Here is a 144,179-nt window from a genome sequence, read left to right as displayed (position 1 = left end):
AGTAAGGAAATTTAAGGCAGGAATGAAACACGCTAGCAGAGATATCCCAACAGTTATTTATTTCACGATAATTAAACAAACACACTATCGAAGTCCTCCAGTTGGACTGGCCATCGGAACTTCGGATCTTAGGGGATTACCCCGACATACCTTGAGCTAGGAGGGAATACACTTGAGAGTCTTCAGAGAGAGAGAGAGAACAGCTTACAGATTTTTGCTATCTATTTTCGGGTGTGTTCCTAGTGAACATCAGCCCTCTTATTTATGGTAGGGGAGTGTCATAAACAGACAACTCCTTTGACAAGACTGATAAAATATAAAATTTCAGGGCTTATAGAATCAGTAAGGAAATTTAAGGCAGGAATGAAACACGCTAGCAGAGATATCCCAACAGTTATTTATTTCACGATAATTAAACAAACACACTATCGAAGTCCTCCAGTTGGACTGGCCATCGGAACTTCGGATCTTAGGGGATTACCCCGACATACCTTGAGCTAGGAGGGAATACACTTGAGAGTCTTCAGAGAGAGAAAGAGAACAGCTTACAAATTTTTGCTATCTATTTTCGGGTGTGTTCCTAGTGAACATTAGCCCTCTTATTTATGGTAGGGGAGTGTCATAAACAGACAACTCCTTTGACAAGACTGATAAAATATTACATTATATCTGTTGGCACACACTTTAAGGGAGTGAAATCTACAGAGACCCCATCTTTTCTGCAAAACCTATCTTCTCGGCGCGCCGGTCTATACGGGAATCTTGGCTTTCTCCTCGTGGCTCTGCAGGGGTCTTCAGATTTCACGTTTCCATCTGCTTTTATTCGTCGCTTGCTCCTCCTTGAAGATAAGCATCTTCCACGTCGTCATCATTTTTATTCCAAAGGAAGCGGTAAATTTCAGCATTATCGACCATCCCCCTTCCTTCTTCTATTATGGAAATTGCTTTATCATGCCACCTGCCGATCCTTCTGGCCATAGGATAGTTTTCTTTATGATCTTCTTTACAAAGATAGAGAACTTCTCCTGAATCATGCCAAATCATGTTTTCTTTTAAAAAAATGATGCAATTCATTAGATCTACTTGTAATGCATGGATCACTGTTAGTGCATCCCCAACTTCACAATACCTAGCCCTCTTCGTATGGGGCTCACAAGGTCTGATAATGATTCTGGATGGTTCAACCATTGCTGGTTTATCCTGGACCTCTTGGATGTTACGCCATGTACGATTTATGTAACGTTTTATTTCAAACCAATCGATGTCACAAAATTCTCGGTATTCTACGAAACTAGTTAGCTAGTCTAGGCTAACTTGGGCTTCCTTTCCTCTTAGGAAACCTATCAGCCCTTCACCAAAAGAGGTTGGACGCTACATCTCTAGAATTGCGTCATGAATTTCCAAGGTGTTAAGACCCATAGTTTCTTGACCTAATATCTATCTTTGTTGATAAGAGATCGACCTCATCCTTTTTAACAAATAGAGACAACAATTGTTTTGTGTCTCCCCAATTTATTGCCTGGAATGCTTTTATTGACCTGTCCATCTGGGCAAAATGTCCTGGATATAGTACTTTTTCAAAGACGTTGCCCCGAACATATCTTTTCTCTCGAATCGAGAAATGTCACATTCCTCCTGTGCCTTGATTCTTTCGGGAACTTCAGTGCTATAGATGCGGGGTTTTTTGTAAATCTCCATTTTTCCTTGAAGAATCTTATTCAATCGCACAAACTCTTTTTCGATCCTTCGATTAGGAATTGGACTTTTTGTTCCTGCGCACAAGTGATTCCAATTGCACTCGAGGATCTCAGTCTGCTCCTCGCTTATTCTGCAGCTCTTGTTCATTACCCTCCATTTTTGAACATTATTTGGGCTTAGAACATATCTAGTTTCTTTTAGATACCCCAGCCCAACTTTCTCGGGCTTTGGCGGCCTTTCAGGCTTGAGATTTGAGGGCTTTTCATCCTCAATCATAATTGACTTGTTAGCCAAGTCTTCGATGCTCTCGGGTCTTGCCAGTTTTGGCCATCCGTAAGGATTTTGCCTGGGAATCTTTGCCTTTTTCTTTTCACTAGGCTCATAGGGCCTTGGTTGCCTTATCTGGCCTATAGCGATAAGCCTGGATGTGGCTTCCCTTTCCACAATTTCTTTAAAATTGTGAGGTAGCAGGAATCGTCCAGTTGCTTGTTCCTTTTTATCCTCAGCTTCTTTTGCCTGGAGTTTTGCTAACTCAACTTGAAGTTCTGCCGTCTTTAGCTCGACTTCGAGCTTCCGCTTCTGGGCGGATGTTGAGGAGGATGAGGTGTCCATGCTGGCCATTTCCTGCATTAATAAGCTAAAACATCAGTATTTGGTATAATAGTATGATTTTCAGGAATTATTTCCCTAGTGAAATTATCTGCAATCACATTTCGTGTTCCAGTAATGCGTTCTATCTTCATCCATTCATGCGATTGGATAAATATTTTATCTCGCTCATTTTTAGCAAAGAATTTATTATCTTTTTGTGGGATTCTTTTTAAGAATCATATTACCGATAATGAATCTGTCCTTAAAGTAAATTATTTTACTTGACAATATAATTTAAATGGTCTTAAGGCTAAAACAATTGCCCTAAGTTATTTATCAAAAGTTGACCATCTCTCCTCGCTTTCAGACCACACTCCGTTAGCGTATCTGGCCACTTGTTCGTTATGGTCATATGTACCGTCTTTCTTTTTCCTTTGTAAGCATAGGACGACTGACCAATATTTATCACTAGCGTCTGTATAGACGAATAGTTTATCATCTTCCCTCCGAAGTGTTACTGGTGATATATTTTGGCATAGTCTCTTATGTTCTTGTACTGCCTTTGTATATTCCTCATTCCAATTCCACGTTCCCTTTTGTCGGAGTAGTGGTTGGAGTAAGGACTTATATATGAAGATTAGTGGTTGGAGTAAGGACTTATAGCTCTCTGGCGGTGATGGTTTATTCTCGAGCCGAACTATGTTCGTTTCTCCCTTATCTTCATATATGAAGATTAGTTCATTGGAAAAAACTTGGTATGGTCCTTGGGCCAACCAAAAATTGTTTCCTAAGATTATATCATTTTTCCCTTCATCATGTTGCCATAAATCAGCTCTAAATTCCATATTTCCCAGTCTAAAGGGTATATTTTGGCAATTTGTGTTGTTGTCGAACTAGTAATGTTCGCATATTCTAGCCTCTTTTTGGGACCTTGTTCCCAAAATTCTTATGGTATTACCGATCTTTTTGCTAAGATCAAAGTACACCCAGTATCATACAAACATGATACTGTATATGGTTTATACCTAGTTAAGGTTATTGTGATGTTACAATACCTTGCATCGTTAGCTGCCACGACTGTTTCAGTTCGAACAGCGTTTTCTTCAATTTCTTGTACCTCGCATTTGCTCGCGAGAATTTTATTCTCTTCCTCTTCTTCTTCTTCTTCTTCTTCTTCTGAAGTTGAGTTTTCTGATATGTAATCCATGTTGAATTCGTCAGAAGTAATTTCCTCCTCTTCAACTGGTGTTACAATTTCTTCTGAAAATTCCTCCTCATTTTCAGAATCACTATTGTGCCATTGTAACCATTTTGGTCCGGTATTCATTGTAGTGAATACTGAACTATCTTTTAGTTTTTGTCCTTTGTTTCAACTTTTTTCTTATTTAGCCTCATTTTTAATTCCTCTAGCTGTCTTGACAGAACATTTATTTGCTCTTCCACTTTAGCTAGATTCTCTTCTTCTGTTATCTCGTCTGTAACAGTATATCCATTAATTTTTCGTGCGTGATTCAATAATTCTAAATCACTTTTACCTTTCCAATGACTATGGCCGAAGACGGAATCTCGACAAACTTGGAGTCTAACGTAGAGGCCAAGCACCGTTGGGTCTTGCTCTACTTCATCGGTTTTTATTCTTAATTTAGTCTTCATCTGAGTCAATGTATTCTGACTCTATTTCCGACTCAATTTCTGATTGTTCGGATTCGAAATCTATTTCGTATTCCGAGACTTCTTCGGGTATATCTTCGAAGAATAAAGCTTCTATCAGCTCGAATTCTTGAGCCGCTGTTACCTTATTTTTCCTTGGTTTAGGGCACTCATTAGCATAATGTCCTTTCTCGTTACAATTGTAACAGGTACATTGTGCTTTGTCCTTTTTCTTCGCGGGTGCTTTCGCTTTGCGAATATAAGTGTTTTTCTTTGGAGTCCATTTTCTCCTATATTGCCTTTTCTTTCTAGGCTGATATCTTCTTCTTTGACCATTAGGACTTGGCAATGCTAGCCAATTCCTTGTCCGTGGAGGATTTCTCCTACGAATGGTGGTCGCCGTTCGTCAGGGACCTCCAATCTTTAGATTTGGGAATGAGATACGTTGACACAACTTATCTATACTTCCCTTTCCTACTTTTCTTAGCCTTCGATCTACACTCTTTTTCAAGTAGTTTTTCTAGGAACTTTATTCTCGTTCCAATAGTATCTACTTGTGTGTTTTCATTGTATTCATTTATACACTTTTGATCCCATGGTTCAGGTCATTTCGAGAAATACAGTCTCTTTAATTCGACATTTTTAAAATATCCGAATATTGCATACAACCAATAGAACATTTTGTTATATTCTGCTAACCTATCCATTGAATATAATTCTAGCTTTTGTAGCCATTTCCAAGCTTGTTGACTCCTGGCTTTTTCTTCTTCGCCTTCATCTGTTATTCCGAGTATTCGTATTTAGAATACTGCTCCTCCTATCATTTTCCTTCCCCTGCTCTAAACGCATTGAGGAAAACCTCATATTCTGGAGTTGTTTCATAACTACTCCACCATATTCTTGCGAAGTCAGTCATGGTTGCTACCATATACTTCAGTCTTTCTTCGACTGCCATTTCAGGGTGGTTTCCAAAGTATATAGCCATGCTTGTTTCCCATGCTTTAAGCTCTTAATCCCATGTATTTGGGTTTGCTAGAGACAAAAGGATTCCTTTATCAAAGACTCTTCTCTGATGTAAGGTATCGGGGCGCAATCTTGTGTTAAACGTCCAAGATTTGGGGCTAATGGTAACTCTTCTTCTTCCATCTTTACCCTTGCTCTATATTCCCATTGGCGAGCATTTCTATTCTGAGTTCCTTGGGAAATATAATTCGTTCTCCTATTTTGCCTATAGGTGGGTCTATTATTTTCTCCGATAAGCCTTCCCCTATAGCCTGTAGGTGGTCTTAGATCATATTGTTTGAGTGCATTCAATAGATCCTCACCTCCATCACTCTTTTCTTCTGTTAGGTTTTCTATCACGTTAACCTCAATAGGATTATTTGTGGAATTCATATTTTCTTTGAATTCTTTCATGTGTCGATCCTTTTGGTCGTATTCCCATTCATCTGAATATTTGATGAATGATTCTATCAACCTGAGCCTATGTATTACCTCGTTCTTATTGAAAGGTTGAATATCCCTTTCAAGAATTAGGTTTAGTACATGCTCTGCTTCGACTATATTTAAGTTAGGGTCATAACCCCGCTCTATAAGCTTTTGCTTATATTTTGGTATGCTACTCATCTACTGAAAACGAATTTCGTATCTGACTAGTTGACAAAATGTATTGAGGTTTACTCAATTTTATATACAAAGTATCTGGTCCATTTAATATGCAATCAGCTTTTGTTGATTGCTTCACTTTCGAAGCATTTGCTTTCTTATTCCTAGTTATGTCAGTAATGATGGTTAATTCATTTACCGGTATAGGTTCGGGTAGATATTTTACGTCCATACCCGTTGGTTTTATATAGATGCTTCTCCCAGAAATTATACTCTAAAGATTAAACACCTTATCACGGATCCTAAAAGCTTGGGGCCTTGGTGTCCATGAATATGTTACTTTTAGGGGGACTGATAGCCCTAAAGATTGTGGGATCTCAAACTCCACTTTAGCTTTTATATCTAGTAGAAAAGCTTGTAACTTTGTGGGATCTCTTGCACTAATTGTTAAATCGGTGTATAATTCAGTGTAAGTTGCCCTTGGATATAGATTTGATGAGAATATCCCCATAATCTTTTGTTTTTCGTCTGCTAGACGATCATCTAGTGCTACTATGGTTAGAGGTATATCTTGCATCGTATTCCCTAACCACATTACCATAACTTGGACTAATGCAACATGATAATATCCTTCGGTTTTGGCGAAATCATCTTCCTCGAAGACACTTAAGAGGATTTCCTTTCTGCAGGATAAATTTCTAGTATTAGTCTTGATCATTATTTCCCATTTTTCTTTGTTTTCCCTTTTCATATCAAACAAGGTCTTTGAGGGATGAACTGGCAATTTATAATTTATGACATCGTCGATTTCTGTAAACGTCAGTTTACCATAATTCTGGTATTCTGGTTTTTCGACATGTCTTACGAAAGGTAGCATAGCTTTTAGCTTATTCATGCTTTCGTTTGATCTTCCTCCTTGGGTTTCTTAAAGCTTTCTTTTATTGCCTCTTCAAAACCTTTTGGCAGTTGGGTTTTAACTGTACCAAATCGCCAACAATCTTTTCTAATAACTACTAAAGGGAAATTAGGATTTTAGGGTTTAGGGTTTAGGGTGACACGTGTCAGCATGAGGTTATATTTCGGCCCGACATTACACACTAAAGAGTCTCTAGGACTATTGGACGTATAGTGCCTAGGAACTAATGGACCTGTTTAAAACATCATATGTATCCCAACCGGATAAAATAATGATAGAGATGATAGAGATCACGGTAGAAAAGACGCAAAAAGCGTCCGCCAAACTAGTTAAGGGTAGACTCAGGTCCCATTATCTAGCGTATTTAACAATCCGTGAACCCAGTAACAGGGTTCCAAAGACAAAAATGGGGTTACAATACAACCCCCAAATTACTGTTCATCAAGTACTGTTTGGAGGGTTACTACACAACCCCCAAAGTACTGTAGAACCCCTAAAGTTACTGTGCAGAAGGTTTACTGTAGAAACCCCTAAAGCACTGTACAACCCCTAAATTACTGTTAGGGTTTTGAAAATCTAGGGTTTAAAGTCCCGTCTTTCGTTTTGGTATCAGAGCCTAGTTAATAAATATGATGGCGTACTGGCATGCACCAAATCTAACCGATTCGGACGCTGAAGTATTTCGCATAGTGAACAATGCACAAGTAGAGATGCGAGCAAAACTAGAAAATGGAGGAGTTCAAAGAACTTGCGTTGAATACAACCACGTCTATGTCTAGATTGGTAAGGAGTACCTTAGGACCAAGGGAATAATTGCTCCATGGATACCAACGGATAAGTCCACAAGGTTATTTGCAAAAGCAAGACTGATAAGAATTTTGCAAGCAACTTGTGAACAAATGTTGAAAGTATTTCATAGGAGAATCGAAATTCGAGAAAACGACGAAGAAGATAACATCCTATACGAATATCTCTTCGACGACATTCAATATACAGATTTCCAGCATCGCAGTCCATTTTGCATGAAGGGCTGGAATGGTTTATCTAGTTTAGATAGAAGAAAAAAGTTTGTAGAGAATCTTGAAAAGCTAAGTTTGGGGTTGGAGGGTTGAATTTCATCTATTTATATTAATGAAGGAAAACTCTACAGAAATCCTATTCTGACAGAGTCTATGAAAGTTAATGAGCTTGTTTGGTTATCAGTGGTTAGCAATTAGCGGTAGCGAGTTGTGTTAGCGGTTATCAAACAGCGGATTATATTAGCGGGTTTGACTATCGAATTGTATTAGCGTTTTATAAAAAGATGTTTGATAAAATTAGCTGTTTAGATTAGCGGTTAATATGTAAAATGACCTAAAAGGACATTATTATTATTATTATTATTATTATTATTATTATTATTATTATTATTATTATTATCATCATTATCTAATAATAAAATAAAATTTATAATAACAATTACATCAATAATTACAACAACAACAACAACAACAACAACAACAATAATAATAATAATAATAATAATACAAAACAAAACAAAAAAAATATAACAAAAACAAAAAATAAAATAAAAGACAAAGGGGAGCGTGGCTCCCCTTTGTAAATGATGTAGGATCTTTTTGATCCCACATCGAAACATTTTGAAGAGGAGCATGGTGGAGGAGCACTTGAGCTCCTCTTCCAAATGTAATTCCAAGTATTTCTTTGAGAAACCGAAAGGCTCTCATTTAAAAAGCCTTTCTGCTTCTCAGTTTTAAGTTTTTTTTTTTAATAATTACTATTAAGGGCGTTGGGGAAAATATAATTTTACCCAAAACGCCAAGCTCAAACGCTGCTACTTGCAGCGTTTGAGTTTCCAGCGGTTTGGAGCAATCCGCTGCTCCAAACCGCTGGCTAACCAAACACTTTCTTTGGAGTTTTGACCTTGGTCAAAATCCCAAAGTTGGCGGATCCGCCAATAACCAAACATGCCCACTAACTTTTTGAATACCAGTAGACTTTTAAAGACTATATAAAAGTTTGAATCGAATACCAGTATACTTTTAAAGAGTTTTAAAAAGTCTAAATTGAATACCGTCAACTTTTAAAGTTGATAAAAGTCTTTCAAAGTATATAAAAATCATGATTGAATACACCCGATTACAAATATTACCTAAGTAACCAATTTCTAAAGGGTTTTAATATCCTTAGAAATTCGTAGGTTGGCTTGGATTTAGGAGATTATCTTCTAGACTCAAAATAAAATAAGGGGAATTATAAAATTATAATTTAACTTATCAAAACTATTACACAATTATTCTTAACAATTTCTCCTTTTTTGACGATACCAAAATCTATACCCAAACATTTTGACTTAGTCTTTAAAAAAATCTTTTGTAAAATATATTTTATTTTGACTAGCCAATTGATGGGTTTAACCAGAGCTTGACCTAGGAGCTTTACTTTTAAACAAGTAACCTATATGTATTTTCGGATTATTGTATTTGATTTTTCTACCCGAAAGCGTTTTTAATAAACATTTTTCTAAAAATTAAGCTAGAACCAATAAACAAAAGATAAATTAACTAACAAACCAATCTCCGTATGATAAAAATCAAGGTTAGCCAAAAATATATAAAAAAGTGTGTACATCAAAATTTGGTACAATTGATAAATTAAAGTATTTGACCTATCTCTGGTATCCAAGATACCATACATTGATCCATGCTCTTAATTCCTTAATAATAATAATTAATTTATTATTTATTATTATAAAAATATTAATTATTATTTATAAGATTATTTGATTTTAAATTTTTATTTATTTTTATAAACTATAATTATTTATTTAAGAAGCCACTAATACTATACGGTTATTGATTATTTTGAAATTTTTCATGATTATTATTTGTATTTCAAATTATCAAAAATTTTGTAAATCTTATTTTAGTATTTGACATTGATATTTTTTTCCTTTTATGTAATTTAAATTTTAGGTATTTCATATATATGTAATTTAAATTTTAGGTATTTCATATATATGTTAGCTTAAGGTAAGGGCCTATCTGTTTTACATAGCCTGGGCCTATAAAATAATATGACTGAGCCGGAATAAAATAGATTCAAATTTTAATTTATTTAAGATTATTTTAAGTTTTCTAATATTTTCTGTGTAGATAGTAATTGATTATATTAGTTTAGGATTCAACTGCAGTCATATGATATTTGGTAAATGGCGGATCATAGAAAGGCGCAAATTATATCGTGGACCGTGATCCACAATGCATTGTGGACCGCGGTCCCAAAACGACGTCGTTTTGATTAATGAAAACAGACGGATGAATTCGCGCCACTCACTTTCTTTTCATATATACTGCAGTTACATTTCAACACAACTTCAGTTACATTTCAACACAACTGCAGTTACCTTTCAACACAACTGCAGTTACATTTTGATATAACTACAGTTTCATTCGATAATATAAAAACACAAAAGTGAAACTGTTATTCAGTATATGTTCATATACACTGCAGTTACACTTCAACACAACTACAGTTACATTTTGATATAACTACAGTTTCATTCGATAATATCAAACACAAATGTGAAACTGTTATTCAGTATCTTTTCATATACACTGCAGTTACTTTTCAACACAACTACAGTTACATTTTGATATAACTACAGTTTCATTCGATAATATCAAAACAAATGTAAGGCAGTATCTTTTGGAATGAACTGTAATGTCAATTACGGGGCTCTATCTCCCACTTAATAAAACGACGTCGTTTTGGGACCGCAGTCCACAATGCATTGTGGACCGCGGTCCACGATATAAGAACTGATAGAAAGGTGCTAGTTGCTATTGCATGGCAACATGCATAAACCCTAACTTTTATTGATTAAAGTACAGCCATGCATATTTGCAAGATTTTTTGCCTTCTAGGGTGCTACTCGTGGGGATTCTTTGGGCGTCGGCTTTACAATGAGAACTGGGCAGTGGGCGTAATGTGCACAATAATCGCTCACGCTTCCCAGAAATGCCCTGTGCCAACCATATATTGCACACCATCAAAGGCACCATCAAGTAGCAAGGCCATAGAAATGAATTAAACAACATAACTAAGATATTGTGATTGAACGATAGTTGGTGTCATTCATTCTTATAAATTAATATAATATAGATAAAAAAAAATAGAAAAAATGTTAAAAATTCAGGAACTTATTTTAAAACGCTATTTAGAATAACGTTTCAAAATAAGATTTATTTTAAACTTTCATTTTACCACACAGAGCTTAGAGAGGATTTTATGAGGTTTTTGTCATATTCATATAGGCCAGAGAGGCCAGAAGGGATGAGGAGATAAGAAAGCAAGGGTAAAAAACCGGAGAATCAAAAAGTAAAAATGTAAAATTAAAAAATTAAAAAATAGCTTATTTACGCGCCTAGCTGGCAAAAATAGCCTATTTACGCACCTAGCTGGCATAGTAGGTGCGTTGAACTCGCACCTGCAAGCTAAATTTTCCCATTCCTTCTCAAAGCCTTGAAAAAAAAATTACATTTGCAGGAATAAGAGCCCACAAAAATCACCTCTCCCCTCAATTAAAAAATCACAAGTTAAGTTTTTTTTTTCTCACAAACTGAGTAAAAACCCCTATTGTAGTTGTTCTTATAACTTATTTTAAGCTTATAATAAACTATAAACTAGCTCTGTAATAATTTAAGCTCTACCAAAGAGCCCATGATATATATCCACAATTGTACTTAGGGATTTCATAGATGAGATAGACGTGCATTATTACCTTGTAATGTTGCCAAGCCCACGACTGCCCACAACAAGAAGATCAACGCGCATTTCCTCAGCAGCTTGACAAATTTTGTCCTTGGGATCCCCTTCCACAACCAAAGTTTCTGCTTTAACCTAAAAAAAGAAAAACAAACATCTTACGAATATATACCTAATCCTTCTTTAATATAACATTTGAAACTTTGACCTCTTAGAAAATGGGAAGAAAGCAGCATAAATATATACCATCTTTTCCTTGCACATTTGCAACGCTTTAGAAAGGACTACTTTGGCCATCTGCTGCTGGGATTTTCTGTATGTATCAATCACCGTAGACGTCGCGAAAACAACTACAACACCATATATGTGATGCACACCTTTATCCGATAAATTTAGTAAATAATGTTTATGCAATAATGCATGAGATTATCATGTATTATATATGTCCCTTACCTAACCAGTTTGGTTAGCGTAAGTGATAATGAACTCTCCGTCCCAGAGATTGAGAGTTTGAACTTTTTCTTATATAAAATATCAATCAGTTCGGCTCGGTGTGAATGAAAATTAGTTTGAGTATAGTACGGGTTTAAAGATTTTTACCTGGACCGGTAGGGTAGACGAAGGGCTGGAAAGGAGGTCGGACATTAACCAGAGTGATGACGCCACTGTGTTCTTCTTCTTCTTCTTCATGGGATGGGCCATTTTTGAAGACGTTGTCTAGAGCCCAGTTGAGAGCGTAGAAGCTCTCCTCGCTATCGTCCATAGCTACCATCACCCGCCTGTTTTGCTCCGGAACTCTGCTGATCGCTTCCATCTCTGTAACACCCTCTCTATTCACGTGTTGATGCAAAGTGAAAACTTTAAGAATTAGGAAGTGATCCAGTCAGATCAATTTCTCACCGAAAATATTTTCCATTAGAAATTTGCGAAATGGGGGCATGAAACCTCATATCTCATTCTTTTCCCCAGGCGAGCTGGCAGATGATGAGCGTCAAGAAGGACAAGTGGCGGCCATGCATGTACAAGCTTCACTTAGCATCATGCACAAACTTCATCCCGTGAAGCAATTTGAAACTCACATTCTTCATTCTCCATTTTGAACGTATAATATATAAAATTCATCATTTTGAGAATTTAAATTCACTTTAACCGAACTGAATGTTGGAAAATAGCACTAAAAATGGCATTTTAAGTGGCCATTTTGTGGTATAAATATATGTCGGTCCACTTCCGATTTTGGGTCGGGTCAAAGTGGATTCGGGTTCTTCGTTCTTAGACGAAGAGATCGATATATTATACGCTCAAAATGGATAATGGGTGAATGAGAAATTGATTCTCAAAGTAGACCCATTTGAGATGGAATTCAAGTGTGGAAAAGCTTATGTAGTTTGTCCCACATTGGTTTGGAATGAACTTTTGCACCACTATATATACAAGGGACTTTTTATAACTAAGTAACTTGTATAGCATAGATGCTCTCTTTTGCGCGCAGGGGGGCTTGAACTCGTGTGCGCCGGCACCTGCGGGACGCATGTCGTCTGAAAAATTGGCAGGCCTTGCGGGCTAAGTTATGCCATATTTTCGGTTTTGCGGGCTAAGTTATGCCATATTTTCGGTTCGGCACGCGCGTTCGATGTCTCGCGGACCAATCTGATGTCTCGAAGGTATGAATGATGTCTCGAACAGCGAATTTGGTGCGTCCGTTCAGAAATGACTCTTAATATTACGGTGCGGCCGTTCAGAAATGACTCCTAATATTACGGAATTAATATGATTGGAGGTTACGAATGGGAATTAATTAAATGCCAGATTCCGGCCGATGTCTCGCGGACCAATCTGATGTCTCGAAGCCAGCACGTCTCGCGGCACGAACTATGTCTCGAAGGTATGAACGATGTCTCGAACAGCGAATTTGGTGCATCCGTTCAGAAATGACTCTTAATATTACGGAATTAATATGATTGGAGGTTACGAATGGGAATTAATTAAATGCCAGATTCCATCCTATATATTCGTTGTGAACAGCAGGTTTGAAAAAGACACACCAAGAACACACGAATACCTAGGCCGTAACGTTCCAGCACCTCGGGAAGCGGCAAATAAGGTTTTAAGGATAGTGACAACACGACTCGTGCTTCCAACCACCCCGAAGGCCATACAGTTCACCTTGCTCGTATCTTCTAATCCTTTGTGGATTATTTCCGTGTAATTTTCAATCCTACGTGGATTATTACTGTTTGTTTTTGTTTTCGTTTTTCCAATTTCTTGTATTTCCGATTGTCAGAGAGAACTTTCTCTAACACTGAATCGATAGTATATTTCATTAAAAATTATATCACAAAATAATCACTTTACACGTTAATTTAGCACATTGTTCCAACTATACATTCAATCTTTCATCTAATTATAATTTTCTCCAAATGTTATTCTAAAATTATATTTTTAGGTACGATGATATATATGCATGAACGCAATGGATATGCAGGAGCCTTGAAAATTGACCAATTAATTAAAGATTGGCCAATTCTACTATTTACACACATATTTGATGGAGTAATTGGATAAGAGTTCAAAATTAAAATTAACGTTTGATTTGAAGAAGGAAAAGCACAAAGTCGGGCAAATTATGCTGTGGACCCAGGTCCACCTTGCAAGGTGGACCTGGGTCCAAAACTACGTCGTTTTTGTCTCTTTTTTTTTTTTTTTAATTAGTAAACATATTGTTGAATATAGAGTTGTCCAAAAATGTGTGAATGTAGAGGTTTCAAAGTGTGAAGGTAGAGTATAGAAATCGTGAATGTAGATTTATGATTGTGTGAATGTAGAGTTGCCCAGAAATGTGTGAATGTGGATGTTTCAAATTGTGAATATGAAGTATAGAAATCGTAAATGTAGAGTTATGCATGTGTGAATCTGTAATAGAGTTAAAGTTCTAGCAACTTGTAGCCTTGTAATGTGTGAATGTGGAGTTCTCAAGTTGTGAATATGGAGTATAGGACCTGTGAATATAGAGTTTTGAATGTGTGAATGCATAACAGTGGTAATATAGTTACTAAACATATAATCCTATAATGTGTGAATGTAGAGTATAGTGTATGTGAATGTAGACCCAGGTTCACCTTCCACGGCATAACAACCCACAAAGTCGAAGCTCGGCTCAGATGGGCTAGCTTGGCCTAATGGCCTCATAGTCATCCTCATCTTATTGGGCCTATTTAATTAGACATACTTGGAGATAGAGTAATTGTTATAACAACATAGACCATGGCCCAAAAATGCCACCGATTTTTCAAGTAAAAGGAAATGTCGGTCGTTTCTTAAGTCCAATTGTGTGTCCTTCTTTAATATAAAAGCAAAAGGCACTAATGGAAACTATTCCCTGGGATCCGTGTACCCAACCTGCACCAACCCATTTGAAACCTTTCCCGACTATCTTAAGTGTCGAGTTTATGCGCTTAGCTTTTGCGTGGACCCCTTTATCGTACTTACCGGCCCGGCCTATTCAGATAGGGTCTGGCTTGCAGACCTTAATCCCAACGACCATATTTCGTATTTTTAGGAGCATCTAGAGTACGTATGCGGTTCTTCTTCTGCCCCGATTAACACCTGTGCATGGATTTCACGTGTCTGTCATGCTGGAAGGTTGGAACTTGTTCCCTATCCTTAGCTATAAATATCGCACTTATTACAGAGAGGAGGACTTTGGGGGCTGTTCCAACTACCATTTCTACACTCTAAGCTAGAGCGTCTAACCTCAACACACTCGCTTGACCTAACTCATTAAATCAACAAATAGACCAGTGGAGGACCCCCGACCGGTCTCTGGCCTAGTGTATATCCGTATTTGTACTCGTATCCGAGAGTATTTGCAGCATCCGGCACAGTTTCTACTCCTATCCAGGACTTTTTTTTTTTGTCTACCAGTTTCGCCGCAACAACAAGCTAAGCTTTTCATTCCGACATCATTATAACCAACCAAAAGCTTCATTAAAGGTGATAACATTGTTATCCAGCAGACATAAATGCAGTTAGAATTCATGTCTAAAAATTTAATTTATTTTACAATTTCTTTCATTATGCTTAAGCTTCCATTCGGACATAAATGCAGTCAGAAATCATTCCGAAACATATGAGATGATTGTAATATCTTAACAATACTATATATCTATATTGTCAAATGAAACTGTAGTGTGATTAAAATGATACTTTAGTGTTGGTTGAATGAAAATGAAAGGTGTATAGAATGAATTGAAACTGAGTAGATGGTATCACATATTGTTATGTATAATGTCAAATGAAAATGTAATGTAGTTAAAGTGATACTATAGTATTGATGTAATGAAATTGAGTAGGTAGTGTCACATACATATTGTTGTGTATAATGTCAAATGAAATTGTAGTGTAATTAAAATGATACTATAGTGTTGGTCAAATGAAATTGTATGTAGAGTGTATAGAATGAAACTGAGTAGGTGGTGTCATATATTGTTGTGTATAATGTCAAATGAAACTATTATGTAGTTAAAATGATATTATAATGTTGGTGAATGAAACTTTAGGGTGTATAGAATGACGCTGAGTAGGTGGTGTCACATATTGTTGTGCATAATGTCAAATAAAACTTTACTGTGTAGTTAAAACGATACTATAGAGTTGTTATAATGAAACTATAGGGTGGATAGAATGGAATTGAGTAGGTGGCCTGGTGTCACATATATCTACTAATCTACTAAATCTAATAAGAACCAATATGTTATGCCTATAACAAGAACTAAAAAAATTTGGTCTAATTGTTTATTGAAATGAATGGTTCATATTATTTTGATTTTAGTATTTTTTTTTCCCTAGTTACCCTCTATTATATGATATCATTTGCTTTTCCTAAATACCTCGCATTCCGTCCATGTAAACTTTAGTAATGGAATATTCCGTTAAATATTTATTATTCTTAACTTACTCATTGATTTTCATTAGAAAGATCTTAGGTCCGAATCCCATCCCAATCAAAGTTCACACCCATGTATAGGGTTCGTTTCAGGTGAAAACCTATGTTTGGATATGAACCTTTGAATTCCTATCTACAGTTTAGGACTGATCACATCCGCCCATTAGAGTTTATCAATGGTTGAGAATTTTAGTATAAAAATAAGGCGGAGTTAATTTTTAATTATTGCACACTTTTAAGTTTGCAATATTTATAAAGCTAACATACTCCTTTTCTCCTTATTTTTCAACAACCACCAAAATTTGATCTATCCAAATGGATGGACTTATCATTTCTCACTTTTTTACCTCGAGACCTATTTTCACTTGAACCCATATCAATTCTCGCTTTTTACCGAGCCACATGTTTTCACTTGAACCCATATCAATCCTCACTTTAAATTTTTTAAATTTTATTTTACATTATTTTCTGATTTATCAAAAGATTGTCGAAATTAAGAATATGTCTCGTCAAATAGTGAGCGTTGTTTATAACTTATAAGTAGATGGAGGTTGGCAGCAAGAAAGTACGCAGTAAGAAGAGGATTGATTAGTATTTGAAAGATACCGAATGCATGCATGTATTATCGGCTGTTAGATTGTCAATTCCAAATAATACATACATAGTTACGTTGTGGGGTTGGATTGGCATGTTAGATGTATGAATTAATATTATCCATAGAATATGCCATCTTTAAATTGCACATTTATTTCTTTGCTGTACGCCTACCAGTCTTAGAATTACGACTTGTGTCGTGGGGACTCCATTCATGATATAAGAATGGATCGAATATGTGGTATTGATTCATAGTTCCAAATTAAGGCTGTAAATACGTTAGGTGTTGCTATATTCCATCGATCTCTTTTTTTTTTTTCTTTTGGTAGAGTCACGGGGCACAGGAGCTGGCCCAAGGGGAATCATCACTTGTGGGAATCGAACTCGAGTTCTCCCGGAATTCTTCCTCACAAAGAGAGCTCAATTGCCACTTGAGTTAACCCATTGGGTTATTCCATCGATCTCTTTGAAAAATCATTTGTTATGTATCATTATTATATTTAAATTTAACCCAATGGTGTAGCACAAGTGGTAAATGAGCTCTCTTTGTGGGGAAGAATTTCGAGAGAACTCGGGTTCGATTCCCACAAGTGATGATTCCGCCTAGGCTAGCTTCTGTGCCTCTCGGAGTGAATGCGGGTGGACTCGGACCGTTTAATGGACGGACAAAGACCCGGTAGATTTACCAAGAAAAAAATATTACATTCTCTCGGAGTGAACGCGGGTGGACTCGGACCGTTTAACGGACGGACAAAGACCCGGTAGATTTACCAAGAAAAAAATATTACATTTAAATTCGCGTTTGAGTATTTTTCAAATTTATACTCAAAAAATTTTAATTAATATTTTTTTTGAAATATTTATAATTCACACTCACTCTTTTACAATGTAGTATTTGTTTATATATACTTTCTCAATCTATTAAAACTAAAAGAGTCAATATTGTTCGGACTCAAACCCATGACTTTCCAGTTTCCATTTGAGAGAGTGACTTTGTGTCACTAGAAGACCACAAGGTCATTGGCTCTTTCTTTTTAACTAGAAAGATTGATGGTAATGAAAATAAAGAGATTTTTTATTTTATATTTATAAACAATGTCACATTAATTAGTGAGTGATTTTAGTCAATAATAATAATAATAATAATAATAATAATAATAATAATAATAATAATAATAATGTGTTTTTATATGTTGGTGTCACCCATAAATGCCATGACCCAATATATATAGCAATCTAGGAACAATACTGCCAATACATATATATGATTGACCAATTAATTGCAACAATAATTACATGTGCGCACACGTGCGCTTGCATGCTCTCATCCACACATGCAAAAAAATTGATTTCATATCTAAATCTTAAATCTTAGAAAAAATACTTGTGTGAGGTAGTCTCACGGGTCTCAATTCGCAATCATTATTGCATAGATCATGGTCCACACAGCTGTGTGGAGCAAAAATAAAAAGTACATTATTTTTGTACTGAAGGTACATTATTTTTATATTGTAGGTACATTATTTTAGGGTACATTATTTTTGTACTGAAGGTACATTATTTAATATATATTGTCAAACAATATACCTACAGTACAAAAATAATGCACCTTCAGTATAAAAATAATGTACTTTTATTGTTGGTCCACACAGTTGTGTGGACCATGGTCCATGCAATAATTTGCCTACAATTCATGATGTGTGTCGGATCTTTAATTAATAGGTCAAATTTTTTATTAATGGGCCGGATCTTTAACCTCATTAATTGAATATCCAACCCGTTTCAAAGATTGAGACACGTGAGACGGTCTCACACAAGTTTTTGCCTTTAAAAGAAGGTAAATTCAAATCAATACTCCATCTGTCTCATTTTATGTCATACTTACTATCCATTGGTCAAATACTCGATCAAATCAACTCTTTCTTCTTTATTTATTTTCTTTAGTATTTTTTATTTATTTTTAAATTTATTTTTTGTGTTTAATAGTACTTTTAGTGTATTTTCTAAATATATAAATTTTGTATACTAATATTAAACTTTATATTATAAAAAATTGATTATAAATAACATCAGTCAAGTCTCGTTAATCGAATCAAACACAAAATGAGAGGAAGAGACTACATTGATTTATATTTTTATTTTTATGCTTATTAATTTATACATTGCACTACAAATATTATACTATTATTTTTATTTGACACAATTACTCTTACAGTGTTAAATTTTCTTTAGAATATATTAAATACTACCATTTTATATTTAATCATTTTTCACATCTAAGGAGTAGTGTGGAAGGAGGTATCAAATAGGCGAGTATGAATTCACCTACCATTGACTCGTTTATTTTTTAGACCAGATCGACCTATTGCATAGCCATAAAAAATAAAAATAAAAATAGAAAAATATTTAAAATAATATTGACTCATTTAAATTATGTTTTGTTTCTAAATTAGCTTTACAAGCTTACATATTTATTCTCACATATTTAATTTAAGAATTATTACAAGAAAATGAAGAAATCAATAATCAATAATGTAATAACATTAAATAAGAATAAGTTTACAAATTGCAACTAGTAACTAGTAAGAGTAATTTTTTAATTTTGAAACAAATAAAATTTTACAGTTTTAAAATATTTTAAGGTAGTAATTACTAATGACTAATGAGTATGCTAGTTAAACAATTAGCTAGCTAAATAATAATATAATAAATACGTAGAATTTAATAAGCATAAAACCAATTTCATAGTATCTATTGTGATAATCTCATGAGCTATTATTCTATTAGAGTAAATATGTATATTATATCTTTTATAAAATGTATAGGTCAACGGGTTGGCACAATCTATGGAACAAAAATTAAAGTTTAGCCCTATTCGCAATATAAAACGGGTTAGCTCTAGTTCACCCCATTGTAGCAAATAGATCAGGCCGAGATGGACCTAGAATGGACTTTAGGCTAATATGTCCATTTGATAGCTCTATGTAAATATCTTAATTTCTCAAATCATCCTATTTCAAAAAAGATTTTAAAATGCAACAAGTCTATTCACCCCACCCCTAAACTTGTTCAAAAACCCTTCATGACCCTCAATATACTAATATATTATATATTATATATGCATATTGCAATCAAAATGATATGTTTGGTAACGAAATTAAAGACGCATAAAAGAAAATTCTTCAAAAAAAAATGACACATGTACTTTTTAAGTGATCGAGTACGTTGCAATATTTTGTAGTTAGTGAGTTTAGATCTTCTCTTTAACGGTGAAGTGTTATATTTCTTTAAATAGGCAAAATAGTAGTAAGTATGACGAGAGAGACAAGTACAATATATTTATATAAAAAAAAAAGTTTTTTGTTTTTTAACCCAACACCAAATAATATATAATGGAATAAATTTTATACTTTATTATTTACCTTGGAAAAAATCTCTCCATATAGATTATATTTATTTTCCTTGAATTTAAGAAATTTGATTCTTTTTTTGAGAGTAAGAGAAATTTGATTCTTAGTTAACCAAACTTTTCCAACTCAAATACTTCACCAAACATGGAATAATAATGGTAAAGAGGTTAAGAGTGAAAATTATATTGATATAATTTCAATTAAGATCGAAGTTAACCAAACTTTTTTGTAATTAAGCTACCAAACGGTCTATAAGTTTATCATTGGATCAATATATGTCTAACATATTTGTAGGTATATAGTGTTGTATTTTTTTCAGTTAATTTAAGAAATATGAGGTATTAGATTATAATGGTAAAGAAGTTAACAGTGAAAAATTATATTGATATAATTCCAATTAAATTAATATAATAGTTGGTTACAAGTGTTTATTATTATAGTTTTTTGTTTTAAATAATTTCAATACGAGTAATGCTACTCACCCTAAAAAAAATTCCTCATAATTTTCCTTCCTGACATGACATTATATTGTTTGATTGGTAGACATGCCTAGGGCGGGGCCGTGTTGATGCGAAAGTATGGATAAGAATTAAGATAGAAATATAGCAATTGGAGGCTTTCTTTTTTCTTATATTTAAATGCATTTTAAAAATAATATAATCATTGAGAAATTAGAATTATATTTTAAAATTTTATTTTATTATAAATACAATAGGTATTCTATTTTTGAGACCGAACTCAATTAAATTAGTCATACATTGCCAAAGACCTTGTGGTCTAGTAGCATCCGGTGTCCTGGTTAACACTCTTACATGGATAATGGGAGTGGGTTCGAGTCTCTCCCAATAATATGGGAGAGAAAAATATTTTATTTTGTCGCATAATAAGGTGATTGGCCTTGGCAATCAACTAACGAAAACGTGAATAATAGAAATTTTAAGTTCAACTAGTATTTTTACATGTGCATTGAATTGATTTGTTATAATATATTAACAATATTTGGATCGATATATAATTATATAAATTATAACATCAAATATTATATAGTGCAATTAAAGATATGTTTTGGATCGATTATGTTTTTTGATGTTATCCTTGTTTGAATTCTAGCAAATAATTGCTTAATTAATAGCTAATGTGTAGATAGACGCAGTGCTAGAACTTTAGAGATTTTATATATCATTGTTTAGGATTTTTATAAATTTAGCAAATATATATACTATATTGTTATGATTAGCAATTTTAATCTAGAATTGTATTATGAATATGAACGTAGGTAGGAATATATTTTATTAGGAATTGTATTATCATATTTTACAATATTACGCAAACCTTAATAGTATAGGAGTGTTTTGGGCGGGAAAGTTAAAGTGAGGATGTTGTTTTTATTAATAGTATAGATTAATAGTATAGATATAAATTGCATTGTAGGAAAATATATGTACTGTATATTACGATTAGTAATTTTAATCTAGAATTGTATTACAAATAGGAACGTAGAAAAGAATATATTTTATTAGGAATTGTATTATCATGTTTTAATTTATAATTCTATTACGAATAAGAATTGTATTACCATATTTTACAATATTACGCAAACCTTAATAATATATGAGTGTTTTCGACGGTAAGTTAAAATTGAGGATTTTGTTTTTATTAATAGTATAGATTGCGAGGTAAAAAAAATGAGTTAAATAACCTTTGACATTTTTTTTAAATTTTTTATAGAGTCATTTCCATTTTTGGTCCTAATGTTATTGGGGTATTGCCAATTTTAGTCCACTTCATTAATTTTTGCCACATTGCGGCCAGTCTTATTTAGTCATTGCCACTTTTAGTCCACCGTTAAAATTGTTGTCAAATAACCGTCCAAAACAGGGGTATTTTGATATTTTCATGCTTTGATCATCTCCTTTACTCTTTGTAGTGGTTTTCCTTATAGATTTTCATTCAATGAAGAGGTCCGGTAAAAGCCATGGCTTTGTAATGTGGCTCATATAGCTTTTGTCGGACCTCTTCAATGGATGAAAATGTGTAAGGAAAACCACTGCAAAAGGGTCAAAGAGATGACCAAAGCAAGAAAAGACCAAAAATACCCATATTTTGGACGGCAATTTGACGAAAATTTTAAAGGTGGACTAAAAGTGGCAAGGACTAAATAAGACTGGCCACAATGTGGCAAAAATTAATAAAGTGGATTGAAATTGGCAATGCCCCAATAACAGTAGGACCAAAAATAGAAATGACTCTTTTTTATATTAATTCTTTTGTTTTTTTTTTTAAATACCATTGTAGTTGATATAGAGTTTATCCAGATTTGTGATATGTTAGGACTATTGGGCTTCCTTGCATTATGAAGCTATGGTAAAGTTAACAAAGTGATTTTGTTAAGGATTTTTGTAAAAGGTTAGTTATAGGTTTTTGGCAAGTACCGATATAAAAATGAAAAAAATAAAGTAGATCAGAGCATATCAGAGTTAGGATCAGAGCAGTTGTAAATTTTTTTAATTGTTCTAACTTGTTTTTTTTTAATATTTTTTTTCGCTTCGAGATAAATATTTTCAAATAGCATTATATCAAACAAATTTTTAAAAAATTGTGTATAAAAAATAAAAAACACTTGAATTTTTTCAATTTTTTCAACAGCGTAAGTTTAGTTGTAAGTTGTAACACAAATTTCAACAATCCTTCTTTCACTTACTAAGTTTTTTATTTTATATTATATTATATATAAAATTAGATGGACCCTGGGTGGCCGCCCAGCCCTTCCTTGCTCAGAACTAGCTCTGACAAAGGGCATGCATGTCTGTTGAAAATATACAACTTAAGTATTCCAAATCAATAGAGTACTTTTTGTCGTAGTTTCAGAGGAGTTTATTATATTTTTTATGTATGCTATTAACTTTAAAATAAATATTTATATTTAGTTTTAATTTTTTTTTCACATTTAATATTTTGCATGTCGTTTTCGACAGTATCACTCCGCAATGTTAGATTTGTTCTGATTTTAAAGTGAGGTATTAAGATGTGTTTGTGATCCAGAAGTCTGAAAATTTGTTATTGAAGGTTGGGTTTGTATTACCCAAGGAAATTAACCTAATGCAAACCTTCTATGCACGAAGGATGTTTCAAAAATATTGTTCAATTGGATTGATCTCCGTCATGCAAAACTCTCAGTGGACATAAGATTTCTTAGTAAAGTGCTGGGAGCGTTTGATCCACATGAGTAAGTATTTCAAAACATTTTAATTCTATCTTTATCTTTGTTTAGTTCTAACTTCTTCGTTCTTTTTTCAGCAAAATTAAATTTAAAATGCTTTGGATGCATCCGAGATTTTATGTAGGTGATAGCCACCCATTGCTTTTGGACTTTGTTGTTAAGTTTAATCGAGTACTGGATAGATATCCCCTAGATTTTCGGTATAACGTTATTGAAGCATTGATATATGCATTTAGAGAAATGAGTCATCTTGATATTGTTGATGCAGAGTCTAGGTGGTAGCGAGAAAGTATTGGTAGTAACTCCAGAAGTGCATAAATGATGTACCTAATAATACAATGTCCATAAAATGAGGCATATGATTAGAAGGATAAGAATGCTAAGCACGCTTCCCAGGTAAAAAAAATTAATTAAATAACCTTTTACATGTTTAAAAAAAAATTATACTAATTCTTTTGTTTGTTTGTTTTTTTTATTTCTTTTAAATAGCATGTATTTGATATAGATTTTGTTCAGATTTGTGATCACATAGAGGCACTTCTGCCCGGACTGCTGGGCTGCCTTGCATTATGGAGCTATGCTAAAGAAATCCAGTGGGTAGCTCAAGTGGAAAGTGAGCTCTCTTTGTGGAGAGGAATTTCGGGAGAACCCGTGTTCAATTCCCACAAGTGATGATTCCCCCTGGGCCAGGGGCCAGCTCCCGTGCCTCCTGGAGCGAACGTGGGATTTTGTTGAAGATTAGTTTCTTTGAAACACTGCCATGTCTATGTAAGAGGCTAGCTATATTCTTTGAAACACTGCCATGTCTATGTAAGAGGCTAGCTATAGGCTTTTAAACACTGCCATGTCTATGTAAGAGGCTAGCTATAGGCTTTTAGGGGCCAGCTCCCGTGCCTCCTGGAGCGAACGTGGGATTTTGTTGAAGATTAGTTTCTTTGAAACACTGCCATGTCTATGTAAGAGGCTAGCTATATTCTTTGAAACACTGCCATGTCTATGTAAGAGGCTAGCTATAGGCTTTTAAACACTGCCATGTCTATGTAAGAGGCTAGCTATAGGCTTTTAGGGGCCAGCTCCCGTGCCTCCTGGAGCGAACGTGGGATTTTGTTGAAGATTAGTTTCTTTGAAACACTGCCATGTCTATGTAAGAGGCTAGCTATATTCTTTGAAACACTGCCATGTCTATGTAAGAGGCTAGCTATAGGCTTTTAAACACTGCCATGTCTATGTAAGAGGCTAGCTATAGGCTTTTGGCAAGTAGCGAAGTAGCGATATAAGTAAGAGGCTAGCTATAAGCTTTTGGCAAGTAGCGATATAAAATTCAAAAAAACACCGAAATTTAAAAAAAAAAAACATAATAGATCAGAGCATATTAGAGTTAGGATCAGAGCAGTTGTGATTCTATTAATTGTTCAACTTATTTTTTAATACTTTTTTTAACTTCGAGATAAATATTTTTCAAGTAGCATTATATAAAACAAGTTTTTAAAAAAAAATTTGTGTATAGGGATGGGAATGGGTCGGGGGTGGGTCAGGGAGGGCTACATCTATCACCAATCCACCTTAGATTTTCTCCACCCACCTCCACCCCACCGGGTGCAGGTGCCCTCTACGGGTACCCACCACTTATCAACTTATTATTTTCAAAAAATAATATTTAAATTACATACATATAATAAAATAATAAAATTCATTAGTTATACTAAAACATAAAATAATAAAAATATTCCAATATAATATATTGTTAATGTTTAAAATAAACTTAGTAGTATAGATATAAAAATAGAAAAAAGTTATACAAAGTTACTGAAATTTTTATAATTAACTATATAATAGTACTACTTATTATATATATATATATATATATATATATATATATATGCCAAAGACTTTGTGGTCAAACGGCATAGATGTGGCCTCCCGAATGAGTGGTCACAGGTCCGACATGTTCGATCCCTAGTGGGGTGTTGGCTCTTTGTGCTTGAGTAGGTTGAGAAAAGTTTCTATGAACAGATAGGCGGGTTTGTACATAGAACACGAATCCAATCTAATCTACCGCAGGTTTACTTTTTTAAGACCCACCACCTACTACCACCCAAACAATCCGATCCATGTGGGATGGATTCAGCATCCCTAGCGGACCTCTATTTTCCATTGACCATACTCTTATTTTCCATTGACTTCCATTTTCTCCCTCTAGCCAAACACTGAAAACTCATAAAATGATTTCCAGAAATCATTTTCCACGGGTCCAAACACACTCTTAGTTGTTAATTGATGGACTTGCAATATTGATAAAATGAACGTCTAGTATTCTTGTAATGAACCTATTTTAGGCTTATTTGTATTATATTGTAGTTGTGTTATCATTGTAAGATGAATATTCAATATTATACAAATGGATCATTAATATTGTGAATATGAATTTGCAATGTTTCATTAATGAATCGATTTGAGATCCATCATTATAATGTAGTTGCATTAAAATTGTAAAAATGAAATTATAGTATTGTAAAAATGAACTTACAGTATTTTGAAAATAAATTTATAGTATTGTAAAAATGAACCTGTAGTATTTTGAAAATGAATCATTTAATATATTAAGAATGAATCTAACGTAATGGCTTAATATAATCGTGTGGTAATTTAAAATATTAAAATAAAAACATCAATATAGGTTTAATTTGAAAGATCTTAATTAAAGCTTTTTAATGATATATTTTTTATATATTAATTTTATTTGTATACTAAGAAACAAGAAAAATAAAATTAAGTTGAACACAAAAAAAAAAAATATATTAGCTTGGTTCACCAGTGACCTTATGATCTAGTGGCATGGAGTAACTCTCATAAATAAGTGGCATGGAGTAACTCTCATAAATAAGAGGTCATGTAATTAAAATAATAATTCAGCATTAATATAATTAAACTAATGTGTGAAAAATGAAACTGAAAAATAAAATAACATAATCAAATGAAACTGAAATATAATTAGAATAATGCTTACTTCATGGACAACGATCTACAGTAAAATGTGCCATAACAATTACTATGCTCCATCATCCACGAATCCGTAAGATAGATCCACTATGACTGTGGATAAGTCTTCAACCTGACCTACTTTTCATTACTGTAGGGTTAAGAAGGCCCACTCTCAAAGAAGTCCAAAACCCTGATATGATCTTGGGGTTTGGATTAGGTCAACTAATTTATCAAGGATCTTCTTTGGGCTCCATCATGTAGGCCACTTACTCTTTAATGACTGAGCCCACAATCCCGTGACATGTTTGGAGCCGACATGTTTAAAAAATGTAAACTTTGTTGTATTAGCTGTAGACAAACATGTATTACTTTATTAGCATTTTTTTAACGAATGAGGGTCAAATAGGCCACTGAACTACACACCAAAATGTAATTAGGCCATCGAACTAAAAAATAATGCAATTGGGTCCCTGAACTACACAAACCCATACAATTTGATCCAAAATGACTTGTTTTACCTGCTTTGCCGGTTACCAATTTTAAAAATAATATTTTAAAATAATTTTAAATAAAATAATTAATTAAATTTAAAATTAAAAATTAAGAATTAATAATTTTAAAAAAAAACTTCCGGCCGGAGACGATTCGTCTCTGACCGGAAGTTTTTTTTTTTAATTCTTAATTTTAATTTTAATTAATATTTTATTTAAAATTATTTTAAAATTGGTAACCGGCAAAGCAGGTAAAACAAGTCATTTTGGATCAAATTGCATGATTTTGTGTAATTTAGGGACCTAATTGCATTGATTTTTTAGTTCGATGGCTTAATTGCATTTTGGTGTGTAGTTCAGTGGCCTATTTGACCCTTATTCCTTTTTTTTAATAACTAGTACTCCGTATAAGTTACACACAATGCACAAAAATTTGTGCCGGATATTAAAATAATAATTGTGTTAAATAGCATTTTTGGTCCATTCATTATTGAGTATGTTAAACTTTACTATTACTATTCAAAAATTATAGTTAACAAGGGGTAATGATGAAATTTTACCTCTTATCTCTCTTCCTCCCTTAAAGTTGTATTCAAACTTTACAACTTAATGATTATAAACTCATACCATTAACCTCGATGGATAGAAAACCTACTTCTGGACAGAGTTATGCTTCGACAAACTCAGTTGTCCCCAATTAGCTTGATCATTTTGCTTCCTATTTTGAGCTCGAAGCTCGATGTTGTTGCTTTGATTTCTACTACGACCCCTACCATGACCTTTTTCACGACCCCTCCTAAAGTTGATTAACTGGGCAACATTGTCTACTTCAGGCACCGGTGCAAACCCAGTTAGTCTTGCATTGTGGTTCTTCATTAAATAACTTATTATGTTTTTCAGCAGCAAGAAGTGCAAAAATCAACTCAAAATGTTTTTCATAATTCTTTACCATGTACTGCTGCTAGAGTACAATGTTACTTAGGCCTTCTCCAATAGTGTTGAGTTTTTTAGGGGATTTTACAGGTGTGACTATGAGCAAAAAAAAATGAGGGTGAAAGAAAAAAGAAAAGGAAAAAAAACAAAACAAAACAAAAACTAAAAATAAAAAATAAAAAATAAAAAAAACCCTCCCAAACAGTGAGGCGCAGTGACTTTCTTCCCACTGGACCCCACAAATCTGCCAAAATCCTTTGGTTTGCAGGAGAAAGAAACCCACCCAAACAGTACCATCCCATTTGTAAAGAAACTACTCAGCAGGATTTTACTGTTCTAAAATCAAAACAAAATCTGCTAATGGTGAAGGCCTTACATGAAAAGTAGATAAAGTCTTTTCAATCAAATCTTTCTCTTTAACTGTTTGCTTACAAAGTTTAAGTTGAGAGACAATTTTATGTAGAGCTAAATTATAATCAATTACTGACTTAACATCCCAAAATTTGAGATTATGCCAGTTAAATTACGCTTGAGGAAGGACTATGGAAGATTGTTGGTCAAAACGATCATTCATGGGCATCCATAAGACTAGGGGTCTTTTTCAATCCGGCCAATATTCATTTTTAAGATCGTGGTTTAAATAGTGACGTAGGAAACTAAGTGTTTGCGTCTTCTGGGCGTCAGTGCTCTATGACAAGGCAATAATAGTTTCACTCAACTCTTTATATACAAGATATATCTCGACATCTAGCTTCCACGCTAAATAATTGTTCCGTCAAGAGCAAGCTCGGTAAACTGACGTTTGGTGATGGATGACATAATCTACAAAATATTTTAATATTAAATATTCTGAAAGGAAAATAAACAATTGGATAAATAAACAAACTTCTCAATTTGCAGAAATATATGTATATGTTTTTTTCGTAATGCAAGAAGGGCTAAAACAATTTTAGCACAAAGATTCACAAAAACAGTCTCTTGCAGAAATTCACGAAATTTCTGGGAACTATTGACCAATGGTTCTGATTCGAAATCTTCAAGTTTTCAAATATTATGAGTGTACTGCTTCCAAAAAAAAATTTCACAACAAAATAAGGTACGAAGGTATTTTTTTGGAATTTTTTAATCTGATTGCGTAAAACTAGAAAATTTTCGGGCAGTGAGTATTTATCAAGCAACTAGTGTGTACATAGTAAACATATATTACATATACATACGTATATATTAACAGATTTACATACAAATATATATCACATTTATATCACATCCATATGCAGTATATATTACATACAAATTTATTCCTTATATTATAATATACTGCTAAAGTGAGATTCCTATGAACGAATATAGCATGACAGGAATGAATAATTAGGGTTTAAGGAGCTTGTACAGCTCACCGAGCTAGGATTTAAAATTTCGTGCTGATAACATGTTGTAGATTAAAATGTTTCTTTTTGTTGTTGATTTTCGGTGAAAGTCTCGTTATGCTTTTCTTTCTCCTAGTTGATCCTTTGGTGAAAAATTTGTTACGTAGTATGTAAAAACAAAAGAGTGAAGAAAATTAGAACGGAGAATGAAGAAGCGTGTCTAGGGTTTTTTCTTTCTTCCCCAGTTTTCTAGGGTTTTCCTCCAGACTTTCTTGGTTTCTTCCGATTGTTTTCATCGGTAATTCTTGCGCATGTGCGTTGCTTTAGTCTGTTCGTGTTGCGCCTGGTTCTTTACGTCGTTCTGCATGGCTTCGGACGGTGATGGGGTGGCGGCATTGACGGAACGGTGGGCTGACATGGTCCTCGAGGACGAGGACATCGACTTTGAACCGGTAGGAGATGGGGTTGGTGTAGTTGCTGAGCCGGAGTCCTGGGTGGTTGTGGGACGCTTCCTGACGGAGAAGCTTGTGAAGGTTGAGTTTATGCGTCAGGTCATGGCATCGATATGGCGTCCGGTTAAGGGGGTGCAGATTTCTGAGCTTAGTCCGAACCTGTTTATGTTTGTTTTTTATCATTATTCGGATGTTCTGTATGTTCTCGAAGAGGGGCCTTGGTCTTTCGAAAACAACACTTTGGTTTGTCGACAAGTGCACGATGGTGTTCTTCCGGCCGAGGTAGTTCTGGATGCGGTCGACATGTGGGTGCAGGTTTATGACTTACCTGTGGGCTACACGTCTGACATAGTGTTGGAGCAGGTTGGTAACTTTCTTGGCGTTTTTCTTCGGTGTGATGACAGGTTTGCGGGAACGCCATGGCGCCATTATTACCGCATTCGAGTGTCGATCCCTGTGTCACGCCCTATCAAGAGAAGGATGCGGTTGGTAAAGCGAGATAAGACGGCCTGTTGGGTGTCGTTTAAGTACGAGAGGCTCCACTCCTTTTGTTTCTTCTGCGGTATGTTAGGCCACTCATACAAATTTTGCTTGAAGGCGAGAGAGTCGGTGATTCCGGTGTCTGAGTATCCGTATGGTGCTGGTCTGAGGGCTGGAGCCAGGCGTAGTGGTCCTAGGCCTGTTGGTGAGCCTTGGCTGATTCCGGTTATTGGGCCGGTGGTCGCAACGCAGGGTGAAGAGCCGAATGGTGTTCACGGTGCAAGTGCGGTTCGGTGTGACAACCGAGTGGTGCCGGCTGTTGTGAATGATGACGGCCCGTCGGTGGTAGCAAACGCCAAGCGACGCCGAGAGGGTGCAGCAGGTGGCAGCAGACGTGGTAGCAACAATGGTGATGTTACAATGCTTGACGTGTCAAAAAACTTGTCCAAGGCGGGTTCTGGTGCCCAGACCCGCCCATCATCATGAGTATCGTTAGCTGGAACTGTCGTGGCTTGGGCAATCCACGAACAGTTCGCGAGGTTGTGAGCCTGGTGACTCGTAAGAAGCCCGAGTTTCTTTTTCTGATGGAGACTAAGGTGGGCCATATTCATGCTGAGCGGGTACGGGTCAGGCTTGGTTATGAAGGGTTATTTTATGTTGACAATGTAGGATTGAGTGGGGGTTGGCTTTGTTTTGGAGGAGGAACCACTCAGCTAGTTTGTTAAGTTTTTCTAAGAATCATATCAATGTGGAAGTGAGCATGGCGGACTTGCCACGATGGCGGATGACATGTTATTATGGTTACCCTGAGCGGAGTAGGCGAAGGGAAGCGTGGGACTTTCTCCGGTCCTTGGCTGATAGGTCTGCTTTGCCATGGGTGGTCATTGGGGATTTCAATGATCTCCAATATCAACACGAAAAGAGGGGTGGTAATCCGCATCCGAACAGTCTCCTTCGCGGTTTTGGGGAGGCTATGGAAGACTGTGAGTTGATTCAACTACCTTTGCGAGGCTATCAATATACATGGGAGAGAGGGAAGGGCTCGGAGGAGTGGATGGAGGAGAAATTGGATAAGGTGTTTGCTACTTCTGGATGGTGTGGTCAGTTGGAGGATGCCTGTGTGGAGAATATCTTGACCCGTACTTCTGACCATTCGGCCCTCTTCTTAAGTCCTCTAGGTGAAGGGGGTCGGGGTGGTGGGAGGCGCAAGGGGTTCAAGTTTGAGATGGCATGGCTCCTGGATGAGGGGTGCATGGAGGTGGTGCAGTCCGCTTGGCAGGAGGGTAGGCCGAAAGGTCTGCTTGACTGTGTGCAGTTCTGCGGTGAGAAGCTTCAGAGATGGGGGGTTATCACTTCCACAAATTTGGAGAACAGATCAGGCACCTCCGGAGGACCTAGTTGAGTTTGAGAGACTCACGTGACCCAGCTGCTTTGGCTGAGTTTCGTCGGGTTGAGGATCAGTTAGGCCGTCTTGAGGCACAGGAGGATGTTTTCTGGAGACAGCGGGCCAAGCAACACTGGCTAAAAGGGGCCGACGCAAACACTAAATTCTACCACAGGTATGCTTCTGCCCGTAGGAAAAAGAATCATTTACATAGGCTCAAAAATGATGCTGGGGTGTGGGTGGAGGGTGATGCTATGAAATCTGTTGTGCTAGATTACTTTGAAAACATTTTCAAGTCTTCTGGCTCCTCTATGCTGGAATCTTTTTTCACCTCTGTAAACCCACGTGTAACACAAGCTGACAATGAACATCTGTTGTGTCCTTTTGAACATGAGGAAGTTAAAGCCGCTCTTTTTGCAATGTTTCCTGATAAGGCTCCGGGTCCGGATGGGATGAACCCGGGGTTCTACAAGCACTACTGGGATGTCGTGGGTGTTGATGTGTCTCAGTTTGTGATTGATTGTTTGAATACTTGCACTTTTCCGATTGGGCTAAATGATACGAATGTAGTGTTGATTCCTAAGAAATGTGTACCTGAGTCTGTGGCTGATTTAAGGCCGATAGCTTTGTGCAATGTGATTTATAAGATTATGGCGAAGGTACTGGCTAACAGAATGAAACACCTTTTGGGGGACCTCATATCGGAATCCCAGAGTGCTTTCATTCCAAACAGACTCATAACTGATAATATTCTGGTTGCTGCGGAGGTGGGACATTTTTTCCACAGAAAGCAGAGTGGTTTGGTAGGATGGGGTGCCCTAAAGTTGGATATGGCAAAGGCATATGACAGGATGGAGTGGCCTTTCTTGCGAGGTATGTTGTCTGCTTTGGGTTTTTCTGACCGCTGGGTTAATTTGATTATGCTATGTGTCACCACGGTGTCATATAGCTTTTTGGTTAATGGTGTTCCTAATGGCCATGTTGTCCCCACTAGAGGGCTAAGGCAAGGTGACCCGCTTTCTCCATATTTATTCATAATTTGTGCGGAGGGGCTTTCTTTGTTGCTGCAACAGGCTCAGGCTGCTGGTACTATCCATGGTTGTAGGGTGGCTAGAGGGGCTCCCCCAGTTTCCCATCTATTATTTGCTGATGACAGTCTGCTGTTCTTTAAGGCCAATGCCCAGGAGGCAAGAGCTGTTAAACAGTGTTTGAATAGATATGAGGAAATGTCTGGCCAAGTTGTTAACTACCATAAATCTAGTGTCTGTTTTAGCATAAATACTATGGTGGAGCATAGGGAGGAGGTGGTGGCAATTTTGGGAGTGGCTCAGACAGCAAACTTTGGTAAATATCTGGGTCTTCCTACTTTTGTTGGGAGAAATAGAAAGGCTGCTTTTGCTTATATCGAGGATAAAATCAGGCAACGGGTTAATTCGTGGAACAAGAAACTCTTATCACAAGCAAGGAAGGAAGTGCTGTTGAAAAGTGTGGCACAAGCTATGCCCACTTTCTCAATGAGTGTTTTCCTGCTGCCTGAGTCGGTTTGTTTATCTATCCAGAGAGCCATGAACCGATTTTGGTAGGGAATAGGGAGAGATAGGGGGATACATTGGAAAGCGTGGGACCAGTTATGTGTACCAAGGAAATTTGGTGGCTTGGGGTTCAAGGATCTCAGGGCTTTCAATCTGACTATGCTAGGCAAGCAGGAATGGCGGTTCCTCACTATGCCCCAATCCCTCGTTGCCCGGGTTTATAAGGCGCGATATTTCCCCACGACTTCTTTTTTGGATGCAACCATTGGCAACAATCCTAGTTATTGTTGGCGAAGTATCATGGCAGCCCATACTCTAATTTGTAGTGGTGTGCGGAGGAGAATTGGAAATGGACGTTCAACTCAAATTTGGGGACATCCATGGTTACCTGATGGTCCGGATCCGATGGTGGCTACTCCCATGCCTGTGTATCTTATTGGCTCCCTAGTCTCGGGCCTAATTGATGAAGCTAGCGGTATGTGGGACTTGTCTGTTCTGGACGATATTTTCGTCCCTGGTGATGTCTCACGCATTGTTAAAATTCCAATTTCGCCAACTTACGAAGATTCTTGGTATTGGTATGGGGACCCCAAAGGCATTTACACTGTTAAGATGGGTTACAGGGCCATTGTTGGTGATTTTAATGGTTCAACGGGAGCCTTTAATCAATGGGTCTCTCTTTGGAAAATTAAAGTCCCCCCCAAGTGGAAGACATTTCTTTGGAGAGCCTTGAGTGACATTCTTCCTGTTACCACCAACTTGCTTTTAAAGAGGGTGGAGGTTGATCCTACATGTCCAATGTGTGGGCAAGGTCATGAGGATGTTATGCATGCTTTAGTTATGTGTGATTATTCTCAACTTGTTTGGCATGTGGCATCTTTACCTACCTTGTCTATAGTTGGGGATTCTTTTTGTATGTGGTTCTCTGATGTGTTGAACTCATTGACCGAACAGGAGATTGGTTTTGTTATGGCAGTGCTTTACTACATTTGGTGGGCCCGGAATTCGGCAGTTTGGGATGGTGCACTGCCGCTACCTCGCAAAGTTGTATCAATGGTGTCAGCTTCTCTTCATGCATGGCGGAACACCCACGCTCAAACCATGGCAGGTTCCGACCACGCTGGAGGCGCTACGCACACTCAGCCGCAACGCCCTACTTGCTTCTTCGACGCCAGCCTGCACCCAGACACCTGCAAGGCCTCTTTCGGTGCGGTTCTTTTCTCGGCACAGGGCGAATTTACAGCTGCATGTTCAGGGCCTCTTCCGGACTGCTTTTCTCCATTAATGGCGGAGGCAGCGGCTTGTAAGGCGGCGCTAACATGGATTCGTGAGAGGGGGTTAATGGACGTCACGATCCTCACGGACTGTGCGCAGCTCAACACAATGCTACATTCTGCTACTGTTTCATTCTCTTACGTGGGGCTTATGCTAGATGCATGCAAAGCGACCATATCGACGTTTAATAGCTGCTTTATTTCTTTCATTCCACGTTCATAAAACGTTATTTCTCATACTCTTGTAACTGCGCCTAGTGCTCAGGCCAGTTCTCTGTATTGGGACTCTGTCCCTCCTGACTTGATTTCCGGTCTTTTGCATTAATCAAAGTTATTCGTTTGATTTCAAAACAAAAGAACGGAGAATGAAGAGGAAAGATACAAGATATATATTCTTGAAATTACAAGGAAAAATAACTAACCACTAAGATAATGACCATACATTTGAATTTATTATAACAATTTCTTGATTTTTGTTCATGTTCTCATTTTAAAGATGTCGCTTTTATGTAATTGATACAATGTCAAATTATCAACTTCTCAAAATAATAATATGACAAAAATTATATATTTAGTTGGTTTAAAAAGTGTATCTAACCTTTTAGGTAAAAATTTGTGCGAGACCGTCTCACGAATCCTTGTACATGAGACAGATCGCGTAAGAAGAAAATGTAATACTTATATTGAAAAACTGTAATAATAATCAACAATAAAATATTTGTTATTTATAAGATAAAGTCTAATACTTTTGAGAAAAAAAATGTAATACTTTTACTTTTTTTCCTCAAAAGTATTACAGTTTCTCTTATATTTATTCATGGGTATCGTACCTGCCATGAATTGCAATTCAATGCTTGTGGGAAAGGAAAAAAATAGAAGAAATGACAAAAGTATCATTGGTGATTGTTATTTTTATTATTACACAAGGACAATTAGTCTTTACACCACTTTTTTTCTTTCTCATTCCCAATAATTCTATTCCTCCCTACCAAACAATGGAATTTGAATTCTTACATTATTCATACCTTATTCTTTTCCCACAGAATTGCAATTCATTTCCTTCCTCCCAAGCAAACACCCAGTCAATTCAATGAATTGCAATTCATCCATACAAAGGAAAAGGAAAATGCAAAAAAATGACATATTTGCCATTGAATATTATTATTAATATTATTACACAATGACATTTTAGTTTTTATATTACTTCTTCCATTTCCATTCGCAATAAGTCTATTCATGCCTACCAAACAATGTAATTTAAATTCCTACTTTATTATTTTTCCTACCGAATTACAATTCTTTTTCCCCTTAATTTCTTCATTCCAACAAAACGCTATGTTACATGAGAGTCTTTCAACCCTTTATTATATTTTTAATTAGAGGTGGCTAAATCCCGAGCCTGGGTTAGCACTGATCAGGATCGGCCCAAAATAACATGGGCGCCAGTGCCTCTTGTGGGTCAGTCCCGAGTTAGGCCCAAAATATTTTTTATTTATTTTTATATAAAATATTTATAAATTGTTTTTTTTTTGTTTGAAATGAAATGTAAACCATTGACATCATGATTAACAACAAAAATTATTACCACTTAAACTACTTCAACCTTTTGATATAATAATGCTAATTAATACACACACTCACGCACACTTTTTTCAAAGTTAATATTTTTGTTTAAAATAGAGTTAATTCTAGCAATGGTCCTCCGACTATATTGATTTTCCAAGATTAGTCTCCGACTTTTAATTTGGACAATTTAAGTCCCTTGACTTTAAAATTTTTTCTATTGTTGGTCCTTTCGTCAAATTTTGGTTAACTTGATGTCAAATGAAGGGGTAAAATTGTTCGTTCACCTGTATAGTGTATTATTACTCGTATTTCTTCTGTCATATACGCTATATATATGAATATAATCAGGTTCATATGAGATTATATGGCTTCGAATAGGACAGCGTATAGGACAGGAAAAATACGAGTAATAATACACTAAATAGGTGAACAAACAATTTTACCCCTTCATTTGACCTCAACTTAACCAAAATTTGACGAACGAACGAACATTGGAAAGAATTTGAAAGTCAAGGGACCTAAATTGTCCAAATTAAAAGTCGGGGACTAATTTTAAAAAATCAACATAGTCGGAGGACCATTGCCAGAATTAACTCTTTAAAATAATATTTTAACCACTAATCTCAAAAAAAATTATGATTACCTACAAAATTAAAAATTTATAAGACTTTAATAACATTTTAACTTAGGCAAAAACTTGTGTGAGACCGTCTCACCATGAGACGGTCGGGTCGGGTCGGGTCAAGGTGCAAATGTAACACTTATATACACAAATGTCATACTTATATGCTCAAATGTAATACTAATCAGGAATAAAATTTTTGTTACTTATAAGGGTAAATGTAATACTTTTAAGGGAAAATACAATACTTTTACATTTCGATTTAAAAGTATTACATTTTTCCTCAAAAGTATTATATTTGCCTTTATAAGTAAGGAATACTTGTCAATATTACTTATTATGAAAAATGTATTACTTTTTTTCTTATAAGTAACAAAAATTGTATTCTTGATTAGTGTTATATTTGAGCATATAAGTATGACATTTGCATGATGCTTTGACCCGACCCGACCCGTCTCACGAATAAGGATCCGTGAGACGGTCTAACACAAGTGTGACCCTTTAACTTATAATATTAAAAAATTTTCAAGACTTGTAATATTATTTGATAACTTATAATATTATAAAATGTATTATATAATTTATAAAGTCCATGCTTTGTTTTGTCTGGACCTAGACCCAAGCTTGAGTCTGGGCCAGTTTCGAGCTGGGCTCTTATTTTTTTTTTATAAGACATGACTTGACCGTACCCTCTATAAACCGGTTCAGATTTGTGCTAATTAAATCTAACTCATGCAGGATGAAACCCATGCCCTTTTTTTGTAATCGATTTAAGGCTGGTTCAACCTTGAACCGACCCGTGGTCACCTCTATTTTTAATATTCAATACTATTTCAAGGGGGTCAGGGGACAAGAAAAAGAAATCCAAAAGAAAACAGAGAAGGGCCATTATATTGCAGGACAAAACTGAAATAATCTCAAAATCCGAGCCCCTTTTACATGCAGGCATGCATAAAAGGCCACCGCCACACTGCAGATCAGAGCTCATCAAAGCCAAAACGCACAATCCCCTTTGCTTTCACCCTTTAATTTTCTCCAAACAACACCCAAAATATGAGGAGGATTTCAAGTACTGTTCCGGCGGTTGCTTTACTGGCCGCGCTACTCTGCGCCGCCGCCTTCCAAATCTCCGTCGCCATCACTGATGGTAAGAACCAGCTCCGATCCCCGGCCTATTATCTCATTTTTCAGTTGGCTTAGCTTCTTTCTTATTACTTCTTCAATATTTAACAGCTGTAATTCATTGCATCACATATATCATGACATCATGTGATGGCAAAGTGCACATTATGTGTTTGATGAGAAGTTTAGCAAATCACCTTCTCTAATGGTTAATATTAGCTAGGGGTTTGAGTTCTATGGAAAAGTTCAAATAAGAGCACATTTTATTGTTTTTCTGGTCGTTTTCTGTAAGGTAGTATGTATTCTATATTTTTCTTATTTTTTCATTATTATTTTCTTGTCTAATTATTTGTTTAAATTTTTTTTTTAATTTATCAGAAAAGAATAGAAATTCTATTAAATGTTAAGAGAAAAGGTTTGAATGATAATAATAAAATCAATGATATTAATTAGAATATTTAAATTCATAGAGTCTCTCTTGTATGACACCATCTCACGGATTCGATCTTTTCAGTAAGATAGGTCAGGTCAATATGAAAATGTAACATTTATATTGAAAAATATAATACTAAATATATAAAGTGTTACTTATACAGGAAAGTATAATACTTTTATATTTTGTAATGCTTTTAAATCGAAATATAAAATATGACATTTTCCTTTATAAGTAAGGAATACTTTATTTTTGATTATTTTTATATTTTCAGTATAAATATTACATTTTATTTTATCCTGGCTCGTTTCACAAAAAAAAAATAAAAAATTATATACAATCTCACGCAAGTTTTTTTGTCGAACTTCAATTCATAAAGTTTAAGTGATGTATCTAAATACTCCGTATAAGGATTAAAAAGGTGGGTCAAAATTAGATGGTGTCGATCGACAAAAGTTGCATAATAATTTGGACAACGCAGAAGATTATATGCTTGTGTGCAGTAACTGCATGTAGTGCACATGCACATGTCTGGTCTTGCTGTCCAGATTTCTTTTCCTCTGAGTTGGAATTCGATCTTTTATGTCATGTGAAAGTGACAGCCACAGCGTGACATAATCAAAGTAGTATCAAAAGATCTCATAGGAGGGCTAACCGATGGAATAAAAATACAAACTAATAAGGCAACAAAACTGTTGCAAAAATCAATCTATAAGGTTATTTAGGTGTTAGGTGTTCCTAAGCGGTGGATCAAAAGCAACCAATTCAATCGAATTAGCCTTGTTAACTTGGTCGAGTCAGCCTTGTTAATTTTTTAAAATTTTATATTATATATATATAGTTGCAGTAGGCGTTAGGTGCTAGTCGGACAATAGAGTAGCGCTTAGACGGCTAATTATATATATATATAACATACACCCACACACGTGCACTGTTTTTTTTTAATATAGTTAACCGCCTAAGCGTTACTCTATTGTCCGATTAGTACCTAACGCCTACTGCAACTATGGTCACGAGTTTGAAAGATAACGCTTTTGGTTTGAGTCGATCCAGTTATGGATAATTTAGGTTGATTTACTTGGTCACAAAATAGGGTTTAGTCAATGTACACTCTCAAATATAGTTGCAAGTTTCCCTTCATGCCAAAGGTGGCTACGGCTTCACCTTATACTTTTAGTTAAAATGAAAAACAAGTTTCAATTTGAGGTTAACTAACCCCATACCAAAGAAGGTGAGTTTTAGTTTAGACCAGATGAAATACATCTTTCAATTTACATTACATGGGAAAATTTTAAAATGCTAAAGCATATATTATTATTATTATTATTATATATATATACATGAAACTCATTTTTGTACTTGGAAAAAACAGGATTAGTAGTGAATGGCAACTTCGAAGCACCGGTGAAGAAGACGGAGCTAAACGGCACGGTGGTGTTGAAGGCCGACGCCGTACCAGGGTGGATCACCACCGGGTTCGTGGAGTACATCTTGGCGGGGCAGACGCAAGGGGACATGCTCCTGGTGGTGCCGGAAGGCTACGCGGCCGTGCGGCTGGGCAACGAGGCGTCCATCAAGCAAAAACTGAACGTCACCAAAGACATGTACTACTCCATAACATTCTGCGCCGCCCGGACGTGCGCGCAGGAGGAGAAGCTCAACGTGTCGGTGGCGCCCGACTCCGGCGTCTTGCCTATCCAAACACTGTACAGTAGCAACGGTTGGGACTGTTATGCGTGGGCGTTCCAGGCGGACTATAACGAGATTGAGATCACGATCCATAACCCCGGCGTGGAGGAGGACCCCGCTTGTGGTCCCTTGATCGACTCCGTTGCCATTCGGACGCTCTACCCTCCTAGACCTACTAATGGTACGCTATATTATATTATGTTTTTCACCCACTTTTGAAGATTATGTTGATTTTTGTTAGGACCGACTTGGCCTTTAATTTGATTTATCTCCCAAAGAATTCCTCCCTCCCATCACAGCTAGTTTTGAAAATGTTATTGCTGGGAGTGATCATTTAAGCTAAAACTTATAGCTAGTGAAGTCTCAACTTATTTCTTATCTCACCTCACATATTTTTTTCAAACTACAGTTGAATTTGGTCTTTATTGATCTCCACCCAACAATTTTTAATCATATATTTACTTAATTTAGTCATTAATTCTAGTGATTTTTGTCATAAATCACTTTTTGTGTTTAATTAGGTCACTTTGATGATTTTACCTAATTGAATCCTCTGTTTTTTTAAAACGAATCCTCTGTTAAAATAGCTCAGTAATTTTACCTCTATTAATACTCAATTTAGTTTTTACCCAAGTTAATTTTTTACCATAGAAATTTTTATCCAATTAGTCATCTATTATAGTGGTCTAGTGGCACCTAATTGCACTACCATATGAAATGAGGTGGGTTCGAGTCTCACTGTAGACAATGTTGGCTCCTGTGCTTCAGAGTCAGCAGTACTAGAAAAAACACAAAAAGTCATTTTAAGAAATCAGTGACTAAATTGGATATCAACTCCCAAGTTTTGATTTCTAGACTATTATGTTGATTTTTAACCATGTATATATATATATATATATATTCAGCGAACTTGGTAAAGAACGCGGATTTTGAGGAGGGTCCATACTTGTTCGCGAACGTGACAACCGGCGTTCTGTGCCCGCCCTTCATCGAGGACGACCACTCTCCCATTCCGGCGTGGACGGTGGACTCTCTGAAAGCCGTGAAGTACATAGACGCGGAGCATTTCTCGGTGCCCCACGGCAGGAGAGCCGTGGAACTGGTGGCCGGGAAAGAAAGCGCCATCGCTCAGATCACCCGAACAATAGTGGGCAAGATTTACGACCTGACCTTCCTTGTGGGGGACGCCAGCAACTCGTGCGAGGGCTCCATGATCGTGGAGGCGTTCGCGGGGCAGTCCACGCTCAAAGTCCCCTACGAGTCCAAAGGCAAGGGCGGATTTAAACCGGCCAAACTCCGGTTCAAGGCCACCGCCAACCGGACCCGGATTATGTTCTTCAGCACGTACTACCATACGCGGAGTGATGACTTCGTGTCACTATGTGGCCCTGTTGTTGACCATGTCAGGCTTCTCAGTGTTCGTCATCCCAATCTCTCCCTTGAATTGACTCAAAACTAGATCTGATCCATATATAATTTTCGATTATACTATGAAAATATATGGATTTTACTTCCTCAAATACTGCCTACTGATCGAACCAGTGATGGTATATATGAATTTTTGTTGTAATATGAGACGAGGAGATGGATTGAGAAAGTTTGTCTTAATTCATAGTATGTATGCATGCATGTTATTAACTACTACTATATGAATACTTCTATTTATATATATATATATATATATATATATATATATATATATATATATGACTCTCTAGTGGAAGTCAATATATAGTTTTATGTATATTGTGATGGGTGTTGAATGGTAATGTAATTCACCAGAATATATTTCCATTGGTCATTGGTGTAATTTATTGAAATAATAATTATATACTTCAATGAATGTTTGTAATATATCGAGTGACGAGTGTGATATGTATGTGAAAGTCCTTTGTCCCAGTTTTTGAATACTTCATATTAGGAACGAGAAGTTTCTGTGGTTTGTAATTTTACTATTACTTTAATTTGAACATATAATTATATATTGCATGAAAAAGCTAGCGAATCTCAATTGTTATTAATATTACAAAAAATATGTGGTTCAAATAATTGAAGTGGAATTCTATGGCAATCCTAAAATGCATAGGTGCAGTAAGTTTGCTTTTGATTCAGGGGGAATTCTGCAAAGCATGTCAAGACCGAAGAGTACAGTTGATGATGGTTCTACGCTTACGAGGCATTCACAGATGAAGTATGAGCTTAGAAATGTACCTGGTCTTCTTCTTATTGGTTTCTGTGACTTATAACACTATCTTTCAATATTAGGTTCATTAGTACTAATTCCACTTGTGATTATTCCAACAAGGGGTGGCACCTATGAGGATACATCAAATGTTCCCTCCACTGTGCTTTTTGTGTTAGGGATGTCAACACTTTTACATATATTTTTTGGCTCAAGGTTGTCGCTAATACATGGTTCTTCATTTCTTTATCTTAATTGCTTCCACACTTGCAAGAGTTCTTAAGATGGAATGGAGTTTTCAAGCATATATATTATGAAGGAGTAACAGAGAGCCATAATAATTGCTTCATCTTTTCAAGCAATATTTGGATATAGTATAGTGGGCTTATGAGGATACTTTTGAAGTTGATTAGTCTAGTGGTTGTTGTCCCAACTCTTGCTGCTGTTCCCAAGCATTAAGATCTTCCCCCTGGTTTAGATTTCCTTATCCTTTGCAATGGGAAACACTGGCCTTGGCTGGTCTGTTGGGAAAAGAACTGGGGCTATATCTTTAACTGAGAATGTGCACAACATTGCTGTCACTAAGATGGGAAGCCGCAGATAGAGCAGCTGTTTTAATTGTTCTATCCTTGAAGGCAAAGTAATTAAGGGGATTTATTACTTCAATTCTAGAAGTCAAAGTTGTAGCTTTTGTTGGGATTTGCTTAAGTTTAGCTAATAAATTCCATTTGATTTATTCAAAGTAGTTGGAGTAATGGACTCCTTTTCTTTCTCTTTTCTGTTATGCTGTAAGGCTATATAAAGCCATCTTCTGCATTCAATATTATTGAGCAATTTTGTCTAGTTTCTTGTGCGTTTTTCTATCTGTCAAAGTTCATTCTCAACATTTGGTATCAGAGCCACTCACTGGGTCTGATTAAATTAGAAAGCAGCAGCTCTCTACGTGATTAAGAATGGCGACAGAAAGCTTATTTGTGCAACCAGCTGTACCGAAATTTGATGGACACTATGATCATTGGGCAATGCTCATGGAGAATTTTCTACGATCCAAAGAATATTGGATTGTCGTAGAAAACGAGATACCTGCAGCAGCAGAAGGTGGTGCCTCATTAGAGGCAGAGAGGAAACGTATTGAGGGTCTAAAGCTGACAGACTTGAAGGCTAAGAGTTATCTGTTTCAAGCTTTAGACCGCTCGATTCTAGAGACGATTCTTAAGAAAGATACCGCTAAGAACATATGGGATTCAATGAAGCAGAAATTTCAAGGTGCAACAAGGGTGAAAAACTCACATCTGCAAGCTCTAAGAAGAGAGTTTGAGATTCTTGAAATGAAGATTGGTGAATCTGTCAATGAATACTTTGCTCGCACTCTTTCAATAGTTAACAAGATGAACGCAAACGGAGAGACTAAGTCCGATGCTGATGTGGTCTCCAAAATTTTGAGATCTATGACCTCAAAATTTAATTATGTTGTATGTTCTATTGAGGAATCTAAGGACACAAGCAAGTTAACTATTGATGAATTGCAGAGTAGTTTATTGGTGCATGAGCAGTGAATGAACATGAATTCATTGGCTGAGGAAGCACAAGCCTTGAAAATTTCTTTTAGTGATCAATCTAATGCAAGAGGTCGAGGCCGTGGCAGTTATCGAGGAAGAGGAAGGGGCAGAGGACGACAGAGTTTTGACAAAGCCACTATAGAATGCTACAAATGTCACAAGCTAGGACATTTCCAATGGGAATGTTCAAGCAAGGAAGCAAACTATGTGGAAACTGAAGAGGAAATGTTGTTGATGGCATTCATGGATGCAAATGACGGCAATAAAGAGGATACATGGTTCCTTGATTCAGGTTGCAGCAACCACATGTGTGGAAAGAAGGAATACTTTACAGATTTTGATGAAAGTTTTGTTGATACGGTGAAACTTGGCAACAATACAAGCTTAGCTGTGACTGGAAAGGGTAATGTAAGAGCTGCCCTTAGTCCCCCTACTTTCCCCCGTGCGAGGCACATTGCATCACCAAATTAATCACCACCCCACCATATTTTCTTGCTCCCACCTAGCGGCAAACCTGCACCAAAACTTGGTATGAGAATATGCTAAAAATATTCTTTATGATGTGACATTTGATCGAGATTTTTGATGTTTTGGTGTTAAGAACATCTCCAAGGTAGAGGCAAAACACCATATTCCATAGCCATTCCGCCATTTTCTCTTGCTTCAACCCTGTGGAAAATGCCAAATTTTTTGGTTGAGGTGAATAGTGCCGCGTCATATATGGTGCGACACCATTTACCTCCGACAAATGTTAGAGGAGGAATTAATTTACTTTTCTGCTCTTGATGTTTTATACAATTTCAAAGGTATTGTTTATTTATTTTATATGTATTTTTTATTTTGTTAAATACTTAAATTCCAAATTATTATTTACGTAACAAATTATATTTTATATTAAACTAATTAAATTCGAACTAGTATAGTTTTAAAATTTAAGAAACAAATTACTACAGCCAACTAACACTCGATTCGCGAAAGAGCCTTTTTCTTTTTATTATTTTAATTTTAATTTTTCGTCAATTTTCTTTAATATTCTTTTCCTCTCTCTCTCTTCTCTCCTAGTTGGTTACAAAAACTCCAAAAAAAAAAAATCATTACTATTTAGCTTGCTCTAACATCATTGATAAAAGTTTATAGAGACTCTATAAGGCCATCCACACCAATAGTTATTGCTTTGGTTTATGTCAGATTGAGTCTAACATGGAGGAGAGAGGTGAGGGGGAGAGATGGAATAAGCATGACCTGCAAATGAAGAAATAATACTGACAATTGGGGACCCATTGCTTTTAATAATACATGTGACAACCACGTGTGGTTGTCACTTTATGCGCTCAACGGGCGCATCAGGCGCGCTTGACAATGTGATTTATTTATTTATTTATTAAATCAGATTTGTTTATTTTTTTTTCTCCCCTCCCATTTTTCTCTTTCCTAATCACACTTACAAAAACTCCTCAATAACCGCGAAAAAACTCCATTGATAAGAGCATCCATATCAGAGTATATTTCTCAGTTATTGGAACAGTAATGGTACATGTGGATGAGTGAGAAGAGAAGAGAGAGAATATATTGTTTCTTCTGCAAAGTATGTATATTAGAACAGTAAAGGAGCAGCACAAATACCAAAATGAAGGCTAACTTTCCCGCGTGGCAAACACCAAAGGCGCGCCTAACAAGAGACCATTTTAATTTCTTTTTTTTTTATAAATCAATTTTTTTTCTTTTATCTCCTCTCATTTTCTCTTTCCTAATCACACTTACAAAATTCCTTAAAAATTGCGAAAAAACTCCATTGATAAGGATGCTCTAATAATAATTTAAAATTCACCACTTCAAAGTGTATAAGGCCATCCCCAATGGTTAATTTTAAGGGTATTTTGAAACAGTAAATTGGCTTTTTACAAATGGGAAGGAAGGGATTTTAACTGTTTTTTTTCTCCTGCAACATATTGGATTTTGGCAATGTGGTGGGTCCCACTGGGTAGAAGCTCACTGTGCCTCACATCTTCACCCTCATTTTCAGTTTTTATAATTTTTTTTTTCAGTTTTGTTGTTTTATTTTATTTTTTCATTTTATTTTTTCCTCCACCTTCATTTTCTCTTTCCTAATTACACTTACAAAAACTCCTCAAAATGCACACCCAAGTTTAACTATTGGGGAAGGCCTAAAAGTTTCAATGAATACTATTAAGAACATATTTTTCCATATTTTTTTTGGTTAATAAACCGTCCCAAAATATATAATTTTCCATATTTTTTTTGGTTAATAAACCGTCCCAAAATATATAATTTTTTTTAATTTTTGAATACGAGTCAATATTGCATCCACTGAGGCTCAATCTCATGACCTCCCGTATGGGAGAGTCACTATATGCCATTTGAGCACAATGTTAATAGCTAATTTTTTTTTCATTCTCCTTAAGAAAAATGAAGTTTATGAATAAAAAAGGTCCAAGAATGATGAAATGTCTGAATTGAACCCCTTGTGCGTGCATAAAAACTATAATCTGTTTAATGGATTGATTACGCCACTTATAATTTATTTCTGCAGTAATTCTAGGACGAAGTCTTGTGAACTTATGATTAATTAAAAAAAATCAAAAACTAGAATCACCCATGTAAAAAACAAAACAAAAAAAGTCTATAAATGCCACAAAATAAACTAAAAATAAAATATCCACCAACGGTTTAAATTTCAAAATTTGAATCTGCGTGATTTTCACGTGACATTACATCTGCGTAGGATCTACTCGAAGCCCACTAACTTTGATCCGACGGTCTAGAATATCGCGTTAGGCTAAAGCTACTAGCATTATAGTCTAGGTTTTCTGAAAAACCCTTCACCCACTGCGTATATAAAGTCTCCTAAATCTCGAAATTTCTCAGGACAATCATTCTGCTCTCTCTATAGCCTCCGTCTCTTTCTCTCTCGACCTAACCAAGCAACGACGCAATGGTGAGATTTCTTCTCTTTTCGTTTTTCAATCTTGTTAATTGATAGTTCATCGTTATTTGGTCTTAATTTCCGATTTTTCTAGACATTTTGCTTCACTGTTTTTGATTAGTTTTGGTGTTTTTTGCTATTTTGTTAGGCACTTCCAAATCAGCAGACGGTTGATTACCCGAGCTTTAAGCTTGTAATTGTTGGCGATGGTGGAACTGGTGAGTTTTTTTTTTTTTTTTGAATTATATGTAGTAATACTTTCTTGAAAAAATTGTGTTGGGGCATATATCATAATTGAGTTGCTATTAGTATGTTTCATTTTATTAATTTTTGGGTTTATTTTATTTTGGTTATCTATAGCCTTATGTAAATTGATGAATCAGTATGTTAATCGTACAGAAATGTTTGTTTTATTGATTTTATTATAGCTTTTCATTTATATTTAAGATCGTCTTGTTTTGGGGTTGATCTGTCTTAATAAGGTTTAGGGTTTATTATACATGCTGATTTGATTCATTATTGTTTTTAGTGGATCTGTTGATTGCTTGATACAGTGGTACTTTAACTTGTGGTTTTTCAGTCACTGAATTTCAGTTTATTAAGAATTGTTGTTGGTTTGATTTCTATGTTAATTTCTTAATCTTGCAATGATGGGTTTTGGCAGGAAAAACTACATTTGTGAAGAGGCACATTACTGGTGAATTCGAGAAGAAATATGAACGTGAGTTTTCAAGATTATTTCCATTGAAATTTGTTTTGAATCATTTAATAAGTAAAGTCTTGAAGTTTCTTTTTTTTTTTTTTTTTTTTTTTTGGTGATACAGCCACCATAGGTGTGGAGGTGCATCCATTGGATTTCTTCACAAATTGTGGAAAAATCAGATTTTATTGCTGGGATACTGCTGGCCAAGAGAAATTTGGTGGTCTTAGGGACGGTTACTAGTAAGTGATTAATTTGATTTCATTTCCTTGCCTTTTTCAAATATTCTCTTATATGTTGTATTTATGTATTTGTGAATTTCAATCTGTTGGAGCGTTGTATGGCCTTTCTTTTAACATTGTTGTTGGTCTATTATTCTAGTTTATTGGAATCAATATAGTATGAAATATAGCTTTTGCCTTAACATAGTAAGGCAGTGTGTTACTGCTTTTGTTTAGTACTTGATGCCTTTGAGTAGTATTTTGGTTCTATTATCCTAAGATAAAGAGAGGAGATAAAGAGTGTGTTGAAAGTGTGTGGACTTATTTTAGTGGAACACTTTATTGTTTCCTGTGAATTGATTTACCATCTTATGTGGTTCTTTTTTGCAGTATCCATGGACAATGTGCAATTATCATGTTTGATGTGACTGCCAGATTGACATACAAGAATGTGCCCACATGGCACCGTGATCTTTGCCGGTATGCATATTATTATAAATTTATCATTTGTAGTTTTGTCCATTTTTAGTATGGTATACCTGTTGCTAATATTATTTGTTCTTTTGATTAGTGTCTGTGAGAACATTCCAATTGTTCTTTGCGGAAACAAGGTTGATGTGAAGAACAGGCAAGTGAAGGCTAAGCAGGTTACCTTTCATCGGAAGAAGAACTTGCAGTATTACGAAATATCTGCAAAGAGTAATTACAACTTTGAGAAGCCTTTCCTCTACCTCGCTAGGAAACTTGCTGGGTATGACTAGTCAAACCATATATATCCATCACAGAATTATGGTGTGCCTATATTTAATTGAATGCTTTTAACATGGTATTTGATAAGGGAAATTACCTTTTTTATCAGGGATCCAAACTTGCACTTTGTCGAGTCACCCGCTCTTGCTCCTCCAGAAGTACAGATTGATTTAGCTGCACAACAGCAGTATGTTTTCTTTTCCTTTTCTCCCGTTGCATTCCTACTCCATTTGTGAACATCTGTTGTAAAAGTATTCATTGCAGTCTAGGTTCTAAATTGGTTTGTTTTGTTCAGGCACGAGGCTGAGCTCATTGCTGCTGCAAGCCAACCTCTTCCAGATGATGATGATGACACGTTTGAGTAAATTCAACGGGCCGATTGGAATGCACTTCATATTTTAGTAGCAGAACAGCAGCTTTTATTTTGTGTTGGTGTCACCATTTTTTTCAACTGGGAAGGTACTTATGAGTACTTGAGGGAAATATGAATGAATGATGATGATCTTTATGAGATATTGAACTAATTTTGGGTATTTTTTTACCTGATTTGTTGTGGGGAAGTATTTGAAGCCATATAAATTCATGTCCTTCCTAAGAGTGTGGATCTATGTATGAATGGATCATTTGAAATGAAGGTGTTTTTAATCAGCTGAGATTTCGTTTTCTGTTCTTTTTAAATTCAAAATTTTGGATGTCTTATTTCATTCAAAATTAAGGTGCACTTCAGTTTTTAAGTAGCAGAATGGGCCTGCTTTAATGGGTTTATTTTGCAAATATCGACATGCGATAGCCTCAAATACTAGGCAAGTATGCAGTGTTAATTCATCTTGCTGAATGCATCTAAAACATCTCATTTCTGCTAAAAGATGCCTCATTGGCGAAATCAATCAAGGTGCTGTTTGGTAAATAATTAGTCAATTTTAGTTTATTTGACCATTATTAGTTGTTTGGTTAATAAGCTTTTTTAGCTCCGCGCTGTTTGGTAAATAATTAGTCAATTTTAGTTTATTTGACCATTATTAGTTGTTTGGTTAATAAGTTTTTTTAGCTTCAAAATGTTAAAATTCAAAAGATTACTTAAAACAGCATTTTCAAATAGTTTTTTGATAAAAGAAATTATACCAATCAGTTATCAGCAAATAGCTAATTTATCAAACAACCTTTTACAATCAATCAGCTAATGTCATCAACAAATCATACCTTCTAACCCAAACAGCCAATAGTCATTTACCAAAGAGGGCCTTGTTCGTCAGTTTCCTGTCAAAAAAAATAGATAAGGATTTCTGCTGGGTATTCTTTCAATTTGGAATGGACCAATGCAGATTCAAGTTATGTCATTTAAGTGATTGGTCTCCTTGTATTAATGGTCAAATGGATTCAAGTCTCCTAAGCGAGAAAGCTAGAGATTAATTTGAGTTTGAATTGTGTAGCATAAAATCTCTCTCCCTTTGTAAGAAGTTGTTCGAGTTTGAAAAAATAGTTTTGTCAAAATTTGAAATGTATATAGGAAAAGGATGTTCATAAGTTTTCTTGTTGCAACAAAAAATTAAAAAAAAAAAAAAAAAGAAAGAGTTTTCACTCTTTCTTTCTCATTTTACATGTCCGATTTATTATTTGGTCAAACCAATTCATTCTTTTTTGTTGATTTTCTTGAGTAATTTTTAATTATTTTTAAATGTAATTTTTTGGGTGTTTAACAGTAGTAATATAGTTTATAAAGATATAAATGTTATATAATATACTATATACGAGTAAAATTATGAAAAATTAAATTAAAAATAACTTTAGAGGTGTATTCAATTAAAACTTTTTATAGATTGTCAAAGAATTTTAAAGTGATTGATTTTAAAAATTTTCATAGAATCTTTCCAGACTTTCTTAAAATATTTTAAACTTTCATCAACTTTGTACGCGTCTATAAAAGTTTGTGGTTAAAGTGTCATCCCGCACTATGAACCATTCCCGACTATTCATCCTGCACCATAATAAGTGATTATTCGAGCCATAAACAAGTTTTTGTTTTCCACCTAGCCTTTCTTGTAGGTTTTCCGGTATACCTTATACATGTCATAAGTTATACCGGAAAACCTACAAAAAAGGCTAAGTGGAAAAAAATTGGTGTATGGCTCGAATAATCACTTATTGAAGACTATGGTACGGGATGAATAATTGGGAAAGGTTCATAGTGCGAGATGACACTTTAACCAAAGTTTGTAGGACAAACATTTATAAACTTTAAAAAAAAATTCATATTAAAAAGTCCACCAAAGTTAAATCGAATACACCCTTATATACATTTCATAACTTCTATTAATACATTATTTATAATTTTCTTACAAAAACTATATACATATAATATATATTTTTATGTATGTATGTATATGTATAACACTCAAAATTGTTAACAACTATATATATACATATACACGATGACACATGTAGCAAATAGAGGAAAATTCTTCAGTAACAAAACTCTAAGAGATGAAATTCTTGCAGTAGTGTCTTAATGCTTATGCTTTTGTGTGGATAATAATGTTGAGCATCGATTCTTGCTCATTCCCGGCCGGATGAGTGAGGAGTGTGAGAGAGTGGAGTTAGCGATAGTTCATGACTTCATGAAGTCTAACTCATTTACATTCCCACCCTACGATCCGAGAAGACTAGGTCCGAAATGAGTGGTAGACTAAGTGTTTGATAAAATGTCCTAGCCGAATGAGGACCTAGGAGTCCAAGTTCTACGCAACTTGGTGATGGTGCCTTTGTCTCTCTTAAATTAGTCATGATTTGCATCATATAAAGTCCACCATAGCCTAATGCATGCATAAGCTCAAGTGATTGAATCCAACTCCCCATTGTAATTGCTTTCTTGTGCTTTTACTTTAATTTAAACCTCTTTACCTCTGCATCCAATGCTTCTTGTTACATTGTTTTGCTCCTAGTAACTATTGGTGACACACACCTATGAATGTCATGCACTCTACTTAGCTCCAATTTGTCATCCTCGTGAGATCGACACTCGGAGATTCCATCTCCGTTTAAACTTTTCCATCCTGCTAAACTACAAACATCAAAGGTATTGTTAGCTTTATAGTGATCAAGGTGTTGAGTATGAGACACTTATTGATAATTACTGCGCCCAACATGGTATTGTACATGAGAGAACAACACCTTATTCACCTCAATCAAATTGTGTACTTGAATGTAAAAATTACACATTGAAAAAGATAATGAATGTGATGTTGATAAGTTCACATTTTCTTCAAAATATGTGGAGCGGACTTATCTTGTTAGTAAATGAGTCCCATATATAATCCAAAAATGCATAGAGCATGATAGTAGAGTTGAGAAATGTATCATTTTTTGAAGACGTATTTCAAAGTAGGTCTATCAAAAAACCTAGCACATCAAAATGAAAATTCTACGAGGCTATGGATAATAAGAATGAGGATTAGAAAATTAATGAGCCCGAACCTAGATGTATCAAATACGCTAGTATTGAAAAATCTTTTAGTCCATATTTTCTACTATATTTGTTAGAGTAGTACTCAAAACTTAATTATTTGAAAATGAATTCGATTTTGATATGTTTGTTAGGGCATCAAACTTGTGTAGAAGTCGTGACTTTTACTAAAGGAACAATGTAGAAAGAGAATTAAAAGTGAAGTTAATTCTATTTTACAAAATCATACTTTGAAACTAGTTGATATACATGCTGAGAAAGTCTTATTTTATTACTATTAAATTACAAAGTTTAGATATTAATATACTACTAAATAATTATTTAGAAATTAATAAATATTTACGGAGTATTTAACTTATTACTCTTAGTTTTCGAATTAGTTTAGGTAGATTAATTATTTAGAAACTACCAAATAATTAATCATTTTTAGTTTAGGAATCTTTGTAATCAACCCTATAAAAAGGAGCGTTATTTAGAATAAAGAGAATGCATAAATTCAATCCCAAAATGGGTCTAAGTGAGTTTTGGGTCTTAAGCAAACCCAATGTTTTCGGCAAATTATTGCATGGACCATGGTCCACACAGCTGTGTGGACCATAGTCCATGCAATAATGATTGAATGTTTTCCTATTTTCCTTTTCCAACTACTATTCTTTCTTCTTTTTTCCTTATGTTTTCTTGCATTCTTGCACATGACAGGATCACATATTGGTTCCGTTGTCAGCGTCATGGACGTCACTCGGTCTGAGTTTGAAGCTCCCAAAGAATTAGTGAATGAGTTGAAACTCTTAGCAAAAGAGATATGTAGATGCCTCCTTGGAGAATTGGGTGAATATCCCAATGACCTGAAGCAATGTATTACAAAATTCCTCAATGACCAAACACCAAAAATCAATACGCACACTTCCTTAGGAATTCGGCAAAGAGATGGCAATGTTACATCACTCAACGTGGATGATTCATCATTCACAATCATTGTTGATCACCCACATGTGGGAGCAACACTGATGCACGCCAACATGTCAGCTAATCAGCCTCATGTTGATTCAACATAGAAGGCTGCTACCCTTTTCAAAAACAATCCACTGCGTGGGACAATTTCACCACTCTACGGCCCCATCTCATTAATCGTTCTTAGTTTATAAATCTTTGTAATCAGCCCTATAAAAGGAAGTGTTATTTAGAATAAAGAGATGATAGAAATTCAATCCCAAAAGCAGTCTAAGGGAGTTTTGGGTCTCAAGCAAACCCAATATTTTCCTATTTTCCTTTTTCAACTATTATTCTTTCTTCCTTTTTCCTTATGTTTTCTTGCCCATGATGGGAAACATAACATCTTCATTCGGGTTGTAAACCTTTGTGATCCAAATGGATCTATAGACATAAGATGAAACTAGATGGTTCCATTAAGAAATATAAGGCTAGACTTGTAACTAAAATCTATAAGCAACATGAGAGTCATGATTAGATAAAGAAATGTATATGGAACAACCTAAGAGTTTTATAGTTCTATACCAAAAGAAGAAAGTTTGTAAATTGGTTAAGTTATTGTATGATTTGAAACAAGCGCATAAGTAGTGGCACTGAAAAATTGACCATGCAACGGTTACCAATGGTTTTAAAATCAATAAAGCGACAAGTGTGTCTATATAAAGGATATAGAAGATCGTTATGTCATTCTATGTTTATACATGGATGATACTATATAAAGGATATAGAAGATCGTTATGTCATTCTATGTTTATACATGGATGATATAGTTTTCGTTGGTAGTAATGATCAAATCATCAAAATCTACCAAAAACATGTTAAATTCGAAATTTGACATGAAAGAGTTGAGTTTGGTGGATTTAATCATTGGTATTAAAATCATTAGAAGACTGAATGACCTTATGTTAACCCAAATTCATTATATTGATAAAATCTTTGAGAAAATTTAACAAGGATGATAATCAATTGGCTAGGAATGGTCTCCCCGCAAAGCTAGAACCTTGTTTTTTCTCTTTCGGGCAATAGTCGAATTGTGATGGAATTTAGTATTTCTATCTCTCAAGACAATCGAATCCCCTTGCGATTTTTGGAACCAATGAAAATTCTTCCTAATATAGCATATCATCCAATTCTTTTCTCAGTTTTGTGTCAAGCTTGAGGAGCCATGCCCTCCTGCTGGTGGTTAGTGCTCGTTGAACCCACTTTAACCTTGCCAAACATCTTTTCTAGCATTGGTTGATGCTGCCAAAAACATCTTTATCCCATTTTCTCATAGCAGACGCCAACTTCCTAGTGTTTGTCGTGATTTCACTCTCATCGTCCCATTCCTTGCGAACCATATCCTCAAATCTAGGGTGAGTGATCCATGGGGTTTAGAATATGAATGGGTTAGGACGTCTTCCATGCACATGCCTTTCCACCAGTACCAAAATTAGGGTATGGCCCAATAATGTCATGGGGAGGTGAGTGACCAAGGAAGCACTAAATGTCTCCATCCAATCCACAACACAGGGCTTGGTCTAAACGAGCATATCTAAATGTGCTATCTTTGTTACATCTCATTCAGGTGAAGGCAGGGCCCCGATACCCCAAGTCGAAGAAACCCCATAAAAAATTCAGATACTAAATGTGTTGCATCGCTGCTATGAGAAGTTGTCGGGTTGCTCACTTCAATTGTAGAAACAGAATTAAAGTCTCCGGTCGCAAGCCAAAGCTTGATTATCCCCTTAGTTTGTTTATTAAGGTCATCCCTAGTAGTCTCCTCAGGCAAGGAGAAAGACTTCCATATATGACCAAGGGACACCAAGTGTTCCCATCCCCGTCAATAACCTCCGCAAGGATGAACTGAGGGTGAGTAAACACAACGTTCAATGTGATTGAGTTTTGCCAAAAGAGCCAAACGTCACCGCTAAACCCAACTTCTTCCACCCTAATCCAATTTTCAAAACCTAGTTTATTGCAAATGTCGTCAGCCTGGTTACCAGAGACATCAATTTGTAGAAGTCCTAGGACTTCGAGTTTATGGGAACAAACCAGAAGCTTAGCAGCTCTAAGGGAGGCCTTAGAAGCTGCACCTTGACAATTCAATATAATGCATTTTGTTAGTGTTTAGTATTGTAAATCCCAACTTGTAATTGACAGAATTATTATGGGAAAATAGATAGGTTTGGTCTAAGTGCTAGTTAGTATGCTAATTGGAGATCTGACAGAACATAAGCTACACCAAAGCCTTTGGAAACTAGCCGTTGGAACTACACCGACTTATCTTCTACAACTGGAAAAACAGTTACGCGTCTTAAGATTATTTTACAAGAATATCCACCTCTTACTAAAAGACCTCAAGGGTAAGATAGTAATTCATGTTACATGGAATATCCTAAGGATTACTTATCTTACAAGATCCAGAATATTATATATATTGGTTATAGAGAGATTTCAATAGAATTTAGAGAAGTTAGATTTACAAGAAATATTCTTCAAGATTTGAATATCAAGAAACTCTCTCTACGATTTACAAGTGATATACTCTGAGATTACATCTTCTCAAGACACCATTGATGATCTGAGTTTAAGAAGATTCTTGAGAAGAAACTCTACAAAGTTTTATCTATGGACCGTACTCCATACAACTGTGGTGCAATGGTGAGTGAGTCAACGAGACAAACAATGACAACGCGAATCTCCAAAAAGGGATTTTTTGGACTAGCACGGATCTCTAGCCTCGAAAATCCTCTATAGCTTCATCAGATAGTGTGTTTACCGTGTGAGGTATATCACAGATTGGGTTGAGAAGGTGTTCTCTTACTGTCTGTATGAATTGGATTCACTGATGGTAATCACCCAGGCATAGGTACGAATGTATCAAATTGGGTAAACAATACTCTGTGTCTTTTACTTTGTGTTTGATTTACTTTTCCGCATTAGATATATTGTTGTCAAACTATCTGGTTGAACAAACGCAATTAGAGTTAGCGATATTCAATATTCAAATAGTTGGGCTAATAAAGATAAATAAGATTCTTGATTAGGAAATACTAAACTCACACAATTCATGAGAGGCATGTACTGCAAACAAGGGAACAAGTCTACTTTGGCTTCACGTCAATGGGCACAACTAGCGCCTCCTCACCATCAGGAAGACCATCCTCTTCCATGGGATGATTTTCAAACATCTGAAAGTGTTGCTTAGTAAGGTTAGTGAAATACTCACTAGTACTAATAACGTCAATACAATGGAACATGGGCACTTCAACATTCAAGTTGACAATGGTGCACGTGATTATGGTTCCTCTGTTCTTGCCTTAGAAAACCACATGTTCACTCTCTGCTGTGACTTGGTTGGGTTTTTTCCTAGCACCGTTCCCGTTTCCCCCTCCCAAAACCCTTGTTAGCTCGCCTTCCTCCCTCTATTCTTGCCTCATACTTCAGCCACCATCAACCTATTGTTCATAAATTTGGCTTGCTAGTTTCCTTATTTTCCTACTACGGTGACCAACGGTCCAATTATAGTTGCCATTCTTGGTTACAATACCCTCATCAATGGGTTCTAGAGCATTAGTATAGCCATCTTCCAAATCAGACAAGCCATCCATCACAAACAAAATGCTTGGAATATATTATTGTGGCTGCTTTTACCATTTCCCCTGGTTTTGACTCTAGTATCTCCCTTGCCTCTTGAGTTTTCTTTCCTTGTTTGGATCCTTGGAGGTCTCCGAAGCCGTTGGCTAACACACAAGGGCCAAACTCAATGTTTACCACATTCTCTGCCTGATCTTCCTAGTTCTCTACTTTGGATTCTGAAGTACCCTTTCCACTCTTGCCTGATCTTCCTAGTTCTCTACTTTGGATTCTGAAGTACCCTTTCCACTCTCACATTATGGTAGCATCATGTCGCACCTCCTTGGGTTGTTGTCGATTGCCTTTGTTGCTTCTTTCATCTAGTGCACAATTGCAAATTAGTCCTTCTTGTGGCCATAAACCACTTTAAACAGACATGTATACCTTCATATTCAATCTTTCGTATTATCCTATTCAACAATAATCTAGCAAGTAATGGCTTGGTGAGGTGGCCTCCACATAAAGCCAAGCAAACTTCCCTCTAAATACAAGGCTAGTGACATCATCCAATTATTCATCCAATCTTTTTCTCAAGAAAATTAGATTGTACTTTGTAGTATTCAATAAGTAATCCCATGAATTTGACCCTTTAGACAATAAGTTTCTCAGTTAAAACGAGGTTTTCTCCTCGCCAAACCAACCTAGGTTACCTATAGCTGACCGGCTAAAACCCAAGGGTTTGAGGATCGAACCTCCAACCTCTCGACCGTAGATAGAGTACTCTTACCACCTGGGCTATCCTTACGGACAAAGTCCGAGCACCATTCTTTAATAGTAAGGTAATGGTCTAACACCATCCATGGGCTCCAAATTTGGCATAATCGTAGTCTTAAGCAAATTTGAGTTAATACCCAATTTACCCATTAGACGATTTAGCCCCAAAAGTTGTTTAGGACTAAATCGAGAAAAATCATTATAGTCGATGACTAAATTGGGTATTAACTCAGGCAAATTTCACCACGTAGAACTCATTTTCGAGGGCTACCAAGTCCAACGACGATTCCTATCTCCACAACGCATGTATCCTACAAAGCGGATAGTTGTAGACTTGTAGCCAACATACTCCCCCAAACTTTGACAATCAAAGCTATTCACCATGGTCGCCTAAGGAATGCTTTCTCCACCTTGGTGAGTCAGATTGCCAAGCAATTACTATCACTTTTGTCCTCATCGTCATCTTCATCTTCGAAGACATTCTCTAGCTCTTTTTGAATCTCCCGTTCCTTAGTCGTCAACCTAATCGCGCTTGTCAGCATCTCGGCGTAAGAATGTGTCCTAAACCTCATCGCCGAGTTGATATGAACTTCTTCTTGTTTGGATCCCTCCATGGTATCCATCATCTCGTCCCTTTCATATAGCAAAGCCATTCTTTCTTAGTGCTCCACTCTAGGTCAAAGTCCTCTTGGGAGTGTTCACGAGTCAAGCGGGCCATTCAAGAACAAGAACTCACTTCTTCCCCAACTCTAATACTACAGTTTAGTTTTTTCTTTTTAGTTGATTCAAATAATAAGCAACTAGAGATACCTTGCTCAAGTGTTTAGTATTGAAGAAGTTTGATTCCCCTAAAACATATAATATCATGACTTCAAACCTTGTTAATGTAACGATAGATATTCGTTGAGCTCTCTCACACATAGAGCCCAAGAGCATTGGTTCCAAGATCGCCAAGTGTTGCAGTATTCAGCCTTGAAAACCAATCGTTGCTGAACCAATTGCAATCTGTGGGACATAATGACCCTTTGATAATAAACAAGCAATCGTGATCTGGGTGCTTGATAATTGGCATATTGGTCAGTCAGTGCTCACAATACAGTGAAAATTCAAATCAAATAAGCAATCTTCAAGTTCATTTTAGTCTGTCCTCATATTCATTTGACTTGGTCAAATGAACATGCAGTACAATCCAAATGAACATAAAGGATGATCCGAAATGTTGGCATCACCTGCCACTTTACACAGGTGCACAACCCTGAATGGTATTTCAGCATTAGCAGCAACTCCCCATACAGAATTGAGCGCTGAATGCTGAAAATTAATGACAGAAATGTTTTTACTGTTATTCAGCATTTCAAATTTCAATAGAAATCCAAAAAGAGATCCTTGAAGAAGGTGAATAAGATAGATAACCATTGTCCAGTTATATGAAGAAATTCCAGAAAGAAACCACCTAACATGTTGGTGGAAGATATAATCCTTGCAGCCTCAATGTAGATTGCAGCGGCACAATCTTTTCTAACCCTTCACTTACTCCACCTACAGAAGTGGTGAAAGTAGTCCACCCTGATTTGAAATAAATCAAAAAAAAAAAAATAGATAAAGCAAAACAAATATACAGTGAAAAAAGGTGATACGAGGGGATGGCCATGCTGTGTGTACAATTGGACGCATGAATCGTCTCTTTGTCTATTCCACTAGAATGGCAGCAAACCCTAGAATCATATTCAAGGATGCACGCCTCCACCTGTGACCCTGGAAAATGCAGGGGATATATGAATAATATCCTTAAAAGGGATTGGTTTCATATGCTGCCAAATTGTGAAGTCAAGATATTCCAGTCCATACATGCTTACTCAAAACCAAGTAGCGTGGTCCAGTCACAGACAATTTAAAGTCATGAAATAAACCCCTATGCTAAATTCTACAAATTCTAATGACCATCTGAGATTCAGTTTTGTCCAATCAGAGCAAAAGAATGTGCAATAAAGTTTTGCAGAAACTTGAAAGGAGGCAGAATTATGATAATCCATAACAGGAAGGTGTTGCATATAAAAGAAAAAACAACCAGGTATTCTTACCATTGAATACAATAAAATAAACTGCCGCTTTCATTTGGTGCTTGTATGTTCTATAGGTTCTGATAAACACAGAAGCACAACTTTCATATCAGATGTTTCTGCTTTCAGATATCAATTCTAAATTGCCACACAAATACATTATAGTCACAGAATGCAAATGCACTGAGAATAAAACTTAGTAAAGAAACAGGGATTGGAATCAAAATACGCAATTCTTCATAATCTTTTTTTACATTTTGCTGAAAACATTTATTACACAATCCTCTAGTTACAAAAGCTCCTGTCAGGGAAATTGGGGAATTACCAAGACAATAGATATAAAATGGGGCATGTAACTTGCCTTTTACAACTCTAAAAGGGGTGGAGAAACATGAACCTATTATATACAAGAAACAAAGAAAGCCCCTTGACAAACTATTAACTGGCATAATTGTTAATTTTAGGAGAAATTAGGTTCTTTAACTCCATCAAATGTTCATCATTTGAAATATGGAGTTGAATGCGGAGATTTGTCAGCAATGCTTCTTGTTCCCAAGTTAAGGGCCCAGAAGCATGCAGTGCCTCCAGAGTGCAGTGATAAGCATGCAACTCTAACCTATGAATACTTTCTGCAAAATCCTCTTCTAGAGGAGGAGGATTACTTCCCTCCTCATCACCTGAACAGTAAACTGACTCAGCATCACTACAAGGGGCATCTGACACTTGACAAGGAACTGGTACTGAATGACAATTGAACCTAATTGTACTAGAACTAGTAACACTACAACTGCCAACAGAGCTAGCATCCCTATCAGAATCACTAGATTCTGAGCTTCTCATATAGGAATAGCAAAGGGCACCATCTAGTTTTGCTTTGTCCATTTCATTGTATCTGTTTGATGCGACACTAAAGGAAGCATGCATGTTTTTCTCACCTAGAGTTTTTCTTTGGCAAGCAACATCATCTACCTTTTTCAGTAAGGGTGCTGGAATTACTCTCTGTTTCTGTCCATTTGCGCCCACAATTCTTAGTTTCTGGAAGTTTCCAGAGTGTGTTTCAACAGCAGAAGAGCAGTATGGAGACATCCTCTTCAGAGATCTTGCAGAGACTACATGAGAGTCTTGAAATCTAGTGTCATCTTGAGTTTTAGCCCAAGGATCAGGACGTGGCAATTGGAAGCTCATCTTTTGATAAAAATCAGAAGTTGACAGTTTCTGAGATTTGACAGGTCCACATTCTCCATTACCCTATAAAAGCAAAACAATACAAGATCAGAATGGCTCTAATATAGACACATCTAATTGCAAAGAAATTTAAAGAACGGATAACATTGGAGATTGGTACACTGGTATAAAATGCATTACAAAAGAAACTTCATAAAATTCAACCAACAAGCAAACTGAATGTTCAATGATTGATGTAAAGACACAACTCTAGTTCTAAATATGAGCATTGGTCAAATAAGAAGAAAGTACCTTACACATCAAAACCCATTTCTTATCCTGCCAAAATTGTCTGCTTCTCATTTCTGTTCTGTGAATGCTAAATTCCTGAAAGCACCCAACTAGTCTCACCAAATAGTAATCTCCTCTAAAAACCTTGAGAACAATGGCAACTTTCCATGAATAGTCATTAAACACCTCGACAATGTCCCCACAAAACCAACTCTCTCCACCTTGTGCTGAAGGGGGACAAGGCCTAATAAACTTCCTTGATACCCTTTCCACCATTGATTCATTTTTCACTGGGGAAGTCGAATCAAACCTCACAGTATAAGTATGGCCATCCCTGGACAATATATCTGCTCTGCGCCATGAGACTGGCACCTCTGCTTTGTTCATTACCTCCACTTTGCTTCCTCGTTTAAACCTCATTAGGGCAGGGGTTCTCCAATTCAAACTAAACCTGATCATAACCAAACAAAAAAAAAAACAGAAATATGTAAGAAACAGTAAAGGAAATTCCTTCACAAGATCACTGTAACACCAAAAAAAACATATTCAGTTTCTTGATAAAGATAGATCAGAACAAACTTGTGTAATCTAAAAGCAGATTTCTTTGAATCAATCACAGCAGTGGACCAGAATCTCAAATCATAAAGAATTTAGCAAGTATATTTTTTTTGCGCCCATACAAAATATCGGTCAAAACAAAAAAAGTGGAATAGACTTAACCAAAATGTACTTTAATTCAAAAAGGAAATTTTAAAATAATAATAATAATAATAATAATAAAAGAACTTAGATAGGAAAAATAATAATAACCTTCAAACAAAGGTAAACATCTAGAGCAAAAGAATTCCTTTCTTGATGGAAAAATGCACAAATAAGTACTGTAATTACTAATTAATTACTAATTACTGGGCAAACAAAACTGAACAACCGTGTCAATAAATAATCAAATTTTCATACTTAGAAAAATTACATCAAAAAAAGAAGCAATGATCAGACTGAACTCAGATAAAAGTTAATCAGTGATAAAAACTAATTATAAATGATGAAAAAACAGTTAAAAAATCATTAAGAACAGTAAAATTTTTCTAAAAATTTCTAAAATGTGATCAACAGACATCCAAGCAAAAAATTCGAGTCTAAAATAAAAAAGAGCTGAAAGAAATTAATCAATCAAAGATTAGAATTTGGATAATTAGGGTTATAAAATCCTAAAATTAAAACACAAATTCTAAAAAATCACTCACTTTTTCCTTGAAATTCCGTTAAATATGTTGATAAATAATGATTCTTTGAGTTCTCGATCGGTTTCTCCCTGTATAAACTCAGCTACAAAGATGAATTTGGCTTTCTAGGGTTTGTTCGTCACCGATTTTGTGAGGGGAAAGTATAAATTGGGGGAAAATGCAAAACAGTAAATAAGCAAGGGTGACAAGGGCATTTTAGGAAAATGAAAACATTTGGGTTTCAAAAACTAAAATGAACCAGAAAAACGTAAGGATACGCCTCCTTTTCCTTTGTACAGAAACCACCTAAATCGTGATGGGATTCCATCTAGTAACACACCCACGCTCCTGATCATGTGCGTGTCATACACTCACCTCCTCTCTCCTTTTCTTAAAAAATAAGGAAAAATTTTAATTTATGTCACTCCCATGTCAATTATCAATGTAACTCTTGAATTATTAGAGGTGTAAATGTTATTCCTCAATTTTTAAAATGGTACATATATTTTCCCTCTCATAATAGACTTGTGGTTTAAAACGGTACCGTTTTTAAACAGATCTGAAGCAATATACGTACCGTTTTAAAAATTGATTGACAACATTTATACTACTAATAGTTCAGGAGTCACATATAATTGACATATTATGGAGGGCATAAATTACAATTTTTCCTAAAAAATATTTCAAAACATATATCACCAAATTACAAAATCATAAAAAAAAATTCTTTATTTTGTAACATAATTAGCTTATTAGTCAATTTAGACTTATTTGATCACTATTAATTGTTTGACTTGGTTAAATAGCCAATATAAGTGTTTGATTAATTAGTTTTTTTGCAACAGCTTATTGCTTCAAAACGTTAAAATTAAAAAAAAAAAAAAAACTAATCATAACAGTTTTTTCGATCAACTTTTTGAAAAAGTTATTTTGTATGTAATCAGCTAACAACTAATTTACCAAATATCTTTCTACAATCTGTTAATGTTATCAACTAGTCAAACTCACTAACACAATCAGCTAACAGCTATTTACTAAACGCACTCAAAATGCCATATAAGCTTCTGCCATTTTAGTATACCTGATGCGAATTGTATTAAAATTTTATATTATTTATAATGTGATTAATTGTCTAATAATTATATTTGAAATATTTTAACAATAAAAAGTAGAATATAAATTAATCATTTATTATAGTAATGGTACTTGATCACTAGGAGAAAAATGAATTTAAGATTTAGGTATATATATATATATATATATATAATTTTTATGTATTATTTCAAATGTGCTTAAAATCTTAGATAAGCGGACTTACTCTATGAATGTGTTCTAAATATTATGATACACATTTTAAATAATTTATCTCAAAATTTAATTTAAATTATTAGTTACATATAAATTATCAAATTAAACTACTAAAGTGTGAGCTAGTTATATTTTTTAAATTTAGTTTTAATTTTAAGCCTCAATTAAATCAAAGTTCTGTACTCAAAAAAAAAAAATCAAAGTTCTAATTTGAAGGAAACTTTCCAATATTTATTATCCAATTCGTAACGTTTTACTTAAAAATAAGAACTAAACTCATTCAAATTAAATCACATATCATTTTTTTTTAGTACTACTGACTCTGTTACAATGTAGTATCTGAATCACATATCATTTATTTCAACCCAATTAAATTATTATTATTACTATTATTATTATTAGGCTTTTTGGTTTTGTACTTTAGTTTATTTAGTGGTGTTGCAATTTGTTGTAGTGGATGTATACTTATAAGTTGTAAGAATGATATTTATTTACTATTCTATTATTATAATACAACATAATACTCCATTTGCCTCATTTACCTATTCACGCAAATCATTTTTTTCTTTGCTTATTTTTTTATTTTTAAAATAATTTTTTTATATTTAACAATAAAGTTTCAATTTTCTATACTAATTTCTAATACTAAACTTAACATTATGGGGGTATTTGGTAAATAGTTGTTAGCTGATTGGGTTAGTGAGTTTTACTAGTTGATATCATTAGTTGATTGTAGAAAGATGTTTGGTAAATGAGCTGATAGCTGATTACATGCAAAATGACTTTCTCAAAAAGCGAATCAAAAAAGCTGCTTTGAGCAATTTTTTGAATTTTAACATTTTGGAGCAATAAATTGTTATAAAAATATAATTAATCAAACACTTATATTGACTGTTTAACCAAATCAAACAGCTAACAGTGATCAAATAAGTCAAAATTGACTGATAAGCTAACTATGTTACTAAACAGAACTTATGAAAATCTAATTATAAATAACTTTAGTCAAGTTTTGTTAACTTAATAGTATACATAAAATGAGATTGAAGGAGTATATAGTTTTCATTTCAAGCAAATAGGAAAAGAATAAAATATAAAAATAAAAATAAAAATGGTGGTTGTTTAAACAAATTACAAAAGTTAATTAAATTGAAAAAATGGAATCTTAGTAGATCAGCAAACTTCTAAATGTTTCGGTTGAGAATGCCTCCCAAGTCCCAACTCCGATCCCAACAACCCCATACCTTCGTTCTCAAATATTCCCGGTCACATTATAAAATTTTAACTAATAATTAATACGTATATTACTTTACTTATTTGATTGCGTAATTAAGGGTGTATGTTAAGAAAAATGCTAAATATCTTGAAATCGTTATAACAAGGATCGGGCTGACCCTGCACTATGGACTTGATTCATGTATTTGTGTTTTGTGTTATGAATTTTTGTGTCTTGCTTTATGAAATTATGTACTTTATGAGTATGAATTCTATATATAAAATAAATTAATAATTGTGTCTTATGCTATGAATTTATGTGTCTTGTGTTGTGAAGTTTTGTGCCTATGAACACAAATTATGTACCTATGAACACAAATTATGTACCTAAATCAGATTTAAAAATAAGTAAATATGTAACATTTATATGTGTCTTGTGTTATGATTTGTTGTGTCTTATGTTATGAAATTATGTACTTTACAAGTATGAATCATGTACCTCATTATTTTAATCTGTGGTTCATAATACTATGTCAACCCTAGTCCATGATATATATTGGGGTGTTTGGTTATTGGCATATCAGCCAAAAATTGGCTGATTTGACCATTTTCAGCTGTTTGACTTAGTCAATAAGCTGAAATGAGTGTTTGGTTAATGACTTTTTCCTCCAGCTGATTCATCCCAATAAGCTAATTGTTGAAACGCTGACTGAAGCAACGTTTTTGGACGGATGATTGCAATTAATTTCCAAAAGACCAATTTACCCATCATTCTTCTTCTTTTCTCCCCTTTCATTGGCAGTCTTCTTCTTTTATCTCCTTCACCCCCTCTCACTGGCAGCCATGGACAACACTAAGAACACACATCTAAACTCACAAATTAAAATTTATCACAAAAGTCTTCCTCCTCAACATTCTGAACACACAACAAATACACCCCCTGTGTGTTCACAAATTTTAAAAAAAAAAAACAAAAAAAACAAAAAAACAAAACAAAAAACAAAAACAATGAAAAAGCCTAACCAAATCGATCATCTTCATCCTTGCTATATTGATTCTCGCCCTTCTTCCTCACCATTGCTTCTTGCCCCTGATTCTCGCTCATTTTTTCTCCACTGCTTCTCGCTCATTTTTTCTCCACTGCTTCTCGCTTTTCTTCTCTGATTTGGGCAGAGGGTTTAATTTAGGGATTTGATTTGATTTGGGCTTTGGCTTTTGGGTTTAGCATTTAATTGAAGAATACAGGTGGGTGGGTGGGTTTGTCGTCGCAGTAATAATAATAATAATAATAATGATGATGATGATGATGATGATGATGATGATGATGATGATGATGATGATGATGATGATGATGATGATGATGATGATGATGATGATTGTGGGTTATTCATTTAATAATAATAAATTTTCAATAAAATCATTTTAGAATTTAAAATTTTAAAATTAATAATATTAAATAAATAAAAATAATACATTTATGTTTCTAGAAAAAGTGTAATTGGTGGCCAAAATTTTATAAGCATTTATCCATAAGAGTTTATAACCTTATTATAGTTAAAACTTAAAATAACTTATACCTTTAAAGGTCATTTAACATGCAATCAGTTAATAGTAAACAGCTAATTTACCAAACACTTTTTTATAACCAGCTAATACAATCAACTAGTCAAATCAGCCAACACAATTAGCTATTAAATACCAGCTAAACAAATCAGTTATTAGCTAACAGCTATTTACCAAACACCTCCATTGAGAATATCTTGTAGTTAAATTCATGCTTCCACCATAAAACACTTACGAATTACGATTATCACTTCTCATTAGTCATTATTGAATAAGGTCAATTAATTTACCAGTAATTCATAAAAATAAATAGTTTTTTTTTTATTCAAGAAGAACTAAAAAGGAGTATAAATTGTACGGATGAGAATTAGAGGGTAAATTATTATGTGGACCATGGTCCACATAGTGCTGTATATGGTTCACATAGTATTGTGTGGACCATAACAAAAAGTACATTTTTAATGTACTAAATGTACATTATTTGTATACTGAATGTACATTATACAATATAATTTACATTATATAATATAATTTACATTATACAATATAATGTACATTCAGTACACAAATAATGTACATTCTCTGAATATAATGTACATTATTTTTATACTGAATATACATTATTTGATAGTATGGTTCACATAGTTGGGTGGAGCATAGTCCACATAATAATGATTGGAACTAGGGTGTCAATGCCCGTCCCGCGAAGCCTGCAGTCCAAATTTCTTTGGCCTCGCCCTATGTGGGTTAGCGGCCCCTGGACTAACTTAATTTTTAAAAAATAATATTTTAAAAAGAAAGAAAATATTTATATTATATTACATACTATATTTTAATATATAAAATAGGAAAATAAAAATATACATGCCCTACCACATGACCGATCGATGCTATTATATTTACTAGTATTTTCACCCGTACGCGGAATGGATTTGTTATAATATATTAAGAATATTTGGATCGATATATAATTATATAAATTATAACATCAAATATTATATATTGCAATTGAAAAATATGTTTTAGATCGATTATGTTTTCTGATGATATCCTTGTTTGATTTTGAATATTCCCATTAGTATAGGAGTGTTTTTGGCGGGAAGTTAAAGTTGATGATATTGTTTTTATTAATAGTATAGATATAGATTGCATTGCAGGAAAATATATTGACTATATTATTACGATTAGTAATTTTAATCTAAAATTGTATTACCATATTTTACAATATTACGCAAACCTTAATAGTATAGGAGTTTTTTGGGCAGAAAGTTAAAGTTGAGGATATTGTTTTTATTAATAGTATAGATATCCTAAAATTATTACAACATGAATATTATTACAGTTAAATTTCTTAATTCTTAATAGTGTCATAGTCCAAAAATATTGAGATATGTTTACTTCAATTCTCCAAATTTCTTTTTCTAATTTTCCATTATCCATTTTATATTTTTCATTAAATTCTCTATTTTCCTTTTTTCCTATTTTATTTTTTCAAAAAAATAAAAAATTTCTCAAATTAATAAACACTTATCAACCAAACTAATTTGTGACTAATTATCTTATAAAAATATTTTGAAATTAATCCTCAACACACTAGCCTTCGAACGGTAAATATCCATGCAATTGGAGCAATAGCAAATTTATGTGGGAAAATTGGAATAAAAGTAAAATTAGCATTTGAATTGCAGCTCTTGCAATCCTATGTCAGAATTGTAATTATTTTTGGGTGCTTTTCTTTGTTTTCTGTTGACTTTTTTCTTAAAGTTTATACTTTTTATTTTCAATAATAAATTTAAATAATAATAATAATATTATTATTATTATAATAATAATAATAATAATATTATTATTATTATTATTATATTTTGAGAATCAATTAAAACATGTAAAAAAAATGAAATACAAAAACAAAAGTGAGAATTGCAAGATAAATATTGTCTAATGTGTTTATTATAACATACAAGTCTATTTGGTAACATAGTTAGCTTATCAACTAATTTTGACTTGTTTGACTACTATTAGTGGGTTAACTTGGTTAAACAGTCAATATGAGTGTTTGATTAATTAACTTTTTGTAACAGCTTATTACTCTAAAACACTAAAATTCAAAAAGTTGCTTAAAACAACTTTTTTGATCAAGTTTTTGCAAAGAGTAATTTTGCATATAATAAGCTAACAGCTAATTTACCAAACATCTTTCTACAATCAGCTAATGATATTAACTAGTCAAACACTCAAACCCACTAACCCAATCAGCTAACAACTATCAACTGACAGTTATTTACCAAACGCCCCAATAATGTGTCTAATTCTTTACCCCCAAAAAAAAGGCAAACAAACAAAGATTATTTAGAAATAGAGACAGCATACGATAGCTGTGTCAAGTATTAAATTAAAGTATGTAATAGAATGAAAATATAAATATGAAGATATATTGATGGAGTGTCAAACGGGGTGAAAGATACAATACAGGGGAGAGCAAAACAATGATTCATTGTACCAGTCAGCGCCAATCTGTACAAGCAGCTGTCAAAGAAAAGAGCACAACTATTTTTCAACTAAAAAGAAAAAAAAAAAAAAAAAACACTTCAATTCATATATGTACACACACACATACATATTATAGCATAAGAGCATGCTTCATTGGTTGAGGTAACACCATGCTTGAGCTTGACTGTTAAAAGTTACTTAACCAAGTCAAGATGAAAAAAATTCAGTTTAGGAATTTAGCAGAGACCCAAAAATACAGCTGAAAAAAAAGGGGTAATCCAGCCAAGATGGGGATACAAACTTGTGGTCTAGCCTTCTTGGTTTGAGCTAGTCAGCTATGGGAACCTCCTTCTGGTCCTTTGTTGGCTAGAGTCACAAGGCGGGGTTTACCCAGCGCACACCATTGGTAGTGGCTGCGGGTTTTCCTATGAACTGAATACAAACGTTAAACACACCAACACTTTTCATGAGAGCAAATTTATCAACACTAATGGTAAGGCAGGAAAAGGAAGTGTCATGTTCACACATTTACAATCTCTTTTTATTGTGTGAGGCAGAGATTCAAACGTATGACCTTTGGCATGGGGTTGGCTCTGATACCATATTGAAGCATGTGTTCCATCTCAACTAAAAGCCGCCTAAGCAGATAGTTGGATTGCACATTTTATATTTATATATTATATGCTCAACATAGTGATGGGCCTGTTCTATGCAACCTTTCTATTGCTTTTTATCAAAGAGGCTATTTTCGAGACACAAACTCATGGCCATTCTATGTACTGGCATCCACCTTTTCTTGACAGTTTAGTGCAACAAAGTACTGTAAACTAACTCGTTTATAAACTCCTTAATAATTTAGTCCAAATCACTAAGAAGACAGAGAGGTGCTTTACATTTGACATGCCCTAGAAGCTGGAGAGGTTTTCTACACAGTATAGAAAGTCAATTATTGATACAAAATAACACAAGTATTCAACACTTCAGCAAAATTATAGAATAGTAAGTGAAAATCATCTTACCTACTGTGCAGGATGTAACAACAATAAAGATGAAGACATGATCTCTCGTGAGGTAGCTAAATTGGTCAGTTCTATGTCGTACTTTGTCATTTAGATAGATGAAGTACCCATCGCCAAGCTACCTTCTCTTGTTCCTCTTACAAGAATATCGTAAGTAGTATCATCAGGTACAAGACCCCGATCAAGCATCTCGTCATGCAACCTAAAAGCTTCTTGAATATTCCCCTCCTTGAAGTATCCGGCGATTAGTGTATTATAAATAAGAACATTAGGAGTCACCTTGTTTTTACACATCTCGTCCAATACCTTTTGTGCATTGTTCACCTGCTTCTTATTGCTAAGACCTTGTACTAGTACAGTGTATGCAATATCATCGGGCGTTATACCCTTTGAAAGCATTTCTGAGTACATATTAGATGCAGGAAGTATTTTCCCGTCCTTTAGCAGCCCATCTATCAAGGTAGTGTACGTTTCCAAATCACACGAGATTCCCTCATTTACCATTCTTTCATGCAAGGCTAGTGCAGCTTCCATATTATTTACGTTTCTGAACCCACTAATCATGGTGTTATACAGAATTGCGTTGGGTGATAGACCAACTCCAAGCAGTTCTTCGAAAAGCTCCATTGCGTTCTCCATGTCTCTTCTTTTACAAAAGACATCAATAAGGACACCGTATGTAACAATATCCAATTGGATGCCTTTAGCCCTCATTTCATTCAACAGTTTCACAGCAAGATCAATGTTATTGCTTTGGCAAAATCCATAAATTAAGCAGGTATATGTGACAACATTTGGGGAAATCCCATTGTCACACATCTCTGTATAAGCGGCCAAAGCTGAACTCACGGAACCTTCTTTTAGAAAGCCATTAATAATGAAATTGTAAGTCAAGCAACTTGGAATTAGGCCGTCCTCTCTGAAGTTATGAAGCATAGTCTTTGCCTCGGATGTTCTGCCAACTTTAGATAGGCCGTTGATGATGGAGTTGTATGTGAAATCGGTTGGAGCAATCCCGTAAGCCAGCATTTTGTCAAATGTTTCTAGTGCTTGCTCAGCATCACCTTTACCGAAATGCCCATCAATCAAAATGCTATATGTGACTGCATTAACTTCCATATTCCGTTGTAGCAACTCGGAATATAAACTTAATGCTTTGTCCATATTACCATTTCTACAGCTAAGAAGGATCATGCTATTATACGAGACTATAGTGGGCACAATTCCCTTATTCACCATCTTATCCCATATACTTTCCGCTTCTTTCATCTTACCATTTCTGCAAAACCAAGCCAACATGCTATTGTACGTGAAAACATTGGCAACGTCAGTCATGACCACCTGCTCAAACTGCTTAGTTGCTTCGTCCAATAAATTGGCTTTGAGGAATCCTCTCAGCAAAGAATTTTCAATATACACAGAAGGCTTGATACCTGCACGTTTCATTTGAGCGTATAATTCTTGTGCCTTCCCCATTCGTCCCTTGTTACAGCAGCCTTCAATCAGAACCGCATAAGTGACCTTGTTCGGACTTAGTCCACACTCAACAATATCATTGAGCAAACCCAAAGCATCGTTTACATCACCCCGCACACAATACCCCTTCATCAAGCTCGTCATGACAACCAAGTCCTTCGAATGACCACAATTAACCATCTCCTCCTTAAGCCTCAACGCATCAACCATATTCCTTTGCTTCACACAAGCGGAAATTACATTCACATACGTGCCCTTTGACGGGACCCAATTCTTACCCTTCATCTCATTCAGCAACGAAATTGCGGCTTCCACTTTTCCCAACGTACAAGCAGCATAAATAGCAACACTGTATGTGGGTGGATCATGCTGAATACCACTAGCCTTAGCCTCTAAAAAGTACCTCTCTGCCTCCTCGGCCTCCCCTTCTTTTAAACAAGCACGCATCATTAACCGGACAGTAGAAGTGGAACATTTAATCCCTCTACACACTACACCAGTATACAAACCTTTTGCTTCTGTGATCATTTTATTCTTGACTAACACCTTTGAGACTTTGCCTATAAGGAAAGGCCAAATCAATATACCATGATCCATCATCGCATTAAAGCAATCAATAGCATCTCTAACCCGACGAGCTTTAACTAAGCTATCTAGCAAGCTATTAAAAACCACTGGACACAACTCAAAACTGAATCTTTTAGCAGAATCAACAAGACCATCAAATAGAGCAGAAGGGGGACCAGAATCCCCTAACACGTGTTTCAAAATCAGACTCCTAGCTATATGGTGGTGCTCTGAGGAACTTACTAAAATGTGAAGCAAAACATGGAAGGGCTCCCCGGTCCACCGCTGAAAAGCACACCGCTCCATAGCGAGTTTGAATTGCTCAAAAGCCGAATCTGGGTCGCCCCTTTGTCCCAAGACGGTTTCTACCACACGGGTTTCCATGAGTTGGCTGTTTTCTGAATTGGGTTTGCTGGATGAGTTGCTGGGGTCACTGAAACTCTTGGTTTTCTCGGGCGAGTCTGAAGGGGTAACTGACGGATCGGTAGTCAAGATTGGGTCTTGGGAGGGTGGCAGTGAAGAGGTAGAGAGGGTTCTGCAATGGAGTCTGCGGTAACAACGTAGCCATGGCGAGATTGATGAATAAGGGTTCAAAGATCTCATCGGTGAAGAACACAACAGCTAAAACCTTAGGAGGAGAACCTTGGAGTCTTGAACCTTAAACCTTAAACCTTAAACGGTGAACCCCATTCTTGAGTTTGGCCTCAGCATCAGAAAGGGATGAAAACTCGAAACCCCCTCTTTCTCGAGAGAATTATGTTTCTGATCCCTAACGATTACCTAAAATTTCACTTTGGTTCCAAACTTTGATGTTTTAGGCTTTTAGCTGTACAGGGGTCCCTAAATAAACCTAGCAATCTCAACCTTTGAGGTTTTTTTTCTTCCAATTTTTTGTAGGCATCACCATCCCCTATCTCATTTAATCTCAAAACATTATTCTCTCCAATCGTTCTAATTTTTTTTACAAGTTTTATAATATTAAACTAAATATTGTCCAAGATCTTGGGATTTAGTGGCATCCGGTTGCACTCCTATTAGTACATTGGTGTTAGCTTTGTCCTTGTAAATATGTGTACTTTTATAACATGGTCAGCTAATTTCGTTACAACCAACCGAGTATTATTGCAAATACCACGAGTGTGGTCAATATTTCTCATTAATATCATAGGTGACCAACCTTTAGGGGGCGTTTAGTTCACGGAATCTTGGATTACCTCAAGTAATAAGATTACCTCCAGGAAGGTAATGTGAGATTTTGGAAATGTAAGATTACCTGATGTGTTTGATTTGGATTGTGGAATATAATATTACTTTGGTTTGGTTAAGTGTTATATTTTAAGTTATATGGATCAATTTACTATAATGTCCTTTTATATATATGTGTGTGTGTGAATGTATTGATGCTTAATATTAAAAAAGATAAATATATAAATATACAAACATGTATATTTGATTATATAAACATATATTTATTTTATATATGTTATTGCGTTGTTGTTGTTGTTGTTATTATTATTATTATTATTATTATTTATTATTATTATTATATAAGGATTAGTTAACAAGGGCAAAGTTAGAATAATTCAAGGTAATCTAAGATTACTTTAAAAAAACGGGGTAATCACATTACCTTGAAACATTACCGCCATACCAGCTTTGAGGTAATATAACATTACCAGGTAATCTCATATATTGAACCAAACAAGGTAATATAACATTACTAGGCTCATATTACCTAGGTAATCTCAGATGACCTGAACCAAACGGCCCCTAAAGGTTATTGAGTGATTTCAAAATCTAATATATATATATATATATATATATATATATATATATATATATATATATATATATATAATTGTAATGAAAATTAATTCTTTAAAATAAGCATACCAACATTTAATTAAAATGATAATTATAAAATTAAAATTAAATTACTAATTACTTCAAAATTAAATCCTAATAATTGCTTAAAAAGTAAACTACAAAGTTGTTAACAAAATCAAAGTGCATAAAAAATTAAAATACAAATATTTAAATTAATTGTCATTATTGATTCATATATGCTTAACCAAATCATCATGAAGTTGATGCAATTGCGAGTCATGTAAATCGGCGTTTCTTTGTAAATAGTGTTAAAACTCTTCGATTGAGTGTTGCAACGCTTGTACAGTTGATTCAGTTTCTTTGTCTACCCAATTAGTTATGATGTCAACAATTATGTTGTGTAAAATAATGCAAGTGCAAATTATTTCTCTAAAGTGTTTCATGTATCAAAATCGTCCAGGACTTCTAATCATTGCTCATCGAGCTTGTAAGACTTCAAATGCCCACTCTACATATCTTCTTATTGCCTCTTATCTTTATTTAAACAATATTATTTTCGGGTCATGAAAGGAGTTTGGATCCCAACGAAAAAAAACCCCACATATCCAAAAGAAGGAAGCAAAGCCACAAAGCAAAGAAAACCCCATAGATCCAAGTTTCTTCCCCACAAATTCAAAAGAAAGAAAACCCCACTAAGCAAAAACCACTAACAATAATTTGATGGCATTATATTCCTTTTCTATAAACCCTATGTTTTCAACTTAGATGGAGAAAGAGAAGTAGAGAGGGATAGAGATTACCTCAGAGAATGGAGAGCCTCCGTTGCTGCGAGGAGAATGGCGCTTCTACAAGTCTAAGAGAGGAAAAATCAACGAGAAGAATAAGGACAAATGAGAGAAATTTTCAATCAGCTGAGCAGAAACGCTACTACGGATGGAATTTTGCAAATTAGTTTATTAGGTTGATAAGCTATCTCAATTAGCCATATTACCAAACACCCCCTTTATAAATATATATATATATATAGGCCGCATCAGATGCGAACAGCCTCCCCCGTGCTGCTGTGTGGCCTGATCTGCACCATTAGATTCCATGATCTAAGACTTCATATTAATCCAAACAATACAGGCGCTTGGTCTTTAATTACGCGAACGAGAAGGATAATGTTGACAATTCACTACAATTTCAAAACCAGATCAGACGACGACGGAGACTTGAAGTCGACGAGCACTGAGCAACAAACACCAGACGAGTGTAGAAGGACTCCATCACCAGCAACGAGCGCTCCGTTCCGAACAAAACGCACAGGTCGACTCTAACAGAAGAACTAGAATGGAGTAATTCGCAATAGTCTGTGCATTATCAACATTAATCTGGTTCATATTTGAGATAATATTGGTGTAATTCGCAATAGTATGTGTATTTGGTGTGTGGTGGTTAAGTGGTGTGTTTTAATATGAGAATTGGTGCATTTTTAACGTATAATGCTGTGTTTTAATTTTGTTGGTGCATTTGAATTGAGTAGGTGTATTTCGGTATGGTAGGGAATGGTGTGTTTTAATATGTATATATATATGTATGTATGCATGTATATATGTATGTATGTGTGTGTGTGTGTGTGTATATGAGCATATCATCAGGTTTGGGCCTTGATGTACTCTCCTACATTCACCACTCACACAAGTTTACTCCTTGAGATATTGCATTTACCACATCACACTAAACATTGTCACATATAAAGTAGATGGGAGCTTTGCAGCTCCAAAAGCACTTGTTATCTTCGTCCAGTGTGGATCTCTATTCTTATATTGCTTACCCCATTGATTGGTGTTGTTTGTTATGGCTACTTTTAATAGTTGTTCTGTTATCAGCTAATCTAGCCACTCAATCTCTAACTTCGTTAGTGTATTTCCAGAATAACGCTATGTATTAGGATTCTGTCCAACCTGACGCTACTTCTATTTTGATTTAATCTACCTTTATTGGTTGACTTTCAAAAAAAAAAAAAAAAGTAATCTGAGAATTGCCACATAAAATTATGGGCAAATGGGCAAATAGCATTTTCCTTCGGGTTTTACCTTGCAAATTTTATTTATTTTTAAAAAAAAACAACTCAGGTGCTACTCACGTGATGTATAAAATAAATCTCTCGCGTTTACTTCCTCCTCGGCCCTCGCTAGTCCCACACGGTGCAAGAGCGTAATTGTTCCTTCTCAGCCCTTCGCCGCCGGAAACGGCATCCGCAGCCGTTCCTTCCGGGGAGCTTCGCTGTTGGATAAATAACAATGGAAAGTAAGTGCTTTAGAAACTCCAAAGATGGCGAACAGCCATGGCGAGTTCTGGAATTTTACAGTGGTATTGGCGGGATGAGATATTCACTGATTAACGCCGCAGTAAACGCCGTTGTACTCGAAGCGTTCGACATTAACGACGTCGCAAACGATGTTTACGAGCACAATTTCGGCCACAGACCTCATCAGGTACTTGTTAATCCATGACCATTATCTACTTTACAGTGTAAACAATTATCGAAATTAAGGAATATCGAGGAAATAAGAACAAATAGAGGTTCTAAAAGCTGAGGAAAATGCAATTACTAACTTAATTTTTAATCCGTAGTTTATTAGTATGAAACAGAAGTTGGCAATGAAAGTTGTGCTTTTGGAGACGATTTTCTAGAAAACTCAAAGGCTTAACATATTGATCGTTTTGGTTTATAGTTGTGATTATGTAATTTTGTTTGGTTGTCCTTTAGGGTAACATTCAGACTCTGAGTGCTGCTGATATTGATGGCTACAAGGCAGATGCTTGGCTTCTTTCTCCTCCTTGTCAACCATATACTCGACAAGGTCATGAAAGGCATTATCCTATTTTGTGTTTCCTGTTTTCACTTGATGATTAAAAAGTGTCGTGTTGGTTGGTATGTTTCCTCAATTCCATGTTCAGGCCTCCAGAAAGGTTCCAAGGATGCCCGGGCCTCTTCTTTTCTCAAAATTTTGGAACTCATACCGGATACAACAAGGCCTCCACTCTTCCTTTTTGTGGAGAATGTAGTAGGATTTGAGGTCTGTATTGCAATATTATGTGCATACTTCATGCTTTTTAATATCTACGTGGGGCAATGGGCTTATATGTGTTTGTTTTATTTTATGTTTTCATTGCAGACATCAGATACACACGAGATGATGATGGAAATCTTGAGGAAAAATCAGTTTGTCACACAGGAATTTATTTTGAGCCCTTTGCAGTTTGGAATTCCCTATTCAAGGCCACGGTATTACTGCTTGGTATCTTTCTTTCCCTGACCTCTCTTTTGTATTTGTGTGTACATATTCTTCGTCTTTATAGGTGAGGTCTATAATTATTTGATTGCATGACTATATGAAATTAAAAGTGACATATTGTGAAGAATTATTCATTACAAGCCAATAGAAATGAAAGAGGCATCTAAACCAGAATATGATATTAAAATGATTGACTATGGAGGAGTAAAACTCATTGCCAATTAATGAAAATAAAGGAATTATTTTCTGCCTTATTCATGGGTTTCTTCCATAAGTAATGTAAACTTGATTTGTCAGCTTTATTCATACAAAAAATGGTCCCAATAGGATAATTTACTTTAAGCATCTAAATGCAAGTCTTTCCCTCTTTGTTTGTCCTCACTTTCATGCTCTTTCTGTGAAGCAATTCATTTGTGAAAAAAAAAAAAAAAAAAAAACTTTGCATCACCTCTTATTTAAATGGATGAAATTTAGAAGACTAGGGACTGATGATGGTTTAATTTATTGCTTAGGTTTTAACTGTTTTGCAGTATGATCTGAAATCCCTTATATTATTTTAGGTAGTAGTATTGAGTAACTTTATCGTGCAAAATGTTAGGGTTGTGCTCTTAGAGATCTTTCCCATTAGCTTCATTTCTGTTAGGCTGTTAGCTAATGCAGTAGCACTTTTTCAGGATGCTTCACTTGGACTCTAAAAAAGATGACCTAATTAGTTGTGAAGTGCTTTTGTTGGATGAAAATTTTAGAACGATCGCTGCTTTAACATATGTTTTTTCAAGCTGCATATGTCATCCTTTTGCTCACAAAATTTGATCCAAATTGCTGCATTAATTTTTGGCCTTCTGGAACTCAAGTTCTGGACTTCTTATCTTACCTTGCTGAATTTGTGAGGTTTTCTGAATATGTAGCCTGGTTGCAAGCTATTCCTATACCTGAGAGCATTATTGGATCTAAAATGCTAAAACTACTTTGGGAACTTTACATCACAGTTTCATCATGTACTTTCTCCTCTAACCTTTTTATCTGTATAATATTTCTGCAACTCATTCCTAAGCACTGTAATTAAGTTACTAATAAACAAGCCTCCCTTCATCAACATACCCATCTGTTTTCTCTAGTTCTTTACTCTGTTTTCAGTATATTAGATTCAAATTTTATTTTTTTGGCTTAAAAATAAAGATCATGCATCTATGTGAGCCTAAGTAGAAGTGCCTTTTAACCCTTTCTCTTCAAAGCCTCTCCCTTTCTAGGACCTTAATGATTTGTAAACATAATCACTAATCAGAGAAGTGGTGCTAAATTATCTTATACTCTCAAGGGATTGAATGCTGGTCTTAATCCACTAATTTTGTATTTATTGTCAAAATCTGTCCTTGCAAGCAAATAAAGCACTGGAAAACCTTTCAATTTGATGTGGGAACTAGATCAATGATTTTTACCCACGGACAGTTTTTTTCCTCACTTTTATAGCAGTCAATTGATGAGTTGATAACTCCACATAGAAAGAGTACTTTTCAAACTAAACCACTGAAGTTATTGTTGTATGTTTCTTTTCACATCCAGAAGGGTGAAGACAGCGTACAGAAATTATTTAACAAAATTCTTATTCTTTTCCCCATTAAGTAGTTTACCTTCTATATGCAGAAAGGATAAAGACTAAACAATGTGGTTAATAGTTGTTGGAAAAGTAAAACATGTCCTCTATTGGATTACAATTTTTATTTTAAAGGAACATTTAATTTCAATTTTTTTTTCTTATGTACACATTTCGCTACTTGAGTCCTGTTATGGAATATATATTTAAAGGAAAATGGCACTTTTTCCCCCTATGTTATGTGCTTATATCACTTTTCCCCCCTGTGTTATTAAAGTGGCAGTTTTTCCCCCTGAAATGTTAAATTGACATTGTTACCCTTAAAAATAATTATTTCATTTATTTTTCTTCTCCAACAAATTATTACTTATAGGTATGGATGATCACGATTCGATTCGAACCTAACCAAACACTGTAGCAATCATACCGAAATAGTATGGACGGTTCTGGTTACGATTCATAACCGAAAAATAAAATTAAATAATTGTTGAACCGTGAGCCGGAACTTAACCACAGTCATATATAGTAAAAATGATCAAACACTTATTTTAATAAATCGGTACGGTCGGTTCCAATTTCGATTTTGAACCGCCAATCACAACTTATTTATTTATTTATTTATTTTTATAATTTTATTTCTAATTTAAAAATAGTCTAAATTCAACAATTATTTTATTTTATTTTTTCGGTTCTGAATCGTAACCGTAATCGTCTATACTATTTAAGTTCAATTGCTACAGTGTTCGATTAGGTTCATATCGAACTGTGATCTTCCATACATATTAGTAATAATTGGTTGGAGAATAAAAATAAATGAAATGGTTAATTTTAAGGGCAAAAATGTCAATTTAATATTACAAAGGAGAAAACTACCACTTTTAAAATAACTGAGGGGGAAAAACTGTCACTTTAATAACACGGGGGAAATGTGCTATAAGCACATAACATAGGGGGAAAAAGTGCCATTTTCCCTATATTTAATATATGGAATCTCTATATATTAGGCAGTCTTAGGGATTTAGGTAGGTAGGCATATGGAAACTGGTGTCCTATTCGTAGTCTTCTAGCACCTATTTATAGGGTTTTGTATTCTCTTTTCTATATGACAATATAAGATAACATATTTAGAGACTCTCTCTTTACTTTCATAACAAGTCCTTGTTTAATTAAGTTTTCTCCAATGCATTTGCGATATTCTTTTCTGTCTTTATTGCTCCGTATTTATATTTTCCTATCAAAAATAATATATACACAAGGTTTGTTTGGTCACTTGTTGCAATTTCCTTTTACATGCAAACTTTGACTTTAAAAAATGATTAACTTGCAAGGAGTTACAGATAAGAGTATATTTTACTCTATTTCATTACAGGCAAAAAGAAAACCTTTAACCTTTAGAAGTGCACAACATGACAACCAGCTTCTCTGGAGCCCTGGCCCTTTACTTTGGCAGGATGAAAACACAATTGACAAAGATGATGACCAGTCACAGGAGTATTGGGATGGGTTGCTTCAACATTGTCAGCCTATAGAGAATTTTCTTGAATGGAAAGGTTCTGCAAATGGATGTGACTCCAAGTCCAGCTTTTTAGCTGATAATGATTCTGAAAAAGTAGATAAAGATGATGGAGATATTGGACATAACAGTGACTTCTCAAGTCAGTATCTTGTTCCTTCAAGCTTGGTGAAAAGATGGGGCAATGCAATGGGTATCCCTCTTCATTGATTCTTTTACGTTTCACTCTGCTATTCAATATTTAGTTATTTAATTAATTTCTTGAAATTTCAGATATTGTTTTTCCTCACTCAAAACGTTGTTGCTGCTTTACAAAAAGCTATTATCGATATGTTAAGGGAACAGGTTCCCTTTTGGCAACCAAACAGGTAGGGCTATAGATATCATGTGTGGTCTTTCCTAGCATCTGAATTCTGTTGTTGGGCTTTATGTTTAAGGAGCTTTTGGTGTGCAAATTAGACATGTCTATGCCATCTTATTTCCTTGACCTGTTAGTTCCCTATATTTCTAGCTTTCATAAATCTTAATAGTTCTAGAGCTCTAAAATAAACCCACAATGTGGATCTAAGTTGCTAGAGTTTTATATCCATTTGTGTATCCTATTTGCATGATTGTCATACAAAAAGTTATATAAGGTTTTGGGCAATATTTTGAAATCCATACAACTTATTTAACTGGAGAAGTGCTGGGTCAGACTTCAGAGGATAGTGGTCTGACCACTTTGTCAATTACTATTAAATAGTTAACGTGCTGATGCTCTAACTTTGCACAGTGGCATGGAAACGAGAAATGGGTAGCATGACATGAGATATGGGGAAACAACAATTTTTAAAAATGTACGACATAAAATGTGGGGACAATGAACAAATATAAAATATATATGGGTATAGTTGCAAATGCTTTTTCCATAATTACACATTAATTGGTAACTAGTTTTATAAATAAAAATAATACACTATGGGGGTGTATCCACTATAAATAATTAAATATATAGGGATATGTAAGGTTGAAGCAATAAATTAGAACATGTATTTCTTGTGACCAAAAAATTATTTTTTCAATTAGACCCCCTTGAAACTGTGAAACATGTTTCTTTTAGGAAACATGTCCTAAAACTTTTTTTTATTTTTTATTTTTATTTTTTTAATTATGGAAATGGCCCAGAAATGTTGTGAGGAAGTTTCCTGTGAGTTTTTGATTGTGAAAATGTGTCTAAAACATGGAAACACTCCTCCATGAGAGTTTCCATGCATAATAACGTACTCTATACCTCAAAAGATGTGCCTGGACAAAACAAATACTTCTAGAGACTGCATTAATTGTCTACAACATAAGTTACATAATCGCGTTACTTTTCAGTTGAATACTATTTTGTTACAGATAATATTATAGGGGAATTGTCATGGGATGAGTAATCAATTATACACCTGTGCACACACGTGAGCAGAGATATACTCCTATATATATATATTATATTTATATCTGTTATGCACATGAAAATTAGAACGGTGAAGTTTGGTGAAAGTGAGGGCATTTCAGACATTTTGAATTGCATTTGGTTAATTTGAAAAGTTGAGGGACCAAAATTAGTTAAATTGATAGACAAGGACTATAAGTAGTATTATCTCTGAAAATTATTACCATATTATTGTGCTATGATCATAAAGATGTTATCATCTTTTATTCATTCTCTTTCATTTTTATTTCTTGAAATAACATTCTGATGAAAAATGCTAGAAATGTTTTTCTCAATGCTTCCTTTGGCCTAGGAAACTAATATTACTACTCATCTACTCTTTGATTCTCCCCAACCCTCTGTTTGGGGACCAAAAAAGAGAGCTTACTCACTCACACACTTAGCTGGAAATGAAAATAATGACCAATTACCAAATAACCAGAAGCTACAATGATCAGATCCATCAAGTAGGTGAGAAATTGACAATTAGCCATGAGGTCTCAGAGATTGTGTACTTAGTATGGAAAAATCATCCATTTACTTTCTAACATACTCTTGTTAAGCTTGTGTAGTTTGATTAAACTGATAAAATAGTCATGATGGTTAAATTGCTGCTGCCACTACCTGTGGTATTCTAAACATATAATGTGTGGTCCATGTTATATGTGACTCGGCATACCAAAAAGAGATCCATACAATGGTCCAGCTCAGTTTTTTAAACATTTGCTATGGTCTATATTCTTCTATTCCGTAGTTTCTTGTTTATCCTCAATTAAATGGATGATTGCCAAATTTTGAGTGATATCCATTTCACTTGTCAAAAAGTGAAAAAATGGATATCCATCTAACCATCTTATCTTCGGTTACATAGTTACTTGATCTAATACAGGGAACAGAAAAATGTAAATCTTCATTGGAGGAGCTATGCCTTAGATACTTCACCCCCCGTGAGGTAAGGCTCTTCACACCCTAGATCTGTTTCCAGCAGTCATGAACTTAATGTCCTAATTCTTTTGTTATTGCAAAGGTTGCAAATTTACATTCTTTTCCAGCGAGTTTCCAGTTTCCCCAACACGTGAGCCTCAGACAGCGGTATGTTTTTCTTTAATCACTATAACTTTTTTCTGTTGTTAGAGCAATGACAGAAAGATAGACTTTACTTATTTTGTTTTGCTTTTTATTTATTTATTTATTTTGGGTTGGGGTGGGTATTTTTTAAATTACTTCAAAGAATTATAGGATATAATCTTACTGGATAAAGGATTTTAGTTAGAGCTGGAAAGCTTTTGCCAAGTATTGATTATTCATCCATGAACATTTAATGGCTTTGTCTGGTGTACCCTTTCCTGTTGTGAATTGTGATGCAGTAAATATTTTAGTTTTCTTTTGGCAAATGCTTGAAAGTTATCCTAGTTCTTTTAGAATTTATTACAACCTTCTTGTTTACTCGCCTCTGAGATATGTATTTGCTTATGTGTGCAGGTATGCCTTGCTTGGGAATAGTTTAAGTGTTGGAGTTGTTGCTCCATTGCTTCAGTATCTATTTACAGAGCCTCCATAACTTCATTCAAAACAAACTCCATTGATGAAGGTCTAAAACTTTTCATTGTTTTGTCACAAACTCACTATCCAGAGGAATGATATCAGTGCTTAGATAGAAAATGTAGGATCTCAACCTTTTATTAGGTCTATATGTTTTATTATATACTTTTTATGATTATTCTGGATAAAAAAGTTGCATGTTTGTCCTTATAGATGAATCTAAATAGAATCTGTAATTTTAGTCTGAGATGTCCCATGTAATGGCATTGTAATTGCAAATTTCTTCATTACTGCATTGGTATTTTGATAAAATGTTTTAGCAGGTTTTCTGTATTGCTATCATAACCTATCTAAGGCAGCAGTAATAAAACGGTGAATTATTCTATTTTATTTTATGCTATGAGGGTGCTATTTTTTGTTTATGAATACAACTGTTGATAAGGTGTTTAGAATACTGTTAAGCATTAAATATCTATGATGAAATATGAAATGGTTAGAATAAATTGTATTTTATCTTTATTAATATGATATTTATAAATCTTTTTTATTTTAGTTAGATCAACTCTGTATTTTTAGATTAATTTGAATACAATGAATGATGCACCATTGAAACTTAGATTACATTAAGATGGTTCATAAAAAGTAGTTTTCTTTTAAAATACTTCTCATAATTGAATTACAACACATTTCATATCAATTGATTCATCAAATTAAATAATTATTACTACATATCTTATCAACACTCTACAAGATTACATAGAGAAATATAGACTTAATTACCGATTTGGTCCATCGACTATTGAGATTTCACCACTTTGGTCCTTGACAATTTTTCTTGCTCAATTAAGTCCTCGACTTTGAAAAAATTAACCAATTTGGTCCTCCGTTTATTTTGATGTTTAACAGCCGTTAAATCAGGACCAAATTGGTAAGTTTGCTATAGTCAAGGGACCATTTCGGTAATTAATTTTGACTGAAATGGTCCCTTGACTATAGTGAAAATTACCAATTTGGTCTCGATTTAATGAATATCAAATGGTAAAATAAACGGATGACCAAATTGGTTAAATTTTTCAAAGTCGAGGACTTAATTGGGTAAGAAAAATTGTCGAGGACCAAAGTGGTGAAATTTCAATAGTCGAGGGACCAAATCGGTAATTAACTCAGAAATACATATAAACTACAAATTTATAAATAGACTAGAAGTATAACATAATGAGAGTCATTATACTCCCCCTCAAGCTTAAGTTGGGGCAACAACCTGTATCTTGTCATGCAAGAACACGAATTGCAGAGTAGCTAGAGGTTTAGTGAAAATGTATGCCAATTGATCTTTGGATGAAATGAAATTAATGTGAAGTTCACTAGCAACAACCTTGTCCCAAACAAAGTGGTAGTCAATCTCAATGTGTTTCGTGTGAGCATGGAATACAGGATTGACACACATATATGTGGCATCTAGATTATCGCACCATAATTTTGGAATAGACACATAAAACACACCTAGCCCACACAACAAGGACACAATCCAAGTAACCTCAGCACAGACATTTGCAAGCGCCTTATACTCAGCCTTCGTAGAAGATCTCGCCATTGTACGTTGCTTCTTACACACCTATGCTACAAGATTAAAACCCAGAAAAACTACAAAGCCACTAGTAGACTTCCTATCCGCAGGATAACCGGCCTAGTCCGGATCAGAAAAAGCATGAATATCAGTGTTAGAGGACTTACGCAGCCGTAAACCATAATGTAAAGTCCCCTTAACATACCGTAGCACTCGCTTAAGCTGAGCCCAGTGAGCCACCGTCGGAGTATGCATGTGTTGACAAAGCAAATTAATAGCGTAGGACAAGTCATGACGAGTCACAGTGAGATATTGTAGCGCAACAGCTAAACTCCTGTATCTCGTGGGATCTGCATAAAGATCTGTCGATTCAACAACAGGACGTGACACAGGAATGGGAGTTGCCAACAACTTATAGTCAGTCCTACCAGCACGCTTCAGGATATCCGTCATATAACGCTTCTGAGAGAGCAGCATGCTACCATCCAAATGAACTGTTTCAATTCCCAAAAAGAAACCCGGAACTCCCAAGTCACGAATTCTAAAAGTAGCAGATAATTTCGCCATGAGTGTAGACACCAAAGACTGATCACTACCCATGATTAAAATATCATCCACGTAGACTAATAAATACACTCTCAATTCCCCATGTGAATAAATAAAAAGAGAGACATCCATTTTTTATGTCTTAAAACCAATTGACAACAGAAAAGTGTGCAGACGAGTAAACCAAACCCGATGGGCCTGCTTAAGACCATATAAGGACCTCTGCAAAACACAAACATGATCAGGAAACACTTTATCAGCATATCCAGGCGGTTGACGCATATAAACAGTCTCAGCAAGTGTTCCATTCAGGAACACATTATGGATATCAAGTTGGCGAATGACCCAACCAGAGATCAGAGCCAAGGATAATAATAACCGAACTGTGGTCGGCTTGACCACAGGATTGAACGTATCAAAATAATTCTATCCAGCCACCTGGTTGAACGACCACCAACCGTGCATTGTGATGCTCAATAAAGCCATCGGCTTTCCGTTTGGTGCGAAAAACCCACTTGCGCCCAACAACATTTATCCCTAGACGGTAGGGTACAAGTTGCCATGTCTGATTATGCAACAACACAATAAACTCCCTATCCATAGCCTCCCTCCAATTTGAGAATCTAACAGCTTACGTATAACAAGTAGGCTCGGAAGGACATACCTTAGTAGATAAAGCAATAAGGACTGCACCCTCAGCTCGCGACCTGCTCCTTGTCACCATACCATGATTCCGAACCAAAGGATGAGCAGTAGTAGTCCTAGGCGCCCAAGTACCCACAACAGGCAGTGCATGCTTGTCAAACACTAGTGACACCACTGGAGACACACTCGGAGCTTGCACACGAGAGACGACCCAGAGCTGCGACTGAGTACCAATAGAAGTATGCAAAATAGGCTTAGCAGCAAAAGGAAAAACATGCTCGTCAAAACGAACATGCCTGCAGATAAAGACCTTGTTAGTGTTTAAATCCATACATCGATACCCCTTAAACAACCTTGGATACCCAAGAAAAACACAAGGAGCAGATCGGAAACTGATTTTGTGACGATTGTAAGGACGAAGGTGAGGATAATACAGACAACCAAACACTCATAGAAAAGAATAAGAAGGCAGAGACCGGTGTAAGACGAAGTGAGGACTGGAATTATTAAGAACAGGTGTAGGCATCTTATTGATCAAATAAACCGCAGACTCAAACGCAAAGTTCCAAAAATGAGACGAAACATAGTCATGAACCATTAGAGTAAGACCAGTTTCGACTATGTGCCTGTGCTTCAACACGCCATTCTGGTTGTGTGTATAAGGCTATAAGCACATGACTACCTATGATTAATACCAAGTTTAAGAAACAAAGAATGCAATTTCTTATATTCAATCCCAAGATCAAACTAAATATATTTAATACGACATCCAAAAAGACGTTCAACTAATGCGCGAAGACGACCAAATATAGCATACAAATCAGATTTCAAACGCACAGGAAATTAAAGAACCAAGTAAAATGGGAATAATCATCCACAAATATGATAAAATAGCGATAACCATTAACTAATAAAACAGGCGCAAAACCCCAAATGTCTGTATAGATGATAGGCATAGAATATGTGCATATTTTATATATTATTTCATTGTGATTTTTGGTTCATTATTACTAAATTAGATTAACTTTTAGTTGAATCTTATTAATTGTGCACTCTTTGACAGGTAGGGACTTAATTGAGGGGAATTATGAGTTTTGAGGTCAAATTGCGAGAAAGTTTATTTGTTGATATGAAGATGGATTCAATTGAAAGAAGATTTAAGAATGCAGGGGTTAATTTGTGAACCTAAAAGTTTTGGGGTTAATTGAAGAAAAAGGAAAAGATTATGGGAATTAAACAAATGCATATTTGTTTTTGTTTTGGGGGTTCACTAGAATTGACGAAAGAAGAAAAGAAAAAGAAAAAAAAAAGGAATTAATTTTGGGGTTGCGTGGTAGTAAAGGAAAAATACGAGGAAAAAAAGAAACCAATTTCAATTGTTTTGTTTTGTGGGATGGCAGAAAACAGAGGATACAGCACTGGGAAAAAAAGTCAGGGAGCAGCAACGATCATCGGCGTAGGATCATCGGCAAAGAGGAGAAGTGATTCGAGACTTCATCATCGCAGGAGATTCTGAGCTTCGATCGCGATTCTCATTTCTTTAGGCTTGAATTACTTTCTTCCGTCTTTGCTTTTATTATTGTTCCTTAGGTTAAATTTCTAGATTAATATTTTGATATGCTAAATTTCTTAAATAGTTTATGCAATTAATTATGATTATTGGCTAGAACTTTAAATTAGGGATTTGGATTAGATTAATTGACTATTCTTCATGTGTTGATTCTTCTAATTTCAATTGAATAATTGCATTTTGTTATATTTATCTTTTGTGTTTTAGTTGTGGATTTTGTGACTGGCCGTTGCATATTTCCCACTATTAGGGTTCATAAGAAGAACTGACAGGTGAATTATGAACCTAGATCTCGTAAGATAAACACAATTGACCGAAACTTGACATAGATTTAGGTATTTCTGGTGCGTTTTGGTTGTTGCTTAATGGGTTCAATTAATGTTGGTGAAATATCGACAGGTGATCACAGTTAATTAGATACAACCTAGTAGCTCGACGGAGTATTAGGATATATTTGGAGCAATCATAATTGCAGGAATCAATATTTGGGTCTGCTGAACTTTGGTTTGTTTCCTAAGATATTGACCTTAAAATGATGTTGTCTGCTAAGACATTTGGGGTTGCCCATTACCTGTTTGTGACAAGCTTTCTCCTTCTTGTTATTGTGACAAGTTTCTATCCTTGTTTAACCAATGAGTTATATATCTTGGAATTGTCGGGGGCTAGGCAACGCCATGACGATTCAAGTCCTTACGGACATAGTCCACACAAAGAGACCAGTGTTAATTTTTTTGATGGAAACCAAACTGTGTTCTGATAGGATGGACACTATAAGGTCTAAACTGGGCTTTGACAATATTTCACTATGGATTGCTTAGGTTTAAGTAGACGATTATCTATTATCTGGAAAAAGGATTTGCAGCTAAGTATTCTAAGCCATTCTAGGAATCATATTGATACTACTATCAAGGCTGCACATTCTTCTTCATTGTGGCGTTTTACAGGATTTTACGGCTGTCCGGAAAGAAATCGGCGTGAGATATCTTGGAACCTACTTAAACAACTTTCAACACAAAACTCCCTCCCGTGGATCTTGATGGGGGATTTCAATGATTTAATCTCCCATGACGAAAAGATAGGGGGTGTTCGCCATCTAGACTGTCTAATCAATGGATTTCGTGAGGCGATCAACGCTAGTGGACTCACAAACTTTGAATTTGAAGGATACCAATATACATGGGAAAAAGACAGAGGTGGACCAAACTGGATTAGAGAGAAACTTGACAGGATACTAGTTAATGGTGATTGGATTGATTGTTTCGGAGAAGTTAAGGTTGTGTCCTTTCAAGCCCCATGTAGTGATCACTTACCTCTTGTCATTTGGCCTTCACCATCACTTCAGGTTAGACACTGCAGGAGATTTAAATTTGAGAATTATTGGCTAAAGGAAAATTAGTGCAGAGAGATTGTTATTCAATCTTGGAATCCCTATGAAGGCCTCAATTTATGCTCTGATTTGAGGTTTGTAGCCATGCTACTTGGAAGTGGGGTAAGGATTACAATAAAAATTTGCAACCCCAAATCGAACATTTCAGAAGGAAAATGTGCTATCTCATAAATAGGACTGATGGTTGTGGCATATGGGAGTTCTCACAAGCTCAGAAATCATTCATTAACCTACTTGACAAACAAAATCAATTCTGGAAACAAAGGGCCAAGGTGTTCTGGTATAAAGGAGGTGATAACAACACAAAGTTCTTCCACAACGTAGTCAAGCAGAGGAGAAGGAACAACACGATTCAAAGGCTCCGAAATCAAAAGGGTGATTGGATTATGCAAGGTCCTGAACTCAATACCTTGGTTAGGAACTATTTCACTACTTTAGTCACTAGTTCGGCTGGAAATCAAATTCCTGTCCTTAATTGTATTGAGCAGAAAGTTACCACTGCTCAAAACGGAAACTTGATGAGGAAATTCTCTAGTAGTGAAATCAAGAAGGCAATGTTTGGAAAGCATCCTGATAAAAGCCCGGGTTTTGATGGATTTAACCTTGGTTTTTTCAAAGCTATAGGGATATTCTTGGGAAAGCTTACTTTACTGCAATGAATTTTTAGAATCTGGAAAGTTGCCAAAAGGTATCAATACAACTCAAATTGTTCTAATTCCCTTAAAACAGAACCTAGAAAATTTCGCTGATCTCAGACCTATTGCCTTGTGCATTGTTGCTTATAAAATCATTGCAAAGGCCCTTGCAAATAGGTTGAAAGTCCTACTTGACAGTATTATTTGTGACACCCAAAGTGCTTTTGTGCTTGGCAGGTTAATTACTAACAACATAATGATTGCGTTTGAAATGCAACATTATTTGAAAAGGAAAACACATGGCAAAGATGGATATGCAGCCCTAAAATTGGACATGAGTAAAGCATACGATAGACTGGAATGGCTATTACTCCGTAATATCTTGCTTAAGTTTGGTTTTGAAGAGTGATGGGTCGCATTGGTGATGGAATGTGTATCTTCATGGAATATTTTGTCTTAAACAATGGAGATGAAATATGACCCATAAAACCAGAAAGGGGACTTCGACAAGGGGACCCCATATCCCCTTACCTGTTTATCCTTGTGGCAGAGGGCTTCAGCGCAATGTTGCGGGAATATGAGAAAGGAGGGAAGATTCATGGCATCTCAGTTGCAAGGAATGCACCACCTGTCAGTCACCTATTTTTTTTTTGCAGATGATAGCTATATTTTCTTCAAAGCTAATGCTCATGAAGCTAATAATTTGAAGCATCTTCTCCAAGCTTATGAAAAGGCCTCGGGACAAAGTATCAATAGGGATAAATCTGCTATGGTTTTTAGTGCAAATGTAGAAGAAAGTGTTAAGGGCAGAGTGTGTGACATCCTGGGTGAGTGCAACTCTAGCTTTAGTAACTACCTTGGCCTACCTATGATAATAGGGAAAAACAAGAAGCAGATTCTGAATTTCATAAAATCAAGGTTGTCAATCGCATTCAGGGATGGAATCAAAGATTCCTATCTAGAGCTGGTCGGGAAAATCCTTTTGAAAATAGTTCTTCAAGCTCTTACTACGTATGCTATCGGGGTTTTCTTGCTACCAAAGGGGCTTATTAAAGAAGTGGAGACTGTGATGAACTCTTATTGGTGGAAGGGTGGTGGGAGAGTCAATAGAGACATAAATTGGAAGGCTTGGAATATTCTTTGCATACCCAAGAAGTGGGGTGGTCTCGGTTTCAGGAACCTTTATGACTTTAACCTAGCTTTACTCTGCAAGTAGGCATGGAAGCTAATGTAGAATCCTGATGCCTTTGTCACAAAAATCTACAAGGCTAAGTAATACCCAAATACCAATTTTCTTCAAGCTAAACTTGGTACTAATCCTTCTTATATTTGGAGCAGCTTGTGTTCAACCTTGGAAATCATACGTAAGCATGTTAGGTGGAGGATTGGAAATGGTAATCAAGTTCGTGTGTGGTAGGATAATTGGCTTCCCAACCAAATTATCCAAAAGTGACCTCTCATCCCTTCCCTCTCATGGAGAATGCAAATGTAGCAGACCTTATGAGTAAATTGCACTTTTGGTCCTATGACTATAGGGCTCTTGTTAATTGCAACACTTGACTTTCAAAACCAACAAATTAGTCCTTTAACTATGCTTTTTTTAACAGATTTGGTCCTCCCGGCTAAATCACCGGCCAAATTTGGCCGAAAAAATGTAACATATTTTAAATTAAATATAACTAAGGGCAAAATGGTCATTTTATGATGTTTTCTTCTCCCTTGCCAGCCTCCTCGCCGGCGGTACAATTCCAATGATTACCGCCGGCGATAGAGTTCCGTACGCAATGGAAATTCAATCCTCCTTCTATTAATATTTAAGCAATTAACCTCCATTTATTAAGTACTCAGATTAGTACTGGACTACCTTACGCAATGGAAATTCAATCTTCCTTCCTAGGCCGCCGGCGATACAGAGTTGACCACCTTCTCCGAGTAGTCCCTGCCGGCTAACACCTCAGGCGCGACGTAGTATGTCGTCGCTACCACTCCGCTCATCAGCTCGCTCTCGTGGAAGCAGTCAGCCGAGCCAAGGTCGGCTAGTTTCAGTCGGTGACAATGAGCAATCGCATCCGTTAATGGTACTTAATTAGCAATTTGGACCAGAAGAGCATATAATAAATTCAAGATTTCAGATGAAATTTAGTTAAAACAAAAACAAAATTTCTTATTGTTTACTCATTTCTATGAAACAACATCTAAATGGTTGGTCTGATTATTCTGCCTGCCAAACGGTCATTTTGCTTTGCAAGTGATAATGGAGAGAGGAAGCGAGCGGCCAAAGGAGAAGGAAGAAGAAGAAATGACCATTTTGCCCTCAGTTATATTTAATATAAAATATGTTACGTTTTTCTGGTCAAATTTGACCGGTGATTTGGCCGGAAGGACCAAATCTGTTAAAAAAAGCATAGTTAAAGGACTAATTTGTTGGTTTTGAAAGTCAAGTGTTGCAATTAACAAGAGCCCTATAGTTATAGGACCAAAAGTGCAATTTACTCCAGACCTTATCGACCCAAATGATCTGAATTGGGACAAGGAAGCGATCAGATTGGTGTTTAACTAGAGGGATGCAGACTTGATATTAAGGATTCCCTTGCCCAAGTTGCAAGCTCAAGACAAGATCACTTGGGGTCCTGAGTCTGATGGTAAATTCTCAGTTAAAAGATGTTACAAAGTCATCAGTCAACATTTAAGAGATGAAGATATTCAGTCGTGGAGTAATTTCTGGCAGTGTAAACTTCCTCCGAAGGTGAAAACTTTTCTATGGCAAGCATGCACACGGTGATAGATGCTCGCCCGAATGTGAAAACTTTTCTATGGCAAGCATGCACACGGTGACAGATGCTCGCTTTATTCAGATGGAGAAGAATCAATCTTCCATATTTTCGTGAGCTGAAAATATGCAAAGGCATTTGCAAAGGCCTACTAGAATCTCGTAGGTGTCCGCCCCTTCACCTTGCTTCTTCCATAACCAAGATATTTTTTTTTGGGTAAATTCACGGGGTCTTTCTCTGTCCGTTTAACGGTCCAAGTACACCCACGTACGCTCCAGGAGGCACGAGAGTTGGCCTTGGGAGAATCGTCACTTGTGGGAATCGAACCCGTGTTCTCCCGAAATTCTTCCCCACAAAGAGAGCTCACTTGCCACTTGAGCTACCCCATTGGGTTGAAGAAAGATATTACTAAAGTTGAACGTTGATGCAACAATCGATAAACATACTGGAAACATGGGGTTTGGGTGTGTCTTGAGGAATAATCACGGTCAATTTGTAGCAGCATGTGGACTCCGCTAGAGAGGAATTTATAATGCTAAGGAAGCTGAGGCAGTAGCAAATAGCAATCAGGGAATCACTCATTTGGCTTAAATCCAACAACTTTGACAATATTAATGTTGAGACTGACTCTCTTCTAGTTGTGCAAGGTCTCAAGTCGACCTTGGGTGATTCCTCTTTTCATTTAATTTTAGCTGACATTAAAAACTTAATGAGCACGTTTGCTCATATTAGTTTATCGTTCTCTAGGCGATCTGCGAATCAGGCAACTCATTTATTAGCTAAGCAGTCTGTTTCTATGTTTGATCGCATGGAGTGGTTCTCAATTCCTCCTACTATCATTTGTAATGCTCTTACTTTGGATTTGAATTAATATATCTTTTTGTTCTAAAAACAAATCTAATAGGTGAACCCAAATCCCTAGTCTTTTATCAATTGGAACTTTCCTTTGCTTTAAATTCGTAAGTATTCTTTTTATCACGTGAATTTCTTTTATTTGTGTTTTTTTCTTATCACCAAAATTGGCTATTCAAGACAACAGTTAATTGTGTTCTTCGTGGGATCGATCCTGGAATACTCCATGAATTTATACTGTGATTGACTCTGTGCGCTTGTAGATTATATCAATCAATAGACTAAGTCTAAAACATGACTACTAGAGGACTCAACACGAGATAGGGGGAAATGCGCAGATTTTCCCAATTGACAAGCATTACACAACGAAGAAAGACAACCAGACTGACTAACCAAACAAGACTTCAAAATTTGACTCTGAACTCGTTGATGAGGGTAACCCAGACACCCATGCCAGACAGAAGCAGAAGCGCGAGCAGAAAGAAATGCAGACGAAGACGAAGAAGACACCGGTAAAGAGTTAAGCCTCCCGTGCTCTTACCCCAAAGTATAATTGCCTTATTTAGAGAATCCTTCACAACAAAATAAGATCGGTGAAATTAAAAAAGACATTTCTCATACGCAAAGTTTTGAACAGAGAGTAAGGACGCGGAAAAACCAAGAACATGAAGTACACGAGACATATTAAAATATCTAGAAGGGGTAGAAAATGGTGTACAACCAACACTAGAAATACACAAGGCCTTACCATTACCGACACACAAAGTGTCATTACTCGTGTATTCTTTAGACGTAAACATCAGGAGTAGCGTGATCAGTCGCCCCCGTGTCAGGGAACTAACTCTAAAATACCAATCCCAAGCCAAAAACATCCTAATAGACCATATGTGCCTGGGAACTAGAACCATCAAAATATCAACGATAACACGTCACCGCAGTATGCCCTTGCATTTACGAGATCGCTGCTGACCACGGCGACCTTGACTCGAAACTGTTGTCACCATATGAATTACCAAACTACTGTTGGCCACCATGCACACTCCAATTCAAATGACCACACTGCTGTTGATTCCCACGCTGACCACTGCCACTCCAAGACTGTCCATGCCTATTGGAATTGCTACCTCTCCAATTCAAACCAGAATTGCCGCGGTGAGCGACATACACCATTGGCGTCGGAAAATCATCAACCATCACAAACTCACGCGCACTAAGAAAATCAGCCAACTCCTCCAACGTCACTAGTGTCGACGTGTAGAAAGAGAAGCCGTGAGAGCCCGGAACTCCATACGAAGACCACAAAAGATTTACAAATTATGCTCGTCGATGTAAACCGACTGTCCGGCGAGCACCAAGTCCTCCACCAGCATCCTCACCTTACCTAGGTAGTCTATGATGGAATAATGACCCTGCCTCAAAGTCTGCAACTGGCCAAGCAAGTTCAATGCTCTCGCACGAGAAGAGGAAGCCAGCGCCATTTCAATCGCACTCCAAACCTCCATGGAAGTCTTCTATCCTACTGCTAAGGGCATTACTTCCTCCAAAAAGGGAGAAATAACCATGGAAAGTATGGCTTGGTCTTGTTGGACCCAAGCACCGTACGCCAGATTCAGAGTGACAGCAGCGATGGAGGAAGCATCGGTAGTAGGTAGTGGTAACGTAGTTGACGGACACGGAATAGAACCATCGACATATTCCAAGAGGTTCTAACCCTGAAGAAAGGGCACAAGTTGCGTCCGCCAAAATAAAAAAAATTTGATTTTTTAACTTAATGCTCACAAAATGGTGAGTAGTGGATAGGGACTAGGGAGTTTGGCAAGAGAGGTGCTGTGGCATCGGAAATAGTCCACTCGAAAGAGATACCGGCAGAACCATCATTGCCAGCCATGGAAGAGAAACCTAGCAACTGATACCAGATTAGGATTATATTTTTCAATCATATCAACACTATACAAGATTACATAGAGAAATATATACAAACTATAGAGTTATAGATAGACTAGAAGTATAACATAATGAGAGTCCTAATACATATAACACATTATAAATATCACAATTAATTATAAAAATGAAAAAAATCACAAATAAAAATATATTTAGTATATAGTCAACAAGTTTTAATCCTTAGATCTCTTAAGACAATAAGGTGTTTGTTACCAACTAACCTATCGCAATATTTGGTAACCTTTTTGTATAATATCATATTATCTACTTTTGTTAAAACATATACTATCCATTGTCCTCCCCCGGATCCGCCCTTGGATCTTATTGAGTTATAATACTTCATATTATACTTGAGGCATACAAAGAGGACATTGGGAAGATGCATAATAAATAATAGATCACCCAAGGCAACTATTGCTATAGTAAGTAGGTTTGCTTAGAAATAGGGTTGTTCAAGAAAGATATCTTAGTTAGATAGATATATTCTAACACTCCCCCTCAAGCTAGAACATATAGATCAAATGCTTCATATTTGCTACAAATGTATTAAATACTAGGTCTACGAAGAGATTTAGTGAGAATATTAGCAAGTTGTTCATTTGACCTAACAAATGGGGTAATGATGTTTTTTGATGCAACATTTTCTCGTATAAAGTGACAAACAACCTCAATATGTTTGATTATCACAAATTAATTTCATAGGACCAAGTTTATAGAAATTGAGTTATGTGAGAAGATGCTTAACTCAAATTAGCTCACATTTCCAAGTGCTTGGTATATATTCTACTTCTACACTTGAGCATGCAACCACATCTTGTTTCTTTCTTTTCCAAGAAACAAGATTCCCTCTAAATAGAATACAATATCATGATGTTGATTTCCTATCCCAAGGGCATCCCGCGCAATCTACATATGTATAACCACCAATTTTTGTATGTCCATAATCCTTATAAAGCAGCCATATACCTGGAAATCTTTTCATATATCTAATCTTAAGATTCTGATGGTTGCATTGTAATGACTTTGATATGGTTCTTGTAGAAATTGGCTAATTACACTCACAACAAAGGACATATCCAAACGAGTGATAGCTTGCAAACTAATCTTTGGTATATACTTGGATTAGATAAAGGCTCCCCTTGTCTTAGAAGTTTGACATTTAAATCCATAGGACTATTTGTCATACTAGTTTCTTCAAGAATATCCAAAGCATATTTATGTTGGAACACATATATACCTTGTTTGGATTGAGCAACTTCAATATCAAGGAAATATTTCAATTTTTCAAAATCTTTTTGTTTAAAAATGTTGAAGCAAATGTTTTTTGAGCTAATTATTCCTTCTACACTAGTCACTGTGATAACAATGTCATCAACATAAACCACAAGATATATGTTTTTCCATATGAATGTTTATAGAAGAGAAAATGATCACGCTTTCTTTGAATCATGCCAAATTGTTGGACAACACCACTAAACCTCCCAAACCAAGCACATGGAGATTTCTCCAACCCATAGAAAAAACGTTTGAGGCGATAAACTAGATTAGTTCATGACTTGGTTACAAATCCAGGGGGTTGCTCCATATATACTTCCTTTTTCAAATCATCATGTATGAAAGCATTCTTGATATCTAATTGATATAATTGCTAGTGGTGATTGGCTGCCATTGATAAAAAGAGGTTGACATAGGTGATCTTGGTTACTGGTGAAAAAGTGTATGCGTAGTTAATGAAAAATACATGTGTGTATCCTTTAGCAACAAGTCAAGCTTTAAGTCTATCCACTTGTCCATATGGATTAACCTTCACATTATACACCTATCTAGAACCACCTATAGTTTTTCTAGGAGGTAAAGGTACTAACTCTTAGGTCTCAAAAGAATGGAGTGTTTCCATTTCATCAACCATTGCATGTCGCCAACTTGATTGAGTTAATGCCTCCTTGATATTTGTTAGGAATAATTGTTTATAGATTTTGATGATATACTAGTATCTTGTATAGCCTTTGTAGACTCCTCAAACCCCTTAGCTGTAAATTAAACCATTTAGAACCTTCGTTCCTATTGGAAGGAGTTCGCTCGGAAGATGTCTTCTTGGAAGGAAACATTTTGGAGGAATCTCTATTGGAAGGAAGCAAGTAAAAAGAGTATGTTTGGAAGGAGTGCGGTTGGAAGAAGACATTTCAAATGAAATTGGATAGACAAAGGGCTACAAGCAAAAGACTTAAAGCATACTCTCTACATTCACCACGTGCAAAGGAGATAAAGTTTATGCTCTTTCAAGGCAAAATATCAACCTCTGGAGGAGTTCATACGAGGATGGATTAAAAGAGTTGTTAGACACAAGCTAACTTGTTTGACACCTACAAGTCTAAACCCAAGACAAATTGGTGATAAGTAGAAGGAGTCTTTTTGAACCAAAGTGTGCATATACTTTAATAGGAAAATGATCTTTACCTTATGGTTCATGGAAATACATATCAAGGATTTGGTAGCAAATTTTCAAGGATTGTGGCAACATTTGGATGGCTACTACTTGCTAAGTGACAACGGACAAATTTGAATTTTCAAGTTGGCGCTAAACCCTCCTCGTCTATAAAAGAAGGACCCATTGCTTAGAAAAAGATGATTGAATTATTGAAAGATTTAAGAGAGAGTTTATTAAAACTTTATCAAGTATTCTAAGATAAATCATGTAGATTTTAAAAGTCCAACACTCAACATCAACCATCTTTCTTAGTTGAAAGAAGTTGGAAGGTCACCCTAGCAAGGAGATTTAGTGGCTGACTGTAACGCCCCCAAATTCTAATCATTGAGCCTAGAATAATGATGTACTTAAGATAGATAATAATACTAAAACTTAGCATATCAAGTCCGAAATCATAATGGGGATGTTACCGCCGTAGTTATCCACGCTAGGATAAGTACTAGGCTAAAGGTTCACAAATACTCTATATCATCAAATAAAAGGGTTCAACTCTGGTGTCCATGTACCATACTAAACATTAAGTAGTCAACGCTACATCACAACAGAGTCAAGCTCCAAAGTGCTACTCATAAAATCCAATGGGACAATAGAAGGGGTTAAGCAAAACTACTAGACTAGCTAAGGAAACACTACAACTAGTGAGTCCATCTCTAAGAACGCGCACGCCATACATCGAGTTGATCCCGAAAAGGGTATTAAAAGATTACAAGGAAAACAACCCGTTAGCATAAACATGCTAAGTATATAAACCATCAAACCCTTGTAATATATATATATATATATATATATATATATATATATATATATATATATATATATATATATTATTGGAAAATAGATAGTTTGATCAATGCAATACACATAGCACTTATACTTAATAAAGAATAAGTTTAATTAAGTATAGGATATGCATAAACAAGTACTCACATATTCATAAGCATACATATATGTATAGAGAATAAGTCTAAACTAATTCACACCCACTTATCACAAGGATTTGCTAAACATGCTTCATGTATAATCCTATAAGAATAACCAACAAGATGCATAGATTCGAATAACTTGATTTAGACAACATGAGTTGGGAAAATAAGCATATCATTATCTTTAGACCACCATGATAGGATAATTCTACAAAGTCAAGTAATAACCATTTTCCAACATGATCGTAAGTTAATAAAGATTGTCATAGCATAATAATTCTCGAATTCTCATAGACATAATAACACTCTCACTCTCAAGAAAATATTCAAACTTTATAGTAGTAGTAGTACGGGAGGAAACTCATTCAATCCATCATTACCATCATACTCATCATATCTCATCAATCATATCATATCTCATGGGGGTGGGGAGGTTAGGTCTTCACCAAGTGTGAATGACACTAATCCGGGCACAACAATTCTCTACTAGCCTAACAACCTCTCCCCTACTCAAATAATCATTTTGAATCAGGACCGCTACCTTAAGTGTGCACATGCCCTAACTGGGATTCCAAGCCCAGTGAGTAATAGCTCAAGCCCTAAGTATACCTATGATTTTTTTACCGGGCTACTTACAACATATATCCAGGATTTTTCTACCGGATTCTCATTCATCAATTCATTTCCACATATCTTCCGAAAGGATGATGCTCAAATCGAGTCCTTAAATAAATAAATAAATATATATATATATATATACATATATATATATATATATATATATATATATATATATATATATATATATATATATTCCTCAGCTCACATGAGTTAAAGAACTTTGTGGTTAAGCGTGCTTGACTTACAGTAGTCACCCAAATTAAGCATAGTGCAATGCTGAGATCGAACAGTTGATTAATTGCCTAGTGAATGAATCATAAAGAGGATAGTTGAACATGAAGACACTCCTTTGGTCCTTGGAAAGAAATATAAGATGAATGAAATTTAAAGTACTATTGCACGTTTTATGTGAGACAGTTTCATACAAGACATGCTCTTATTATTCTAAAAAATGGAATAAAGAAAGATTATTCATTATTGCTTTGTTGGTGAGAAATTACAAGAATTTCGTCAGCAATTATTTTTTCTCATGTGTTTAGAATTGAAAATTTAAAGTATTCATAGTTTCATGAAAACTTTCGGAGAATTAGAAAAAGAAGTGAAGGTTTAAACATAAAGGTTAGCCAGAGTGGCGAAATAACTTAATTTGGCAATGATAGACAAAATAGTTGATGTTAATTAATTGGTGAGCCATGTCAACATCTTCAATGGATCTAAAAAATGTTTATCTAATTTGTTGTTTCTCTTAACCATTGAAAATTTCGAGGCTCAGAGTGGCAAGAAACAGCAATATTGTAGCAGTTAATTATTATTTATGCTTTGGAACACAATCAGCCAATTCAAGCTGGATATAAGCTATTAATGGAGGATGTGAGTTGGTGATTCTGGATTAATCAGAAGCTAATTAAGTATCTTACTAATATTCATTTTATAAATCCCAATTAGTTAATTTTTAGTTTTCATAGTATACACGACTTTTAAAATGGGTATGTAAGCAAGACTATTTACATTCTTACAAATTAATTAAAATACTCTTTCACTTACTAATTATATTGTTATATCAATGCATAAACGAAAGAAGTTAATTAAAATAAACTGCCAAGCAATGTGAAAATTAGGTTTGAAGATTATGTGGCAACAAAATAATAATAAATTGTCAATTTCTCCTCAATCACATGAGGAATCCTAACTCCTGCTCCAACCGGGACCAAAATTTGGGAAACGAAAATTCAAATGATTTAAATGGAACCAACATATTTTTATATCTACATATGATGAATAAATTAAATTATCCCGCCATTACAAGTTAAGACATTAATTTTATATGGAACCTACAAAATTTAGTGCATGCATTATTATTGGGTGAGGAATCTCCTATAAGTGAGGCAGGCAATGCAACAATCATTATTCCATGGATCATGGTACATACATTTGTGTGAATAATAAATAAAAAGTATATTTTTAATATACTAAAAATTTATTATTTGTATGAGTGAAATACATAATTTGAAAGTACGTGATTTTTTATATATTAAAAATGTATATTGCATTCATAGTCCACACAAATGCAATATCTGTTCATAACAACTTTTTCAACTTATCACTGATATCACTTTTACTAAGACTCGAATTCACGACCTCCCAGATGAGAGTGCAACCTGCCACTAGATCACATCGTCTTGCCAAAGAAGAATAGGTCACTAAATCAAGATGGATGTTGTTGAATCATAGAAACAGATGAGAACAAAAACTAATTCAGGTAGAGTTAAATGAAGTTGAAAAAGTACCTAGGAGACATCGCAACACCCCGTACGTTGTGATCGTCGCCACCTCCAAATTCCCGCCAATCAATGCTTACTCAAAATCAACCAAAATTAAAGATTCCATAGCCTTGCTTGTGTTACAGCTTATCGTCACCACCAAGTTTTCCTGCCCACGTATACTATAAAATCCACTGATCATGACAACTTTACAGCATTCAATATAATTCAATTCCCTCCCTCCCTGCCTTAGCTTCGTTAGAATGGCAGATGCTACGCCTCCTGCCCCGTATTGGTTCCTCCCAGTGAACCTCAGGCCCGACGACGCGAACCCTATATGGATGAACAAGGGAGATAACGCGTGGCAGCTAACCGCGGCCACTATGGTGGGTCTCCAGAGCGTTCCAGGCCTGATCATACTCTACGGCGGCGCAGTGAAGAAGAAATGGGCTGTGAACTCGGCTTTCATGGCGCTCTACGCTTTCGCTTGCGTTCTTGTGTGCTGGGTGTGTTGGGGATACCAGCTTTCTTTTGGTAAGAAGCTGATCCCAATTTGGGGGAGAGTTAATGTTGCATTGGAACAGTCGTATCTCTTTGAGCATGCCTTCCTGGGGAACTTCCCCAATGCCACTATGGTGTATTTCCAGTTTGTTTTCGCGGCGATTACGTTGATCCTCATTGCGGGTGCTTTGCTGGGGAGGATGAATTTCTACGCCTGGATGCTGTTTGTTCCTCTTTGGTTGACGTTTTCTTATACGGTTGGAGCCTACACCATTTGGTCCGTGGAAGGGTGGTTGTCTGTCAAAGGGATTATTGATTATTCTGGTGGTTATGTCATCCATTTGTCCTCTGGAGTTGCTGGTTTCACTGCTGCTTATTGGGTATGGTATATATTTTTTTATTTCTTCATTCAAAATCAAATGTTTGATTGTTTCTTTAATTTGGGGAACAAGGAAACCCCGATATGCACCGGACTGGGTAAACCTTATCTTACCTTGTGATCCTAACCCACAAATGACCACAGTATAATGTGGTAAATCAGTTTAGATTGCCTATAGCTGACCAAGGATATGCACCGGTAAACCCCACCTCGTGATCCTAACCGATAAAAGAGCATAATGAGGTAAATCAGTCTCGGTTGCCTATAGCTGACCGAGGATATGCAAAGTTTAAATCTCACCTTGTAACCCTAACCAACAAAAGACCACAATGAGATAAACAACCTAGGTTAATTGCCTATAGCTGGCGGAGGGTATGAACTGGTAAATCCCATCTTGTGACCCTAGTTGAGAAAGGTCTAAAATGAGGTAAACCTGCTTAGGTTATCTATAGCTGACAGAAGGTATATGCATTGAGTAAATCCCACCTTGTAATCATAGCCAACAAAGAACTACAATAAGGTAACCAGTCTATGTTATCTATAGTTGACCAGTTCAAACAAAAAAAGTTAGAATTCAAGCTGGTGATCTTCTGATTACAAATTTGTATTTTTAGTCATTTTGATTGGGGTTAAGCAGAAATGTTTGATTGTTGAATTATGAATGAATGATGGGCACATGCAGGTTGGTCCTCGGCTGACCAAGGACAGGGAGAGATTTCCCCCCAACAACATCCTACTCATGCTGGCCGGAGCAGGGTTGCTCTGGATGGGGTGGACGGGTTTCAATGGAGGAGACCCTTATGCTGCTAATATAGATGCTTCCTTAGCTGTGATTAACACCCATGTTGCTGCTGCCACTAGCTTGCTCACATGGCTCATGCTTGATGTTGTTTTCTTTGGAAAAGCTTCCGTCATTGGGGCAGTTCAAGGCATGATCACTGGACTAGTTGCAATCACTCCTGCCGCTGGTAATAATAATCACTGGACTTTAATTTGATTCACTCCTGCTAAATTTAGTGTTGTAAAAATTAGTTTGGGTGACCATGCCTAGGTGTTTAGGCTTTAAGCACCCCTAGGTTGAGGGGCTTTCACCCAGAAGTGTCTTTTAATTGACCGGCTGACTAGGCATTCTTGGTGTCCAACTTTACCGAGTCGGCACCTATCTCAGTGTCCAACTCAGTCGAGTCAGTGCCTAACTCAACGCCCAAACTACAGAGCCTTCAGCCTTAGCGTCATCGCCCTATCCACAGTCGTAGAGCCTTAGCCTCTTAGTGTCACCACCGTCCAGCCATCTAGTCCTCGTTGTCATAGTCGTTGTCGCACAACCACACTCCTCCTCAGCCCCCTCGTTCGCTCGTTGTTGTGCTCATTCGTCGTTACCAACCTCGCTTGCACCTTGTCATCACCGGTCTTTTTTTGTTAGTACTAGTGAGTCTGTTATAATGATGACCCATTACATTTCATTTGAGAGAGCCACTCTGTGCCACTAGACCACAAACTCATTACCATTATTATTATTATTATTATATTTTATAATTACTAGACCGCGTAAGTGCCCCTAATTTGAGCCCGGACTAGGCCTAACGCCTTCTCCAACATTGACTAAATTAAATTTATGATGTTTTAATTAATTTGTTGTTGGGACTTGGGATTAATATAATATTATATTATATTGTAGGTGTTGTACAAGGATGGGCAGCCATAATCATAGGACTATGCTCTGGGTCAATCCCATGGTTCACAATGATGGTGGTGCACAAGAGATCAGCCCTCCTGCAGAAAGTTGATGACACCATGGCAGTATTCCACACCCATGCCATTGCTGGCAGCCTAGGAGGGATCCTCACCGGCCTCTTCGCTAATCCCTACTTGTGTTATCTCTTCTACAGCGCTGAAAAGAAATATATAGGGCTGTTCTATGGACTACACTACGGAAAAGCTCACAACGGATTCAGACAGATAGGAATTCAGCTCCTGGGAATTATGTTTGTGGTTGTACTCAACGTTGTGGTCACTAGTTTGGTGTGTCTTTTGGTGAAGCTCATTGTTCCATTAAGGATGTCGGAGGAGGATATGGAGATTGGGGACGAGGCTGCCCATGGCGAGGAAGCGTATGCCATTTGGGGACAAGGCGACAGGCTTGAGAAATCTGCAGGGCTTTCAGCTTACAATAATGATAAGGGTCAGGTTGAAATGGTATAGTATGATACTATACACACATACGTACAACCCATGCTTAGTTTTTCTTTTAGAAGCTAAGCTAAGCTAGCTGTGGATCCACAATGGCTTTTCTTATCTCATCTCTTTCATTCTGTATGTGCTTGTTTAATTTGCAAAAGAAAAACAAAATATTTCTTTCTACTTCTTATCTTTTTTGGGTTTCAACTTGTCATTTTCATATGATAAACTATAAGATGGCTGTAGGCCGGGGTTGGATTGGATTGCCGGCCATCTTTTGACAGTAATAATAAGACATTTATAATTTTATGAAATATATAGTGTAGCAATAACAACAATATTTTCTATATTACTCCCTTGTCATATTTATTATTCATTGGGGCCCATTTTAAAAGTGAGTTGGAATTGTATGGATATGATGTATAGAAAATAATTAAGGAATTACAAATTATATTTGATGATCTGGAAATAAAACACACTTTTGAGAGTGAGATAATATTGTAGGGATAAACATTAGCCTTATCACATGCTATACTATAAGTCTAATATCAATGAGATGCATTGTAAGTTTTATGGTGAGCATCAGTTTAAACCACGATCACCTACTTGTATTGCGGGAAAGAAGTGCCCAAGAAAAAAATGCATTACTTATCTTTCATTCCTAAATTGCAGCGATTGTATGCATCACCGAATTCTATTGAGCACATGAAGTAGCATTATGAAAATCTTCGCCAACCAAGTCTTATGTGTCATCCTTCTGATAGTGAAGCTTGGAAACACTTTTATAGCTAGTATCCTGACTTTGTAGCAGATCCTCGAAATATCATACTAGCATTGTGTGTTGACTGCTTTTCTCCATTAGGTTTAACTAATGTTAAATCATATTTTTGTTGGGCTATTATAGTTGTTACATATAATCTTCCACATTCAATGTGTATGGCTCCCCCATATACATTATTAACTTGTATTGTTCTTGCAGAACACAATCCAAATGCCAATACTGATGTGCATCTACAACCTTTAATCAATGAGCTTAAGTTGTTATGGGAGATTGAGTTTTTAGAGAAAAAGATAATGTGGGTGTTTAATAAATAGTTTTTAGCAGATTGGGTTAGCGAGTTTGACTAGTTGATATCATTAGCTGATTGTAGAAAAGTGTTTGGTAAATTAGCTGTTAGTTGATAGCTGATTACATGCAAAATGACTTTATCAAAAAAGCTACTTTGAGCAGCTTTTTGAATTTTTGAATTTTAGCATTTTGGAGCAATAAGTTGTTATGAAAAGCTAATTAATCAAACACTCATATTGATTGTTTAACCAAGTCAAACAACTAATAGTGATCAAATAAGTCAGCTGATAAGTTAACTATGTTACCAAACATGGACAATATCATATATTAGGCACTATCAACCAACAGTAATAAAAAAGAGCAGGAAACGAAACAGAATTCCAATCTCTAGCTAGAAGATGAGTTGTCATGTTCGCAAGTCATTTAACAAAATGAAAGCTAATAGACATAAAACATTTAGCTAATTCTTTAATGTCATTAATAATAAGATCAAGAGTAGACACATCTTCATTTTTCTTCTGCCCTTCCACAATGAGTTTGGCATCTAACTCCACTTAATCTGGTCATATTGATAAGTCTTCAAGCAACTTAGGGTTTCTCTCATTCCCACTGCTTATGCCACTGTAGAACTATAATAGCCCCTCTATTGCATTTGGTTAGTTGCCACAAATGATCCATTAGAATATCTAAGTATACAACCAAAACCCATCCTACAAGAGTTGGTATCAATAGTCGCGTTCACGTTGAGTTTGAACCATCCTTGAGGGGGTTTTCTCCATCTTCCAGCATGTAATTCCAAGTCTTCTTTGTAGGCATTTTGAACATTGTTAGCCTTAATCCAAGCTTGCAAATAACAGTCAGCTCCATCCATACATTGAGTATAACTAACTACCCTTCTGTTCCAGAGTTTCTCATTCCGGGCAAACCAAATTTTTCAGTAAGTCATAATCAATCTACAGTAGCCAAGATCATCCAGTTGATTAAAATTAACATTCACCCATCCGTAAAGGAGTTACACCCCTGCATTCTAATACCCCCTATCTTTTCCCAACAAGAGACAACATACGCATAAAACACAAAAATGTGAAAGGTGGTTTGATAATCAGATGAGTAGAGATATATAACACCATTGAGAGCAGGGGACTTGTTTGGTAGCTAAATTAATAGTGGTAGGAAGAGGATTTGAACAAGCTTGCCAGAAGAAGGCTTAGACTTTAGGAGGAATTTTCATCTTCCACATTTTTGTCCAAATTTTTTTTTCCTGATAGAAAAACTACCCTACTAGGTTCTTATAACAACTCTTGACTGTCTAATTCTCATTCTCTTCTTGCGTCCAAACAATCCTATATTGTTGTTCCCTAGGATAACTATGTTTCTCACCGCTTCCTTATCCACTGGCAGTAACAATCCATTTAAAATATCATCATCCTAGTCCTTACCATCTACAGTCATCAGAGAGTTAACTGTAACAATAGCTAAAGGTAGAGGTGTCCCTGTCCTAAGGAAGGAAGTTTCAGTTTTTGGGAGCCAAGGATATCTCAGAACTTTAATAGTTTTCCCATCCCTTATTCTCCATTTGTGGTTCCTAGTTAAAACCTCTTTTTATTCAAGGATATTTCTCTATACAAAAGAAGGGTTCCCAATCCTAGCCTCAAAGAAGGAACAAATAGGGAAATATCTTGCTTTAAATAGCCAAGAAACTAGAGAATCAAGAAACTGGATTAACAGCCAACCTTGTTTACCAATATGGCTATATTAAATTCTCTAAACATTTCCACCCATTCTATTAGGAACACAAACTTTTCTAGCGTTTCCACCTTATCCCTCTTCCCTCCCTACTCTCACAACCCCACGAGAAGGAGCTCATGTAACAAGTGTGGGGGCTCTGTTTACTTACACACAAACACTATTGTACTAAAACTGATTACTCATTGTACTTTACTTATATCAAATATATTTTGGTAACATTCTTACCGTCATGGAGGTTATCCCACTCTCGTGACACTACCTGTAGTGCCCCGTAAATTCGTTCAAGCCTTGAGACCAGTAATTCTTTCTACCGGGTAATTTATTTGATTTAATTGGGCTTAATCTTTCCAATTGATATATATATATATATTTCTTGAATCCGGAATTAATTATTTATTCAAAAGCCCAATTCTTGATTTAATTCTTGTAAGGGATTTATTCAAGTTTGGATCCTTACAGTTCTTATAAGTAAGAGTATTTTTATAATGGCCCAATATATATATTTATTCTTGAAAGATTAGTTCCTTACAAACTAGTAGTATAATAAATAATGTGAGACCCATTTTATAAGGGCCCATTATTTCATGCCTTACCCTAGTTGATACATACATAATATATGTAATGATTTTTCCCTACTAATATAAAAGCCTTGTACTTACAATCCTATTCCTCTTTTCATTTCCTGCAAATATAATTCATCCTACTCCTTTCACCTCTAAAGAACCCTAAGTGAATCCTACACTTTCATCTTCAAGATTCAAGGCCAAGATTGCTCTTTTAGGATTGTTAAGGCTTGGGTAAGTGTCTATCTCTAGGAATATACCTTGCATCATGTTATTTTCATAATCTTTATACAAGTTCTTATGTTGATCTTTTGGGGATCTTTTGGAAAAAATATGATCTTTTGGAAAAAAGGTGGATGTGAAGCTTTGTAAGGAGGTTTGAGAGTTCTTGGGTAAAGTGTGCTTCAAGAGGTAACCACCATATCCACTAAAATCTATTTTTACACTCTCAATCTATGATATTATTTGGTGTGTTGGAATCCTGAGAATTTCTTTGCTGCTTAGCCTATTTTTGGTTGTCTGTGAAGTTATCTTGATGGATTTATGAACTTGTGTTCTTGATCCTTTGTATCTTGTTGTTTATGGATATTTATTGGTATGGATTCCTTGTTTATTTGGCTTCTGGGAGTTGTAATATGAACAATCTGATCTTATTTTTGTATTCTGGAATGAACATTGTGTTTTCTGTCTGAGTCTGTGATCTAGGGTTTGGTTTGCCCTTGCGGAGTACCCAAGCGGTATAATGTGTCCCGCTGGAGTCTTCCGTAAGTAGGCTGCGGTGAGGGTTGGCGGAAGAGAGGGGTCCGCTGAGGTGATCCGCTCCCTCTTTGCGGAGGAGAGTGGCGGAGGGCGTGGTTCCGTTGGGGAGTTCCGTTAGTTCTGCTGGGAGTTCTGTTCTAGTGAGTTATTCTGTGATCTGTTTGCTTGGTTGTTTCCCCTTTTGTTCTGAACTTTGTTGGAGTATTTTGTTGGGTATTTTACCATGTTTTTGGAGTATTTATTCCTATCTCTTGGTCCATCTTTTGAGTCTCTTGTTTAGTTGAATCCTTGATTATATTACCTGGGAGTTAGTTTGTGTTCATAATCTGAGATGAACACTCTGAGTGGTTGTTCTTGGGCTGAGGTTGAGGTTGGATGTGGATGGTGGATCTTTGAGTATCTTTGTGTATTTTGGGACTCTATTTGCCATTTGTGTATTTTGGGGCTCTATTTGCCATTTGTGTATATGGGCACTATTTGCCATTTGTGTATATGGGCACTATTTGCCATTTGTGTATTTGAGGACTATTTGCCTTTATGTATTTCGGGCACGATTTGCCTTTGTGTATTTGGGCACCATTTGTCTCTATGTATTTGGGCACCATTTACCTTTATGATTTGGGCATTATTTGCCTCTGTGAACTGAGTTTGGTTTTGATGATTGGTGGGAGGATTGGTGTGTTGATTGGAGGGTAAGGGTTGGTACTTATCCTTAGGTTGAGGTCTGTTTGGTCTCTTACTTGATTCTTGAGTTATATCGTATCTCGTTGGTTGTTGATTATTCTTGGATATATTCTTGTTGGTCGTTTCTTATGAGTATTCTATTGAATTCTTGATTCTGTGGATATCTTGTTGTCTTGTGCAACTATATTGGATATTGGTATTGTTGAGAAGTCTTGGTTTATCCTTTATTCAGCGTATTGTTGTTGAGTATCCGATTTTAAATGCTGAACAGTTCGTTGGTGTACATATATTCTATATGGGTGTGTAAACCTATTTACAAACTTAATATATATATATGTATTTCCTTGCGGGTGTGAGTGGTGGTTGCTTAGCAGTCTTTTGCTAATGGTTTCTTGTATGTTTTCCAGGTATGGAATAAGTCTAAGCAAGAACGCGTTAGAGCTTATCTTTATGAGGCGGCTTAGACTAGTTTATGTTGTTTTAGACTTTATGTTTGGGCTTGTGTGCCAATGATGAGATTATATACTCTTGTTTAGATTTTGGATGTTTTGATATTATTTGAGGATTTATATCTATGCAGTTTGGTTCAGTTTTGGATAGCATGTGCATCTAGGCTGTACTTCTCTTACCTAGATGTGGTATGATACCCCTTAGGTTATAAATCGTTTCCGCTATGTTATGTTTGATAGTTGAGATAGGCAGCTTTTGTGTTAAATTTTAGCTATCTCGGCTTGTGTAAGGTTGGGGTGTCACACTACCAATCCTCCTAATTAAGCATGAGTAGTCTGGACCTTTAACACTCCCTACTCAAGACGTAAGTGAACCTGATGGTCATGAGATGTGGTCTTAGGAATAATGACGGTTGAGGGACAAGTCTATGGGTGTGATAACCTATGGACTCCTTGCCCATTCAGTTGCCAAAATTCCATACTAGACAAGTACTGATAAGGTAGTGCACAGACCCATCAACACTAACACACAAAACATCTCACTAGAAGAAGAACCCTAGGTTGGGTTTCAATCCTTGGATGAAATAAATATCAAAGAGGCATCAAAACACAATAAGCACCACTATCCAACCCCTAAACTACTCTACTCATTCATAATATAGAGGTGAAACACAAGAACATTCATTAACAACATAATCCAACAATGCTTTAAAAAAAAAACATAATCCAACAATATATTAAGCAAATGATAAAGGAAATCACTTTAATAAACTAGAATCCAACAAGATAAAGTAAATAAACACAATAACAATCCAAAATATGCAAGAGTAACAAAGCTAGAACAATAGAATACTAAAGAAGATAGAAAATACTCTAAACTACAGTTTTCACTACTACTACAATGCTCTATGGCGGCTCTCTCACTTCCTTTGCCAAAATGAGAAAAAAATGATCTATTTATAGTAGCATCCTAGGGTTTCGGCGCATGAGCACCACACGGGCGTGCCACTGCTCGTGCGGGTGCACCGGTATGGCATGTGCCCGTGCGAAAGACAAGGCGTGCCCCTGTGTTATGCACTGGCGGCACACATGCATGTCACTGCCCATGCGTGGTCTTGTCTTCACGCAACGTCCTTCCTAGCTTCTCGATCCTTTGCTCATTTTTCCTTTGGTTTTACTTCTATGCTCATTTTTAATGCAGTTTTGCTAAAAAATGATCAACTTTTGCTTCCTTTTTCATTTCCTTCCTCCAAAGTGTATTTTGATCATTCTGAGCACAAAACACTCTTTTTAGTCCGGAAACCCAAATAAACACTTCAAAATATGTGCAAATAGGAATAAGAATAGGATGAAAATATGTTACAAAATAAGAGTAATCGCTCATATCAAGTTTATAGGTAATATATCCCACTAGGCCCCTGGTCTTTCTCTTAAGGTAATGTTGGATATAAGGAACCAATATATTATTAGTTATAAGTCTTCTAGGCACAAAGGCACATTGATTTTTGGATTTGAGATTATGTAAGAGAGGCTTAAATCTGTTAGCAAGGATCTTAGCAGCAATTTTCTAAAGAACATTGCACAAAGCTATAGGTCTATAGTCTCCTAAAGTTTATGGATTAGTTTTTTTTTCTTTTTTAGGAATGAGAGTGATATGAGAACTATTAATCCCTTTAAGAAGAACCCCAAACATGATGAATTGAGTACAAAAGATCAAAATATCACTACCAAGAATATCCCAATATTTTTGGTAAAAAGCAGGGGACATACCATTAGGGCCAGGAGATTTGTCGGGATGCATTCCAGATAGAGCTTCCTTAACTTCTGCAAAATTCACATCTCTCAATATCATATTATTCTAAGAGTTTGACAGCTTAGCTTGAATGTAGTTGGGGACCTTCTCCCAATTACCCTCTTCATTACCTAAGCAATTAATTCTATTAACTAACATGGCCTCCTCTTTCTGACCGAGTTGTGGAAGTACTTTGAATTAAGATCCCTTTCGCGCAACTAGAATTTCTTAGCTCTCTGTTTCCAAAAAATGTTTTGGAGCTCAAGCGTACGAAGAAACTACTTTTGAGCTTCCTTGAATGCTCTAATCCCTTCTACATCCCGTCTACCTCTCATACTTGTATTAAGATTCCTCTAATAGTCCAGCTTGTGTTGGAATCCCCTAAAATTCCTTTTGCCCCAGTTGTGAACTTCATAAACACACCTTTGAATTTGCATACATATATCCATACCAAGAGTTCAGGACCAACTTTGAAAGACAACTTCCCAACAACAATCTTCTCGAAGCCACATATTTCAAAATTTGAACCGGCGAGAATGTTTCTGAGATAGGGGGTAGGCTAACTACAGGATAATTAGTAAATAATCACTCTACATCGCCTCAATAGTAGTAATCATAGCTCTATTAAATAGATCTTGCCAAGCTTGATTCACCAACACTCTATCAAGTTTGAGTTGGACCCATCCCAAGGAGGCCCTAGACCTCTCCTAGGTGAAAAGATGACCTTGAAGTCCAAGGTTTTTTAGCCCGCCAATGCGGTATTCCATCTTATTGCGGCATTCAATAGAAATTTGTAAGCTTCCATCTGTCTACTCCATCGTCCAAGCACACCAATGCATCAATATGATGTCAAGAATAATTGGTAATGTCAACTTGGGTCGCTTCTTTCCAAAACAAAATAAACTCACCACTATAGCCCATATTTTCAAAAACAAACATACTTTTAAAACCCAATTTCAATTTAATAGGGAGAAGTTTATGATAACCCATCAAAGTTTCAATAAGGAATAAAATATCCGGCTTCTTAGAGTGGATTAAATCCCCTAGAACACGAACTGCCACGGGATTGCCTAGCTCACGATAGTTCCACGACAAAATACTCATTTTCCTGGGTGGGCCTGAACCCCAAGACCCGCCGCCAGTGCGTTTTTTGAGTTGTAGATTTCCATATTCAGAGTGACTTCGGAATTGCTCGACCCACCACCATTTAAATCGTCCTAAACTCTTCTTCTCTTCTGGTCCATAAAAACAAGCCCAACATTATTAGAAGTAGTGTCTACAGTATCCATACCCCACACAAACCCGGCCCATACTTGCACTTTAGTTAATATCAAGTATTTTGTCTTTTTATGTCGCACAAACCATGTCAGTCACCTTCATCGTGGTCTGTACGACCGCTTTCCTAGTCTTAGCTCTGTTATCCCTTATCGAAGCTCCTATAGCCCCTTAGTTTACTGCTTGTCTTTTTGTGGCACGAACGGATCGCCTTCTCTCACTGGTGTAGTGGTGGTAGGAGCCATCTCTAACTAGTGTTTGGAGGAGCACAATGGTTCACTGCCCTAAGTGAAGGCACAAATCTTTTCTCAGCATTAGGATTAATCCCATCAAATATCTTCATACAAAAGCGATCAACATGGCTAATAATCCCACAAATAAAGAGAAGGTGTGAAGATGTTCTTATTTAAATTCATTCCAAAATCACTCGCCCCGGACTTCTTAATCTCCATTCTCTGTTTTAGAGGCTTAGAGATATCGATGCTTACCCGTATGCGTAGATAAGGTCTCCAATAGCCATCAAAGCTATTCTTATTAATATGTTTGAACTCCCCCAAGTAAGCACTTATGGCTACCACTATTTTCTCAAAGGAAAATCCCATTGGTAATCCGTGTAAGTGAACCCAGAACTCAGTGTGTGATAGAGAGACATCAAAAGGTGATTCCTCAACATTCAACCTTTTGAGAATGAGCAGACTTTGGTTAAATGACCAAATGCTGTCTTCCATAATTCTTCTAACGTCAAACTCATGGAAAAATTGGAAAAGGAATAGGTTCGATGCCCGCCTGGCCTACACACTACTGCCATAGTTTCCTTGAAAACAGTGAACTTAAACGGTTTTTCCATCAATAACTTGCTAACCAGCAGCCACCTAAACTCATCCGTGGTCTCGGAAATGTTATGCTTATCGAAGACTATTCCCTCATCATCCCCTTCATGAAGAGATAGCTGAGAATAAGTTGTTTCCAGCTTTGTTTGGACCTTCTTCTATTTGTTTAAGGAGCTCGATGCCGCCATACTTCAGTAAAAAGAGAGCCAAAAAGAAAAGTGAGAAAACTAAGAAACTGCAGGAACAAACATCAAGGAGCAAAAACAAAAATCTTGTCACAAAGAACAAGGGAAAACATGCTTGTCACCTAGAACAAGGAAAATGAATCTTACACACCTAGGAGATTAAGTTACTACCCATGTAAATTGCAAAGCCACTAGTTGATCTATTTGGGAGATTGAGTTTTAACTTATGATGTCTCGTTAAAGCAAAACTTTATGATATAATTATTAGTGTTGATAGTTCAATTAGAACCCCGAGTGTAATTGTATGAGTTATTATGACAAAATAAGATTATAAGAGTCAATAGAGTTTATAGGTTTAGATTATTTATTTGACTATTGGACGCACTGCTCTAAAGGTTACTCGGAAAACATAAGTCAAAGTCAAAGATGGAAGCAGTTATTGACTCAAGTAGCAAATGCCAAGGTCACGAAGGGCAAGATTGTGAGCAGTATTCAATAGTCCGAAGTAACGGTGGTAATGGGTGATATAAGGGCCGCGTTTGATTTTGCCACACCAGAAGGAGCAATCACCAGCCTATCGGAGTACCAACTGGACAAGCAAGCATTCTGGGAGAAAGTCCGTTTGGAAACCGCACCAACCAGTTCTACCTCTGCTCTCCGAAAATACCATCTAAAGGAGCGGTTCGCAATAGCAGCAAACCTGGTAATGAAGTTTATTATCAGCAAGGTCTCCGGCAATGACGAAATCACGATGGACATGCTCAAGCTAATTCATGTCATCTGGAACAAAGTGCCAATGGACTGGGCTCACATCATCTTCAACTTTCTAAAGCAGAAAGGGCAAGGCTCGGTCTCGAATGTCAACCAATCGATCTCTCCAAAGGTTGGTTTTGGTTTTCTTGTTCAACATCTTTTAAGTTTAAAGGGCTTTCAATTGAGGGAAGGGAAAGAGATCCATCGAAATACCTATATGGGTTGGACGAGATCCCAGGCCCCTAAATCTAAAATTGTCAAAGTTGCCCCTTCTCCCTCAAAGTCGAAAGGTAAGGGCAAAAGGAAAGTCCAATCTGCTGATGAGGAGTCTGATACCACACCTCTTAATGTGGCTTTCAAAAAGACTGCTGGTAAAAGGAAAGCCAGCCCAGTAGTAAGGAAGGCTAAGAAAGCCAAATCTGTTGCTGTGTCTGAACTTCGAGAGGTAGCACCATCAGTTATTTCAGTTCCTTTTGAGGACAGGGCACAGGCCTAGGAGGAACCTCAGGCTACACTGGCCACTGAGGTTGAGAGAGTGCCTCCTACCAGGTCCATATCTGGTGAGATTATTGTGGATTTAAAAATGGATAGTGCTGCTAAATCTGATGAGATTGATGAGTCTGTTGATGTACCTCGAGAGATGGCTCGAGAGGTTGAAAGCACTGGGATCAGTGATCCAGTGCAGATTGATGTTGTAGAACCACGAGAGTTGGTTCGAGTGATGGATAACACAGTAGAGGAGGTTCGAGACATGGTCAGTGATCTGGAACCAGTTGCCAATGATGAAACTGAAATTGCTGCTGTGGAAGTACCGGGACAGGGCACTGTGGTCAAGGACCCAGTGCAAGGAGCTTACAATGTTGAACTAACCCCCATTAAATCTGCTCAAATTGGTGGTTCCATTGCACAAGTAATAGCAGATGTGGGACTAGGTGATGATCTCTCGGATCAGGATCGAGAGATCACTGAATATATTGTGCAGGATGCACATGCTGATCGATCTGCTGGGCAGATTGACATTGATGAAGAGGTAGCTGTTCAATTGGGCACAGAACGTAAAGCAGAAGCTACAAATCTTATGGATGATTTCTCCAGAGTTTTGAGATGGATCAACTGGAGAACAGGTCCCTTCGCTCAACTGATGGCTCACGCAGCAGAAATGGAAGCTGCGGAAACGTTTGCTCTTAATTGGTTAAGTATCTCTGAAATCCCAGCAACTGAGCTACGAAAGCTAACCCATGAAATGAGTTTGACCAAGATGAGTCTTGGAAGATCAGACAAGGGAAAGGGCATAGCTACTGAAGAGACCGAAGACGAGCCTGAGATGGACCCTGAGCAGGAAGCAAAATTTCGAGAAGACATCAGGCTTGCAACTGCATTATCCTTGGGACATCAAGTGATTGATACGAGAGGTCCCGGAGAGACCTCTGGAGTTACTAGGGATGATCCTGAAGATCCAATAGTCATTGCAGTAACTCCAGTGTCCCAAGTAAGTCATTCTGCTCTGGACAAACAGGAGATAGCTTCTAGAGGTGACCTCGAGACCTCTAAGGCACATGAGGCAGAACAAGTTCAAGAAGACATCATTCTCCTTTTGCCAGCTCCTGAGTCCACACTCTCCATTGACACAGACGAAGCACAACCAGTTCCAGAGGGTGTCATTCTTTTGCTCACATACCCGGATATACTAATGCAAGGGCAGAACATCAGGCTCAAGCTGCTCCTGTGATTATTGAGGTACCAGATTCTCCTAAGCACGCTGCTAAGCGCCAAAACGAGCAAAGTAAGCAGATGGTCCAAAGTCTTGCTGATTCAAGAGGTGATGAGGAGGAAGATGTTCACACCAATGGTGGAAACCGGGAAGCACCTGTCGATGAACAGCATTCCTTGTCTAATCCAATCCCTCCAGCAGATGCACAAGATACCGGCATTGGTTCGAGAGGTACTGTTGAGGAAGTTCCTCCATCAGATGGAAACCGGGAAGCATCTGACACAGAGGCTCCTTCCTCAGCCAATCCAATCACGCCAATTGCTGAAGCTGAGGTCACAGGTTCGAGAGGTGACGAGCAAGAAGTGATCCATCCCTCAGGTGGAAACCGGGAAGCACCTGACATGGAGCTACCTTCAAGCTTTGATCCCAGTGCTCTTGATGACTCTCAGGCACAGATTCGAGAGGTGGACTCCGGATTGCAACACAAGGGTGAAAATCTGGAAGCACCCAAGTACCCTCCATCTAGAGGTACTTCTCCACCTTCTTCTCCTTCTTCTTCTGATGATCGGTATGTCCGAGATATTTTCCTTGGCGAGGTGCACCACTTCATGGCTGATCAGTCTAGAAGAATGGATCTTCTTGAACGAAAGGTCACACTTGCCCAGATCTCATCAATGCCCACTACTGAATCCGATAACTCTCAACCCAGCTGTGAGGAGCTTATAGAGCAAGTGGCATGGGCTGAAGAGGCTGCCATATGTGCAAGGGCTGAGGTTGCTGAGTTGAGGCAGGAGCTCAAAGCCTTCATGCATACTACTGAGCTTCGTCAGGACATCATGCAAACCTTACTGGATGAGCTGTCGAACCAAGTCCCTGCCCACCTCCAAAGTCTGGTTGAAGGCATGTCCATCCTCCTTTCCCAAAAGGATGATGCCAACAAGGGGGAAAAGGCATCTACAAAGGGGGAAGCAGCAAGTAGCAAGAAAAGGGCGGCAAGTGAACCCTTAGCTTCCGAACCACCTCCCAAAGTTCCAAAGATAAGCAACAAGAAAATGGAGGAAATTAAGAAATTGGAAGAACTAAGGATCTAGCAAACTCAAGAAAAAGAAAGAAGGAGAGAAGAAGACGGAGAAAGAAGAAGAAAAAGAAAAGAACAACAATCTGAAGAAGAAAGAAAGTTCGACCTAGTCATGACCAACTTCAAGTTTGGATCCAGAGAGGACACTGAACAAAACCTTGCCATTCTAATATTCAAACTTCTGAAGATTACTAACCTATCCGCTCACAGCAATATGACTGCGGAAGAATGCATAGCATGGTGGAAAGATGGAGTAATTGATGGTGAGTTCGTTGGGGAAGCATACAGAAATTACCGGCACCTGGATGTCACAGATGAATACATCAGCTCGGTAGATGTAAAAGACCCCATCAAGACACGAGCAGCCATTAACGAGAAGAGAAAAGCTAACAAGAAGTAAGCTCTCGTAGTCCAAGCTCCATCTTTAATCCAGTTTATTGTTGTACATGTTGTTCTTTGTCTTTCTGCTAAGTTAAACTCTGTAAAACACTCTTTGATCTTAATATACGTATCTTTTGCTAGGGTGTTGCGTGAGTTTTATTATGTCTTAGTAGGTTTAGGTGTTATTGTTAAACTTACAGTATGTGCTGAAAATAAAATCCAAGTATATCTTTTCTTGAAAATCAGCCATATGAGTAATTATAGTGTTGGCATCATCAAAAAGGGGGAAATTGTTAGGAACATAATGTAATAGGTTTTGATGATACCAAATGTAAAAACCCCTAACTCTCGAGTATAGGCAAAATGTGTAAGTTCAACAAGTAAACCAAGAGCGAAAATACAACCGGGTATATGAGCTCAACTCGGATAATATTTAAGCTCAAAGTAAACTTGGATGAACACATTAGAAGTTTCATGTTGTAAGTTTTCATTAGATAGATCAAAAGAAGACACGAGACATCACTGGAGGAATAAGGGTCTGCGAGACATCAACTAAGTCTCGAGACATCAGATAAGTTCGAGACATGGGATCGAGACATCGATCCAGTTCGAGACATAGGATCGAGACATCGACCAGTCGAGACATCAACATTGGTTTCGATAGACTGGAATTTCTCCAACTGATGGAATGAGATATACACCGTGACTCGATTGAGTAATCTTAAGTTTGGAGAAGAAGAATATCATGGAAGGAGGTGCCAAAAGAATGATTTGAGCATGAGAACTCAAAATGGACGAAAGTGGATGACACGTCAGATTTCCACAACAAACGGTCAAAAGGTGCACCCATCCTGAGTTGGTCTTATTCCCTAAAACAAGGTTTAGTGGGAATATAAAAAGAGTAAATTTTGCCAAAAGTAGGAAGTGGAGAATGGACTAAAGATAGTGGAATATGGAATATTCACTACAAGACAAAAGGCTCAAGTTACAAGACCACCACTCTATGAAACATGCTGAAAATATGCAAGTCCCATAATCGGCATGGGAACCAGATTTCAAACGGAATAATTTTCCCTCCAACGGAATTATTCCCAACTCTTATATATAAGCACATGAAGACACAGAGGTAAAAGAGTTCGAGAATCTTGAAAAGCTTACGAGGTGTCTAATTCAAACGTTCAAAGTGGAAGTGCTTAATCTGGAATATCATTTTGATATTCAAAGAGTGCGAGAAAAACACATCTAAGTGTTTGAGAGAGTTACATAGCTACAACTCATACATATCCAAAAGGTGGTCAAAGCTGCTCAACAAGGAAAAATATCCAACGATAGCTCTTGATCAGATTGGAGATTGTTACACAACCTGTGACAACCGGGACGACCTTGCTTTGGAGAAGGCAAGAAGAGGCGGAGTAACCTAGAGGCTATCTTGTGAAGATCCCGAGGCTTGAGGCGAGCTTGGTAATCAAAGCTCAAGTGATCGATAGGTGGAGTAACAAGAAGCGGGGCGAAAAACCTGAGGCTTGAGGCGGGCTTGGTGATCAAAGCTCAAGCGCTCGACATTGTACTAAAAGGGAAGTTTTAGTGCAATCCTTCTAGGGAGTTTCTAGAAGAAGAGTGGACGTAGGCAGGTTGGCCGAACCACTTAAAAATCTCTCTCGCATTTACTTTACCGCTTTTATCTCTCGCTAACCTTATCTCTCGAACTGCACTGCATATAATCACACCTCTCGAACTAACTCAAACTTGTGCTAACTAAAAGGGGATAACTTTTCCGCTATGCATAAAACTTTGTCTTCATCTTGTGAGGTGTTGGACTTAAACATCCTAAGTCTAATACACACGAGAGGTCGAAAAAGATTTGCAAAATCTTATACAAGTCTATTCACCCCCCCCTCTGGACTTGTACCCCATCCCCTCGAGACCAACATTAGTCGAGCTTTAAGCCTATCAACTTGTCTATCTGGACCAACCTTCACATTATACACCCATCTACAACCAACCACAGTTTTCCCAGGAGGCAAAGGAGCTATCTCCCAAGTTCTAGATGAGTGTAGTGCTTCCATTTCATCAATCATTGCTTGCTTCCAACCTGGATGAGTTAATGCTTCTTTGACACTTTTTGGAATAGACACAGTAGATAAGCTAGTAATGAAAGCACAATATGGCAGAGACAATCGTTTTTGTTTGAGGAAGTTATAAATAGGATAATGATTTCGAGTGGATCGTTTACCTATTCGAGTGGCAATGGGAGAGTTTGTTGTGGTATCTTAGACCGTGTTAGTAGGCAATACTAGTGTGGGACATGAATCAACCAAACATCTATCTTCTTGGGAACCTTGACGACTGCGCCGCTGGTATGTAGGTATACAAAAATGGTGAACTATGTATTTCTTGAATGGTTGACATTGGTGTAGTTATTTTAGGAGCATCTGGGGACATAAGATATGAGAAAGTAAGAACATGGAGAACTTTTGTGGCTTCAAGTGGTTCCTTCTCCCAAGAAGTCAGATTCATTAATTGAAGTGGAAAGGAAGAAGAGGGGTAGTTTCAAAAAATGTGACATCAAAAAAGGTATAGAAACAGTGTGTTTTAGGACAATAACACCTAAAGCCTTTTTGGAGGCGAGAGTACCCAATGAACACACATTTTATTGCCTTGGCATCAAGTTTGTCTCGTCTTGGGGATGAATTATAGACGAAGCAAGTACACCCAAAAACTCGTATGTAGGGATGGGCACGGGTCGGGTTCGGGTTCGACCCGTGGCTAATTTCGGGTACCCAAAATTTTCGGGTTGGGATTTTTGGTACCCGAGCCCGAACCGAGATATTAACAATCATCTTCGGGTTCGGGCTTATCGGTTCGGGCCTGCATCGGGTTCGGGTGCCTATACCCGAATTTTTTAAATATGTTAATTAAAATAAAGAAATCTAAGAGTTTGAGTAGCTAAATGGATTACAATTTTGTAAAATCATAATTTCAAAATAAAGTAATTATTACAACCCATCAACTTTAATAAAATTACAACAATTTACAAATATAATATTCTGTTATTAAGAACATGAAACATCAATAACGATAACACATAAAATTGAAATTTAATAGGTGAAAATGCAGATGCTTGGCAACTTGAGTGAAATTTAATAGGTGAAAATGCAGATGCTTGGCAACTTGAGTGAATCATCTATCTATCGATATATATATTGTAGTTCGATCCTCTATAGGTATTAGTTCCATCATTGAATTTCATATTTGATCCTCTATAGGTATTAGTTCCATCATTGAATTTCATATTTACTGCAATAAAGAGAAATTAACAGTTAGATCAATATAATTTCAATTCCCTTCAAATGAGAAGAGGGGTTAAGATCAGGGGATAAGATCAAATCTAACATATTAACACACAGCTGATATCAGCAGACCTAACCACACAAGCATAGTAAAAAATTTAAGAGTTTAAATAATTAAAAGAGGAAAGGGATATTGGTAGTTGTCCAGTTGCATGCAGGTACATGCACTATATTGCCTATGAAACAGACAAAAAGTAACAGAAATGATGGGTGATAAAAATTTTGGCTGGCATGTGAGAAATTAAAGCCAAGTCAATAGTTAAAGATTTCAGCATATCTCATCTCTAGTAATAAAGAAAGGATGCAGGATGATAAGTCTCATACAAATAATATCACCTATCTATCTATCTTTGCACAATACAATCTACTGCAACTTTATTTGAGAAACATTTAATTTTGAACTTGAAAGCAAACACAGAAAGACTATTAAGAATTTCCTTTGACAACCTAAGTTACATAACATTGACTGCAAATGCAATTAAAGATCATTTAGGACAAATCTCAAAAAAATACATCCTCATCACCATTCACCACCTCATACATCTATTTATATATGTATTCACACATACACATATGCATGAGTACAAAACTACCAAATTATCCCAGACAACAAAATCAAACCTACAATATTCAGTGAACTCACTGAATACTACCAACTAAAAATTTACAACAAAAAGATTTTTAAGAAATAAACACCAAAATTTTTCAGATATTGATACAAAGAATTGCACTATTATAATTTATAATTTTATATGAACTCAAAAAGTATTTTAAATGCATTCATACAGAATTCTGAGTTAGCATAATTTCAAAATCATATGTATATACAAATATACAATGATACAAAGAACTTCATTAAAAACTCCAAATCTTCAATATTTATACATACCTTATCTCCCAAATGATGTCTTAAAAACCGCAGAAACATACATTCTCATTTCACCCTAAAATGAGAATTCACAAGTATTAACAGTTCACAATTTTTGTCATAAACTTCAAGAATATAATATTCAACAATATGACAGTGTATTCACAAAATCACATTTATTCATTAATTTCACAAATTCATAAAATTCAAGAATTAAGACTTTAACAATTATCAGTATATTCATAAATTCATAACACAATTAACACAAAATTAGAACTACACAAAATTTTAATTTAAACTCTAATTTTAATGGATACATTAACAAGTTTTCTGTAAATGAATTATAGTTAACTTTAGTTTTCTAGAAAAAAAAACAAACTAATTAAAAACTCCTGGAAAAATCATAGTTAAACCAAATTTTCTGTAAACAAAATTGTAGGACCAAGTACCAACTATAATTTCTGGAAAAAATCTTAGTTAAACTAATGCAAAGAAAACATTTTAAAAAAACTTTTAAAAGTCTTAAAACTTTAATTGTCTGAAAAAAAAACGAAAAAAAAAACTAAAATAGCAAACTAGCAGAGTAGTAGTAAATTACCTGTCACTCCTGTTAGATTTTCATGGCTAGTCACTGAAGAAGCTAAGGGCATATCCCTGGATCTAGGGTTTCCTGTGTGAAAGAATAATCAGAATATGAGTATGAGTAGATAAAACTCAAAAGTGTGATGTTAGAGGAGACTTACCGGTAGGCGAGAGTCGACGGTGAGAACCTGAGAAGGAGTCGAAGTCACTGTCTCGCGAAAAGGGTGAAGTGGCGGAGCCGGATCAGAGTGGCTGAGAGGGTCAGAACACCAGAGGGGTGAGAGGCAGAGTGTCGGAGACAAAGAGACTTCGGCGGTGGTGTCTGGATGAGAGGTTTGAGGTGAAGAGACTTCGGCGGTGGTGTCTGGATGAGAGGTTTGAGGTGAGGCGGAGATGGTGTCTGGATCTGGATGAGAGGTTTGAGGTGAGGCGGAGATGGTGTCTGGATGATAGGGTGAGGTGAGGAGCGAGAGGCGTGATGCGCAAATGAGATGAATGCCTTCAACCCTAACATATATTTCCTTTATATACTTATATATATTTCGGGTTTCGGGTCGAATCCGAAACTCAAACGGCGAACACGAAATCCGAACCGACAACATTAATTTGTGTTTGTAATTTTGTGGGTTCGACCCGTTTTGGCTCGAATCCGACCCGATTCGAGTCAAACGGGTCGAACCCGCGGGTTTTTTGGGTTGGACCCGATTTATGCCCAGCCCTACTCGTATGGAAGCTTGTAGAGAGGTTCCTGTGGGAGTAAAAGATTAAGAGGAATTTTTCCTTGCAACACAGAAGAAGGCATTTGATTTATGAGATAGCAAGAATGAAGTATAGCATCCCCCCAAAATTTCTTAAGTACCTTATGGTGAATGAGCAATGTGCGGAATGTGTCAACAAGATGACAAATTTTCCTTTCAGCAACACCATTTTGTTGAGGAGTTCTAGCACATGAAGATCCATGAAGTACTCCATGTGAGGCAAAGAAAGAAGTGAAACAGTCAAAAAAATATTCTTTGGCATTATCACTACGTAGGACTTTGAGAGAAACTCCAAATTGATTCATGATTTCATTATAGAATTTTTGAAACACATCACAGTTCAAAACAATTTTTCATTAGAAAGACCCAACTACACTGAAAAAATCATCAATGAAGAAAACAAATTATAAGAATCCCAAGGTGGTTAGAACACGACATGGTCCACAAACATCGGAGTGAACTAAAGAAAATGGTGTATTAGCTCTCCTGTTCACTCTACTAGGATATGAGGACCTTGAGTGTTTCCCAAGTTGACATAACTCACATTTTATTTCTTTCAAATTGGACAAACTAGGAACAAGTTGTTTTAATTTATTGATATTGGGGTGCCCTAGTCGACAATGGTTGAGAAGAGGTGAAAGAGAAGCCATGCAAGCTGTGTTGGTATTGGTAGAACCTAGAAGATGGTAGAGTCCTCGCGATTCATGCCCCGTACCAATTGTCACCATCGTCTGCCGGTCCTGAATATCTACAGAATCAGAAAAAAAAGTAACTAATCAATTAAGAGAGTGAGTAAGCCGATGGATTGAAATCAAGTTGAAAGGGCAACCATGAATGTAAAGAACATGGTATAAAGAGAAGGAATGGATAGTGACTTTTCTAATTCCTTTAGCTTTTCCCTTTGATCCATCACCAAAGGTAATAGATGGGAGAGAATATGATAAATCAATTTGGGAGAAAAAAGAGGGAATACCAGATATGTGATTGGTGGCTCCAGAGTCCAATACCCAAACAGAGTTTGATTGTGAAGCAAGAGCATTATGGGAGATGTCAGGAGAAATGGTTGTCTTGGTAGCCTTTAATTGCAAGAATTCTGCATACTCAGCCTTTGAGATAACTTGTGTATTTAGGTCCTCAATATTTGAATTCCCAAATTGAGCTATATTATCCATAGTTGGTTTCCCATGAAGTTTCCAGCAAACCTCGCAAGTGTGCTCTTGTGCTTCCTCGACCTCTTCCTCTATTGTAACCATGATGACTTTGAGTAGTAAGAGCAGAATGATCAACAATGGTTGATGATGATGTATGTTCTTTATAAATAGAGGAGAATTGAAGAAGTCTTTTGAACATTTCCTTGGTGCTTGGAATAGTTCCATCATCGAGTATTTCGTAATTGCTCAAATTCTGGTTCAAGCTTAGCAAGTGTAAGAACGACAAAGAACTTGTCGCGCTGATTGAGTTGCTCTTCGGGTGATCCTCTAATAGGCATGAGTTTATTGAATTCAACTATGAGTTATTGGAGTTTTTCCAAAAAATTTTCCATGGACATTTATGACTTCTTGATATTTAGTATCTCACTAACAACGAAATAAAAATGAGAGATGTCATTCGTATAAAGAGATTGAGCTTGTTTCCATACAGAAAATCAAGTCTTGAATGGTCTAAAGATAGGAATTAAATCAAGAACAAGGGATTGCCATAATAAACTGCATAGTTGGGTATCAACACTCACCCAAATATTTTTTTCATGCTGAATTTCTTCTGTTGTGGTAGTGAGGTGATCAACCACTCCTTGACCCATAAACCATAGTTCTACTACTGATGCCCAATCTTGATAATTTTGGGACCCAATAAGCTTTTCATTAGTGATAGCTAGACTCTCGGAGAGATTTGGAACATAGACTTTAGGTTGAACTGGGAGAAGAGTATTTTGGACACTGTTAATAATTTCTTCATTTTCCATAGTGATTAGAAAAATGTGGGAAAATCATGGTAGGGTCGTAGCAAGGAGTGGAGGCGCATAGCGTCAGAGGGCTACCGGAGTGGTGGCGCGTGGGGAGGTTTCTAAGGGTCGAAAAAAGTTGGCTAGGGTTGCCAAAGATTTCTTCAGAGGTTTGCTGCACCAGATTGTCAAAGGAGCTTAAAAGGAAAAAATGTTTTCTTGAAGGAGAGGACTGATGAACGTTGTTCATCAGTAGAGAGTTGGAGAAATCTTCAGGCCCCAAAAAGGTTGCTCTGATACCATTTTAAGAGACTAAGGGAAAACTGAAAGTACATTCTATTCAATGCTAAGAACATCAGATTACAATACAATATATAGGCAAAGGAAGGGCATTGGGAAAGAGACATAATAAAGACATAATAAAAGAAAAGTCTGCTCAAGAAACTACTCTTTTACTCAAGGCCTTAATGAGGCTGCTGGAGAGTTGCTCAAGGAGATAATTTAAACATTTATATTAAAATATTATTATATTTATATTATACACAATGAACAACCACTACTATAGAAATACCTTTTAACGTCGGTTATTTTGGACATACGACGACGATTTTTTTCCGACGTAGTTCCAGCAGACGTTATAAATAAATTATACGACGTCGGTTTTTTTTAAAACCGACGTCGTATCAATTTTTAATTAAAAAAAATCTGAAGAAGACGAAGAAGACAACTTGTCGTTACTGTTGTACATATTACATTGCATATATAATAATAATAATAAGTACGTAACTACTTCATATCTAATAATAATAATAATATAATAATAATAATAATAATAATAATAATAATAATAATAATAATAATAATCATAATAATAATAATAACAACAACAACTGCGTAACTAATGCATATCTAATCTAATAGTAATGATAACTAGGTAAATACTAATGATAACAACTTACGCAGGCCGGAGATATGGTCACGTGACGACAACGGAGAGGGAGGTCACAACGGATGGTCACGCAAGCCGGAGATCTGGTCACGCCGCCGTCACGCCTTCATCAGGTTCTTTAGGTTCGCCGGAGATCTTCTCGCTGCTCGCTGCTCAACGGATGTACTCCGCCACTCGTTGCTATTGCTGTCTTCACGTACGGATGAAGAAGACTGAGAACGAAGAAGGCTCAAGATATAGAGATGAAGGTTTCTGTTGTCTTTACGTACAGATGAAGAGGACTAAGAACAAAGAAGGCTCAAGATATAGAGATTAAGGCTGCTGCTGTCTTCACGTACGGATGAAGGGGATTGAGAACAAAGAAGGCTCAAGATATAGAGATGAAGGTGGCTGCTGTCTTCAATTCACGTACGGGTACGGATGAAGAGGACTGAGAACGAAGAAGGGATGACGAGGATTAAGATATGTGCGAGATCTGTCATCTGGGTTAAATAAAAAAAATTGGACAACATACGGCGTCAGTTTTGGGAACAACCGACGCCGTATGTCTTTACTTTTAAAAAAAAGGCGTCGATTCTGGGAAAAAACCGACGCCGTATGTCTTTAATTTTTTTTTTTAAAAAATATTAAATACATACGACGTCGGTTTTCCCCAGAACCGACGTCGTATGTCTTACTATTTAAAAAAAATATTTATGACGTCGGTTTTTGCCCGGAACCGACATCGTAAATAATATATATTACTTTTACTTTATTTTATTCACATATAACGTCGATTTGTCAAAAACCAACGTTAATTAGGCGATGTAGTATCCTTTTTCTGTAGTAGTAAATAATGTGTAATATGATTTTAAAAGTATAAATACTTAAGAAATATTTGAATGCAGTAATGAGTTACAATTTTTTTTATTGATTTTTAAAAGAATTTTAAAATTATAATTTTTAAAATATTAGTTAACCTACAACCCAACTCGCGAAACTTACAAGCTCGCGCAAGTTGAGGTCGCTTGTAATCATTATTGTGTGGACCATGGTCCACGCAACTATGCGCATCATACTATCAAATAATGTACATTCAATATAAAAATAATGTACTTTTAGTATATTAAAAATGTACATTATATTTAAAGGACGTACATTATTTGTGTACTGAATGTACATTATATTGTATAATGTACATTCAGTACACAAATGATGTATATTTAACATGTTAAAAATGTATTTTTTGTTATGGTCCACACATCATTATGTGGACCATGATTCATACAATAATTTGCCACCGATCACTTGTTGGTAGGCTAAATATTTTTTTTTTTGAAAGAAACAAACTCAATTAATCAATTGAGAAATACAATGAGGGGGGACACCAAACCAACTATGAAGATTAGTGTACGAACGTGCAGCCCGGGCTAAAGTGTGAGCACACACATTCACGTTGGTAGGCTAAATATAACCTTAATGGGTAAAACTAGCCCGTGGACTTCAAGCTACTTTGACACCCCTATCCTACTTTGGTACTCTAACCTTGATTTGAGTATTGTCCCAACAACCTATTTAATCATATTACCCCCAGCATGGCAACACTCGATATAATGTTTATTGAAACGGAATAATAATTTTGCAAAAAAAAAAAAGAGAGAAAAAGACGGAATACTAGTTTCACCCTTCGTATTTTTTCTTCCAACTCATTCCTCATGACATGGTAAAATTTAATTGGTAACTAAATATTATTTTTAATTAGTGGTGAGTTACCAATTTATAGATACCCAATAGATGAAAACTACATCTGAAAATAAAATCATAGAGAGAAAATTTAAGAGGGGAATAAAACATTTTCCTATTAAAAAATTCCAACTAATAATTTGATGTAACACAAAAATAGAGAAAATTGCCAATTTGGCCCACTGACTATAGGGGTCTTATTAATTGCAGTCCACAACTTTCAAAAGTGTTAATTGGATACCTTGACTATTCGATTTTTATCAATTTTGGTCGCTCCAGCCAAATTGGCGACCAAATGTCGCCGGAATCTCTTAACTACGCAATTAATGTTTAATTTGAGGGGCAAATTCGTATTTTGCTTAACCAAACTTAGACCAGGTTAGCAGTTTCAGCAATACAAACCGTCGGCGATGTGGGCAGAGGTAGGAGACACGCCGATTGTCGTCATCGTTCTTCCGCTGATGCCTGATGACCGAAAAATGCGACGGAGTAGAAGGTCGGTTGGTCGTTCAATCGGAGTGTCCCATTGTTGCTCCTGAAGAAAGCGATGAAGTGTTCATCGCCTGCAACTCCATTAGCAAATCCGACTCGAAAAGTGGGGTGATACTGCCATTGGTCGCCGGCTACAATGCAAAATGGAGAGATCTGTATGTTCTGGAAGATTAACAATTGCAACCAGTTTCCGTCTAAACTTCTAAGAGATCTTCCCAGCAACAGCCACTGCCGCTGGCACGCAGGGATTAGAAAAAGAAAACGAAGCGAACATTCTCCCGTTTGAATTCGTCGGCCTGGAAACCCCTTGTAGTTGCTTGGATAACGAGACGAACAGGGTCTCCTTCAGCCGAGATTGCCGCCGCCATCCACAAGATTATCGAAAACTGGTCTCCTTGCGCTGAAGGATCGTGCCGGAGGAGAGGGTTCCGACGTCATTGAGATGGACGTGGTGGACCTGCTGGTGGAGCATATTCATTTCTACGAGAACGGAATCGTCGAGGAAGATGAACGGAGAGGATTCCGACATCATTGAGATGGACGCGATGGACCTGCTGGTTTCTGCGAGAACGGAACATCGAGAAAGATGAACGGAAATAGTTTCCGGTGCCAAGACGTGATTCTAGGTTACATTTCCGGCAAGACAATTAGAAAAGACTATTTTGCCCTTCACATTAAGGCTTAACGGAGTAATTAAGACATTCCGGCCAAAATTGGCCGTCAGTTTGGCCGGAGTGTCCAAAATTGACAGAAATTGAATAGTCAGGGTATGCAATTAACACTTTTAAAAGTCGTGGACTGAAATTAATAGGATCTCATTAGTCAGTAGACCAAAATCGCAATTTTCTCACAAAAATAAATAAAAAGCAGAATTTATTCGAAACTCTTTGGTGCAGAAGAATAACATTGGTAGTACTGGAAAATGGAAATTACGGAGTACTAGATTTTAGACAGGAAAGAAACCCTAACATATATTCCTTATCTGTGCTCTGACTTCCACATCCTCACCCCTTTCGCTTGCTCTAGACATTCTCAGGTAACCCCTCTCTCTCTATACAGATGGATGCATTTCTTATCTTCATCTCACAGTCTTTTCGTCTTATTTTTCCTCTGGCAAGTAATACTTTACGCCGATGTAATGCATTGATTTTGCCGTATTTTTTTTTTTTTTTTTGAAGCTTGGGGTTTCTTCTGATGGTTTTATTCCTTGTGCTTTTACAGTAAAATCTACTTGTTAGAGTGTATGCTGATTCTTCTATTTATTTGTTTTTATTTTTTGGAATTTGTTTTTGCAAAACAGATTTCTTTGTATTAGACATGGTTGGTTTAAGCGATTTTGAATTAAGGGTAATTTTCTTATTAGTTGAAAATTCATTAGTCTCTCTAGTTAAACCTATACACATGAATACATGATAGGGCTGTGATGCTCATGATTGAGATTGACCTTGGGATTTGTGGTATTGGTTTGTGATTTTTTAAAAGAGTTATTTAAAAAAAAAAATAAATTTTGGGTTGCTATTTAAAGTCAATTGATGTAGTAACTGGCATGTTTAAATATTGTGTGCAAATTATGAGTATGTTTGTTTCAGGCATAGTAGTTTCCCTTGACTAAATGTTAATTTTACTGTGCAAATTATTATTATTATTGTAATAAAATTCCTGAATAGGTTTTATCGGTCTAACTGTAAGTTTGTAACAGTTGCTTATACTGGCAGTGCTTGCAAATACAGAAATGGGAAGGACGAAGCCACTGGTGTTCTTGGATGTATGTATTGATGGTTATCCACAGAGAAGAATGATTTTTGAGGTATTTCAGATTTTCAGTACTGAACGGCAAAGTTTCTTATCTCTTGTATTATATCCAAACTTCATACTAGTAAGACAAGTGTACATCTGACATACTGTTCATTGTTGCAGCTTTTCACTGATGTTGCTCCAAAAACTGCAGAAAATTTTCGTGCACTTTGTACAGGTCTCATATCTCTGCATATATTGATAGTGCTAGATGTTTCTATCTTTTCACAAGGATTTGTTTTATGCAGTTGTACCCAATAACTTCTGCATTCTTTGTTATCTAATTCTCTATATCTTCCCATTCTATCTGTGCATTTGCATGTACCCTTTTGGCAAGGCTTATGATTATGGTTTGTGAATAATTTGTAATCCTCCCCATGTTATTTTTGGATTATTGGATTAGATAAGCTAAGTGGTTTATCGTCTATGATAACTAGCTTGTAAACACATAGAAAGTTGATTATTTAATCTATAATTTCACTAACCTAATTAAATTAGCTTTGCCAAACCCCTATTTGTGCTGAATTTGCTGATTTATTACTCCATATAAATTTACTTTTCTCTATTACGGAGTATTTGTTTTGGTTAGTATGCATATTTAGGCCATAGATGATATTAATTAAATATTTATATCTTGTATACTTAATCTACTCTTTATTTACCTTCACTGTGTATTTGCTCCTGTTCTCCCACAGTTAGAAGTCCACTTCTGATCTATGAAGATGCTCCTGTTCTCCCATACTTAGATCTACTCTTTATTTATCTACTCTTTATGAAGTCCACTTCTGATCTATGAAGATGTTTATTTACAGGGGAAAAAGGAATCAGTGATAGAACTGGCAAACCTTTACACTACAAAGGAACCCTTTTCCACCGAATTGTCAAGGGGTCCATGGCTCAGGTATGCATTTTGCTCAGTCATGCATCAGCTCTTATCTATAAGAATTTGAATGCATTCCAGTTGGATGAGTCTTGGCTTTCTAGTTTAACATCACTTAGAAATGGCCATTTCCTTTTAGTCAGCTATCCTTGTTTATGCTGTAGGATGCAGGGCTGATGGTCACAACTGCTTTTCTTGTGATATAGTTTTTAAGGTTGTACTTACTGCATTGTACATCCTCAAAATTGATGAATTATGGCATACACAAAGCTTGTTTTATATGTAGGTTTTGCTTTATGTTGCTGCTAATACACTCTTTCTCCCTTTTCTTCCCTACAGGCTGGAGACTTTCTCAGGCAAGATGGTAAGTCTTCTCTGTCAATCAAGTTGTGTTAATGTTGCTAGTGTGCACCTTACAGCTTTTTTGAGGTGTTTTCTAGGTTTTGGGTTGAAAATACTAGGCCTTTTTTTTTTTAATAAATATATAAAAATATATAAATTCAATAGATTTGACCCATACAATCTAAACCCTAATAAATGTAAAAGAAGGAAAAAGAAATCAGAAAGAAGAAAATCAGCTTGGAACCTTTGTGCAACCTTCACGACCTTAGACCTTTGCAACCCAGACCTATTGCAAACGTCTGGCGGTATTTTAAACTTTGTGTTGGCTTGAAGGGAAAATATTGGAGGGGAAGAAAGCATTTTCCTACACACACACACAAACACTATTTAATTTAATAATATTACCTCTCTAATATAAAATGCCTCAAAACCCATTTAAGCCTTTTGATGGCAAAATTAGGTCAAATTATTATTTGAGGACTAAGGAAATGCCACCATAGTCAAATACTAAATTGAGAATTAACTAATTTTTTATGCTATTTATGAGTTTTGATTTTTATTTAGTTATGAGTCTCTTTGTGGTCACTTGTCTTGTTGAGCAATGCAATAAGCTACTTCATGGTAAAATGAAAGTGTCTTTCTTGACAAGTGTCACCTCAAGAGGTCTTGTATTAATAAATGAAAATTTCTAGCTATAGTCTATTTGAAACTTAAGAATGTCTTTTGATTTATTTGTTTATTTATTTGCTTGATTGAGCATTTTAGTAAACTAAATTTGCTTTACTGATTTACAGGGAATCATGGAGAAAGTATATATGGCACAAAGTTCCCAGGTGAGAACTGTTTTTCATCTTTGTTGTCAGTTATGCTGTAATTGTTGCATTCTACATGATAATCATCTGATACGTACATTCTGTAGAGGTGCCATTAGAATATTACTGCTTATCTTGAACTTGGCAAAAAATGAATGATTTATTAATGTTACTAGCTATGTTTATTTGATTAATAAATAGTTATATGCTTATTTTAGCTAGAAATCAATTCTTTTTGAAAGCAAATGGATTTCCTTTTTGCATTGACTATGAAGGTTGAGGCTGATTTGATCTTATTCTCAAGCATGGGAGCTTCAATACAATGGTATTTGGTGTTTTTTTTTTCCTGTTTTATAATGATAGGTTATATAATTTGTGTATATACCGCTGTTATTATTTTATTACTCCATATTATATATTATTTTCGAATATAAACTCATGAGTTCCATGTATGGTTACAGTTTCCTCCTGTTTCTTTTGAGTTTTATCCTTGTTTGTCAAATGGTTCATGTGGTGTTTGTGCTTATAATTGTTACATTTACTATTCTGTTGCAGGAAGAAACTGGCAGTTGTCTCTTGATTAATTACCCCCCATTCTCTTTGTTTTGAAAGTTATTTCTAGATTCTTCTCAAAGCACCCTATTACAAATCAACCATTTAAATTTCCAAATAATTAACAGGTGAAAGTTGTAACACTTTTTCAGATGAGCCACCAAAGCTGAAACATGATGCCCCTGGTCTTCTGTCTATGGCAATTGCTGACCGTGATACACGTGGTTCTCTATTCACACTCACCTTCAGTGCTAATCATAATCTTGACAGGTTTGCCCTTTGCCTGTGAAGTGGCAGTATTCCTGAATGCTATTTGAATTTTGAAGACCCTCATTGTTACATAATGCCTTACAAATTTAATGGCTTGTCTTATGCCATGTTACACTGCAGGAAATATGTTGTATTTGGCAAGCTTCTAAAAGGCCATGATGTGCTTAAGAAGATTGAAAATGTTGGAAATGAAGAAGGGAAACCTGATGTGATGGTCAAGATAATAGATTCTGGTGAATTCCCTAAGGGTGAGTTTGTGTCAGTAATTATATTTGCTTCCCTATCATTCTATTCTGAACTGAGAAACTATAAATCCAATTGTTCATTTTTACTTGCAATTCCATTTGGTCAATGTTTCATTTGTTTTTTTTTTTTTGGTGTTTCGTTATGTAGCATTAATTATTTATTTTGTTTGTTTGTTTGTTTGTTTTTTTTTTTTTTTTTTTTTGGTTTTTTTCCCCTCATGTGCATGCAGATGTAAGGAACCTAAATAAATTGAAATTGGGGAAGGTTGCTTCTACCCTCAACAATCATGAAACCTACCGTAAAAGAAAACAGAAAAAATCTTACCAGGATCGAAGAAAAAAAAAGGTGCGGTATTATACATCAGAATCGGATAGTTCTACTGATAGTGAGACGGAGTCTTCAGAATCAGATAGCTCTACAGATGCTGGTGATCTCTCTTACACATCTACTTCCACTTCAACCGAAACCAGCTCATCGGGTGATGACAAGCGAAGGAAAAGGAAGAGATCTAAGAGAGATAAGCATAAACATGGAAAAAGAAGGGATCATCGCAGTGAAAAAAGCCGCAGGAGGCGCGATAAGAAACTAAGGCGGAGATCAAGAAGGTATTATTTAATGATTTAATTTCCTATGTCTATTATGTATGTTATATGATTGCGTTAGTGTCTGCTCTCTCCAGTAACCTAATAATCTGCTGCACCCATTTTCAGTTATGTCCTTCAGTTTTGAAAACTGCATTTTGCTCAACATCCCTTTCATTGGGGCATCTTTAACATGAATAAGCTATAATACATCGCCATCATTGAGAATATTATTGCCTTTCCCTATGCCTCTTACTTAGGCACCGAATCTGTTTTTAGTCTTGGTGTTTTTATATGTAGTTTACATTTCAATACATCATTAATTAACAGTCTCTTCCTGCCCAAATTTGATGCTGGCTTTGGTCAATATGTGTTGGCTTTCAAAACTTTCTGCTTAATGCATACCTTCTGGGGACATATTGTGATGCCAATGTTTTTATGTTATTTTATTTTATTATTTTTGTTTTTTAATATAACTATATAAATGCTAAAATGCTGTATATATTGCATAACTTAAGTTGATTGTTTCTGGTTCTCTTTTCATGTTGTGGTTTGGTATTATCCAAGAAGTTTAACTTTTATATGCTTGTGTTTCTTTCTCTTGTTTATTTCAGATCATCAGAAAGCCTTTCTGATAGTGACACCGAAAATAGTTCTGAAAACGATGATGGAGTTAAAGGATTGGATGGGAGGAATAAAATCCCAGGAAAGAAAATGGGTATTTAACAATTTCTCCTTAAACTTTAACACGTTTACATTTTGGCTGACAATTATATATTTTCCATAAAATGTCTGCGCCAGTTAATGATATTTAGAATCNGATGTAAGGAACCTAAATAAATTGAAATTGGGGAAGGTTGCTTCTACCCTCAACAATCATGAAACCTACCGTAAAAGAAAACAGAAAAAATCTTACCAGGATCGAAGAAAAAAAAAGGTGCGGTATTATACATCAGAATCGGATAGTTCTACTGATAGTGAGACGGAGTCTTCAGAATCAGATAGCTCTACAGATGCTGGTGATCTCTCTTACACATCTACTTCCACTTCAACCGAAACCAGCTCATCGGGTGATGACAAGCGAAGGAAAAGGAAGAGATCTAAGAGAGATAAGCATAAACATGGAAAAAGAAGGGATCATCGCAGTGAAAAAAGCCGCAGGAGGCGCGATAAGAAACTAAGGCGGAGATCAAGAAGGTATTATTTAATGATTTAATTTCCTATGTCTATTATGTATGTTATATGATTGCGTTAGTGTCTGCTCTCTCCAGTAACCTAATAATCTGCTGCACCCATTTTCAGTTATGTCCTTCAGTTTTGAAAACTGCATTTTGCTCAACATCCCTTTCATTGGGGCATCTTTAACATGAATAAGCTATAATACATCGCCATCATTGAGAATATTATTGCCTTTCCCTATGCCTCTTACTTAGGCACCGAATCTGTTTTTAGTCTTGGTGTTTTTATATGTAGTTTACATTTCAATACATCATTAATTAACAGTCTCTTCCTGCCCAAATTTGATGCTGGCTTTGGTCAATATGTGTTGGCTTTCAAAACTTTCTGCTTAATGCATACCTTCTGGGGACATATTGTGATGCCAATGTTTTTATGTTATTTTATTTTATTATTTTTGTTTTTTAATATAACTATATAAATGCTAAAATGCTGTATATATTGCATAACTTAAGTTGATTGTTTCTGGTTCTCTTTTCATGTTGTGGTTTGGTATTATCCAAGAAGTTTAACTTTTATATGCTTGTGTTTCTTTCTCTTGTTTATTTCAGATCATCAGAAAGCCTTTCTGATAGTGACACCGAAAATAGTTCTGAAAACGATGATGGAGTTAAAGGATTGGATGGGAGGAATAAAATCCCAGGAAAGAAAATGGGTATTTAACAATTTCTCCTTAAACTTTAACACGTTTACATTTTGGCTGACAATTATATATTTTCCATAAAATGTCTGCGCCAGTTAATGATATTTAGAATCTACTGGATCTGTGAATTGGCTTATTTGGTTTTGGATTGATCTTGCAAACTAGATTACATCAAGGTGTCAAACACGACTAAAATAAACTAAATTTAACCTGAAGGTCATGATAGAAATTATATTAGAAGGATGGAAGCATATTTTTTGTGATTCCAATGAGATCTCCATTCTTCTTTGTTTTGGTAAAATAAATGAAATGAGACTGATTTAATAGTTAATATTAGTGATTTAGATATGATAACTAGAATCTGAAAGAATAGTTTTAGAAGTACTTGTAAAACAGAACAAATTTGAATAGTGGTGCTAATTATTTTGGCAGAAATTAGACAATGCAAATGCATATTTGATTGGGTAAAACACCTATGGTATTTAAACTGAGGTACACACCCTATTTCGCAAAAAATTCCATCAACTGAATCATTGTTCACAGTTATTGGATGTTTTAAATTCCAAATTTCCAATAACGTGGTCTTCATTGATGTTATTGACTGTAAATTAACATTGATCATGCTAAAGATAAATGTCTTATAGTTCTAATTTTCTGTTATTCCTTCCAATTTTTTATAACCTCATTTCTAGGACTATTTTGCATATATAATAATACCTTGGATACGAATGTTGCTCTGTAGTTTTCACAACTTTTGCCCGTTTAGTTACCTATTCTTGGATATCTTGATGATGTAATTGCATTGCTAATCTTCTGCAGATGGAAATCAATCTCTTGTTGAGGATCGGGAAGCTGTTTCTGTTCATAAGAAGGGAGATTCCAATGACATATTTGAGAGGGAAGAAGGTGATATCCTCAAGGAAAACGGTGGGCATAAAAATAATGATCAGAGTCATCAGGATAGACAACCTGATGTGGTGGATGATCATCCAGGGAAATCTAGGTTTGCTTCCATTTCTTCTTGCACATATTCTTTTTCTTTTGCTTACAAATCCTCCCAGAATGGCCATTATATTGGAAGTTGATAAACAGGAGTCGAAGCCCTAGTCCTAGAAGATCTCTGAGTAAAAGCATGAGCATAAGCCCCAGGAGTTTAAACAGAGACCCAAGTGTTGGCCCAAAACACAGTGTGAGGAGTACCAGTGCTGGCCCAAAACGGAGTCCAAGCAGGAGTGCAAGTATCAACGAAAGCCCACATCGCGTCTCAGAGAGGAGTACTGGCCGATTGAGAAGTGGAAGCAGCAAGAGTCCAGCTAGAAGTCTTAGTCAAAGTCCAGTTAGAGGCAGAAGTGTAAGTGGGAGTCCAGTCAGAGCCAACTCTCAAAGAGGCAGAACCAGAAGTCCTTCAGCCTCGCCTCCTAGAAGTGTCCGCAGCCCACCTAGAATCTCTTCAAGGAAATCTTGGAAGTCGGCAAGTCGAAGTCCAGTTAGATCTTCTCAGAGGAGTGTGAGCAGAAGCCCTGTTAGGCCTTCTCGTAGGAGTGCTAGCAGAAGCCCTGTTAGGCCATCTCGGAAAAGTGTGAGCAGAAGTCCTGTTAGATCTGATCGGAGGAGTTTTAGCAGAAGTCCTGTTAGGTCTGCTCGAAGGAGTATTAGTAGAAGCTCAGGTAGGGCTCCTTCTAGAAGTCCTAATCCAAGTCTAGGTAGGGGTCCTAGTAGGAATAATCGCCGAAGCTACTCAAGGAGTCCGAGTCCTGTAAGTGTTGGTCGAAGGGGAAGGTCACCAATCTCTGATCATGGTAGGAGCTCTTCTAGAAGTCCTGTTGGTGGATCTCCCAAACGCATAAGAAGGGGGAGAGGCTTCAGTGAGCGGTACTCTTATGCACGTAGATACAGGAGTCGTTCTCCTGATCGATCTCCAGTGAGGTCATACCGCTATCAGCGCAGTGACCGTGATAGGTAAAAATGAGGCTTTTAATTACGAACTTCTTGACTAGAAGATGAATTTGTTAATGTTCTGATTTTATTTTATTTTTTCCTACCTCCAATTCTGCCTTCATAGATATTCAAGTTACAGACGGTCCCCCAGGCGCTACAGGAGTCCACCAAGAGGAAGAACTCCTCCTAGGTTTGTATGATATTTTGGATTTCATATTTTGTCTACACATTTCTATTATTGGCAACCTTTTTATACAAATCATCAGTCACATCAAATATATATATATATATATATATATACTGACTGATTGAATTGCAAGCAACTATATTAGTTGCTTCTCTCCACTATGTCTCTAGGGCAGTGCGGGCTTGCTGCATAGTCATACACTTTATTTTTGAATATATAATATTTCTTGTAAACTGGCTTATTTCTAGCCTCCAACCATTTTTAGTTTACTCTTTGCTTCTTAAGAGTCCTCGTACATAGGAATATTCATCGTATCAAGGAACACTTGCAGATACAGAAGCAGAAGAAGCAGGTCTTACAGTGTATCACGCAGTCCAATACGCTACCGTTCTCGGCGTGATAGCCGGAATCCTATTCGTAGTCCATCTCCTGTGGAAAGGTATCGTGCATCGCCACGAGTCGAGAGGCAGAGGTTGCCCTCTCAAAGCAGGAGCAGGAGCCGGTCAGAGTCAAGGTCATCTAATGGATCACAATCTCCAAGGTTGAGGAACAAGGAGAAGTCAATATCGCCATCCAGGAGCCCCCCTGCAAAGGGCGGCTTGGTTTCTTATGGAGACGTGTCTGCTGATTCAGATTGATTAATATGAACGAAATTGAGGGTTGGTACCTCATCAAATGTGTAGACAGCCTAGTCGTGTTTCTCTGTTGGTTCATATTACCTGGTATTCTTCTGTGAGTTGGGATTTTATTAAACTTTTTGTTCACTGACCTTTCTTGGAGATTTCTGTTAGATTATTGTAGTAAAATGCTATGGCATTGAGACACTTGCATTAGTGATATGAGAAATCTTAACCTTTTTAATTATTCTGAGAATTATAGCAAAAGTTGAGTTCTGATGTTTAATCAAGCCTTTGCTATTTCAATATGTGCTTTGTTTTTGCAGAACTGCTAATGAATAACATTCATGGTTGTCCCAACTTTATAGTTGGTGATAGGGGTGTAATTCAACTGAATCCAGTTTGATAGTTAAAACTACAATTTAGTTATTGATGCAATTACCCTTAAAGGAGTTGAAATTTGCTCAATGCATTATGAACTGGGGCTCGGTTTCATGATAATCAAATTGATTTAAATATTTATTGAATTAAACTTGAGTAATACATCAGGGTAATTTGTTCCGCAGTTGATAATATGATGAGTTTTTTTTTTCCCTTTTATATGATAAGAGTATTACTAATAGGAATAGGAATAATTGGGATTTTTATAGTATAAATGGGGGTTGTGTTAAAGATGAGTCGTCATATTTTTTTTTAAAACTTGGTGAAGCACAAAGAGTTGCCTCCATTGAAGCTCGATCTCGTGACCTTTCGTATGGGAGAGCCTGAGAGCCACTACATGCCATTTCAGCACAAGGCTAATGGCGAGTTGTCCTATTTAGTGCTTTGTTAATAACAATATGAAATTGTGGGCAAGGGAATTAGGAATAGGAATGGTGGTAATGGAGGACTTTTTTGAGTGCTATTGACCTTGTTACATATAGTAACTGCCCATATATACTTTCTCAACCTACTGAAGTTCAATGAGTCAATATCGCCCCACAGAGACTTGAACCCATAACTTCCCATTTAGGAGAATCACTTCATGCCGCTTGACCACCAAGTCTTTTGTTAATGGAGGACTTCTTAGATTCTCTTTGAATTTTCTTATGCTTATTAATAAAATCAAGAAGCCAAGTAACTTGAAACTCAATGATAGCTCTCCCAAATGGGAGGTTATAGGTTTAAATTTAAGTGGGGGCATTGACTCTGTTGGTTTCACAACTGCGTGACAACCGTTTCGGCTGGCCAACACTACCGTAGAACTTCAAAAAAATTATTAGGGAGAAAATACAGGCACAATTTAAGGAATAATTATACTTAATAAGTATTACTTATATTGAAATCAGAACCATCAACAATATAATCCATGGGGGTATTTATACGAGAATAAGGAGCCTGCACAAAGAAATAAGAAGGAATCTTAATAAATATAAATTTATGAAGGCAATTGGAGCTGCCTAATCGCCATAGAAGTTACCAAATTCTAAAATAGGCAAGATTCCTCGAATTCCGTCCAAGATACCAAATTCTGCATAGTCACCGCCTTTTAGGCCTCACCCGGTAGCGCACCGCCCACGAATGGGGCCACGCAAGCCATACAATTTGGGCCACACATCCATCCGACTAGTCAATCAGCGGGCTCCAGTACTAGTCTTCTTGGGTTGGGTACCCCAGCCGGGGTATCCATCACTAGTCCCTCACTTTCTCGAGTTCTTGAGAGACGATAACTCGGGAAAGTAGTCCTTCAAGCGAGTTCCCTCGGGCACACTATTCCCAGGTAGACAGTCAATCACCTTATCAATCTGCAATGTAGCCAAAACATAACGCCGCCTCTCGGTCGGGCTATAGCCCGGTATAGGCTCACATTTCCCGACCGGCTACGTTTTCCCAACTGATCTCACTTTTCCTGACTAGTTCTGCAACGGTCACCATCAATACGGCGTAATCATTGCGCCTCCTTGATTCTCGCCAGTTACCTTTTCGAGGTAATAACCGTCTCGTGAGTCAGCCATTACGGCCGGCTCCCCGTCCATTCGATTTGAGACACATGTCGCAATCTGGTCGTCTGGCAACCTTTATAAATGCCCTTCGGCTTTCCCTCCTTTCTTCTTTTCAGTTTTTCCTCCCCTCCTTGGCATCTTTTTCCTCCTACTAGCTTTCTCTGGCCGCCCTTTTCTTCCTCCGATCACTCCTCTTTGCTGTTCGATTCGTCATCTTCTCCCTTTTAAAGGTCAGTTTCTTTCTCCTTCCCTCTCTTCTTCAGCGCTTTTTTCCCTTTTCTTTGCAATGTCATCCTTCGCCACTTCATCCTCTTCTTCCTCCACCCGTTGCCAAGGTGACACCATTTCTCCGACGACCTCTTCTTCTCTTCGCCTGGCGGCCGCTACTCGAGCCACCTCGGTGGCTCAAGTCATTGATAGAGATTTGGGCTATTTCGAAGACTTAAAACGGCCAACCACTTGAAATTCCTCCCTTTCTGCCATCGACTACAACTACGCTCGCCGGTAACTCGGCTCGGCGGCAAAAACTCAAGAAGCTGACCAACGGCAAATCTTGGACCCACCTGTCGGTGGTTTTGTTGGTATCTACTACCAATTGGTTCGCTGTGGCTTTTGAGTCCCCATCCTCCCTTTTCTCAATACTCTCTTAAACTACTACGGGTTGGTACCCGGGTTGCTGGTGCCCAACTCGTACCTCCTGGTGGTTAGTTTCCTCACCTTTCTTAATCGCCTCAAGAGGGAAGCTTCTCTGGCCCTCTTCCACCAGCTTTTCCGACTAACTACGGTCTGTACTGTGGCCCCTAGGTACGCGCAAATTCGTGCCCGAGATAGTTGCAAATTTTTGGATAAGCTGGAGTCCTCCCATAAGGGTTGGAAAGAGGAATTTTTCTTTGTTCGACCAGCTGCCCCGCACCTAGCCTTTGATTTCCCACTCGCCTGGGCTGACTCTTGCTATCGCCTAGATCGAAGGCCACCTTGCCCGGCTGACCTCGTGCGACTAGTCAGGACCTTGATTGAGGGGAAACCCTTTTCGGCGAGTCGCTAGTCTCGCCTGAATGCCATGCAAAGGGCTGGTCTACTGCCCGCAGGCAGGTGCGACCAATACATGTTTGTTTCTTCCTATCTTTCCCTGACCACTTGCCCCTTGTTAGGGCTTCTCATGTTTTTGCTTCCTCCTTACTTTTGACCAGCATGTCATCCACATAGACAGTCATGGATTTACTGATTAGGCTCTTGAACAACCTGGCTACCATGCAAGCATAGGTGGCTCCTAAATTCTTAAGCCCAAAGGGCATCACTCGATAACAATAAACGCCATCTGGCGTAATGAAGGTAGTCTTCTCTTCATCCTTCGCATGCATAAAGATCTGATGGTATCCGCGAAAGGCGTCCATGAAACTTAACAATGCGCAACCAACCATCTCATCTACTAGCTGGTTTCGTGACAACGGGAATGGATCTTTAGGGCAGGCCTTGTTTAGGTCCATGTAATCGACGCACATCCGCCAAACTGGTGGCTTTAGCACCAATACTACATTGGCCAGCCAGCTTTGGTATTTGACCTCCCGTATATAGCTGCTTGTTAGCAGCATATCGACCTTCTTTTTAATGAAGTCCTGGTGGTCATTCGATAGATAGCACCTCTTTTGTGCTATAGGCTTTAATCCCGGGTCGATGGTCAGTTTGTGAGTAATGATAGCTCGGTTGACTCCTGGCATGTCCTCGGGTCCCGAAGCGAATATTTCTTTGAAGTACCTCAGCACTTGAATGGCTGCCTTCCTAACCTCCTCGGGGAACTCGACTCTAATTCTCACTTTCTTCTCTGATCGGTCTAAGTCCAGAATGACTTCCTCCAGCTCGACCGCCGGCTACAAGCGATCGATTGACTTCTTCTTTGCCTGGTGGGCGATAGTATTTATCTGTAAGTCTTTTTCTCCCACTTGCCGACAGGTTTGTAAATAACAGCTCCTAGCTATCTTCTGGTCACATCGCACTATGCCGACTCCCGTTGGTGTGCAGGACTTCATGCATAGGTGCTCGATTGAGATTAGCGCTCCTAGGGGGTATTTATATAGGAATAAGGAGCCTACACAAGGAAATAAGAAGAAATCATAACAAATATAAATTTAGGAAGACAATTGGAGCTGCCTAATCGCCATAGAAGTTACCAAATTCTGAAATAGGTAAGATTCTCCGAATTTCGTCCAAGATACCAAATTCTGCATAGTCACTGCCTTTTAGGGTGAACCTGGCCGGGCACCGCCTCCCGACTGCCTTCACGAACTGCGCCATGCGAGCCATACAATTTGGGCCACACATCTGTCGGACTGGGCAGTCAGCGGGCTCTAGATATCGGTCTTCTTGGGTCGAGTACCCCAGCCAGGGTATCCATCAGACTTCTTTGTGCTTCAATAGATTGAAAAACCATGTATGAATAGATACTACATTGTAAGCAATACTAAAAAAAGTAGCCTCAAAGGACCATGAAGACTTTATTGCTTAAAAAAATGTACTTTTATGTGTTAGAATAATGAAATTTCTAGGGTAAGATATTGTTTAACTCGCAATTTACCTCTGCAATTGTTTTAGGGGCAAGGTGGAAAAGTCGTTTTGATGGAAAAAAAATTCCTTGCCCTGTGCGCGTGTTAGAATAATGAATATTCTAGGGTAAGATAATGCATTTTATAAGTTAAAATAATGTACTTTATATGTGTTAGAATAATGAAATTTCTAGGGTAATATAATGTATTTTAATTTATGAGTTAGAATAATGTACTTTATGTGTTAGGATAAAATATTTTGTGAGTTATAATAATATATAATGTACTTTATGTGTTAGAATAATAAAATTTCTAGGGTAAGATAATATATTTTATGCAGGGCCGTTCCAAACATTTCATAGGCCCTGGGGCGAAATTAAAAAAAAGGGCCCCTATATGAAACAAACTAAGATTTAAATTTAATAATATTAAAAAATGATAATATCAAATAACATGAAATAATATTAGAAAATTTGCAACGATTTTTTAAATACAAAAATAATCATTACAAAAAATTTCTACGTGCTTTACTCGATGCAAAATCATCGATAATTGCATCAAGATTAATATTTTCTAGCATATCCTTCTCAATACACATAATTGCCAAACCATTCAATCTTTCTTGTGACATTGAAGATCTTAAGTAGGTTTTCAATAAACTTACAATTTTATTTTATAAATAGAATTAAAACAAAAATAAAATTCCTAATTATTCCAAACTCTTAAACATTAGAACAAGTCAACAATACATTATACATAATATAATATAATTATATTCTGGCATTTTTGGGCAATTCGCCAAATCGCCAATAAGCAAATTCATAAAATTATTAAAATACTTAAATACCTTTGGCTTTCCAATTGAGAATATGTGATTTGCGATTTTTGAATTGTGAATTGCGAAGGGCCGAACCGTCGAAGACACTGCGAATTGCGAAGGGCCGAAGACAATTGCGAAGGCTGAAGGCATTGTGAATTTTGCGAAGGCTCGATGTGACTTGTGAGTTGTAAGCGGTGGGTGTGCGGTTTATTAAAATCGAAAACGTCGCTTTCAGAAGTCAGCCAGTCTTCTCGAATATGACTTCCAAACAATTAACCGTATTATTTTTTTTTAATATATACTAAGTATAATTGTATAAACTAATATATATCTATGGGCCCCCTTATAGAGATGGGCCCTGGGCAGGTGCCCACCCTGCACTTGCTCCAGGGCCGGTCCTGATTTTATGAGTTAGAATAATGTAGTTTATGTATTTTTGGACGATGGTCTGTGTAGACCACGACTCACACAATAATGATTGGGGACAGGTTCTGTAGGCTTAGTATTAATTTAAAGAAGCCTGATCACCTAAGTATTAAAAAAAAAAAAAAAGGAGAAGAAGAAGAAGACGCATACTACCAATACAGCGATAACGGTGCTGGATTAAATAAGTTTGCCTCAATAATTATAGTGTATGCAACATTGATTAAAATTTTGATATAAAAATAATCTATGTATTATTTGATCTAATTTTATCTTACCAAGTTAATTTAGGATAAAATTAGCTAATTTATAAGTAAACAATAAATATGAATTATTATGACACTTCTCACCGACCAATAAAATAATCAATGTATTATTTGATATCATGCCAAGTGCACATTTTTTTCTTCAAGTGTATATTTTTTCCCTTCTTCGAGTGCATATATTTTGTCTCAGTACATAGTTTTCTCTTTGATTGCACAAATTTGGCCTTTAAGTGCACATTTTTGTGCCTTCAATTACACAGTTTTGTGTCTTCAAGTGCATAATTATGAGTCAATGTTTGTTTTATCTTTTGCCTTCTTTTCAATAACATATAACTAAATTTCTAATAAAATTTTTGTCTAAAAAAAAAATTTCTAATAAAATTTGTGAGATTTACAAACGATTTGTAAGGGTAATTGCATCAATTGAATAACTCACTTTTTGGTACCATAAATTGCATCAATTGCACATCTTTGTGCCTTCAAGTGTATGTAGAATTTTGTCCTTAAAGTGCACAATCTTGTTCATTCAAGTGCACAATTATGGGTCAACTTTATTATATCTTTCGCCTTCTTTTCAACAACATATAATTAAATTTCTATGAAAATTAGTGAGATTTAATTTACAAACGATTTGTAAGCGTAATTGCTTCAATAATACTTATGTTGAATAACTCCGCTTTATGTTTTATGTAATCCAAACAACTTGTTTTGTTAAAAATTTGCTCAAATATAATTGTGTATTTGACACCAATATAATAAAAGGTGTGGATTGAGTTTGATAGTCAAAGCTGAGTTAAGTATAGGTAGGTTGGTCAAAAGTTGGTATGGTTGTAGCACACTTAATTGCTTGTTAACTTTAGATGAAGATGTGATCTAAAGAGCACAAATAAAT

The 144,179-nt window shown here is 36.3% G+C and overlaps 11 protein-coding genes and 1 long non-coding RNA gene across 22 annotated transcripts; 7 read left to right on the top strand and 5 right to left on the bottom strand.

Annotated features, from left to right (window-relative positions):
- Positions 1 to 10,351: 10,351 nt before the first annotated feature.
- LOC116010824 (universal stress protein A-like protein) lies at positions 10,352 to 12,041 on the bottom strand. The gene is made up of 4 exons (XM_031250330.1): positions 11,828 to 12,041; positions 11,474 to 11,604; positions 11,244 to 11,362; positions 10,352 to 10,485 (listed from the first exon to the last, which is right to left on the bottom strand). The coding sequence occupies exons 1-4, from the start codon at positions 12,039 to 12,041 to the stop codon at positions 10,383 to 10,385; spliced, it is 567 nt and encodes a 188-aa protein (XP_031106190.1). The 3' UTR covers positions 10,352 to 10,382.
- Positions 12,042 to 29,534: 17,493 nt separating this feature from the next.
- On the top strand, positions 29,535 to 30,587 carry LOC116010815. The gene has a single exon (XM_031250322.1). The coding sequence runs from the start codon at positions 29,535 to 29,537 to the stop codon at positions 30,585 to 30,587; it is 1,053 nt and encodes a 350-aa protein (XP_031106182.1).
- Positions 30,588 to 30,861: 274 nt separating this feature from the next.
- On the top strand, positions 30,862 to 34,514 carry LOC116010810. The gene is made up of 3 exons (XM_031250317.1): positions 30,862 to 31,423; positions 31,528 to 33,026; positions 33,069 to 34,514. Exons 1-3 carry the CDS (start codon positions 30,862 to 30,864, stop codon positions 34,512 to 34,514), a joined length of 3,507 nt encoding a protein of 1,168 aa, XP_031106177.1.
- A 2,940-nt stretch (positions 34,515 to 37,454) lies between these two features.
- On the top strand, positions 37,455 to 41,622 carry LOC116031973. Its single transcript, XM_031274356.1, has 3 exons — positions 37,455 to 37,626; positions 39,407 to 39,904; positions 40,629 to 41,622. The coding sequence occupies exons 1-3, from the start codon at positions 37,533 to 37,535 to the stop codon at positions 41,180 to 41,182; spliced, it is 1,146 nt and encodes a 381-aa protein (XP_031130216.1). The 5' UTR covers positions 37,455 to 37,532; the 3' UTR covers positions 41,183 to 41,622.
- Positions 41,623 to 46,277: 4,655 nt separating this feature from the next.
- LOC115998489 (GTP-binding nuclear protein Ran-3) lies at positions 46,278 to 48,732 on the top strand. Its single transcript, XM_031238077.1, has 8 exons — positions 46,278 to 46,420; positions 46,557 to 46,626; positions 47,073 to 47,129; positions 47,233 to 47,350; positions 47,720 to 47,809; positions 47,901 to 48,080; positions 48,189 to 48,266; positions 48,375 to 48,732. Exons 1-8 carry the CDS (start codon positions 46,418 to 46,420, stop codon positions 48,442 to 48,444), a joined length of 666 nt encoding a protein of 221 aa, XP_031093937.1. The 5' UTR covers positions 46,278 to 46,417; the 3' UTR covers positions 48,445 to 48,732.
- Positions 48,733 to 57,977: 9,245 nt separating this feature from the next.
- Positions 57,978 to 65,352, bottom strand: LOC116019441. 8 transcript variants are annotated; one of them, XM_031259656.1, is made up of 5 exons: positions 61,621 to 61,937; positions 60,398 to 60,827; positions 59,857 to 60,169; positions 58,275 to 58,616; positions 57,978 to 58,172 (listed from the first exon to the last, which is right to left on the bottom strand). In XM_031259656.1, exons 2-4 carry the CDS (start codon positions 60,794 to 60,796, stop codon positions 58,315 to 58,317), a joined length of 1,014 nt encoding a protein of 337 aa, XP_031115516.1. In that variant the 5' UTR covers positions 60,797 to 60,827; positions 61,621 to 61,937; the 3' UTR covers positions 57,978 to 58,172; positions 58,275 to 58,314. The 8 variants fall into 8 exon arrangements, 7 of the variants coding, with proteins under 7 accessions (XP_031115516.1, XP_031115508.1, XP_031115525.1 ...); XR_004098727.1 differs by lacking the exon at positions 57,978 to 58,172 and adding an exon at positions 58,943 to 59,001 and having other exon boundaries at positions 58,546 to 58,616; positions 59,891 to 60,169; positions 61,621 to 61,927; XM_031259672.1 differs by lacking the exon at positions 57,978 to 58,172 and adding an exon at positions 58,943 to 59,001 and having other exon boundaries at positions 58,546 to 58,616; positions 61,621 to 61,929.
- A 3,638-nt stretch (positions 65,353 to 68,990) lies between these two features.
- On the bottom strand, positions 68,991 to 72,018 carry LOC116019430 (pentatricopeptide repeat-containing protein At3g54980, mitochondrial-like). Its single transcript, XM_031259617.1, has one exon. The coding sequence runs from the start codon at positions 71,835 to 71,837 to the stop codon at positions 69,282 to 69,284; it is 2,556 nt and encodes an 851-aa protein (XP_031115477.1). The 5' UTR covers positions 71,838 to 72,018; the 3' UTR covers positions 68,991 to 69,281.
- Positions 72,019 to 75,234: 3,216 nt separating this feature from the next.
- LOC115996491 (tRNA (cytosine(38)-C(5))-methyltransferase 2) lies at positions 75,235 to 82,840 on the top strand. Its single transcript, XM_031235747.1, has 9 exons — positions 75,235 to 75,541; positions 75,817 to 75,910; positions 76,008 to 76,126; positions 76,226 to 76,348; positions 79,309 to 79,645; positions 79,726 to 79,820; positions 81,798 to 81,860; positions 81,936 to 82,000; positions 82,391 to 82,840. The coding sequence occupies exons 1-9, from the start codon at positions 75,347 to 75,349 to the stop codon at positions 82,467 to 82,469; spliced, it is 1,170 nt and encodes a 389-aa protein (XP_031091607.1). The 5' UTR covers positions 75,235 to 75,346; the 3' UTR covers positions 82,470 to 82,840.
- A 1,297-nt stretch (positions 82,841 to 84,137) lies between these two features.
- On the bottom strand, positions 84,138 to 84,617 carry LOC116010800 (uncharacterized mitochondrial protein AtMg00810-like). Its single transcript, XM_031250311.1, has one exon. It carries the CDS (start codon positions 84,615 to 84,617, stop codon positions 84,138 to 84,140), a length of 480 nt encoding a protein of 159 aa, XP_031106171.1.
- A 15,791-nt stretch (positions 84,618 to 100,408) lies between these two features.
- LOC116010785 (ammonium transporter 3 member 1-like) lies at positions 100,409 to 103,241 on the top strand. The gene is made up of 3 exons (XM_031250296.1): positions 100,409 to 101,040; positions 101,722 to 102,007; positions 102,718 to 103,241. Exons 1-3 carry the CDS (start codon positions 100,423 to 100,425, stop codon positions 103,239 to 103,241), a joined length of 1,428 nt encoding a protein of 475 aa, XP_031106156.1. The 5' UTR covers positions 100,409 to 100,422.
- A 16,505-nt stretch (positions 103,242 to 119,746) lies between these two features.
- Positions 119,747 to 121,599, bottom strand: LOC115997461. Its single transcript, XR_004093738.1, has 4 exons — positions 121,457 to 121,599; positions 121,312 to 121,383; positions 120,735 to 120,789; positions 119,747 to 119,792 (listed from the first exon to the last, which is right to left on the bottom strand). It is a non-coding gene; the product is annotated as an uncharacterized LOC115997461 (long non-coding RNA).
- Positions 121,600 to 128,066: 6,467 nt separating this feature from the next.
- On the top strand, positions 128,067 to 137,542 carry LOC116024070 (peptidyl-prolyl cis-trans isomerase CYP95-like). 4 transcript variants are annotated; one of them, XM_031264982.1, is made up of 15 exons: positions 128,067 to 128,194; positions 128,858 to 128,965; positions 129,076 to 129,130; positions 129,765 to 129,853; positions 130,172 to 130,196; positions 130,969 to 131,007; positions 131,691 to 131,808; positions 131,929 to 132,056; positions 132,284 to 132,659; positions 133,250 to 133,353; positions 135,334 to 135,517; positions 135,607 to 135,857; positions 135,888 to 136,473; positions 136,577 to 136,642; positions 136,971 to 137,542. In XM_031264982.1, the coding sequence occupies exons 2-15, from the start codon at positions 128,891 to 128,893 to the stop codon at positions 137,275 to 137,277; spliced, it is 2,403 nt and encodes an 800-aa protein (XP_031120842.1). In that variant the 5' UTR covers positions 128,067 to 128,194; positions 128,858 to 128,890; the 3' UTR covers positions 137,278 to 137,542. The 4 variants fall into 4 exon arrangements, with proteins under 4 accessions (XP_031120842.1, XP_031120836.1, XP_031120850.1 ...); XM_031264976.1 differs by having other exon boundaries at positions 135,607 to 136,473; XM_031264990.1 differs by lacking the exons at positions 128,067 to 128,194; positions 128,858 to 128,965 and adding exons at positions 129,997 to 130,046; positions 131,262 to 131,311 and having other exon boundaries at positions 129,110 to 129,130; positions 135,607 to 136,473.
- The last annotated feature ends 6,637 nt before the right edge of the window (positions 137,543 to 144,179 follow it).

The sequence above is a fragment of the Ipomoea triloba genome, chromosome 1 (assembly GCF_003576645.1).
Source record: "Ipomoea triloba cultivar NCNSP0323 chromosome 1, ASM357664v1".
In the NCBI taxonomy this organism is placed as follows: Eukaryota; Viridiplantae; Streptophyta; class Magnoliopsida; order Solanales; family Convolvulaceae; genus Ipomoea; species Ipomoea triloba.
The sequence above is the reverse complement of the archived record's forward strand: the minus strand, read 5'-3'. Positions and strand labels throughout refer to the sequence as shown.

Excerpts from the sequence above, each read along its gene's own strand:
- LOC116010800 (XM_031250311.1), bottom strand. The coding sequence starts at position 84,617 with ATGGGTAGTGATCAGTCTTTGGTGTCTACACTCATGGCGAAATTATCT.
- LOC116010815 (XM_031250322.1), top strand. The coding sequence starts at position 29,535 with ATGGCTTCGGACGGTGATGGGGTGGCGGCATTGACGGAACGGTGGGCT.
- LOC116024070 (XM_031264976.1), top strand. The coding sequence starts at position 128,891 with ATGGGAAGGACGAAGCCACTGGTGTTCTTGGATGTATGTATTGATGGT. Across the intron at positions 129,854-130,171 it reads TCAAGGGGTCCATGGCTCAG|GCTGGAGACTTTCTCAGGCA; the intron begins GTATGCATTTTG and ends TCTTCCCTACAG. Across the intron at positions 131,008-131,690 it reads ATATGGCACAAAGTTCCCAG|ATGAGCCACCAAAGCTGAAA; the intron begins GTGAGAACTGTT and ends ACACTTTTTCAG.
- LOC116010785 (XM_031250296.1), top strand. The coding sequence starts at position 100,423 with ATGGCAGATGCTACGCCTCCTGCCCCGTATTGGTTCCTCCCAGTGAAC. Across the intron at positions 101,041-101,721 it reads GTTTCACTGCTGCTTATTGG|GTTGGTCCTCGGCTGACCAA; the intron begins GTATGGTATATA and ends GGGCACATGCAG. Across the intron at positions 102,008-102,717 it reads TGCAATCACTCCTGCCGCTG|GTGTTGTACAAGGATGGGCA; the intron begins GTAATAATAATC and ends ATTATATTGTAG.
- LOC115996491 (XM_031235747.1), top strand. The coding sequence starts at position 75,347 with ATGGAAAGTAAGTGCTTTAGAAACTCCAAAGATGGCGAACAGCCATGG. Across the intron at positions 75,542-75,816 it reads TCGGCCACAGACCTCATCAG|GGTAACATTCAGACTCTGAG; the intron begins GTACTTGTTAAT and ends GTTGTCCTTTAG. Across the intron at positions 79,821-81,797 it reads CCCTTTTGGCAACCAAACAG|GGAACAGAAAAATGTAAATC; the intron begins GTAGGGCTATAG and ends GATCTAATACAG.
- LOC115998489 (XM_031238077.1), top strand. Across the intron at positions 48,081-48,188 it reads CTCGCTAGGAAACTTGCTGG|GGATCCAAACTTGCACTTTG; the intron begins GTATGACTAGTC and ends CTTTTTTATCAG. Across the intron at positions 48,267-48,374 it reads GATTTAGCTGCACAACAGCA|GCACGAGGCTGAGCTCATTG; the intron begins GTATGTTTTCTT and ends TGTTTTGTTCAG.
- LOC116019441 (XM_031259639.1), bottom strand. The coding sequence starts at position 60,796 with ATGAGGTTTAAACGAGGAAGCAAAGTGGAGGTAATGAACAAAGCAGAG. Across the intron at positions 60,170-60,397 it reads AATGGGTTTTGATGTGTAAG|GGTAATGGAGAATGTGGACC; the intron begins GTACTTTCTTCT and ends TTGCTTTTATAG.
- LOC116031973 (XM_031274356.1), top strand. The coding sequence starts at position 37,533 with ATGAGGAGGATTTCAAGTACTGTTCCGGCGGTTGCTTTACTGGCCGCG. Across the intron at positions 37,627-39,406 it reads CTCCGTCGCCATCACTGATG|GATTAGTAGTGAATGGCAAC; the intron begins GTAAGAACCAGC and ends TGGAAAAAACAG. Across the intron at positions 39,905-40,628 it reads CCCTCCTAGACCTACTAATG|CGAACTTGGTAAAGAACGCG; the intron begins GTACGCTATATT and ends ATATATATTCAG.
- LOC116019430 (XM_031259617.1), bottom strand. The coding sequence starts at position 71,837 with ATGAGATCTTTGAACCCTTATTCATCAATCTCGCCATGGCTACGTTGT.
- LOC116010810 (XM_031250317.1), top strand. The coding sequence starts at position 30,862 with ATGGCGGACTTGCCACGATGGCGGATGACATGTTATTATGGTTACCCT. Across the intron at positions 31,424-31,527 it reads TGACTGTGTGCAGTTCTGCG|CTGCTTTGGCTGAGTTTCGT; the intron begins GTGAGAAGCTTC and ends CACGTGACCCAG. Across the intron at positions 33,027-33,068 it reads TTTTCCTGCTGCCTGAGTCG|GGAATAGGGAGAGATAGGGG; the intron begins GTTTGTTTATCT and ends CGATTTTGGTAG.
- LOC116010824 (XM_031250330.1), bottom strand. The coding sequence starts at position 12,041 with ATGGAAGCGATCAGCAGAGTTCCGGAGCAAAACAGGCGGGTGATGGTA. Across the intron at positions 11,363-11,473 it reads AAATGTGCAAGGAAAAGATG|GTTAAAGCAGAAACTTTGGT; the intron begins GTATATATTTAT and ends TTCTTTTTTTAG. Across the intron at positions 10,486-11,243 it reads GGGCTTGGCAACATTACAAG|GGCATTTCTGGGAAGCGTGA; the intron begins GTAATAATGCAC and ends TGGTTGGCACAG.